Source organism: Xenopus tropicalis, chromosome 3 (assembly GCF_000004195.4).
Source record: "Xenopus tropicalis strain Nigerian chromosome 3, UCB_Xtro_10.0, whole genome shotgun sequence".
NCBI classification, from domain to species: Eukaryota; Metazoa; Chordata; class Amphibia; order Anura; family Pipidae; genus Xenopus; species Xenopus tropicalis.
The window spans coordinates 45,960,913-46,070,709 of NC_030679.2; the positions used below are offsets into that span (position 1 = coordinate 45,960,913).

General features: G+C 40.1%; 2 protein-coding genes and 1 long non-coding RNA gene across 4 annotated transcripts in view; 1 reads left to right on the forward strand and 2 right to left on the reverse strand.

The window, feature by feature from the left end:
* Positions 1–7,047: 7,047 nt before the first annotated feature.
* On the reverse strand, positions 7,048–49,953 carry pdlim7 (PDZ and LIM domain 7). The gene is given in 5 exon segments (NM_001030468.1): positions 7,048–7,877; positions 22,845–23,047; positions 23,970–23,997; positions 24,402–24,553; positions 49,848–49,953. Coding segments are annotated over 5 exon segments (576 nt in total). The 5' UTR covers positions 49,944–49,953; the 3' UTR covers positions 7,048–7,780.
* Positions 49,954–51,280: 1,327 nt separating this feature from the next.
* On the forward strand, positions 51,281–51,696 carry LOC116409727. Its single transcript, XR_004221957.1, has 2 exons — positions 51,281–51,373; positions 51,491–51,696. It is a non-coding gene; the product is annotated as an uncharacterized LOC116409727 (long non-coding RNA).
* Positions 51,697–100,273: 48,577 nt separating this feature from the next.
* ddx41 (DEAD-box helicase 41) overlaps positions 100,274–109,797 on the reverse strand; it is a 10,936-nt gene continuing 1,412 nt past the window's right edge. The window contains exons 3-17 of one of the 2 annotated variants that reach the window (XM_002936940.5): positions 109,335–109,494; positions 108,506–108,580; positions 108,350–108,410; positions 107,857–107,993; positions 107,101–107,173; positions 106,800–106,953; positions 106,530–106,666; positions 105,980–106,142; positions 105,593–105,724; positions 105,436–105,507; positions 105,052–105,148; positions 104,817–104,966; positions 101,395–101,466; positions 101,160–101,270; positions 100,274–100,791 (exon numbers count right to left, since the gene is read on the reverse strand). In XM_002936940.5, coding sequence (XP_002936986.1) covers positions 100,655–100,791; positions 101,160–101,270; positions 101,395–101,466; positions 104,817–104,966; positions 105,052–105,148; positions 105,436–105,507; positions 105,593–105,724; positions 105,980–106,142; positions 106,530–106,666; positions 106,800–106,953; positions 107,101–107,173; positions 107,857–107,993; positions 108,350–108,410; positions 108,506–108,580; positions 109,335–109,494 — 1,731 coding nt within the window. In that variant the 3' untranslated portion in view covers positions 100,274–100,654. Of the gene's footprint in view, positions 100,792–101,159; positions 101,271–101,394; positions 101,467–104,816; positions 104,967–105,051; positions 105,149–105,435; positions 105,508–105,592; positions 105,725–105,979; positions 106,143–106,529; positions 106,667–106,799; positions 106,954–107,100; positions 107,174–107,856; positions 107,994–108,349; positions 108,411–108,505; positions 108,581–109,334; positions 109,516–109,797 lie in introns of both variants that reach the window. The other variant, XM_012959823.3, reaches the window with a different exon arrangement.

A 109,797-nucleotide genomic window follows, 5' to 3' on the forward strand; every position in this document is an offset into this window, starting at 1 on the left:
CCTATGTTTCATATTCTTACTATTGTATCCACTGAAACTAAGATCCCGTTAGCTGCAAACAAATTATGGTGCTCTGCAACTGAGCATACCATATTGCTGGCCAACACTGCAATCTTGAATCAACTAGTTTAACCTATAAAATGACTTAGTGGTACATTTGTGAAAATAGTGAAACATAAAATCAGTTAAGATGTGCTACATGAATGAACGAATGAATGATACATAATTCCATAGACAAAGAAAGTTGATGGGAGGAGGTGTAGTTGTAGCAAAAACATTTACTCTCAAGGCTGCTGCTATTTCCTTCTGTTTCTGTTGAATCATAGGAGCATAGCTTGCATGTATTTGCTTCCCAGCATACCTTTCTTTCTTCTTCTGTCCACCCCTCAACATTCCCCATAACACAAATCATTGTTAAACTTCACTCTCACCAGCCCAGCAGGCCTATGATCTCATCTCAATATGTATATTTGTGTTACTAAACTGAGCTGCAGACAATGGGCATTTTTTAATGTTATATATATAGTCAGAATAACACTGACATCACTCTATAGTGCTTATCTGTTATGCGATATAAGAATCTGGCAAGATCCTTAGCCCCTAAAGGCAGTCTAACAAAAAAAGGTTTTGAACTAAATGATTTCTAAAGAAAATGATGCAAGGTGCCAGGAATGCTCTCAAATGTTTTCCTGTTATAGACTAAGGGAAGAATAGTGCTTATGGCACACATGCGCAAGTACTGGCCCTTTGTCTCCATTTTTGCCATCACTTTTTTTTGATAATAGCAACAATGTTGCCATTTCTCATTGCTTTACTTTCTTCAACCTTAAGTTTCCTTCCAGACACTATTATAATCCCACACCAACTCCAGAGTAGCTTTCATTCTTAGGATAGACATAAACAGCAAAATCTCCTAAATGACCAGATCTTTGCCAAATTTGGCCATCCACATAGCATTTTTAATCAGACTGCTTTTGGGTCCATGACTGGGTTATAGTGAAGGCCTACACAGGCACTTCAGGAGAGGGCAGTATTTATCCTCATTGGATGGGATTTTCCAAACAGCATGATGTATCCGCGGTCAGATACAAGTCAGCAGACCATTGGGATGACCTCATACATACATGGGTCAATAAGCTGCCAACTTGATCTGGAAAAGCAGAGTCAGAATTGTTTATCAGGCCATGTACAGTGCCCTCCACAATGTCTGGGACAAAGACACATTTTTATTTGATTTACCCCTCTGTTCCTTAATGAATTGTTTGTAAATCAAACAATTCAGTAACGTAAGTAAAGTGCACATTCCAGACTTTAAAGTTATTTGCTTTCACCTTGTAGAAATTACAAAATTTTTATACATAGTCTCCCTCATTTCAGGGCACCATAAAGTTTGGGACAAAGTAATTGAAGGTTAACTCAGTCATGTTTAGTGCATTGTTGCATATCACTTGCATGCAATGACTGCTTTAAGTCTGTGATTCATTGACATCACCAGGTGCTGCGTATCTTCTCTGGTGATGTTCTTCCACACCTCTACTGCAGCCACCTTCAACTCCTACTTGTTTCAGGGGCTTGTCCCTTTAAGTTTCCTCTTCAGCATATGGAAGGCAAGCTCAGTTAGATTTAAATCAGGTGACTGGCTTGGCCATTCAAGAATTTTCCATATTTTTAGCTATGAGAATCTCCTGCGTTGCCTTAACAGTATGTTTGGGATCCTTATCTAGTTGCAGAATGAAGTGCCATCCAATGAGTTTGGAGGCATTTACTGAGCAGATAAGATGTTTCTATACACGTCAGAATTCATTGCGCAACTGCCATCAGCAGTTACATCATCAATGAAGATATTTGTGCCATACATGCCCAAGCCTAACACACCCACTACCATTGTTTAACAGATGAGCTGGTATGCTTTGGATCTTGTGCAGATCTTTTTTGTCGCCACACTTTCCTCTTGCCATCACTCTCATACAGGTTAATCTTGGTCTCATCTGTCCATAATACCTTTTTCCAGAATACTGCAAGTACTTTTGCACAAACTGTAATCTGGCCATTTTTGTGGCTAACTAATGTTTGTATCTTACAGTGTAGCCTCTGTATTTCTGTTGCCTTCTGCCTCCTGGACAGGTGTTTAAAAATTTTTCCTACCCCAATGAGGATTCTTCTGTCATCAGCAGCAGTGAAGGTCTTCTTTGGTCTACCAGTCCCTTTGTGATTACGGAGCTCACCAGTGCATTCTTTCTTCTTTATGGTATTCCAGACATTTGGTTTTGGGAATCAAGAATTGACTGAATGTGCATCAATCACATCTGAATTGCTTGATTTACAATTGTACACCGAGGAGAAGAGGGATAAATCAAAGAAAAATGTGTCTTTATCCCAAACATTATGGAGGGCACTATATGTTCACCTTAAAGGAATACGGTCATGGGAAAACATGACAGTTAATAGAGCTTCTCAGCAGAATGTTGCATTGAAATCCATTTTTCATAAACAGAAACAGATTTTTTTATATTTAATTTTGAAATTTCACATGGGGCTAGTCATATTCTTCATTTCCCAGGGTGCAACAGCCATGTGACCTGTGCTCTGATAAACTTCAGTCACACTTTACTGCTTAACTGCAAGTTGGAGTGATATCCCCCACCAGCAGCCTATCAGCAGAACAGTGGGAAGGGAGCAAGATAGCAACTCCCACTAGATATCAGAATAGCACTCAATAGTAAGAAATCCAAGTCCAGCTTGGGACTCCTCTAGTCACATGGGAGTAGGAGAAACAATAGGTTACCTGAAAGCAGTTCTATGTGTAGCGCTGGCTCTATATGAAAGCTCAGACTCTGGCACAATGCAGGCTGGGTCTGTTAAAGTAATTCATAAAATTGTTGTGCTTTCTGTCCCAGTACAATGTACATAAGACCTGGAATTTCAGCAATTTGCCTGTTAAGCTGAACATGAGGAAAAATAAATTATACAGAGATGACTGTGTTCTTCCTGTGTGTGTAATACATCTTTGTTCTAGCCAATACAATTCGTTCGGCATTAACGTTAGTCTGTTTGACATTTTGGGACTAATAACAACCTTGCCAGGATAATTGGAGTTCTGCTTTAGGAGACAGGAAGGCTTAGTTACAGCGTTTCTCTAAGCTGAATGGACTTTACATTCTTTTAGCTCTCTGTGTAGCAATCTCAATTCAGTGCCATAACCCAAACTATCTATGCGGTACGAGGGCCTGCAGTAACTGGGACATTAGCAGCCACTGGAGGACTTTGATTTATTTACACAGACCCTCTGGCACCAAAGGAAATTGATTATTTTTTGCAGTAGGAAGGGCAAAAGTGACATATCGCCTTTTAATTAAATGTTAAATTTCTCATATCTTTCCTGAAGAATATGAACAAATTCAGTCCTGTCTGAACTTTTATTACTAATAGACTTATTTATTACTCATAGAAAATTATATAGCTGCTTGGGCATAATTCTTATCTAATTACCACTCATAAAATGTCTGCCAATGTCGAACCATGGCTGTCCTACTGGCCAGTTAGTAAATTGCTGACAGTGGCCTTTTATACAGAGGCCAAGAGAAGTGTCCATATCCATATATAATCTTTAGAAGTTAAGCAATGCTTGGTGCCCTGGGACTTCAATAAGCCCTATGACTTAAGGCGGCCATACACACACCGATTTTATTGTATGAAACCTGGTTTTGATTCAGCCCTGAACATCAGTGGAGGGAACAAATTATTTTTCCTGTGACCAAACGCAGGAAAGATCAGTATTGTAAGGTGTATGGCCACCTTTAGAGCGCATTTTTGCCCCGATATAAATACACCAGTGGAGAAAATGCGATCAGCTGCCTTCTGACTTGTGTCTGCAAATGCAATGACAGGCATGGCATCCACCTGTCAGCTTCCACACAGAGAAGATTTCAATGTGAAAATGTATATGGCAGCATAAACAAGTCAACAGAGAAAGCACATTGCATCACACTAACCTTAAAGGGGTAATTCACCCTTAAATTAACTTTTATTATGATGTAGTACAGTAATATAATGAGAACATTTGCAATTTGTCTTGATTTTTTTATTGCTTGTGGTCTTTGAATAACTTCACTTTCTGTTCAGTCACTCTTCAGTTTGGAATTTCAGCAGCTATCTGGTTGCTAGGGTTCAAATTACCATAGCAACCAGTCAGTGGTTTAAATGAGAGACTGAAATAGAAATAGAAGAGAACCTGAATAGAAGTAATAAAAAGTAACAATAACATTGAAGCCTCACAGACAAATAATTCAAAACTATAAAAAATAAAAAATTGAGACAAAATGAAAAGTTGTTTAAAACTGACCATATATATATATATCGGTGATGAAGAAGCCGCTCTCACAGGACTTATATACAACAAAAATTCTTATTTTATTCAAATGGTGAACTGACGTTTCAGCTGAACCTCAGCCTTTCTCAAAGTTGAGGTTCAGTCGAAATGTCAGTTCACCGTTTGAATAAAATAAGAATTTTTGTTGTATATAAGTCCTGTGAGAGCGGCTTCTTCATCACCAATGTCTGTTCCTGCTTTGATGGCTGCACCCAGGCTTTTTATGCACTGTATACGTGAGTGCCAGTGATTCCTAACTTTGATATATATATATATTTTTTTTTCCTATACTAAAGTTAACTTAAAAGGTGAACTACCCCTTTTAAAGAGAAGGAAAGGCTAATAAAGAATTCATCTCAAGCTGCAGGCATACCTTCAGTTGTCTCAATAGTGCCCTTAAGTCTCCTCATATTTCTCCCGTTCAGATGATCAGAAGCGAAACAGGAAGAAAAAATGCTGAGCTGTGTAAAGAAAGTTCCCATAATGCCTCACTCCTGCACAGACACCCAGACCAGTGGACATGCTCAGTTAGTTAGACTATGAGGAAGCTTCCTGCTGATTGGCTCAGATCCACATTTCTAAGGCGGGGGAGTGAGTTCTTAGCATTCTTGAGGGAGGGGGAAGCAGGAGAGGGGAGAGAGGAGAGAGCTGCATGTCTCTGGCAGAGGAAAACAGACACAACAAATCTTTTGAAAGAGAACCCAGTGCAGCGTTTCTGTGAGTGCTTATGGCTGTATTTACATAGGCCTTTCTGATAAAGCTTACTTAGTTTTTACCTTTCCTTCTCCTTTAAGGACAATTAGCGATAGAAAAAAAAGAGTAGATTTGCATACCAGTATTCATCAGACTAGAAAATTAAGAGGTGCCTAGTGTTGATTAAAATAGTTTTTATATAATGCAGAAATGTATATTATATTTATGATATACTATTCACCTCCATTTAATACAGAGAAAATAAGTGGGTTTTAATTGAAATAGTGTTTTGTAGGCAGGCGGAGACAGGCGGACCCTGGGCTTTGTGTGCCCTTGCCCTTAGAATGTGAAGAATCAGTGCCTGAATGCAGGTAATAGATGCAGTAGTAAACCATACATCATATAAATAGATAGACACAGTGTCAGACTGGCCCACCAGGATACCAGGAAAACTCCCGGTGGGCCCAGGTGTCAGCAGGGCCGCTGCTGGCCAAATGGGTGCCCTAAGCAGAAATTTACTTTTGTGCCCCCTCGCCCAAATATTACGGAAGTAAAAATAAAATACTAAAAAAAACACCTACTATAGGGGTCCCATAGTAAGTGCCCCCAATTGCCCCCATAGACAATGCCCCCATAGTAAGTGCCCCCAATAGCCCCCATAGATTGATTGAACTATCAGGGACAGCAGGATGTGCTATAAAAACCGGGGGGACAGTGTTGGAGGGTATGTTATAATATATAAAAATGTTTTTTTTATTTGGAGCAGCTGGGATGGTGCCCCCCTGGGAGTTGGTGCCCTATGCAGACTGCATACTCCGCTTATAGGGAGCGGCGGCCCTGGGTGTCAGTGGGCCCTCTTGCTCCTAACTATTTAGCCTATTTCATGGTCATTCCCTATTTCTGTATGGGAACAAGGAAGCTTGATAGATGGAAGAACAGAGTGTTGTATGTAGAGAAAAGAGACTTGGATAATAAAGGGTTTGAGGGAGGAGAAGAGGAACCTGGTAGCCAGGTTGAGAAGACCCTAAACTGACCCTAATTTGCTATAGTAGTTGATACTCAGCAGTAAGTACTGTATCAATTGTAACAACTAACTTTAGTAAAGCTCAGGAAGCATGCTCAATAGGGGTTGAAGTTAAGAAATGTATCACACATTGTATCATATTTTTATTGCAGAGGCTCAGCAACCTCCCCTCCATACTGACATGCCCCTGGGAAATGTGAGAAGGTGAACAGCCCCTTTAATCAGCTGGCTTCTGCTACTATGTTTTAGCAGTCAGAACCAGCAGTAAAAAAACAGATAGTGAAAGGCAGCTAATGCTTTGAATTGCAATAAAATGTAAAAATGCACAAATGCATTGAAACCCACTGAGGATTTATAAAAGTAATCATTGGCTGCAGGAAGTGGGCAGTGGCTAATGTAACTTTACAGCTGATCTTTCTTGTATAATTTTTGTATATTTCTTAATTAGCAGTTTTCTGTTTAAATACAAAATGCCACCTAGTTATGAGTCAGAGGACTTGGCAACCAGGAAGCAGGCGGTTATATAGTTCTGATATTTGAATAGTGATCCTAGCAAATAGACAGAACACAGGGAATAAAAATTGCGTACACTGACGGAGAATACATTCTAAGAAATTCAGATTTCTCATATTCTACAATGTGTTAAAACTGTGTAATGTACTCTTTCCATTTCCATATTTTTGTTGCCATCAGGTAAGAGAAATTTCAAGAACAGCAAAAAATAAATAAATAAATAAAAATAATTAAATCCATGTATAAGGCAAATAATAATATCAATGATGTGCAAAGAACATTAACTCTGAAAATCCCATGTGCACAACACAGGAGCCCCATGGAATTCTGGGATTTTCACATGTAGGAGCTTTCAGAAATGGGGATCCAAGGGCACCCTTTATAGTTACACTCCTGTAAAGTATACAAAATCCAATATTTCCATAAAGAAATGCAAAATGCCACTGGACAACAAACAAAAATACATGTTTATTGAAATGTATCCTTTTTTCCCCCCATCTTTCCTTCAGTTAAATGGAAGTCAGGGCATCTACCTGCCACAAACACATAACAGCATATTCCCCATAATGGCACATGACAGATACGGGGGCAGGGAGGCAGTGCAATGTCACCAGCCCGACCAGACATGGTTATCACTTGCTAGAAAAGTTTATCACTTGCTCCAAACCATTGGGACTAGTGAGAGTGGCATATGGGATGAAAAAGGGAAGAGATGTGATTTAATTAAACTACAATCTACACCAAAGTGAATCATTCATATTTGCTGATCTCTGAACAGCATGGTGAGTACACTAAATAAATCATATAGTTCTACACAATAGGAGAGAGGATCCCAGGAGTTTCCAGATTTTGCTGTTGTCACAAGGGAGGGGAGACAATTACGGGAAAGACTTTGACATGAAGAATATTGTAGGGAAAGTAGGAGATGAGTCAGAGCTAGCTGTGCGCACACCACCTACTAGAGCTTGCCACTGCATCTCCAGGCACCAAAGCATGATGGGACATACAGCTGGGGGTGCTGCAATGTTCACACCCCTTAGTTACTCAGAGAAAGTAGATGGAGTACTGGTATCTATGTGACATGGCTTATCAGTAGAACAGAAAGCATGTGGGGAACAGCTCGCCTGACTTTTCCCAAACATATTTCCCAACTTTCCCCTGCGCCCTCTCCTCACTGCCGCTCAGGGCTTCACATTCAGGGAGCAGGCTGATCTCTCGTGGTGCCAGTCTCGCAAGCGGGTGTATCGGGGGCTCTGCAGTTCTGTGATGAACTTTTCCCTGGGTCACGGGGTGATCAAAATGCAAGGATAACAGAAAAGAAAACAACACAGACAGGAAGAAGTGGGGAGGGAGAATAGAGAAAGAATATCAGTATGAGAAGAAATAAGAACAGCAGAGAAAGTGGCAAAAAGTCAAAGGAAAAATTACTAAACTCTTGTTTTCTATACAAAATGCAAGACAAACAGCACCTTTATTTAATTTAAATCTAAATGGTTATTTTACCAAGTCCCACGGTTAGCAGAAACCCCTGTTGTTTTGGAAATTGAGCCCACGATAAGCATAAAAGGGAAAACCTATCCTTCATATTTGTAGGTAGGGATTACATTCCTATATGTTATATATCTATAGGAATATACATCAGTGCCCCTTCAAGCATTAGTATTTTCATGCTTTAAGGGGCATCAAAGGGCACAGTGGCTCCTATTCTTATGAGTAGCAACTTCAGTAGCCACAATCATAAGAATACGCAATAAATTTTATGGGTTATTCTGCACAACGGGCCTTATGTTCTGCATATATTTTACTGGACATTTATAGAACAATAAAATCTGCACTTATAAACAGTACAACAGACCCTTTAATGTCCTTAGTATATCTACAGATATATGCTTAGGCAATTTTCCACAATGATAATTAACAAAGGTCTTCTGGAAATATATATAAAATATTATTTTATGTAATGGTTAAGCATTTAGCAAACAACAATGTAAGGGGCTGCTCATTTTTTTCTTCCTCTGTCGGGGAATGTACACACATTCATATATAAGCTTTGATTTTTTTTTTTTCTTATTTGTCTGCCCTCCCCTTTAGAACTGATGGTATTGAAATTGGTAACATATGTTTGCTCTTAAATTTCAGGCCACCTAAACCTTTTCTTATGAACAAGCATAGACACAGAATGAGAAACGCATGTGGTGAAATATCTAAAGGTCTAGGTTTGGTTGCTCCCCATAAATTGAGAACTCTGTGGCATATTAAACAGCCAATGTGTGCTCAGGGTGACAAGATATTCCACAAGTGGAGTTAAACCTGAGCATCTGCTTCTATTTATTCTGTCCTCCCAGCACTGGCTATTTATAGGGGATAGGCACAACAGCTCCTGTTCCAGTTAAAAAAGGAAACCCCTTTAGTTTACAGTTAAAAAAGTTACACTGAATAATCCCCCAAAGATTGTTCAAAGATTTAACAAAGATAAAGATTTTAGGAGAGAAATGTAAATTTTTTTGAAATATTCTTATTTAGAAGAGCAACAGGCAGAGACTTGGCCCAACTCTACAAGTGACAGCTGACATTTTGATTTGCACTGAGCAGCAAGAGAGTGAGACTGAGAGAGTCACTTGTACAATATGTTCAGGCACATTGAGGTCTGAGTCAAAACCTTCAATTTCAGAGCCACTGAACCCCTCTCCTTATTCCATGGTGAATGAATTCTGTGACTTCATTCCTCTACTTTTTGTGGTGGGAAAAACTGCAGGACTTCGTCACAGAATCTTTCACTTCAACGTGGAACATAGTGAAGGAGGAGTAGAATAACTTTCCCAGCCTAAGGGTGGAAGGCAGGGACCATTTTTTATGTTACCATTTTCTGTGAAGAAAAATGAGGTTCTTCAAAAATCCAAGTCTGGATCATCATTGTGTATACAATGAGTTACACAAGTACTTCTTGGCCTGGCTTTATTTAAATAACCTGATGCTTGGGATTCCATATATGTCAACTAGGTACTTCTTTCACACCTGAGCCTGTGGCACCAGAATATGAGATCCTCATTAACAGAAGGCCCACTGATTTAGGGTGGCATATCACTGTGCTTACCTCACCCTTTTCATGTTCTCATCATCAGGGTCTTGCACTGATAGTAAGAAATGGAAGCGAAGGATAAAAGGAAAAGAAGGTCAGACTTGGTCAATGCATGAAGAGAAAAACAAGAACAGACCTGCCAAACATCTGTTGTAGATGTACAAATATCAGCATCCCCATCTATAGCTTGCACACCCCATCAGGATGTCAGATATCAACGGATGTCCTGTGATTTCAGATCTGCCTTTTAGTCATAAAACTCTGTCCACTGTATATTTTCCTAGATTTAAAAAGCTAACAAAACTGAATAATTATAACTTTCAAAAAGGTATTGCACCCAATGCTCTCAGACCATAATAAAAAGCTATCAGCATGTCAATACTTATCTTACCACAGTACTATACAAAAAATGAAATACAGATGGCAGGGAAACTACCAAGAAGATACTGGAAGCTCTATCCCCAAAGCTTGTTTTTGCTAATATCCAATCAGAATACACATAGTTTACATGAGCCGAAGCTCTGATCCAAACCCTTGGGGGCTCATAAGATCTCATTTGCTTATGTATCAATAGAACAAATCCCATATAAAAGAGAGTCTAGTCTGCAAAACCAGAAAAAGACTAACATTTGGGCTCACATCTATTCATGTATCAATTAAACTAATTCCATATAAAGAAAGCCCAGTGTGCAAATCACTGGCACTGTGTACATATTAAAATATAGAAACAGTAAAATATAATTTGTTGCTCTTGCAATAGCAAACCAAAGCAAGAACTGATAATCGTAAGTTTACTTGCTTCTCCTAGTTAATTGCCCTCCCTGAAAAATAGTGCATGCCATGCAGTATGATATCCTTAAGGTGTATAGCCCAGACTCCTCAGTTACTGGCATTGCTTTAAGGGAGCTGTACTCAAGACTGTCAAGCACCAACTCCACTCCCTACTATACCAATGGCACTCGGAACTCATAACGAACACATGGGGTGAATGGTATTCAAGATTTGCATGCTGTAGGCCTAACACTGCAGGAGTAGAAATTACTAAAAACTAATTCTGTCCTAGGCAAAATGTACCTTAGAATGGCGCTGGTAAACTGTGTTACAGTTGAACATGGGAGGCCTGCCATAGTGGCCATTACCATCCTACTTAATTGCCTTGGTAGTAGTTATACAGGCCTCAGTTACACAACATGCTTAAGTGACACAAGACAGAAACAGCCTAAGACCTGGGGCAAACACATGCAGACCCACTTACTGAAGTCTGTGCCTGTAAGTTGTGCCAAGATACGGAAGGAGCGGGACTGGGTGGTGCCTGTGCGTGGCTTCCAGTCCTGAGTATCCTCCATAAGTCTCTTTTTGCTGGAGTCATTGGCAAGAAAGGCCGGATGTGTTTCCATCCTTAGAGAGTGTCTGTCACAATGGAGGAGGAGGATGCATAAAGTAAGGAAGTATATGGTTATTGATAAAGGGCAGACACTCTTTTACACCCCTACAGACATCTCTAAATCTGTGTAAAGGGGAACTTGAAGCACTCAGGATGCACCCACCAAAAGCCTTTGAGTGCCTTTAGATCCATGCCTGCTCTAGAAACAGGGTCAACGGGCAGAAATTTTTGGAATGAAAAAGGCCCTCTGAACTAATAATAACTTAATCCAATATTCATATACTGTATTATTAAAACACACAAACACAACACAGCAGCAATGGACTTACTGATCATCAAAGAAATAATCGTTCAGATCTGATTGGGTCAGCCCGTTCAAGGTCGTGGGCAAATTCTGGACTTTGGGGTTTGTTGCAACCCTGTCAGATCAAAGAATATAGGAAACACGGGGTCTTTGTAATAGGCAAAAGAGCCATTAGAATGTGTACACACAAATAAAGCATGGATAGGTTAGTCAGAATGTTGATCACTGTTATAAAAAGTGATATGATTAAACTTCTGGATTAATTGTAATAAAGATGTTTAAATAATATGTAAGGAAGTGGTTGTTGGACTTAATCAGTTCAAGCACCACTTTAAAGCCCAACAGTTGGCCAGCAACCTCTCTTCCCCAGCCCATAATGAAGTTGTAAACATATGAAGACACTGCTGGATCAGCCATAGCCAAGAATATCTGGCACATCAATGAAGTTTGCCACCCCAAATTTTTATATATCTGACCTCCAAGATGGGCTTTTAGGAGTACTTAGAAGAGATACACGTATGGGACCTATTATCCAGAATGCTCGGGACCTGGGGTTTTCCGGATAAGGGTTCTTTCCATAATTTGGATCACCATACCTTAAGACTACTAAAAAATAATTTAAATATTAAATAAACCCGAAAGGATTGTTTTGCCTCCAATAAGGATTGATTATATCTTAGTTTAGATCAAGTACAAGGTACTGTTTTATAATTACAGAAAAAAAGGAAATCATTTTTAAAAATTAAAATTATTTTCTTATAATGGAGTCTATAGAAGATGGGCTTTCTGTAATTCGGAACTTTCTGGATAACGGGTTTTCGGTTAAGAGATCCCATACCTATAATAGGCATTTTCCTCATATCTGCCCCTTACTATGCTTCAGGCTGGACTCCTGCCAACCAAGCCTCAGAATCCCACTAGTGGGAACAGACCACTGATATAAAGGGTAAGCACAATTAACCTAGACCCACAAGTACATCTCCCGTGTATGGCTTAAGCTATGACCCAACCCACAAAACAGCCCACTAAACTGGTTGTCCTTCAGGCACTGGCATGACCAGTCCAGTAGTGGCTCTCAGGACTAGTTTGACTGATGTACCAAATTGTACAAGATTTCCCACCTCTCAAAATGCCAATTTAGAGAAAAAAAAATCTACCTTGTGTTTTGTCTCCTCTATTAATTTAAGACTATTGTGTTAAAAGAGAACTTAATCTCAACAAGAATTTAGCTCAGAATACAGCAAATTATGCCTAGGGCTTACTGTTTTGGTTCAGATCTATCCCTTTAGATTGTAAGATCTTGTGTGCAAGCCCCTCTGATTGTGTAGTATAATTATGTAACCCCTTGTTTGTTTAGTTATTTCAAGTCCCCTGCTTGTTATAATATTACTGTAACATAAAAATAAATCAAGACAATGATGCATGGATTTCTACACAATTATTTGTTGCATTGCGTGGGTGGTGGAAAGTTAAAAGTCACACAACCCCAGCTATTAGATTATCACACAATGTAATCCTTAGTCAAAGTGCAAGACTGTTAAATACAGACAATTAGGGACAGTGCATGAAACTACAGTTAAGAGACACACGTAGAAGTTATGCTTACTGACTTTACTACCGGCTCCACCTGAAAGAGAAAGGGCAGCATGGGAAAGGGAAGAGAGGGAATGGGAGAAAGAAAGAAAGAAGAATAAAGGGAAAGGGAAGAAAATGAAGCAGTTTAAGTATAGTCATTAAGAACGTATAGTCATTAAGAATAAAAAGGCAGCAGGCATTTTCCTTCCCCTCTCCTCCACCCCCACACAAGCCCATGAAATAATTTCCCTGCAATTAAATGTCTGAGAACCCCTGTTAACTGCTATCAGTGTCACAGTTCTGACAAGTCTCCCTCTTAGGATCCATTCATCACAGGCAACCCAGCTTCCCTGGTTAGTAATCCCAACACCTGCCCGTCCTCACGCGGGCTCTGATCCTAGTAATGTCTCCCTTCTGGGCAGTTTGAAAGCATCAAGGATCACAGGCAAAAATCCGCTGCGCACATTCCTAAAGAATTACATTTTAAAGGGGAAGTTCGGTCAATTTACCCTAAAGATGATTTATGACCCATGACCCATCCCCCATATTTCTCATTATATTATCGCCAACAGTCAAGTCTCTTTCTGTGAGTGTATGTGCTTCCCAGCTGCTTGTGATCTAAAGGCTACAAAAAAACATCCCAACAGGCAGATTATGCTCTCTGTTTAGCAGTCATGCAACTACTAAAAATATGACAATAAAAACTATTACTGTGTATTTACTATGCAAGCTTCAGATTTCTTTTAATCTGGACAAATTATATTATATGAAAACAACCAAATACCTGTCTTGATACAGAGAGGATGTTACCAGCTCCAGTATGTGAACAGCTTCTGTCACTGATCCTTTATCCTGCCAACCCCAATATAACCACAGGTCAAGTTACACCAGCCCTAGTAAGGCTCTGCCAGGGGGTTGCATCGGAGTCCCAGTCCCCAATACGCTAACTAGTAGGTGCATGGGTGGGGGGGCAAAAGGAACACCCTGCTTCCAATTACAGTTTATCTCCCAGAGTAAACAAGGCAGCCCCTAACCACCACCTGCTGTACATCACAGACTTAGCAATGATAGCACCAACTTGACGTTGGCACCTTGGACTGCTCCACCATGGTACATACATCCAACCAGTAAACATAGTAATAGGTAAACAAAAACAGGGAGAAGCCTTCAGTGATTGCATGAGCAGATATGTGTGAAATGCTGCATGAGTAGAGAATAAGGAGCAGATTTTATAACAGGTACAAGTCTCTAAAGGTGGCCACACTCTATGTCAGATAGAAGGCAGGATAATTAAGCAGAAAATATTATTCATAGAACAAAATGTGCACAATGTGCATTTAAGAATATATTTTGCTGAAGTTACAGGAAATTCTGAAGTGTTTGCACTGGAAAGTGAGTTAATATATATACCTATGTGTATTAAATGCAGATCATTTTAGTACCTATTTGCACATATAACCTATTAGCTTATAGTTATTAGAAGTTGAAAATCTGCTGAATCTGATAATGTGTTTGCTGGAATGTTAAAAAACACTACTACTTCCTACAAATCATAATGAAGCTTCCATGATAAAAGTGTGAACAAATCAGGTTTTGATGGTTTTACTAGACGGCTATATATTTAAAAGCTGTGTTGGTATGGGTAAGTAGAACTGAATCAAATTAAGTACAACGTTTAGGGCAATTTAATAACAAGCTGCCTATGATTAAGTACATTCGTGTACGAAACGCGTCAGGCGTTTTTGTTTTTAAATGGATAAATAAAGATTGAACTTTAAAGTATATCCTGGTGTCCGGAGTGTCTGGCGCTACCTTTGAAAATTCACAATTTAATAACAAGCACAAAGTCTAAGCAGTATTAATGGGACACCATAAACCCACAATCATTTTTGTTTTTTCAGTTGAATTGGATTCTATTCTATGGCTAGTGTTACAGAATACAGGTATTGATTTTAAAAGCTCAGTAGTCTTAGCTCAGCCTTCTTATGTCTACAGCAACAAGCTAGTCCCACACACAGCAAATTGATGTTCACAAGAAAACATGGTTACCCACAATATTCGCACCTGTTACTATAAACTGAGAGATTCCCTTAAATAAGCATGGCAGGCATCTGCTGGCAGATCCAGGCATTTGCACTGCCAAGGTTTACTCCGAGAAGATCTTGGCTATCAATGTCTGGTGCATAGCTTTCCAACCTGTGGGGCTCGAACCACTAGAGGGGGACAGAACCTTGGATTGTGAATACTTTTGGAAAAATGTTTTAAAAATTCACACTTTTTTTGTGCTGAGGAGCTGAACAAAGAAAAAACCTTCAGCCTAATGTGACATTTCCAAGCTCCAGCGAGGAATTTGCTACCCTCGACTTGGGGAGCACAGCACTGGTCTCCTGGGAGTGGGCAGGGCATGTGTTGATGGGGAAGGCATACAGTCATAGGCTGCACTGCCAAGTATCACAGTACTGTTTGATGGCGGCCAGCAATGGACATCAGAACTACATCTACCCGGAGCAAGCAAATAATATTCAGGAAATTCTGTATGTGGGCCAGTGGGTGTCATAACTGACACTCCTTGTCAAGCCACAGTCTTGCTTTAGCCATGGGTGAGTGGTCTTGCATGGTACTATTACAATAACTAAATGCCTCACATACAGTTTTCAAAGATAAATTAAATCCTTTGAAAGATGCCAACACACACAGAAAAACAATGAAATGAGGGCACAGATTATTCTGTACTGAAAGCCTAATTTAATCAACATTTTTTTTTAACAGTGGAAGCTGTTACAGGTTGTTCGTGTTGGGAAAAACAGAATTATCTTCTATAGATGTGCTGGAAACAGTGCCCTCTAGTGGAATGTTTATATTACAATACTTTTTTGGCTTTACTAAGCAGCAATAACTTTTGAATGAAACATCTCTCAGTCATAGGAATAACCTTGTCTTTTTCTACTAGAATAACAAACCACAGTTGTTTTTGGAAACAGTCATCCAGCACAATGCCTCTTTAATATGTGGCCCATTCAATATCCTTTTCTCTAAATAACTTCATCTTTATACTGAATGAAATCAGAATGAAATCAGATCAGACAAAATGATGCTGGAGCCAATAAGAATAAAAGAGAGGTTTTTAGAGCAAGGTTTGTGCTTCAGATGACAAACAATCTGAGCAAGACGAGTCAGAGAACTGTTTTTATCACAATAACTACAACAATTTTTCCCAATTTGCAAACACAATGGTGGCAGCCCATGAAATGAGACATCTTTCTTTTGGATAAATTCGCTGTGCAGAAATATACATCAAGGCCACACAATTTCCACCTTTAAAAGCAGACAATGAGCGAGGCCAATCTCACACATGGCATGTCTGTTATTTTAAGCCTGAGCGGTATCTACACTAGAAACACTGAATACATTTCCTAAGGCTTCATATCTAGAAATGGGAGATATAATACATATCTTCCAAATATATGACAGAAGTCACAACATTATGTGCCTCCACTATGCCCAGCCCCAAAGGTTACACCCATGCCCCCCTGACCAGGAACTTCCTGGGGAAACCTTTACCCTTTACATGGGGAGAATAGAAAAAATCTTCGGCACACCACTTACATACTTCCATAGGGTGCTTCAATTCCTCAGCTGCTCCCAAGCCACTCCATGTACTTTATGAAGGGAAGAAGCACACCAATATACCGGCCATGCCTTTTAATACATTTATTGCAGAAAATAAGTGGCACAAGCTTTCGGGGATACCCCCTTCTTCAGGTGCAATCGAGAAGAAGAGGGTATCCCCAAAAGCTTGTGCCACTTATTTTCAGCAATAAATGTGTTAAAAGGCATGGCCGGTATATTAGTGTGCTTCTTCCCTTTAGATGGGGACAACTGGGGATATGTAAACAGAAAGCTTAATTGACATAATCACCATGTTTTTTTATTTGCAATGCAATTTTATTAGGTATGCATCGAATCCACTATTTTGGGAAATTCGGCCCAATTCCAAATCCTTCATGGAAGATTTGGCTGAATCTAGAACCAATTCTAATTTGCATACACAAATAAAAGGTACAGAGGAGTTAAAGAGAACCGCGCAAGCACTTATGCCTAATTCATCAAAGCAGGCTAGACAGGTACATTGGCACTGGGCGCAAGTTGCTAGGGGCATTTTAGGGGAAAAAGTTACTGAAGTTACTGGCAATATAATATTGTGTATTTGTGTTATCACTCATCTGTTACAATTTCCCAGAAGGCACTAAGGAGGTATGTCTGTGACAAGCTTCATGGGGACAGTGTAGTGGTTTATGTGGGAGACGTCACCTAGTTGTGCAGTGTGCCTATTGCAATCTACCAGTGAAAGTTCCTCCTACAGGCAACCTGAAGCGACTTCAGAAAACCAAAGTGATGCGTAGGCCTTTCCCTTTATTGCCAGTTAAAGGGTTTTACTGTGAGATTAGTCGCCCACAGTAGCAGAGATTTATAAGAATAAAAAATTATTGGTGAACGTTGTAAAAAAAAAATCGTTACCACTACCCACAATAAATGTTTTGCAGTAAACCTGCTGAAGTTTTTTTCCTATTTTCTGGATTTCTACAATAGCAGAGATTTAAAGCGGGTGGCTAATCTTCCTGTGGGACATTACCCTTATCTACTGCTATGAGTAAAGGAGCATTCATAGATCACAGAGCTGCACTGATGTAGCACTACAAATCCAATGCAAGCAAGCGTATATATTCCTACTATTATCATTATCAATGTGCAGCAGCTTTCAGAAGGTTACTTAACAAATTACTATTAATCTGTTGCAAGTCAACTGTATATAAGCCAATTTTTGGGGAGCTCATTTTTTTCTTTTTAGAAATTATAAATCCCATTAAAGTAGTGATCCACACCACTTAGCTTTCCAGCTTCTGTTGAACATAAGTTTCCAATATCTCCCGAACAGGTTTCTGGTAGTTTTAGTAAATTAAATTATAGTCTGAAAGCCAATCATCAAATGTTGTGCCCTCTGTAACATCATTTTAGGGATCCCTAAACTTTGCTTAATCAGTCAGTGCAACACTGGGCCCCTAAAATGTCAGGCCCCCCAAACAGTCACAGGGTGTGCTTCTTTAATAGTTATGCCACTTTCTACATCCAATCAAAGTAGCACGGTGAGACCAATCCAATTAAAACTAGGGGGCGTGCATATCTTTTCTGTGCAAAGAAGTGATTTTATCCCATAAAAAATCTAGTGACTAGTCATGGAAAGCATCAAAACTGGTGCTTGCCCTATGATTGTCACCCCATGGTTGATAAAACACAGTAGACAAAATACAATAGAAAAAAAGAATGATACGATAATATCTAACACATATATAGACACTGCAGTTTACATACAGTGTGAGATTTTCTCCAGTATTATTTAGCAGCCTGCCCTGTGTTTCCTAGACTTGCTCCCACTCACGTTCTGTTTAGAATTCACGAGTGCTCCCTGCTGGTACATTGAGAACATTCACATTATTCGGCAATAAGAACATTACAGTCACTTTGTTGATTATTGTACATTGTACATATTTTGCTGTTTATTATGCATAGTTATCCTTCAGCATTCCAGCTACTCTAGAACTACAACTCCCATTACCCTGCAAAGGTGACTCTAGTGTTTTCTGGAAAACAGCTGGATGTTGTCAACGCCAGCCTATAATGTTTCACTTTATTAACCTTTTTACTGCCATGCTTATGAGCAGCTCATTTAAATATAACACCATATATGCAGATTTGACGTTGCCAGCAGGCTGTTAACACAGAATCTGCATTGTTTGTAGGATAAGCAATACAAAAAATGAAATAAAAATATTAATTAGCTGTAGCTTGACAGAAATACATTCAGGATTGTGGGTGCAAGCCCTACTTCATTTATTATGGGTGACAGAATACAGGCTTTTATGAAAAAAGGGTGTCTAATACCCTAAAGAGGCACACAGACACAGCTGCTATGAAATCCATTAAACAATACTCTGCACATTATAATTCTTTATTTATAATAAATTATATATTCTTTAGTGCTTTTCCTGGCCCAATGGAGCATTCATATACACTATAGTCATTTTTATTGGTGGCCAATTACCCTTCCTAGAAGGAAACCCACACATGCACATACAAAGAAAGTCCTTAAAGACAATGCCCTAGCTGGAATTGAGCCTAGGACCCCAGCGTTGCAAGGCAGCAATGCTAACCACTGCACTGCCATGCTGCCCTAACTACATAAAAGCAGAGATACCATCTCTTCTATGGTAAGGACACAAACTGGGTCTTGTGTTTCCTAAGTTCCTGCCAACAACACAAGAACATCAGTGAGCGAAGATATGGCCAAGGAACGACGCAATGCCATTCCTCCTGATTCATCACTGATGTCAAGACATTCATTTTTCCTTATGTAAACTAATGCCAAATCTAATGAGTAAACAGCGCCACCAGGTGGCAATCAATAAAAGTCACACAAAACAGAAAAAGCCTGTGCGCTGAGAACATTGAATTCTGGTGCTATACTACTCAACAAATTCGCCCTGGCAGGGGCATATATACCCAAGCAAGTGAGAAGTCTCTATGCTCATTAATTGTTTGCTTGCAAACAATTTCACACACACTTCTGGAACAGGGCCTAAAAGAACTGGGAACATATTGTGTTCAACAAAGGAGGTGCCACTGTGAAAAGCCTAGTGTAATACGGACACCTTCACTCGAAAACTTTTTTAGCTGCACTTGTGCATCATCTACAGTTACTGCATTAAGCATCCCCACAATCAATAAACAAAAGCTGCTGTGTACCCGACTACCCTCTCCCCCCCAAAAAAAAATTAAAAATAGAGCAGTATAATTTTTTTTCTCACAAGAGTGCCCTCCATTGAGATCTGGACTAGCAATCTGTGGATTCTGGCAAATGCCAGCGGGGCTGCTGTAAGATGCCATGGACAGGTGTGCTGGTAAGAAGCTGTTTGGGCCTATTTTGATTCCAGTCGGGGCCTGCCTGTACTGCATCCATTCTCCTGTCCTCAACTTTTGCTGTTGGACTGTATACCTAGCTGGTAATGTGAATTTTTTTGTGGAAATGATTAGTGAATGACCCAACGGGTAAGCTGGATATGCAAGGTGAAACAGTTGTGCCCATATAATTCACCTACTAAGCAGTACATTGAGCACTAGTATAATAATGAGAGTAGAGAAATGCTAAGATCCAGTCTATTATCTAAACATCTGTCCTGCACTCAGTAGTGCTGCAGGGCAGATGTTCACAGGAGGAGATGAATCATTACTAGTGATAACTTCACTGTATTGTAGACAGTCAAAGGAAATTCATAAAAGATGTGTCTATTGATTACCATTAGTTCTGACAGAGTAAATGGTGTCTGGGCTGTTGACATTTTACAAATTATCTGACAAACTGTTAATATTGGCCACATGTTCTATAACCTCACCAGCTCAGGAAGAAAGCCCCTACTTTGTTACTTACTACATCTAAATGCAATGCATCACATTTACACATCCAAGAGTCAATTTGAAGAGATGCATATGTGGTCCACCTTTCCAAAACAGAAAAACATCTTGCCTCATTCACTCATATGCACAATGTGCAACAGGCTGTTTTCATTTGTTAGTTTTTTTTTTTTTTACGCATGGTATTTATTAGAGTCTACTAAATGAGTAAAAGTGTTGCAGAATGCAGTTGACAGCTGGGCTGGGTCATGTCAAATAAAATGTGATGATGCCCTACGGATGTCTGTATCAGTACTTGAAGACATATCAGCACTTTAAAACTAATATTTTTCTGTGTAAATGCACACACTGGCCACCAGAGACACCCACAGAAGTCTGCTGCAGCAATTAGTTGGCTGCCGCGGGTCCTGTTTAGGGAAGGTGAACTGCTGGGAATTAAACAAATATATATATACTACACAGCATTAATAATATAATACAGCAACCAATCAGCAGGTAGCATTTACTGGCCCCCCCGTTTTAAAAGCAAACATATTGGGTGTCTTATTCAGTGACTGCACCTGGACAAACGTAGTGCTTTGTACTACATGTAGGATTTATCTTTATATAGGCTTAGAAAATAATAAACAGAACAGAAAAGCTTATGTGTGATCGATCCAAGATAACTGCATGTTGGTTTAAGAACCACTGGTCCTCTTTCACACACTAAAGACCAAACTGGATATGAGTTCATGGTAAGCTCATCAGGATTCGTCTGCTAATGTAAACATGATATGGAAGATATAGTTTACATGACTGGGCAGTTCAGGTTGCAGATTTTGGTTACCCTAAATACCTCAGAAAGTAAGTCATCATTTTGAAGAGATTTAATTCAAGTGGAATATTAGAACTACCTTGGATACAATAGATAAAATGGAGATTTTTTTATATGTCAACTAAGTGGGGCTTTGTTTGCTCCGGGTAAAAGTAATAAGGTCAGGGCCACAAAGGAGACTAAGTTGCCCAACATTACTGTCTGGTGACAAGACAGACCACCACAAGTGAGTATATAAACGTGCTGCTTTGGTTTAGTACCATCACAAAAATCCTGTTGGAAAAGAGTACCACTAACAAGTTTAATTTACAAACCGATTACTGTCACAAGAAGTGTTGGAGTGGGCCTCCTACAGACCACCAGAGAACCCAAGCAATATAATGCCAATAGTGTTAAAGGTAATAGATCTCATATAGGTCTATGGTGGAAATAGGAAATGGCTGAAAGGTTGTCCTTGGCTGGGGCCCACAGGGAGATCAATTGGTACTCTGGCATGCCAATCCAACCCTGACCACATGTTTACCCTTGCACCCACTTGATACATGACTGCTCTGTAGAACCCATTTGCATTCATAATAACGACGACGGATGCACTCTTGATCATGCAGCCTAATTCACAAAAGCCAGAAACATATTTGTATTTTTCAAAACTCCAGTGGCTGACACATAAAAATATCCTTACTAGTACAGAACACAGAACATGCAATCATTCAACTAAATAAATGATCAGACAGATGAGCAGAACTTAGCAAGTATGGCTTAACATGGCTACACTAAGAAACACGGGTATAGACAATGTTACTTTTTATATATGATTAGCATAGTTCTTCCTGTCAAATAATCTTTTTATTATCTGCGGGTCAGGCAGTTTCGGGTTGAAATCTGACCAGCGCGGATTACGGTTGGGTGCAAGGCACACTATTGTACACTCCTCCTCTGCTCCCAAAGGTTACCTTTCTTGAAACCAGAGGCACATGCAAAAAAACATATGGAGTGGGAAGATGCGATATGGGTTGGTCCTACAGTACCAAAATGTTGCAGGCTAGGGTAGGGTGCATGTTAAGTTTTTCCTGAACCGCATATACTATTTTAAAAATATGTTTGTAAAGTGCTGCTGAGCTATACCAATAAAAGATGATGATAATGAATTTTAATGGATGATGAAGTACTGACCACAGCCTAAATATATACCCAAGTTAATTTCTATAGATGGGGTAGTTTGACAGTTGGTTGTCTGTCTGAACTTGGCTTAGGGAGGCACGGTCTCAGGCAAGGTAAGCAATGTATGTGGGTATGTGGATTACCATCATTCATTTACATGTTTTATTGAATGTGACATCTGGGTATATTTTGTGTTTATTCATAGTAAACACAAATCATACAACTAAGTTGTTAAGTGCTCACAATTATATGATAAGTTACTGGTTATTTACAGCAGTACACAAAATCGAAATCAGCTGTAGAATATAAAAATACAGGTGATAGATAAAAAAAAAAATCATGATTTTTTTAAAGATATTCAGGACATGGTGATCCACGCTGAGCTTATTTTCTTATTTAACATGTCTAAAAAGGTACAGTGCTAAATCTGCAGCCTGATCATTAGCAAAACAATCACATACCCGTTCTGCAGCTGGCCTTGTGCTGTTTGGCTGGTAGTATAAGAAGTTGGAGGAGGATTGTAAGCCACTGGCTTGGTGAGCTGACCAGGCCGGGAGTTGTCTGGGGGTGGTGTCCCTGTACCAAACGGTCGGGCAATTTTGTTGAGAGCAGTAGAGGGTGCAAAGTTATACTTCCGGCCTTGGGATTCAGGAGTGTGCACACCCTTTGGAAGAAGAGCACACAGGGACAAACCAGGCATCATGCAGCGATACAGAGCATCCCATGCCCAGCCCTCCCACCTCACACACACGGAACACTGTCTTCTCCCACTGGCAAGGTATACACTAAAAAACTCATGCGTGTCCAAAAAAAGGTAGTGCACACTGGAATATATGAAGTTAAAAGGACAGCAAGGGACAAGAATAGCATATGAAGCAAGGTTATAGAAAGGGGAATACTGCAATGCACAAGGTCAAGAATTGGTTTTTTTTCCGGCACAACACAAAATAACGTGGATGAGATCACAGGAATTGATGATCACACGGAGGTTAGATCACATGACCACAAGCCATGGAGATTTCATTCCATCATGCTAGCAAGGGTGAGAGACAAGAAACCTCAGAAATATTCAGATGAATATTAATAGCATGAGTTATTCTGAGCTTCTGTTTTTGGAGCCGTAGTATCTTTCAGGAACTGGGTTAGCACTCAATGACAGCAGCAGTGTTACTATGCTAGTAATAATTCTTCTTCATGCAGTGCCATGTTCCCCTGAGACCACCAGAGACATGCCAGGGGCCTAGAATAAACCAGCCTCTGTTTATCCTGCAGGGGGCAAGTAGCTCCAGAAATAAAGAACAGGAAGGCTGCAAAGAACCCTGAAGATTGGTTACAAGGTAGCCACAGCCATTAACCTAACCGATGCTAGCTAAAAACACCTCTTTTGGCAGCAGAACAAGAAAAAGATGAGCTAGGAAGTGTGTGCTCCAATACGTTAGAAAATATGAAGAAAAGTAAGCCAACAGCCTGAGATCCCTCTTACTAAAGTATTGCCATTCTACACATCTTTTGATATATTGCTATTAACGAGCACTCATACACAACCATTCATTCAGTTTGGTGTGAAAAAAGGCACAGATACTTACCTTGGCCTGGTTCACACCTACAGCAAATCTGTAAGAAAAAAATAAAAAGGTGATGACATCTTACTCCTTAAGGTGGCAATACACATGAAGATCCGATGGTTTGACAGATTCATCTTGTTTGGCAAGGTCGCAATAGGAGCAGATATTTAACCAATATGCCCACCTTGAGGGGAGCAATATCAGATTGATCTCATTGTGCGGATCGAGGGCTAAATGATTGAATCACATTGACAGGATACAAGTCGTGAGCTCGAGGACTACAACAACATGCAGATGGGCTCCTCATCCCAGTGGGATTTTTAAAACCTGTCAGATCGACATCTGGCTGATTTTCAGGTGTGTAACGGTCGGCCAATAAGCTTCCAAATCAGACTGCCGTCAGCTTTTATGGGCCCCTGTACTATAATGCAAAGGAATTGGTGCAAAACATACCTGCTCAGGACAAGGCCCAGTTTGTTGCTGCTGGCTCTGATCTTGTTCTGGGCTTCAATATGGGTCATTGATGTTGTGCTGTCACCCTCAATTTGAAGCAACCAATCCCCCACATTAACTCCAGCCAGCTCTGCCTTTCCTCCTGGCGTGAGCTGCAACAAAGCAAAAGAGATGGTGTAACTTTCTGCTAACAGATACTCACACACAAAAAAACTCTTACTTATGCCAAAGTAGTAATTTAAGTGACTATAACACAATAACACTTTACTCAAGCACAGTTACATGTACATAATATAGTGGTCTTTTAGGCTATCCCACAGTAGCACATATGTTATGGAAAAGTGAGTACTCACGTTAACTCTAGAACAGTTAAATATAGCTTATGCCAATCAAGTACTCAACCTACTGCACCATTATTATCTTATGGTAAAGTGGTCAGATCAGCTATGGTGTAGTAACATACATCCTGACCTAGGGCAATGCCTCAAAGCACACAGAAGAACTTGAGGCCCCCATACACGGGCCGATTTTTTACTGTCAAACGACCGATTCCCAAACGATCCGATACTATCGTTAAGTTATCGTATAGTTGATAGTGTGTGAACGATCGTCGGCCCACTAATCGACCCGACATTATCGTCCCCAAAATCGATCGGCCAGGTTTAAAAATTTTAGTCGTTTAACGATAAAATCTGCCAGTTGGTGTGAGTGTCAGACATTTGTCTTCGAACGATTGTTCTCAGCGCATGTCATGATTGCCAGCAGCGGAGTTCAACGAACATAAATAAATAAATACCGCTTCCGCCACGACTTTGGATCTTACGTAGATGTACGATCGTACGTATTTTAGGATAATGATATGATGAAATCTTTGCAAATTATCATTGCCCGTGGATGGCATATCGTATGGAAACCCGATCGCCATACGATCGTTTGCCGATATAATCGTTCGTCGCACAACGAGTGAAATCGCCTCGTGTATGGGGACCTTTAGTCCAGCTCCTGTTAGATCAGCAGTTAGTAGTGGATATTTGCCATAAAATGTATAAAAGGGAACTGCCACACTTTGTCGCAACTAGGGCTGCCCATAGACATAAGAGGGTCTGTACCACTGTGCCTATTAGTCATAAACAGATGGTGTTCTAGTGATGTCTGTGAAGAGAAGAATGCCTCTAAAAAGGAAAGCAGTATGGCTGCTACTGCTCATAAGTGTAAAACAGGGATGGAATGTTCTGTGCTCAGAATATCCATGTTGTTCATTTAACCATCTAGCTACCAGGTCTGTATTATCTCATTTCTCTGAACATTTATGTTCAGTAATGGGGCATTTCTAATAATGCATTCCAACAATTTTTCATTTCAAATATCACTTTATTTACACCACATATCAAAAATAGGCTCTGTCCTATAATCCTGAGAGAAAAAAAGTGTATATTTTTTTATGTGAAAAAGCACCCATTTTGAAAAGGAATAAAACAGAAAACTGATTTTCTTATTAATTAGAGAACCAAGAAAAAAAACAAACATTCCCATCAATATCACAGACAGGCATCAGAATTAATCTACAAAACATGGAGTAAGAATTCAGTGCTTTGGCAGGGGTTGTATTTATTTTATATTGAGTCCCTTGTTTTAAATGATTAAAGAACAGCACTGCACTCTGAACTTACTACTGGATTTTTAGTCCACCCCAAGGTTCACAGCACAGCTTTTGCTGACTGCTGCCATGGGTAAAAGTGCTTTCTAGATGGGCCCTAAGGTTCTCATGGCAACGGTAAAATTAATAATCCCTAATGTATTCGCTAAAATTTAAGCCTGTTGACAACCGGCCAATCCTATCCACCACATTACAAATTAGTATGTCAACTTGGAAAGTTGCCTGCATAGTTTTTAGGAATGTTGTAAGTGGGGAATTTATGTGTCTGATTATCATACAGGCTCAGACCTGTGCAACAGGATCAACAAAAGACAATTTTATATAAACCAACTACAAAGATATTTGCTCTAATTAATTAACTCAAATCCACCAGTGCGGTTTACTTATAGCAATCAGATATTTGCTTTCTTTATGGGAATTCTGAGCATAATAAATTGCTGCTTGGCTGCTTTTGGTAATGGCACTAGCTCCATTTAGCACATATGTTAATACAGGTATACAAAATGCAACCAGAGTGCACTTTAAGCTTTAGTTCTGTGTTGTAATAACTGCTGCCCTAGTTTATTTGGAGATAACCATTCAAAGAAGCCAGAAGTTAAATGATACTTCAAACAGGTCAAATATATATTGCCTCACAGAAGTGAACATTGTGGCACAGACACTTCAAAATACAGGTATGGGAAAGTTTTGCTTGTTTGGCAACCTGGACAAAAAGTAAATCTTAGCATGTATGGCCAGCTTAAGGTTATTTATATGTCCTTATTTGAATAAATAAATGTAGTTAACATGACATTATATTGGGCATCTTTGTTTGATAAAAAAAAGCCTTTATTGTGCTGAAAATAACATAGGTACTGCTGTACGTGATGGAAGCTTGATAAGTTGTTACTGTCTGGTAAAGTCAAGCATACCTAGGAAACAAAATGGCAGCTTGTACTCAATAAACACAACATGGAGCTAAATAGAGCACCCTTTGGTAAATAACCTTTATGAATACATTTTACTTGACACTGAGAAAGTACATGAATGGGTGTATATTGATATTTCTGTCCAAACAAGCAACCCTTCATAAACGAATAGGGCCAATTACGTTCCTTTGGAACTCTATTTCTGTGCCCCTACACTTCCAGCAGAGACCCCCTTGGCCTCTGCAGTGTCCGTTTGCGTGAGGATGGGAGGGGTTGCATTGTGCATAAGGTTGGGAGGGGATTGTATTTATAACTAGGAATTACTCCAGCTCAGCACTTTAGTAGATCAGCCACATGACAGCACATGGGTGCCCAACCCACCTGTCTCCCTTTTTCACAGGAGAGAGACGTAAAATAAACAACTCACTCCCTACCTCCTTGTTAGTTACATAGCATGCACTGACTTTCAGGAGTAGAACCCTATTCCTTTGACATCAGTTTAATTTCACTCAGGTTTCAACATGCTTTGCATTTCTCACGAACCATATGATTTCCCCTTTCATTTTGCATATATATGTTTAACTGCCTCCCAACAGATGTCCCTATGTGTCACCTATTCACCTGTTTCTGTTAAAACAACATTCATGTACTAAGAAGCTGAATTGAGCAAGCCTATAAAAATGTGACTGCCTGCCTCTTTACTATCCCCACCACAGTAGCAGTATATACAGTATAAGAGCTAATTCCCCCAAAATAGTCACCCTAAAAAGTCAGAGGGCTCAGCTTTGCAGCCCCAACTCTTTTTACTCTGTCAGGTGTCATTTGTAAGTCATCCAGATTCAAGGAAACAGCCATTGATTCCAATTAGTATTAACAACAGAACCTCACAACAGTTATAATTGTATCCTCCATTGCTGATGAACAGGCCCGGATTTGTGGCGAGGCCACAAATTTAGGGGCGCAATGAAATTGTGAAATTTTGCTCCCATACGGAGCAATGGGGGAGGTTTGTTGGCGCATGCGCACGCGTGGGGGGAGGCCTTGGGGTGCCCGGATTTTAAATCCGGTGCTGCTGATGAAGTTGACTGTTGATGCAATAACAGGACTTTAAAAGGAGCATTAACTGTAAAATTCTATTCATAGCTAATTGATGGGCCCGTAATTTCTACAAAATTTCCACTAAGCTTTTTGATTCGGATAGTGAGCTAGGAGGGGATAAAACATACAGAACAGAACACAAGGCCCTTTTAAGAAGATTAGCAATTTGCTTCTTAGGGTAAAGACACACAGGGCGATTAGTCACCGCGACTTTTAATTAACACAGTCACCGCGACTTCCTGCCCATAGAAATGAATTGCATTGCTGCGTCTAATCACACACACAATTTCAGCTCATGGATTAGTCGGCGCGACTTTCCGAAAAGTTTTGCCGACTAATCGTCCCGTGTCTCTTCGCCCTTAGGGTGAACACGCACAGAGTTACTAGTAGCAGCTACTTGTCACGGCTACTAAAATAGACAATACTGATCATTTACGGTTGATTGTCTCTATGTGTGTTTTAGCAGAGGCAATTCTCAGTATTATCTATGGCAGGGTATATTTTGGAGTTTAGTAGCCGTGAAAAAGTAGCTGTTACTAGTTGCTCCATGTGTCTTTACCCTTACTGTTACAAGCAGATTCTCTCATTTTGCATATAGCTAACGTAAAAACTAAGCCATAAGCCTATAACACATGGGGCATGTAGTGGGAATTAAAATTGCTTTCAGATGATATTAATAGGAAGCACAGTGGGTCACCCCTGTCTCTCCAGCTAATCCATTTGCAATACTGGCCTAAAAGAAGCAAAAAAGCTCAGCATAGCTTTCAGTGGCTACTTACGGGCAGATTTATTAAAATGTAAGTTTAGAGCTTTTACCCAATTACCCAATTACCCAATTGCTAAATCCACTTCTTAAAATCCCATAGGAATAAATAAAACTAGAATAGTGAATTTTTATGTATTATGCTTGAAACTCACATTTTGATAAATCTGCCCTAAGGCTGATGCCAGACGTGGCGCAGGGCAAGCGGAAAAATGCTTGGCGAAAATACAGCCCTACGCCTGCTACTTGTGCCTGCACCAGAATGAATGAGATATGCTCACGTGCAGGCACATGTAGCCAATATATACGCATGAAAATGCGAGACTTTACATTCTCTCGCATTTTCATGCGTATATCGGCTACATGTGCCTGCACCCAAGCGTATCTCATTTATTTGGGTGCAGGCACAAGTAGCAGGCGTAGGGCTGTATTTTCGCCAAGCGTTTTTCCGCTTGCCAAAAATATCGGCACTACAATCTTTTTTTTTTCTCATTTTACAATCCATATTTGATTATCCATTCAATTTCCTTTGCTATTTTCTGTTAATGAAAAAATAAAGAAAAATATTGGTTCTTTTAGGGACATTGTAAATTCCTATTAGTCAAGATACTCCGATTCAAATCAGTGAGAAAAAGGTTTATCATGTAAAAACTCATGGACCAGATTTAATTTAATCCAGAAAAACGTATCTCATGGTTTCATCATGTAAATACTCTGTTGAAGTCTAGGAAAAAAATGTTTTTTCTCCTCAAATTGAATCTCGGCTATGAGTTTTCACGTGATAAACCACAAGCTAACTTTTTTCTCACTGAATTGAATTATTGCAGTTTACGGGTCAGTTACCTTCTTGCAACAGAGCTTCCTCTTCATACATTTTGAACAAAAAAAAGTACAATATATATACAAAAAAATATTCAAAACAATATACAAAATTTATAATATCGTTCTACCATTATTTCATGGCTTAAATATGTCAAAAAGAATAACAAGATAGGTTCAGTGAATGCATCTACCCAGAGAAGCATGGGTTCAATCCTAGTTCAGGGGAGTCTGAGTTTAATGTTTCTGTTACTCCAGGAAGCCTAGGTTCTTTCCCTGTGTGTGCCAAGGGTTTGACGTCAGTGCCTGCCGAGGGAAAGCCCATTTTCAGTACATTATGTATATAAAAAGATGCCAGGGTTTACACAGAGTGGACTGAGAATGATCCCAGTGTCTTTTCAGCAAAGTCATCAATTTATTCCTGTTTTGCCCAGGGAAGTTTGGGTCCAGAATCTCTGTCTACTCAAGGAGACCTGGAATTAATACTTTTTTGTGACCCAGTCAATCTACTTCCTTGTACTCCAAAATCTGACTGTAAGGCCTGTGGGACAGCGACTTAAAGGAACAGTAACACTAAAATATTTAAATACCTTATAAGTCACAAAACATCTCTAACATTAGGTCTAGCCTTTCCCCCCTTGCCTTTTTTAAACGCTTCATGTAGAATTTTAATGACAACTGCTCCATAGCAGCACGGTGAAAAGGCGACGAGTGCTTGAATTCCTGTGTGCACTGACCCGGAAGTTGTCTTCGTGTCGGAGGACCTTTGGCACTTAAGCTTTTTATCAGTTTAAATTTATGTTTCTATTTCTTCAGACAGTTTGGGGGGTAATGTTGCAATCATAAATTTAAACTACATGAAGCATTTAAAAAAGGCAAGGGTGGGAAAGGCTAGACCTAATATTAGAGATGTTTTGTGACTTATAAGGTATTTACATATTTATGTGTTACTGTTCCTTTAATGTGCTTACATACATAACACTATCCTAAAAGTTGTATATTAGTAAAGAGTATCTTTAGTCCTGCCACAAATGTCCTTATTTCAAGTTAAGCAGGCATCCTACAAGCAGGCAACAAAGTGGCGAACACATCCAATCATCAACAAGATCTCCATAAAATATAGTTACATAGGGTTGAAAAAAGACCATCAAGTTCAACCCTTCCAAGTAAACCCAGCACGCACAACCTATACTTACCAATCTATACTCACATACATAAACTATATATACAACCACTAATACTAACTGTAGATATTAGTATCACAAGAGCCTTGGATATTCTGCTTGTTCAAAAACTTATCCAGGCCCCTCTTAAAATAATTAACAGAATCTGCCATTACCACATCACTAGGAAGGGCATTCCCCAACCTCACTGCCCTCACGTGAAAAACCACCTACGCTGCTTCAAATGGAAGTTCCGTTCCTCTAATCTAAAGGGGTGGCCTCTGGTGCGCTGATCGTTTTTATGGGAAAAAAAGAACACCCCCTATCTGCCTATAATCCCCTCTAATGTACTTGTACAGAGTAATCATGTCCCCTCGCAAGCGCCACTTTTCCAGAGAAAACAACCCTAACCTCAACAGTCTAGCCTCATAGCTTAAATCTTCCATCCCCTTTACCATGTATATACATATTCTCTAAACTCAATATGAACAGCTAATATAGCTTTGCCAACCCAATTGTGTGATAACATTAGTGCAAAGTAAGCTTTTTACTCCTGGCATATGCATCCTGGGTTTTCTCTGCTAGATTGGTGCCTCAATAAACAAGAGCTTGGCCTGCAACAAAGGTTGTGCACTTACCTTAATTAGCAAGGAGCACAAATAGAGGTTATTTTCTACCAATATCATGCTCACTACAGAAGGGTATAAAGTGAGCTGCAGGAGTGAATTACTGACATTGCCTCCTGCCATGGCCAGTGCCCTGAGCACTATGTTCCAAGCACTGCTGAAGTACATTTTGTCCCATTAGGTAACAGGTCCAATACTGAATGCAGCAGCTGGAGTTCTAAAACTGATTTAAAAATTAACTCTACAAAACAATTTGAGGTGATTTTGAAATGAATAAATCTAGTTCCAGTGAAAAATATTGTTTCCTGTATGTTAAGAATCAGAAGGATTTCCTCTGTTTCTAATTAACTTTGTGGCATTTTTGTGGGTTTTTTTCACCCTCCTCTACAGAGGTGGAACCAGTGGCATAACTACTCTGCATGGGGCAGCCCTGCAAAAAAATCTTCAGAGGGGCCCGGCGCAGAGTTGCAAACTCACCCGCCTGGCCCCCACACCCTCGTCTATAGATCACCACTCCCTGCTAGCTCTCCTACCTGGGAGGATTTACATGAAAAATTGAAGAAGCAGACACCGCTGTCCAGGCCCCCCTGTCGCCTTGGTCCTGCAGGTCTGCTACCTAGATTGTTGATGCAGTGGTGTAGCTGTAGAGGAAGCAGACCCCACGTTCGTAGAGTGCCCTAGGGACATGACCATGGAGTTTCTCTATAGCTACTCTACTGCTGGAAAATGTGTGCGCCTACTGCAGTCTATTTGCAGGGGGCAGAAGCTTGGGCGAGTAGGTGGCTGTGTGCACCAGACTCCTCTGGAAATGGTCTTGCAGGAGGGATGCCTGGCATCCTGTCGTTACACAGCTGTGTTGATGCTTTAAGAATATGTATTTATAATAATAAAAATAACTATAAAGAGTATGAATTTTGTCATTTTATTTAGATATAAGAATATCCTATGGAGTACAGTTACCATCCATCCAGTCTCCTCTTTAATAAATACTGTAAGTCCTGTGAGTGCTGACCCTCTCTCAAGCACCTATATATATATATATATATTGGATCAGGATATAGTCCCCTGTCTAGAGCTCTCTCTATAGCCCTAAAAAAAAAAAGTGTCCTTCCCTCTGACCAATTAAAATTGCCAATACTAGTATATGCTATGTCGTTTAAAGATATTTATTACTTGCATAAACCCTGGAATCCTATGCTACATTTATTTGCAGTTTATTTTAAATAATATTGTTGCTGGGTCATGAGCCAACCAGAATTTAATTTTTAGTGTGCAGTAACAAAAATGAATTAATATATATGTGTGAGATCAGTTCCAATAATCTTAATTTCATGAATAAATATCAGTGCCAGTTCAATCAATAGGATATTAACTTCTGCCTCCACTCTGGTTTTTGCATCAAAAGAGACTATGACAATAAATAAAGAGTGTCACTTTCTCCTCTTCCTCACAAAGAGAACAGAATCATCAGGCACTTACGTATTGAAAGATGAAGCCACACACTTATTTGTCAAATATTTTAGCAATGGGTTGTGGCTCCCGATTGATAGGACCTGGACAAGTGTCCACAGAGGGTGTTTATAGGCCCTATGGCCATCTGTAAAGCACTGTATTTAATAAAGGCATGCAACATTTGGAGGACAAATGCAGTGTGACTTTAAAGCAAGCCTTGAGTGGGTGGCAGGGAAAGGAACAAACTGTACATGACGCAGCTCCCAGAGGAGCAGTTATTAATAGGAATAGTACTGCTCTTTCACTGCGGGTGCTGCTTGAACTGTGAAATCTATTTCTCTGATTTTCTCAACTATTTAACTTTATCCATTAACGGTCTCTGTTCCAGCTAGTGATTATTCACAGGCTTTTGGGTCTGTCCCCAGGTATTCTATTAAGTAGAATCCGGTGGGTTTTAAAGAGGCAGAAATGAAAGCTAAAAACAGGAGATGGACATATTCAGCTATTATGTAATCACATAATCTGTTTCCCATTTTCTCTCCCCAATTTTTTTTTTCACAAAGGTGTGACCTATATACAGTGGAAGGTGAGAAGGCCAAGTAAAAAATGTTTTTTCCTGGAAAAAGTAACACATTATCCAACATTGCTACCCTAAACTGTGGGATTGCTGCTTGCAAATGGCCTCTGCAAAAAGAGCTGTATACTTTAAAAAGAATTAAAGATTTCCTACTTTTAACTACCTATAAAGCATAGATTTGTGGAATATCTCTGTACGGGCTATGAGAAATCACAGGTAGTTTTTCCTGCTATGGACACTGATGGACCACACCCCACTATCATTACTTCACATCCCAGGGCTGCTAAGCAAATAACATTGCAGTCATTTGTAATGCTTTGTGCTCATTAATACCCAATAGAACATTTTACTCATTTATAAAGCTTTGTTTTATTTAGACAATTTGCGACATTAATGCACAGTGTAATTTTCAATGTTCCCACTAAAAGGGATATGAGAAAAATAATAGCAGCTTTATTTCAATAAATAACATTGTGAAATATGCTGTGCATTAATGATTGCTGATTGTCTAAACAATGAGTACAATCTAATATTGAGTATAAAGTATAAATGAGTAAAAAGCATTACAAATGAGTACAATGTTATAATATGTTACTTTAAATCATCTGATGACTGCAACATATGTCTTCTGTATATCTGTTGTGGCTATTGCCTGTTGCAGGTTTTGTATTTGCATGGATGTACTGCATGTTTTTATTTATACTTTAAGAAAGGCTTTGGACATAGCTGAAACATCTGTTTCCCCAAAATAAACCACTAAATTATCTGCTAAGACCTGTGAGTGCGGATTTCTTCCTTCCGATTGTGTGTTTTTTTTATTAGGGGCCCTAATAATTATGTTGTATGGGGTCCTGTAATTTCTGATGGCAGCCCTGAATATTTATATATACATACATATACACACACCTCATCCCCCCACCTCCTTTGTGTACCTAGCTTCTTCAGTATATACCCCATGTGCCATTAAAAAGGATCTTCACTGACACACTGGTAGGTAGTTGAATCCCATGACGAAAGAGGAGACAATACCCGATGAGAAATTATTTCACCAACAATGAGCAATCTCTGGATCTACTTAGGAAAGGACTTGATGGTTGAGCTACCTACCCACACTTACTACTTTCCTAAGGGTTATCCTGAAAAAACACACACACTGTTAGAGAGGCTTAAATGTGTAGCTTGCAGGTGCTAAATAAATAAATGAGGAAGTTTGTACCTTCTTTAATTAAAAACTGGGTTTTTTGGTCAGCCCATTAAAACTGCACCCTTCTTCGCTTGGAATAGAGGTCAATATATTTTGAACTGGCTCTGGATACAACCTGACCAAATCCACCAACATTCCACTGTTAGATTGCAGACAATAACATAACTCAGCTCTTGAGAATTTGTTTGCTTTCTTAAACATTTATTGCCGTCACTGGTTTACCTCTGCCGATAGCTTTGATAGGACAACAAGCAGGAACTTTATAATTTAGTATTACTGTTCATTTCAAAAGCTTTTCCAGCACTTTTCACCTTTTATGCATGTATGTGTCAGTGACCTCCCCCCAACCAAATGCTCTGCTGCACACATATAATCAACTTGAGAGCCAATGACTACTGTCCAACTTCTGTGACGCAGCAAATGCTAAAACAAGAGCTTCCCACTTCACAGACCAGTGCTAGGAAGTCTTGAGCGGAGGTGGCAGGACCTAGCATTAATAAAAAGGTTTCCTGGCAACAGTCACCTATTCATAGCTACAGTGGCCTTGTCTGCCGAGCACTAGAATGGCATGTCTCAAAATAGTGCTGCTTAAAAACAGCAACCTGTGGTGCTCTGGGCAAACAAACCTGTTTAAGAGATCTAACTGTGGGATGCAAGCTATTACCAATGCAGAGAGAGAGAGCTGTGATTATGCACAAAGCGCACTACGTGATATCCACTTCACTGGAACAATGTTTCATTACTCAGGCTTCTATCATAATAGAGCAGTCTTTTCCTGGACAATACAGTGATTAACACTTCAATCAGTGCAGGTGCCTCAGTCCTTTTGTCTAGGGTTCTAAAGAAATTAATCGACCATTGTCAAGACAAAAAACACATATTCTGGAATAGATAGGTTAGGTAACATCTTTATGATAGTGCTCTGCTCTTTTATACCCATATTAAAGCTGACCGTACATTATAAGATCTGCTTGTTTGGCAAGATCACCAAATGAGTGGATTTTTCCCAGTTATCCCCACAAAAGGTGATATTGGCGTGATCGCAAACTCCCGGCAATGCGTTCCCAACGGCAAGAATGTAAATCATGGGTGGGATGGCATATGCGTTGCTGCGATTTCCAGAAGTCGCCCGAAGTTGCTTTGAGAGGAAACTGCAGGCAACTTCTGGAAATCGCAGCGACGCATATGCCATCCCACCGGCGATTTACATTCTTGCCGTTGGGAAAGCATTTCGGGGAGATTAGACGCCCATGGTAGTTCAGATCACAGGTGACTAATCTCCCCATGTGCCATGGCCCTAAAGGGCAAACGCCAAAAATGCAAATGTGCATTGTATCAGTTTTCAGCTGCTTTGTATGTAAATCTGTATGTTTAGTGCAGTGATAATCAACCAGTGGCTTGTAAGCAACATGTTGCTCCCCAACCCCTTGGATGTTGCTCTCAGTTCCCCCAAACCAGGTAGTTATTTTTGAATTCCTGACTTGGTGGCAAATTTTGGTTGAATAAAAACAAGATTTACTACCAAATAAAGCCCCCTGTAAGCTGATAGTGTGCATAGCGGCTGCCTAATAGCCAATCTTAGCCCTTATTTGGCACCTCCATGAACTTTTATGATGCTTGTGTTGCTCTCCAAGTCATTTTACATTTGACTGTGGCTCATAAGTAAGAACGGTTGTGGATGCGTGGTTTATTGACATATTTTTTTTACATTTTAAAAACTAGATTTTGCCACAGTTCACCAAAGTCAAATTCCACTGCTCTCCTTTACTTTATTTATCAATGGGTGAAAGCGAGAGCTTGCCCTTTGATAAATACTATTTTTTAAATCTGACAGAAATAACCAAACCAAACCTATCAACCTTGCAAGGATGCTTTTTTCTTTCTGTGCCAATAGGTAGGCTTGTGCAGAAATTCCACTGTGGAAAGTTCTGGTTACACAGTTTGATAATTATGCCCCTTAGTGTATATACCCCATTTATTGTACAGCAATTCTGAATTGCAACTTCATAAATACATAATAATAATCTATTTAAATGTTTATTAAGGAATTTGCACCAAAACATGTTCCACTATACTAGGGGGCACATTTATCAAAGAACGAATGAGTCGGAATTAAAATTAAAAAAAATTGTATTTTTTGTAATTTATAGAACTGTGCATATTTTCTGCGATTTTTTCGTTAGTTTGTGCAACAAAATCATATTTATCACAACAAGTACAAAAGTTTCGGATTCATTCAAGCTTTGGTATCGTGACTTTCCTTGGGCCAGGTTGGAGTGCCATTGAGTCCTATGGGAGGCTTCCAAAATCATGCACTGAAGGTTCAGAAAGGTTTTCCCCCCGTTTCTGATCCTTCGGATACGAAAATTTTGTACCTTTCGGAATGCCATTGCAATATTATCCTGACTATTACAATTTTTTCGTAAGCATTTTCGTGACATTTTCGATCATCAGAAATTATCGTATTTAATCCGAATTTTACCCATTTCGGGATTCGAACTCGTACTTTGATGAATGTGCGTCTAGGTGTTATTTCAGGGCATCCTTTTTGTATTGCAACTACAAATGCAACTGATTTGGCCACCAAGCATGTCAACAGTTAGCATGTGGAAAGTCCTAAATTGCCCAATACAATCATGCAGTGATACCATTAATTAAAAAGGGTGGTTTTAGAGAGTGCTGCTACATTTGCTTTCTGTGTAGTAGCTCTATTTGATGGAATGACATATCATTTTAACCCTTTTCAAGTATGTCTGGAAACATATGGCCCTGCTGCTATTGCTGTCAATGGAGATTTGTCAGATAAATGCAAAAGAATCCCCCACCAAGTATCCTGCTAGTACAGTGTGAGAGTTTTATGGAAGGTCGCCTGCTAGTACAGTGTGAGAGTTTCCGGAAATCGCCGAAAAAGACTCGCGAGTCTTTTTTGGCGATTTGCGCGAAATCGCGGCCCCGCGCCTGCCATCCCGCCGGCGACTTACATGTTCGCCGGTGGGATGGCAGGGGTAGGCAACTCGGGGAGATTAGTCGCCCGCGAACAGGGAGTTAATCGCGGGCGACTAATCTCCCCCGTGTGCCAGAGCCCTAATAAATCTGTGTTGATGGTAAAAAAAAATCCTATTGAGCTTTTGAATGTTTACATTGTTTTGTAGCAGCCTTAAGGCTTGTTGCTCCATATCATCGTATGACCCTGTGTCTGGAAAACCCAAGGTCTCAAGAATTTTGGATAAATTATTCTTAAGCTGTCTTATAATTATTAGCAGAAGAACTCTTATTCCATTTATCCTCCACAAACAATTAGAAATCAGAAAAAGCTGTAAAGCTGGAAGGACCTTAATATCCTCCCTGTATTCTAAAAACTAAAAACTGAAAGAGCCCCTGTGGACTTATGTTGAAATCGCCTGCCAAGGGCTCGTGTCTGCGCTTGTTATGGCTGAATGCTGAACAACTCTGTAAAGCTCTGAGCAATATATGAAAATAGAAGAAGAGATAATAAATACATTTTTGGGCACATGGCCAAAAAGAAATGAGTTAACACTATAAACCACCAATGCTTTTCTAAAAGATTTCTAGATTCCAAAGCAATTGAGGTCACAAGGTGTCGCTGTCGCCTTTTCCATCTTTCAGTTCTGTCTAAGCCAACACATTTTTCCAGCACATCATAAATTAACTCCTTCCCTAGTTCTCCAGAAAACCCGTAGAGGGGAAAAGATACACTATAAATATGCACTTATTTCATTTCCTTTGAACAAGCATGCAAGGTATCTTGGCAGTTTTTTTCTGCTTTTCTTTCTCCTTTGTACTATGGACTCAAAACTTCTTTGTAACCAAATAAGGAAATGAAAAGGCATTAAATAATTTGTTCATGTGTAAATGACATTTGGTTCCTAAGGTGTTTTATTTGATGATTTAATAAACAAGTCATGTGTGAAAGCAGAAATACATAGCTCCTATGCAATGGACTGTGTGTAATGCTGTCTGCGTATATAGGAATTATTCCAAAATAGCCCAAATTAGCACATATCAATAATCCACTGTGCCATAACTTTTAAGAAATAAATGGATTTGGCTATATTACTTGGATTGACAAACACTATACTTCCACACGTTTACTACTTAGCTAGCCGCTCTCCATTAAATAACAATATAACATAACACCTTCAGCTTTTAGTTGCCCCTTTATGAACCCCAAAGAGATTGTTAGGGAGCACCCAAGGATTGCATATGAGAAGCCATGATAAACTGAAAGGTCTGTGTTTGCTGAATTACTAAAACGGGGTTAAGTAAAAACACTGGAAAAACTACTGAATCCCAGTGACCCAGAAGAAATATTTAACTGTATTAAGCTGGCCATACACGGGCAGATCCGCTCGTTTGGCGATGTCGCCAAGTGAGCGGATCTTCACCCGATATCCCCACCTACTGGTTGCGATATCGGGGAGGCATGTAGGCGAATTCGATCGTTTGGCCCTGGGGCCAATCGATCGAATTCTGCACGCGGCAATGGGGCAGTCGGTTCGGACTGGATTTTCTAACCTGCCCGATCGATATCTGGCCAATTTCAGGCCAGATATTGGTCAGCCAGGCCCCTCGGTTCTGCCCCTACACGGGCCGTTAAGCTACTGAATCGGTCCGAGGGACCGATATCGACAGCTATAATCGGCCCGTGTATGGGGACCTTTAGTTTGCACTTGGTCCAGGTCAAACCAATTGCTCATTGGTGGTATGGGGACCTGGGCACATTTTTGTTCATGTGACTACATTAGAGAGAGATAATGTTACATAGTCACATGGAGTGATGAGCTTCAACAGCGTATAATAGCTGGGCTGGCAGCTTATATGGGCCCATGTATGAATATAATAAATTGTAAAGCTGGAGCAATTTCTTAGTAAAGCGTTCGTACCTCTATGACTAGCCAATTAAAACTGTTCGTGTGAAGACAGACTGCTTCTGCTAAAACATTTGTTGAGACAATTATCCGTAAATGGTCAGCATTGTCTATTTTAGTAGCTACAAGTAGCTTCTACTAGTAGCTGTGTGTCTTCACCCTTAAGGTTCAACTTTTACATATCCCAATAGGTTTCAACCAGCTCTATGGGTAGACACAGCTATCACTCTGGATGTGGAAAAGGTGCCATATAATTTTTTTTGTGTAATATTCAAATTAGCTGTCAGTGTCCCAGGATTCAGGAGTCAATTATTACAAATTAATAATTATGGTCATACATGGGCTTATAAATGCTGCCAATGGACAATGGAGTCGGCAGCTTATCGGACCGTGTATGGGGCCCTCAGAAGGGCCTACCCGACCAATATCTGCCCGAAAAATGGAGCAGATGTTGATCAAGCAGGTTCAAAAAGGAGAGAGAAGTGCATGAATTTCTTGATGCGTTCTCAGCCCCAATAGCCTTCCTCCAATCAATGCGATTCGATCATTTGGCCCTCAGACCACCTCAAGGTGGGCACATCGGGTAAAGATCCTCTCATTTGGCGACCTCACAAATCGAGCATATCTTTCAGTATCTGGCACAGCCTGGTGTAATGGCATTTTAACCCCCATGGTGTTCTCTTCTAGAACCACAGTTGTCAAAACGATTTAGGATATCTGGACTGCTGCAGTTCTTCCTGACCCTAACAAGACACACAAGCTTTGTCTTGCAGATAGGATCTCGACTACTGTTCTAATAATGCCCCACATGTCTTTATCAACATGACCCACGTTAGGCCATATGTGGGCAAAAGCTGCTCTATGTGAAAGTTGGATGCCATTCCTGTTACTGTACAAATACACAACGGGGCGGTAGTGGACCATATCAGTGTTTTCTGTATCAGTGGAGAAAAAGACGTGCGAGACATTAGCCTTATAAATATAACTAGAAGGAGTATATTTAACAATAAATATACAGCAGTTATAAAGAGATTACACATGTATAAATAAAAACAAAGAGCACAGCCAGTCTATTCTATATGATTAACGTTTCAAGAATTTAAATAGGCGTGCAGGCAAGTCTATATACATTAAGGGTAATTAAGCCTATGACATCGTTGGGGCATATTTTTCCTTTTAAAGAAAAACTTCTGCAGCCATACAAATAAAAAGCCTGCATGTTTTTACTTAGAGTAAACGTCTTGAATAAAAAAAGGCTGTTTTCTGCACATTAAAATCGGATATTTGCAAGCTAATGGCATCAGCATGGCTTTTGCTGTGATTTCCTACACTTAAAGAAACATATCAGGTTCTGAAAGCTTTTCCATCTTGTAGACAAATAGTGTCCATCCACAAGGAGGGAGGTAGACCCAAAATGGAGAAGCCCAGCTTATAGCCCTCAAGCTGTTGGTGAACTATAACTATTAGAACCCTGCAACAACCAAAGAGGGACAAAAGCAGTGTGCGGCCCAGTGGTTCCGAGCTGTAGAACTGTTGCTGCAATCTTATAGCAGACAGAGGGGGATGTTACTCCAAAGTGGTAGAGATTCCCAAACAGACAAGGAATGTAAAATTCTGCCAAAGCGACAGGAATTAAAGGCACTATGGATAGGAAGAACCAGAATGCCACAAACTACTAGATTCGAGTGTGCTCCCACATAGCTATAGACTTAAGTGGGGTGGGGAGAAAAAACACGAAATTAAAAAGCAATAACCGCAAATCCACAGAAACAACCATGCTTGTACACAGCCATTCATGTAAAACACTTTGCACACTAAGATGCCCACTCACACATTTACACTGTGCAAGAAATGTCTGCATGTGCCATTGCCATAATTAAACCATTTTGTAGCACTTTATTAGCCCTTAAAAGTATCCCATAGGTTTTAATAGCATAACTCCCTATATGCAATTGTGGTCTGTTCGCAGTAAGATGGATGACAGAAATCCCTTATTAAGAGCAATTATGCCATTGCCAAAGTTATCTTTGCAGATGTTGAGACGTTCCTTTATAAACACATTTCAGTTTTTACTGAACCAAAGTATTGCATAAAACTAAAAGATTCTACATTTCCTGCACATTGGCCAACAAAATTACATCATTCCATCCGCTGGCAAACAATGGTTTGGCCCAATCACACTGTAATCTGGATACACTGGTGTTTTATGTGGATGCTTTAGGATGTCTTGTTAGAATGTTAGAATGTGTGTGACTCTCAGAAACTCCCCAGAAACCATGTTTCAATATCTTGCGCTGATGAGATCTAACAAAACTGAAACAGGCTGTCAGCAAGTTTGGATAACTGGAGCTGAATTATTAGGCTGTATATGTGCTGTTAAACCAGCGGTTCAGGGTGCACAGCTGGAAACAGGCACATAAAGTAGTAATCTGCATCTCTCCATTCGAAGGTCATTACGTGAAGGCCTTAAGTAAAGGATGTGCTATGTATGTAGCAAGAAGCACAATACTTTGTTTTAAGAAGGCTTTCACTACATTTAAAGGGGCAGTAAATCCACTTTTAACATGGCTGCAATGAACATGGCTTGTGCCAAACATACTGCATGTTTGTTCCTTACGAGGTAGATAATTAGATTACCAGAGCGCATAAAAACAGAAGTATGTATGTATGTATGTATGTATATCTTTATTTATAAAGCGCTACTTATGTACGCAGCGCTGTACAGTAGAATACATTAATACAAACAGGGTGTTAATAAGATAATAATAGATAAATACAAAGTATAACAATAAATACAAGATAAATACAGCTGCAATAAGTTAAGAGTCGAGGACACAAGAGGAAGGAAGTCCCTGCCCTGTAGAGCTTACAATCTATATGGGAAGTCCATTATGCAATCTAATTATCTACCACACAAGGATCAAACATGGAGTAGCCTCAATTTCCCTGTTCGCCCTGTGAATATGTACCAAAAAGCATAGGTGTTTTAGTGATTAAAGTAATAGACAAAAGATATGTTCAGTGAAAGTCCCATTCAGTGAATGCAAGTTAAAAAAGAGGGTATACTACCCCTTTAATGTAGACATTTTGGCTTGTTTTATCTTGCCTAACTCCAAGCTTTCTGGGAAGTAGGGAAGTGTCACAGGCTTTTTCTAAGCTGCAGTAGATACCCTAGGCATCTCCCTTCCACTCAGGCTTAAAGTGGTGGTTCACCTTTATGATACCTTTTACCATGTTATAGACTATAATTAATTAACTTTTCAATTGGTCTTCATTATTTAGTTTTTACAGTTCCGGTATTATTTGCCTTATTTTTCTGAATGTTTCCAGCTTTCAAATGGGAGTCACCGACCCCAGCATTCAAATAACTATTGCTCTGTGAGGCTACAATTTTATTGTTATATTACATTACATTTTATTACTTATCTTTCTAGTCAGGTCATGTCCTATTTATATACCAATCTCTCATTCAAACGACTTCCTGGCTGCTAAGGCAACTGGGACCCTAGCTACCAGATAGCTGCTGAAATTCTAAACTGCAGAGCGAATGAACAAAAATTTAAATCATTAAAAAAACCACTACAGTAATAATATTAAGACTAATTGCAAATATCATTTGGCATCATAGTAAAAGTTAACACAAAGGTGAACAACCCCTTTAGGGCTCTGGCACACGGGGAGATTAGTCGCCCACGACAAATCTCCCTGTTCGAGGGCGACTAATCTCCCCGAGTTGCCATCAGTTGCCATCCCACTGGCGAACATGCAAGTCGCCGGTGGGATGGCACACCCGGCGGCGCGATTTCGGCAAATCGCCGAAAATGCCTCGCGAGGCAACTTCGGCGATTTGCCGAAATCGCCTGCGCAGCGTGTACCATCCCACCGGCGACTTACATGTTCGCCGGTGGGATGGTAGTTCGGGGAGATTAGTCGCCCTCGAACAGGGAGATTTGTCGCGAGCCCTTAAGTCTGCACTGCCAGGCATGGGACTAGCCGGTCATGCACACACCTTTCCTTTGTCACCCACAAAATAAGTCCTTTATCTTCACTGTCAAATTAAACCACTGCATGAGAGGGTGTTAGTGTGTCTGAGAAATCCTTAATTATTCACATGATTAAAAAAATGCTTAGCAGGCAACAACCTTAAGTCATATGTATTTTTAAAAACATATCACACCTAAGGAAAATGTCGGTATTACCTATTAGCATATTGTAAATGTTGTCAGTGCCACCCAACAACCAGCTTCACTCTGCAGCTGTGACCTTACTGTTGTTATATCTTATCTTTCTACTCTTTGCTTTCTGTCCAGGCCCTCCTTTGTTTGTCCTCTCCTATATATCAACCAGTATAATACAAACCCCGTCTGGTTGCTAGGGTAAGCAGGACCCAACAACCAGTTATTTATTTAAATGCCAGCTGGAGAGTGACAGAACAGAACAGCACTGTAAACCTTGGAATATCCTTAAATATAACTGTACACAACAGTTTTTATGGCCCCTTCAGGCCTTAACAGATATAGCGACTTGATGCCATAATGCTCAGTTAGCTACATGTGCTACATGTTTAGCAAACACTAATTCTAAAACTATTCTATAAAAATGTGTTTGCTTTTTATGGTTGGTTTATTCTATAAGATTCAATTAAAAGCATTTCATGAAGAAAAATGTGATTTTTCTAATGTGCTTTAACATTGAAATGCTAAGGGAGGTCCCAGGTGCCCAAAAAGCTTTTTTTAGTCCATCCTTAATTCACCTCCTAAGAACCTAACTCATGGGACCATAGATTCAGCATAAGGTTACATGACTGTAAAATCAGGGGCCCATAAAATAAAATAAACAGGGTGCTATTTGGGGAAATGGATTGTACTTAATGCAGTCAGTTTGCAATCAGTGCAACAACGCTTTCTGCATTTTCCCAAAGTTTTACAGGCGATCTGGTAACATTATCCTGGAACCAAAGAAACTAAAGCTGTGTACACATGGGCCCATCCCCGTCTGGTCTGACCTTTAGGCCTGAAGGATTATCAGGTAACCTCATCCCACGGCCCACTTGTTAGTCCTATACTTTAGTCTAAAGCCTTGCCCAAACTATGAACACAAAACTGAACACAAAAATTCTGAGCATAAGCTTCAGACCTTTTGGGCTCATTTAGCTCAAATTATAGATCTATGGAATTAGAATGTCAGTTGCATATTTATTCACTTAATATTAAATTTAATGTTAACAAATTTACCCCATTTCTTTTAGTTATTGGGCATCCAAATAAGTGTTTACCCAATATTGGTCTCTATTGCCCTTCTGGGTGGGCCCCCTATCAATTGCTTCAAGTCACTCCTACAAATAGGGAACCTATAATGTAGATAACTGAAAAGAGACAAGCCAGACTCTGCTTCTCTCCTGCCTGCAGTGAGTGCAGTCGCTCAAGGAAACAAGAAAGACACACACAGCTGCACATAACTGCCCGTGTCTATTTAAACATTCTATCCTGGGCTGTAGTATTTCAAGGCTTAATATAACATCCTGGACTCTAGATTGGAAGCAGGCAAAGGGTGAAACCAATCAAAATTAGTATTCTCTTGCTGCCCCTTTTGTCAATATAAAAAGGATTTACTTTTAAAAAGGGTGCTGACAGTTTCACAGCCAGATCCCAGTGGCACCAAAGTTCTAAAAAGCAAGTTGTCCTTCACTCTCTCGTATCTCTGAGCAGATATCCTGATGCTAACATGGAGATGTCCATATCAGAGAACTGCAGATGAAATTAGTTGGCTGTCTTCTTGCAAGCAATAAAGTTTTTCCAGTCTCTAGTTACTAAGTATGCATACATACATATATATAGCTCCATTTAGTTTTACAAAGTCGAGTGTAGGCGTTGTGCAGTCTTAGGCTGGTGGCTAGACTGCAGTCTTTTCCATGCCATGAGTGTTCCTCTGTGGCTAAAAGAGTGGGGTACTAGCAGTTCAATGCTGTTTTCCATAAGGGATTCTCTAATTGTTTGACATACACTGGTTAAGTTACCACTTAACAGACCTGAGCTTGACTGCACCATGATAGCAATAACGTCACAAGGTGCTCGCCTACTCTCCTTTCTCCCAGTATCCAATCATCAATTGGCTGTAGCTTATTATCCATTACTTATATTGTTCCAACACACCAAACTGAACATTAGACAGCTGCCTAACAACCAATTTCAATGCGATCAAATTATCGTAAGGTAAGTGGGCCCAGAACTATCATCCGACATCAGTCAGAAAATAGATTGGGAAGGTTTAAAAATGTTGGCAATGAAATTTACCCATTGTCCAATTGTTTGCAAGACCAAGCAGGTAGTTTTCCTAGCTTCAGCCAAACAATATTGCTTATAAAGGTTGTTTTCGTTAAAAGATAAACTGTACTTTAAATGATCGTTTCAGGATAAGCTTGGTTGTATAATAACGAAAAGATTTTTTAAAAATCTTAACGCATATGGCCAGCTTTAGCCTGAAAGCACTCTGCCTGGCACAGCACATATCTCTAAGGGCTGTGACACATGGGTTGTGGGCGACTAATCTCCCCGAAATGCCATCCTACCAGCTAGAAGGAAACTTTGGTGACTTCTGTAAATCGTGCCGCCGTGTATGCCGTTCCACCTGCAATTTACATTCTAGCCAGTGGGATGGCATTTCAGGGAGATTAGTTGCCCGCAACTAATCTCCCTGTGTGCCACAGCCCTAAACATTTATATTTATAATGCATCATATACTCCAAACCCCCCTTTACTTGAGTAAATGTTCAAAGCGTTCAAAGCGTTCACTTCCTATTGTATCCGGTTTTTTTTGCTATCTGTATGGCTTTCCTAGTTAGTGCTCATTGTGCCTTATCTTCACAGGCCCATAAATAAGACAAATATAATGCAACATCAACTTTGCTGGCTTAAAAGGTAACTAGAACGAAACAAACTGTTTCCTTTAAAAGACACTAAGTTCTTTTCCTAGTATTTTCCTAACATTTTTGTGCCCCTCACAAGGCATCCAATGAAACACAGGCTCCTTTTGCTGGGTGGAAACTAATAATGTGGGATAGAAATTTAGCCTGATGCAGACAGAGTCTGCACAAAACCAATTTTTGAGACCCGGCCCAACCTGGACCCACAGCCTGCACCCCGCAAAATGCATTTTTACTTGCTTTGACCTGCTACCTGACCTGACCTCACCTGCTTTATCCGTATATAATGCACTGACCACCATGTAACAGGAAGTGCTGTTGCTGCAAACTGGAAATTACATAATCAGAATTGGGCAGGGGCAGAAAAAAACCTCGAAAAAAAATGTTTAAAGAAGTTAAATCTAGATAATATAGGTAACATAATATAAGATAAGAAATATAGTTTAAGACACACAACCCGACGCGTGACCTGCTGACCCACATCTATGCCTGCAACCCTGAGTACCCGCTGCAAGACTCTAAATGCAGACACATGATTATATTCTAAAGCTAATGCTACATGGGGCTGTTTCTTGGCCTGCGTATAAATGCAGGCTGAGATTTAGAAGATCTGCTTGCATTTGCTCTCACTTTTGTCTTCCGGGTTCCAAGCATCCTCTGCACCTACTGAAGCTGGGTACACACGCAGTACAGAAATTAGTAAAGATGTCAGTACTGTGCATGCTGCCCAGGGTTGTGCGGGGATGCCTGGGACACTGGAACAAGAGGTATAAAATGCATGTCTTGTGTAAATGCAAGACACAAAGAAATCCCTGGTTAAAGAAGGTGTTGGGTGAAGGGCTCCCTTGTGCATTCTTTCTGTACCCTGTTGCACCTTGTGTCTCAATGTACAACAGGGACGCTGGTTCAAGATGCAATTGTGTATGCATTTCATACCTATGCTGCTGCAGGAAATAGTAAATAAGGCCTTGTATTTTTTAATACATGCCCACTTTTTTCACAGCTTCCAGCATTATCTTGATGTCCTTCCTATTACAGAATCTTGTTTTCCTATCCTTATCTGTTCTTGACTGGAGAAGCATCTATGCAGCAAGTGTTGGACTACGTTCTAGGAAAATGATCAAGGCGGCTACACCAAAGAGCCAGACTCTATTTCAACAGCCCCAGGGAAATACTCATGGTGCTGCACTAAGCATTAAATCACCACAGTAAAGTGACACTGTGTGACATTGGCCCATGTCTTCAAAGCTTTCTGTCATATCAATTTACTAGTTTTTTTGCGTCTGACAAACAGGACTATCTAGCTGATCAAATAAAATTTGTTGCTCAGTTATCTTGTGGGACGTTAGGAGCAGGTAGTATAAGTAGGCTCTTATGAGAAACCTACATTACATTTTGCACCAGAGATAGAGAATATTATTATACTGCTGCCATCCCACACCTGTCAATATACTCTACATGGCAGATATATACACCCAGAGAAAACTGCCATGGGAACATACCTGATCTAAGGTCAGCCGTTAAAGGGACAGTATACACCTCTAAAAAAACTGTACAGATATCTATGAAGTCACAATAAGGTACTAAGCCACGAGCCAGTAATACAAACAGCTGCTACTTGCACAGACCCTGGGTGAGATACAAGTTCTTAAAATAGCTACCAACATTTGGACAGATTAAAAAAAACCCTGCATTTACAGAAAGAAAAATGGCTACTAATCCCAAAATGCTATTTTTATAATAAATAGGTTACTGACTGATTCATTGAAACCCAGCTTTTTGGAGTTGGTAAATCACAGAGAGAGTAAATTTTTTTTTACCATCATTCTCACGCCCAGCCCCTAACATCAACCCTAAGTGGTGCTCTTGTCTGGGCAGTACCTCCCAAGAAACAAACACAAAACTAAAGTCTGAACAAAATGTGTTACGTGAAGGGAAATGATTGTCTGAAGCGTGGCACATAAGCAAAACCAACACCATGAGGAACAAAAGCTGCCCCACCCAGGGAGGAGGGTGTGAAGTGAATATCGGAGACTACACTGCTTTGCCCCCCAGCAGGCTTCTCAAGCCTTTATAAGGAAACTCAGTACAATGTGCATGTACACAACGTACTCCAGTTCACCTCCTATTGCTAGAACTCACACTGACCCATAACTAACAGCCCAAAGGAGCACACATTAGTCACACCACTCTCACACTTTCAATACCATAAACCCAGACATTCATGGGATACCTCTCATGGCTAGGCAGTGTCTGCAGGGTGTGATGTGGGTGAAGAGTGACATCACCTTTAATTCACAGCTCTGAAAGGATCAGACACTGAAGCCACAACAAGATTAAACTCATCCATTAGTAACTCATTTCCACACAGTTCACACATACATGTGTACCTGTATTTTTATGTCAGGCTTCTGTGACGAAAATGGAAAAAAAAATCATCTGTCTCAAATTTCAACTCCATACAAAGTGCAGCAAAGAACTTGTTTCAGTGGCTTAAGTTATTTACAACTGTAATTTCCACTGAAAGCAATATTTGTTTAACCCTTTCTGTCTGTGTAGCAGAAGTTTGTTTTCTTCCAAATCTGTTAATTAGTTGGCATCTGCTACATTGTTTCAGGGGTCAGAACCAGCCCTGTACAGAATATAAACAGATAAGCAGATACTGCTTTTTACATTTACAAGTTTGCTTAGAATTACTGTTATTACGTAAAAGCTTAAAAGCTGTAGAACCCCTTTCACAATCTAGATTGTGCCAAAGCATTGCATTTACAAAGCTGAACACACTCCATGTCATGGCAATCCCCCCCCCCCCCCCCCAAATAAGCCAATTCCTCAGTAGAGCAAAACATAGTATTTTTCAAGGTTAGTAGCCACTATATAGTAATGCCTAAACTACAGCTCTTACTATTCCCATGGGAGTTGTAGTGTGGTGTCAACATTCCTGAAGGAGAAACTAAATGGCCTTATTCACACTAAGGGGCAGATTTACCAAACTGTAAATACAGAGCTTGCCACAGTTTGCAAGGGGGATTTAACTGCTTTCTGCTCGCTTGTACATGGATTTTTGTATATTTTTTTGTAGTTGAAGTGTTGCAAGTTGATCTTGCAACTGTACTTACTTATATGTATACCATATAAAAATGTCTGAGTAAACATCACACAGCCCCAAGAGGGTGATTGCACATCATGACTAATATAGCATTAACGGCAACTAATAAAAAGTATGAAATAAAAAAAGGCTCCAGCACAAGGAAGGTTAATTCTCCATGTCTCCAATAGGCTGCAGTGAGTTAGTGAGGTTGCATGGATACAAACGATTCCTCCAGCTGAAAGCTTGCCAACCATACACAATGCTGCCAATCACTTACCCGGGAGATGGAGAGGGGCATGTTAAAATCCTTGCCTCCTTGTAGTCGGAAGCCCCAGGGGGCTGGCCCTTCCAGAGTCACCTTGTATTCCTCCATGTCACCAAACTGCAAGCAAGAGAAGGGATGTAAGGAGACCACCCAAAGACAGAACACTGTAAAACCTATATTCTCCAATAACCAAACAATTCCCCCTTTAAACCCAGACACTTAGAAATACACATGCACTGGGCTGACCAGTAGTCAGTTCAGAGACATGCCAGAGGCAGCTGTGATTTCTATGCAGCTATGTAGACAGCAAATGCACAAAATAGACATAATATCAACTATAGAAAATGCCTTTCATAGGGATCCATCATTACAATTATATGGGAGGTAACCCAGAGAATAGGACTGGCCCCGGAGCACCCCTTTTCCAACTGTTGATGAACTGCATTTCCCATCATTCCACGTTGGAGAAGACTTTAATAAGGAATGCTGGGAGTTGTAGTTTGTTGAATTTAGATTCTCTGATCTATTAGCAGGAAAGCCAATCCAATCAATCCATCTCCTATGAAATCCATCCCGGACATTATATAGAATGTGCAACAGGTTCTAGACTTCACTCCTATTAGCCCAAGTCCCTGGCCCATTGGATAGCGGCATATAGGGGCACAAGGTCACCCACTAGCTGTATCTAGAGCAGCTCCATGCAGCGCAGCGTCTCACCCGGGGCAGCAGCAACAGCGGCAGTAGTAGCGGGCGGAAGGAGGACAGAGCCTGCCAGCACTCCCCGGCTCTCAGCCTATATAAGGAGTGTAAGATGACACCCGTACCGGGCCGGGGGATACAGGGAAATGAATCACTGCTTTGGCTTGGGAGGGACCAGGCTGCGCATTCCCAGCTCCCAGTAAGGGGGGGAGAGATTAGAGCGGGCACATTCCTGACACGGACACACACAGCAGCTCTCAGGCGTCGGCCAATGGGAGCCTGGCACTGGCCAGTCAGGAGACGGGTCATTACATGGAAGGGTGGGTGCTTCGCGTTTCCCAGGCGACGTGCCCTGTGGTACCGCAGGAGAGGCTGGGTATCGCTTTATATAGAGCGACTTGGGGCACTTGTTGCGAGTACCTTACTACGACACAGTGGTATGTTCCAAATGGGCATAAGCCCGGGTGCCCTCCAACTGCCTGACGAATTAAAACTTTAGCATCAGTTACAGTAAGTTTGTGGGTTGGTAATTACTTGGCACCAAAGCCACATCTGTACCAAACCAAGCAACACTGGGGCATTTATCATCATGCACCTGGGCAGTAACTCCAACCGAACAAATATTTTCTTTCATCCTTGGGTCTGCAACTGGTTGAGAAAAGCGAATCTCTCATTGGATGCTGTAGGTTATGCCCAAGCGCAAATTTGCCCATCTTAATAAATTATGTTTCCCCCTACCTCATTTATGGAATCTGCCAGGATTGTGTATGGTCTCCATTTTGTTTTGTGGGGTTTCTTCAGGCTTTTGCTGGTTTCTTTCCACAGGCAGAAACATGTTGGTAAGTTACTGAGACATTTTCCTTTTTTATATTTCCACCATTTAGGTCTCTGATAATTAATTCTGTGATCATCTCTCAATCCTGCCGTGATGCAAACAATGATTTTGTTTTAAATAGGAGCAGTGGCAGTCTGACATACACAGCAAGTGTCTGGGCCCTTTTACTACAACATCAAGTAACTGCCTTCCACAGAGCTTGTGTGCATAGTTTGAACAGTCGGTATATGCACACCTGAATGGGATCTGTGAGCTGGAAATGATGATCAGGTTTAAAGAGAGTTTAAGTCCCATTAATAAAGTAGAATGGCTTCTTTGCGAGTGGAATAAGACTTAGTTACCTGTATATATTTCTTGTGCACACACAATATATATTTTATGGCTAGTAAAGTGAATAAAGCAAACTTTGCACAAGGTTTAGTAATCCCTGCAAACCAGCAGGCAGCATTTATTTGAAATCAAGCATTTCATAGGTTGCTAATGGTCTAGTACAGGGCTGTACAGCTAGAGGCCTGCAGGCTGGATGTGGCTCTCCAAAAGGTATGTATTCCCCCCCCCCCCCGTCTACTCGAAGGTTCACTTTATGACATAATCATTTTAATTTAATCTGGGCCTTAAAGTTGGACAGCACCGTTCTAGTAGATCCAGTGCAAGCAGTATGTGGAAACTGTAAAGGTGGCCATACACGTTAGGCTGATGCCACACCAGGCGTAGGGCTGATTTTTTCGGCAAGCGGAAAAACGCTTGCCGAAAATTCAGCCCTACGCCTGCTACTTGTGCCTGCACCCGAATGAATGGAATACGCTCGGGTGCAGGCACAAGTAGCAGGCGTAGGGCTGAATTTTCGGCAAGCGTTTTTCCGCTTGCCGAAAAAATCAGCCCTACGCCTGGTGTGGCATCAGCCTTAGGATCCGCTCGATTGGGCGATATCGGATGAATTTAGGCTAATTTGGTTGTTTGGCCCTGGGGCCAAACGATCGCGTTAGAATGCCGGTAATAAGCGCAGTCGACGTGCCAATGCGGTCCCCGATCTGACATAACAAATTTACAAATACAGGTAAAGGAGGACCCTGCTCCTATGAGCTTACAATCTATCAATCAATCAATTGCCTAAGCACAACTACCAGCTTTTATACTATCTATTACTGGCAGTATGTAATTTGGTATTTATCTACTTCTGTGCACCATACCTACATGAGTAAGCGGCAGTGTGGCTAAAAGCCAAAGCATTTTTGTTGGTCTGCCTGAAAATGGAATCAAATTCACCAATGGAATTCAGTTTTATTCAAATAAGTCTGATCATACCATGGCCCCTTCACTCCCCTCTCTTTTCAGTGCAATAGAGAACATTTGTATTGCTGAAATTGGGCAGGAGAATGATTTATTCACATGATGCTTTACATTTTTTTTTTAGCTGTGTCTGGGTTTGTCAGTTGGTCGGTATTTTACCAGCCCAGCCAATAAGAAGAATGCTGCTTCATGATAATGTTATGACAGGTGTGACAAAGAACAGATAATGGAAACCAGTATTTTTTCCAGGAAAGGTTGCAAAGCTTTCCATAAAATCTTAGAACGGTACATTTCTTTTGATTTGTAGCCCTGGTAATGCCACAAGTTTGACATTTACAGATACAGAGATATCAAGTATTCCCATGTTATGAAGTTAATAATGATCCACTCCTAGAATATTTCAAACCTAATTCTTTAGTAGCATGAAAGGTTTCATATATGCCCAGTGAGGCTCATTATCACTCTGTGGTAGTTACATCCAATTCTAGGCTGGAATTCAAAAAATCCCTGCCATTTCAAGTACACAGAGGCCCAAACAGCCCATCACCAGCCCAATAAATAGTGACTGTGTATGGCATCTTACAGCAGCCTCTCTGGAATTTGCCAGAATCACAGATTGGCAGCCCGTGCCTGGTTACATCTCTCTTTCCGTACATCCTCTCGTAACCACTGACTGAGGGACAGAATGGGCTATTTACAGATTTTTTTATAGTACAGGTATGGGATCCCTTATCCGGAAACCCGTTATCCAGAAAGTTCTGAATTACAGAAAGGCCATCTCCCATAGACTCCATTATAAGCAAATAATTACAATTTTTAAAAATGATTTCCTTTTTCTCTGTTAAATCAGAAACTTGTACTTGATCCCAACTAAGATATAATTAATCCTTATTGGAGGCAAAACAAGCCTATTGGGTTTATCCACACCTTGTGTCTCAACTCTTCTCCTTATTGATTGCTTTATATGTTACTCTGTATGTCCAATGTATGAAACCCACCTATTGTACAGCGCTGCGGAATATGTTGGCGCTTTATAAATAAATGTTAATAATAATAATAATTCAATATTTAAATGATTTTTTAACAGACTTAAGTTATGGAGATCCAAATTACGGAAAGACCCCTTATCCGGAAAACCCCAGGTCCTGAGCATTCTGGATAACAGGTCCCACACCTGTAGTATGTTCCTGTTGATATGCAGAGATACATTCGTTGGTAGGCTTTCTGCAGCAAAACATGTCGAAAACAGATCTTTTATTTTTCATTGGCATTGCATATACCTGACTTGGAGGAATTCACAAAACACTCTTCACATTTACTCAGGTTTAGAATGTTGCTTATTCTTGTCCAGGTGCCCAGTCAGAACCAACCGCTTATTGGCTTCCATGTGTTACTGCTCTGAAGTAAAGTAGCACCAGTTTTGTAAATGTGCCTCTTGGCTGACACACCTTTTTGTCAAACTGGTAAAATAAAGGGCAATAGTGGTTTCCCACTGTGGTTTTCATTAGCCCAAATATGCTACGTCAAAATGTCCAAAATCAGGAATGGGATATTTCAGTTCTTGCCTACAAAAATTGCATTTTTGGTAAGAATCTCTTTTTAGGGAAGACTTGCTCCCTTTGACAAAATTGCTAACAAGTTCCATAAGGTAAGGCAAGCACAGGGCTTGCCTTACCTTATACATTCTAATGCCTATTATAAGGTTCTGCATCCATTTTCTAAAACTTCAGATACAGATTGAGCAAAGATCCTTAATTCTAAAATGAATCTGATCACATTAACATCTGTGCTTACAAGATCATGCATGTCCTGAGCGCTGCTGCAATGTCACTAACGATATTGGATAGCAGACAGATGATACAAGGGCAGACAGACACAATAAACTCACACATTGTCAATATAAATGATTAATGACTCTTCTGAGCTTGTTAAAGTCCCAGAGAGAAGTCTACAAACCTGCCTTACTACATAAATCACAAGTGTTAGAAAGCTTCCGCTGCAGCTAGGGATTGTGGGTAAGAACATGCACATGTGTCCTTACAAGAAGGGACAAAATATTGGAAATAAAGAAAAATACAGTGGTGTGAAAAACTATTTGCCCCCTTCCTGATTTCTTATTCTTTTGCATGTTTGTCACACAAAATGTTTCTGATCATCAAACACATTTAACTATTAGTCAAAGATAACACAAGTAAACACAAAATGCAGTTTTTAAATGAGGGTTTTTATTATTTAGGGAGAAAAAAAATCCAAACCTACATGGCCCTGTGTGAAAAAGTAATTGCCCCCTGAACCTAATAACTGGTTGGGCCACCCTTAGCAGCAATAACTGCAATCAAGCGTTTGCGATAACTTGCAACGAGTCTTTTACAGCGCTCTGGAGGAATTTTGGACCACTCATCTTTGCAGAATTGTTGTAATTCAGCTTTATTTGAGGGTTTTCTAGCATGAACCGCCTTTTTAAGGTCATGCCACAACATCTCAATAGGATTCAGGTCAGGACTTTGACTAGGCCACTCCAAAGTCTTCATTTTGTTTTTCTTCAGCTATTCAGAGGTGGATTTGCTGGTTTGTTTTGGGTCATTGTCCTGCTGCAGCACCCAAGATCGCTTCAGCTTGAGTTGACGAACAGATGGCCGGACATTCTCCTTCAGGATTTTTTGGTAGACAGTAGAATTCATGGTTCCATCTATCACAGCAAGCCTTCCAGGTCCTGAAGCAGCAAAACAACCCCAGACCATCACACTACCACCACCATATTTTACTGTTGGTATGATGTTCTTTTTCTGAAATGCTGTGTTACTTTTACGCCAGATGTAACAGGACACGCACCTTCCAAAAAGTTCAACTTTTGTCTCGTCGGTCCACAAGGTATTTTCTCAAAAGTCTTGGCAATCATTGAGATGTTTTTTAGCAAAATTGAGACGAGCCATAATGTTCTTTTTGCTTAAAAGTGGTTTGCGCCTTGGAAATCTGCCATGCAGGCCGTTTTTGCCCAGTCTCTTTCTTATGGTGGAGTCGTGAACACTGACCTTAATTGAGGCAAGTGAGGCCTGCAGTTCTTTAGATGTTGTCCTGGGGTCTTTTGTGGCCTCTCGGATGAGTTGTCTCTGCGCTCTTGGGGTAATTTTGGTCGGTCGGCCACTCCTGGGAAGGTTCACCACTGTTCCATGTTTTTGCCATTTGTGGATAATGGCTCTCACTGTGGTTCGCTGGAGTCCCAAAGCTTTAGAAATGGCTTTATAACCTTTACCAGACTGATAGATCTCAATTACTTTTGTTCTCATTTGTTCCTGCATTTCTTTGGATGTTGGCATGATGTCTAGCTTTTGAGGTGCTTTTGGTCTACTTCTCTGTGTCAGGTAGCTCCTATTTAAGTGATTTCTTGATTGAAACAGGTGTGGCAGTAATCAGGCCTGGGGGTGACTACAGAAATTGATATTGAAATTGAAAATTGAAATTGATAAACCACAGTTAAGTTATTTTTTAACAAGGGGGGCAATCACTTTTTCACACAGGGCCATGTAGATTTGGAGTTTTTTTTCTCCCTTAATAACGTAAACCTTCATTTAAAAACTGCATTTTGTGTTCAATTATGTTATCTTTGACTAATAGTTAACGGTTTTTGATGAGCAGAAACATTTAAGTGTGACAAACATGCAAAAGAATAAGAAATCAGGAAGGGGGCAAATAGTTTTTCACACCACTGTATCTGTGCCACGGTAAATAAAAAGGAATGTTTATTAAAATATAACAATCCACAAAACCAAAATATAAAGTTCATAGGTAACACACACAGCATAAATCCATATAATACTGCTGTTACCAAATAATGGAAAGTCCAAACATTGCATGAGCAATGCCCAAGGGTCATCATCATCACTTGATAAAGAGGTCCCAGAAGTATTCAGTTAAATATTTTTCTCCTGCTTTGTGTGTATGAAAAAGAAGTCAGCACTGGTACAGGTATGGAATCTATTATCCAGTATGCTTTGGACCTGGGGGTTTTCTGGATAAGGGATACGTTCTGCTAAATAAACCCAGTAGGTACTGTTTTATTATTACAAAGAAAAAGGAAATTCTTTAGAATAAGATTTTGTTTTGCTTAAAATGTACTCAGAGATACTTTTTGGATAAAGTAGTTAACGCATAAGGGGTCCCTTGTATTCATATATACCTGTACTGTGAGTTCTGCACCAAGCTTTTAAATGGAGGAGTAGGCTCTGTTTGCTTGCTCTAATTACCTTGGCAGTTGGTAGGTTTAGATGGCTCTATATCAAATACCCTATAGAAAATACACTAACACACATACAAACACTAGCACAAAATTAGATGCAAATTGGTATCTCAAAAAAAAGCCATTTACTGCAGTGCTCACACATACAATGTATGCATTTCCTCAAAACCGTTTCCAATGTTGATATGCCACTTGGAGCAAATCAATTTGCCTTTGGAGCATATGGCAGTTTGTGCAAGTAGGCCCTAGTGTTGTGCCTGCAGCCATTTCTATATTTGCCTGATCAGTTGTGCATAAACAGTATTATTGATCTAAAATGCAATAGTAAATCCACTGGCCTATGGACAATGTTGAGGGGGATGTTGCATTGTGGGTTAAAACCCTGAAGCACCTTTCTTGCACATTTTTGTGCAACAGTGTTCAATATCATCTTAAAGGTGGTAGGCAGGCAGGCAGGGCTAGTGGAGTAAGACAGATGTCACACAGGGCTGAATCAATTACTTTGCTGGCATCGGCCTCCAACCTTGTGTGCATCCGGAACCATTGTGTCGCCCTGGCTGCAGGCACATGGGATGGATATTAGCAAAGAAACATGAGAGTTTGCATTTATAAGATTGCACAGCGCTGCGTACCCTTTTGGTGCTTTATAAATAAAGTTATACATACATTTCAGAGCCGACATCTACCTTGTGTGCCTGCACCAGCGGAGGGGCTGAGAATTGGCCCTGTGTGGCATCAGCTTAAGGGCCTGCAGCAACACAGATTTGAGGATTTAATTGTATTAGGGCCTTCAGTTGTTGTTAAATACTGTGTCTGCAGTCTTACAGCTATAGTCCCTACCCGGGGGCTGTTGCCCTCTTTGCTGTAGGCATCATCCTACTATCTGCTATGCCTGTTACTCCACAGCCATGGTTTCTTCCCTGAGACAATTATCCCCACTGCTTCACCTACTATAAACATACCATCCTACAGCCTATTCCTGGAAGTCCCCTAACCAGAGGCTATGTTTTCCATTACTGCTATAGGATCAATGCCATCCTACAGTACCGGTTATTCCACAGCCTCTTTCCAGAGGCTTCATCCTAGCACAATCTCTAACTGCACAAATAGCAGCAGTATTTCACCCCCTCTTGTTAAATTCTGTCTCTGATGCAGCATTTCTTTTTCTGACTGACATGGAGATGTTTCTTAGCGACATAGATATTACTTCCTAGTGTTTATGAAGACTTTGCTAGTAAGCATTTGCTTTTTTAAATTGATACAATGTGTTCATGCGTTAGCTTGCCCCATAGTTAAAGGAAAGTTACAGTTCATTTTGAAAACCTGCTCTCAATCATAGAGCCCGCAGGATGTTTAGGTTCTTGCTAAGTATGCCAGTCTATAGTCCCTGAGCATGGTTGGCATCTAGAAAATTATTAATTCCATCTAATTCCTGAACACATGCTGATTTAGGCTACAACACCTGCCAGATGCTCCATTAAAGAGGTTTAAAAAAAATAGATTGTTGACTAGTAATGGTAATATTATTATTATTATTTTGCTTTAATGGAACTAAACTATTAGAAACAGTACGTGCATAATGAAGGGTAAAGCATATACAGTGCTTCCAATGAGACTAAGGTGATGTCAGTATTTATGTGTCAGGACAGGAGGTTCCACCCACCATTGTGTTAGACAGTTTGCCAAAAGCTAAGGCAATGGAATTAGGAAGAGATACATAGCAATTAAAGCAAGTCATAGGCTTGTAATGAGTGGTAAGCTTTGCATGTAATCACTATTTGGGGCATGTTTTACTCTTCACCAGCAATTACCCTGAGACACAAGTTAAATGTTAAATCTCCTGATGGCTCTTTACATGTCCCTCGGCCAGCCCTTTATTTCATTAATCTGGGAAAATATTCTGTTTAACTTGGGAGTAAGGCTACATTTTTGCCTAGTTGACGAGTAATTTTATCAAAAACAGTTATTCTAAAGATCTGTCTAAGTTCTATATCTGTACCATAACTTCTCACAATCAGAGCTTCCTTCCACCTGGGTGAGAAAGGTTGGACTAATATTTAGTGGCATTAGTGCCACTTATAACGCTATATTTATTCTGCAGAAAGCTTTACCATCCCTGAGTAAAGAGCACTAAAAGCTCCCTTATTTGTTTAAGATTGCAGCTGCCATTTTGGTCTTCATAGCTTCCTGCTTGCAGCTTAGCCATTATAGCTCAGATTACACATTCCTAAGGGAGGGGGGAGTGAGTTTTATGAATTCTTATGTGGAGGGGGACAGAAGAAGGGAGAGAGGAGAGAGCTGCACAGACTCTGGCCCCGAGAATGAAGGATTTTGCTGAGAGAGGAAGTCACATACCAAAGAACATGTTTATAAAAAAGGAGACAAGAAATCCTGTGTTTCTTTTGATAGAGGACTCAGTGCAGCTTTTCTGTTAGTGCTTATAGTTGTATTTACATAGACCTTTTTGATAAAGCTTACTTAGTTTTTACCTTTCCTTCTTCTTTAAACCAACATATCTATTTGGGTAAGGCTAGTTGTAGCTTTTATTAGTCAAGTGCAACTAGAATAACTATAAAGAACGCTATTGGTTACTGTGGGTTACAGCACTGGTGTATACTTGTGCATGTGTTAATAAACTTGGTTCTCGCTCTCATGCTAATGAAGTAATTTTCCATCAAGAGCTACAAAAATAATCAACGGCTGATCCCATTAATATGCTTAGCTCAACAAAATACACCAGTCTGGGATTCAGACATTCCAGTCATAACACTCAAACCATATTCTTTCACTTCTTGCTATTTATAAAGAAAATTTATATTGAAGAAAAGGGTATGTTTGGTCCGCTTTGCCTGTCTAAGCAACATATATACCATCCAGAGAGAGGCGTGAGAAAGCAGTCTATAAAACACAAGGGTAGTTTAGTAATACTCATGGTGACTGTTGTAGGCAGAGCAGCAGTACATCCATGAGACAGGTTCTGGCATAGAATCCAAGTGAATATCTTGGCAAGAGCCCGTAAATAAAAATCATCACGCAATCCCTCACACAAGCTATCTGGTGTATTCACAGTTTTATATGAATTAAAAACAACCACACAATAATACCATCTGGTGCCAGTGCAGGAAGAACTTCCACAGTAAATGTACCAATATACTGTAGAAGACAAGAATCTATCATTGACTACAACCCTAAAAAGACATTTTATTTTATTTTTATTTAGAGATGATAAACTGGACTCTGGAGAGTCTAATAGGTGGAGAGGGTAATAATGGTTTTGTTCCCTTCTTTCATAGGCTGATGGCCCATGGGAAGTGGAAAAGCATTAGTGGAAAGGGATTTTGGAGAGATGAGTTGAGTAGCTGAGATTTAAATGTAGGCGACCTAATCTACCCAAAATGCCTTTCCACCGGCAATAAAGCGAATAACCGGTGGAAAGGCATACACGTTGCTTTATTTAATGAAGTTTCCCAATAAGGAAACCTTGCATGACTTTGTAAAACGAAGCAACATTTGTTGCTTCATTTTACAAAGTCATGCAAGGTTTCCTTATGCCTTTCCACTGGCAATTCATTTTATTGCCGATGGAAAGGCATTTCGGGGGGATTAGTCGCCTGCAGGCAACTGATCTCCCTGTGGGCCATTGCTTTTAGAGTGAAAGAAGGCATCATGAGCCCCTCCCTCAATATCTGTGCTGCCTGTGTTTCCAGACATACTTCTGTTCAGCATATGTAACTAAAGAGATGAGACATACCACACCAAAAAGTGGTCATATATTAGTGTTAAGACAGTACCACTCTCCTTGCAGTAACAAACAATATTTGCCGCTCTGTTGCTTAGCATCATGGCCCACAAGTGGAGGAGACATTTGCACTGGGGCAGGAACCCATGGCAGCCAATTAGTGTTCCCCCAGCTGCAAGTAAAATAACAAAAGCAAAAATGTGAATGGTTGCTTACCCATGTCCCATGCATTTGACTATGATGCTGGCCCTCCCCAATATACTCTTGTAGAGTCCCTCTAGAGTTCCTCAGTAAAAATCATAAAAACCTAATTACCACCATGATTTTGCTACAAGCCTGATCACATTGATAAAGCCCTATTTTTCTAACATGTAAACATGCAATTCCTCCTTCTTCCTTCCTTCCTTTCATTATTCTCCTACAAGTTCTCATCATGCTTTTACATCACCCCCATACTCCAAAATCCCCCCCTATCACCATTTTACATTTATACTAAAATCCCCAACTGTTGTTGTATAAGCCTCATGGTACAAGCCTCCATGTTAATAATAATAATCTACAGCCATATTCTTACTATACAACCTCTCCATCATTCTCCTGCAAACCCCATATTATACTTCTCCAGTTTCCTTTCATACCCTTACAACCCCTCTATTATCCTGCTAAATGCTTTAATCTCTCATAAATCTTCCTTTTCTTTTCATAACTGTAGCTGCAGCGTTACCTTTAGTAGTGCGTGAGATCCAAAGAATCCTTACAAATCAAGCATTTGTATCTCTATAACACTCTGATACACGCAGTAGAAGGCTTTACTTTCAGAAGTTCTGGAATCGGTTCCCATTTTTTATTTGGAATGGAGACTATTCACATCTGTTATCATTTGATTCTTTGAGTTTGTGCTTCCTAGAAGAACACATGTAATAGTTTTGTACATTGCAGGGATACAATTGGGAGCATTTATCATTGAGTTGCTTGAGCTAAACATGTTCAGACTGAGCCACTATGCCTTTGTTCTCTCACTTATATTTACCATTGAGCTGAGAGTTGCACATTGATAATAAACTAGGGAAATCTCCAGCCTTTCTTAAATGTCAGCTGCCTGAAACCATGGATTTTATAAAGCTTCTAAATTTACATTTACCCTTCCCTTATGTAAAATGCATTAAAGTGCATTAAAACCGACCATTTATAGACATGCCATCTTGACCTTTGCATTTTCCCATACAAAATGTTGTGTTTCTCTTACACAGGGGATCCAAAATGCATTCTAAAATATATATTTTAAAAGTGTCCTGCCATTATTCTTCTATTTCCATTAATATTCCATGTATGCCGACTGTGTGCTTTTGGGCTTTATCTCTGCATCTCATTGACAATGTATGAATGGACTGCTGTTTGACAGGAAGGAAATCAATCTAGGTGCTTGATCACAGACTGTAAACTATAATTCAAGTGAAACTGAGTTACATTGTCAATTGCTTTTCATTTTCCTAACATACAAGGTATTCAGGAAAATGTTTTCTATAGTAGCGTCACCACAGCTCCTTGGTGGTGGGCCTTAGGAACAAGTAAAATGGGCCCCAATCCACCTGGCCACCCTCCAATTACAAAAATTCAAGTCACCACCCACCCACTGCTGCAAACTTTTTTATTTATGAATGCCTACTCTTTTACCCTATTTGCCCTATGACCCTATCAATATGTATTTCCTGATGGTCCAGGGTGCTTGCCCAATGGAGATGACATTAATACTGACACTTGGCATTGCTCATGGTGATGTTAGGCATGTGTGCAGTGGCACACCCATGGAAACCTATCAAATTAGGAGACAGTCTGAAACTCTGTATTCAGACCTGTCAAGCCTCCGCGATTTTTCAAGAGTCCCCATTAGTTATACCGTGATGGTGGTAGATCTGGCATATGTTCGGCTGGATTGGGGAAACTTTGTGCAAGCTGAAATGTGCATGTTACCATGTAGAGCTGATCAGTGCAACTGCAGAAGGACATACAGTACATTTATTGAGCTGCCATGTACAATACATAGAATCCTATGATGGTGCCACTTTGAAAGGTACTGAGCACATCATTATAACACCTCTACTACCAATGTTTGAGACATAGTGAATTTTTAAAAAATCAGATGTTTTGCAGATTGACTTTGCTCCATTGACTAATAAAGAGTAATCTTATATTCTCATAGCATGGTGAGCATAGAGAACTTTTATGTGTCTATTCAAGGAATCGCCAAAGTGTTCCATTCAAATGCACGGCCCTGTTTCTTTTACCTTTCCATAATTAGACTGGCAGTGACATGTAGTGTATGTACAACAATTTTTTGCAACTTAAATCAGCTGCAGTATTGGAGCCATGTTGTCCTTCCTGGATAAAAAAAGCATGAAAAGTGTGAATCTATACACAAGTATCATCTGTTTGCATGCTACATATAGAGTGAGACAAACAGGGAACACTCGCAAGCAGATCTGTGTGAGAGTATAGCTGGCCCAAAAACCATATGAGCTTGCCAAAACAGTTCTCAAATGGATTCTAGTTAGCAGCCTTATCTACATTAAAACATCCTCTCAAACACCCACAGGAAATCGAAGGCCTCAACACCCCACTGATAAAACTGTCTTGGCTGCAAATTGTCAGCAGTTCTGGCAATCAGCATACATACAGCTTGCTTTATAGTGTGTGTTCCCAGCACACTGAATTACCTCATAATAAGATTATGTACAAAAAAGAACATGGAAAAACAAAGCCAAATAACACAAACGAGTTCAGCAGTGGAACAAGCCATCATGTATCTTACATAGGAAAAAAAAGCTTTGCTAAAGGAACCATTATACTATTTTTATGGAATAGTTAGATTTTTAAATGGGTAACACTTGATCTGGAAAAATAGACTCTATGCATTATGTTTGTGTACAAGCATTAGATGTGTGTATAAAATACACAGTACTACCCATAGAAGGGCCATCTATGCATTTTCTAAGCTTGTAATAGCCTGCCAGAGTGTCACATTATCCCCTGGTGGGTCCAGACTCAAGTGGGCTCCAAGCAAGGCTATTCCTGCAATAGGCATATATAATACCTATAAAATATTAGATTTTGCAAGATTGAGTCCTGATTGTCATGTTCTCTGGTGGGCCATAGGCAGTCCACTCTGGATTACTGTCCAGATCTGCATATGTGTATTGACTACAGTTCAAGGGTCACTAGATGCAAAGATTAAAATTGTTTCATCAAAAAAGGAGCATGGATGCCTGGAGCTCTAATCAAGTGCAAATGCCTTAATTGCCAAAGACTTGAGGTGAAGATGCACAATGAACAAAATGTATTCAGGTGTTTACTGCATTAAATGTTGGTGTCATATTAATAAGTACCGCAATTTAGAAGATGGGGTGTGAGCATCTTGGGGTGAGAATCTCATATTCCTCAGCTGAATCTTACTGGTGAGTGACATAGTGGGGAGACTAACCCTTCTGGTCTCATTGTGGGGTCTCTGGCTGCTTAACTAACTACCCTAATTTTCTGTGTCTCGTTCCAAGAGCAAGCTATTACCCCCTTAAAGGACAAGGAAAGGTTAATATACATTAAAAGTAAGTCTAAAGGCATTCTGTTTAAGTACTTACTGCATATCTAAATTCCCAGATCCCTGCTTACTTCTCTGAGATATGGTGCTGGCAGCCTACAGCAGTGTGAAGCCTACAGTGACATCACTGAAATCTCTCTCCCCTTCCTGTAGGCTGCCAGCGGCAGCCTTCAGTAGCAATGCACATGGTGAAGACACACTGAGCTACTAGTAGCAGCTACGTTTTCTCGGCTACTAAACTCCAGAAAATACCCTGCCATAGACAATACTGAGAATTGCTAAAACACACATAGAGACAATTATCAGTAAATGATCATCATTGTCTATTTTAGTAGCTGTGACAAGTAGCTGCTACTAGTAGCTCGGTGTGTCTTTGCCCTTACAAGGATAAGGAGAAAGTGATGGAGCCCATTAAAAATGTAGCAAGAATTCAGAAATTTGCTATACATCATATGATAATTGTGCAATGTACACTTTCCAGGCATTTAAGGGCATTGCACAATGCAGACTACAGGAAAAGAACAGAAAAGGACACTCAACAAGTACAAAACTATAAAAATTCCCTTTGAATATTTGAATGAGGCATACTAAACTACATGCACATTTTGTAAAAGAACACATTAACCCACCCATAATGTGTTTATAATAAACTTAATAGTATATGCTCAAAGCACTTAGTTTTTTGCCGGTATATATTTGTATAAGGAGGATACCAAGAGCTCAGATAGCATTTCCAATGAGATCCACATGTGACGCAGGCAGGACTTTGCAAGGTAACTGGGAGATGTGCAGCATAGAGGGAGCAGGCTTAGAAAGGGCCAGTTCAGTAAAGTGTGACAAGTCACATGGTTGTGGCACCCAGTGAAAAGAAGAATGGCAGGATTCTGCTGGAGAAGCTCTATTAAGTCAGTACTAACAGTATTCCTTTAATATAATCTATAGAATTTAGTAGTACCTCAAATCAAAGTGCCATATCAGCATCAAAACCAATAAATAGGATCTGGCACTTAGTTAATTCCTTGCGAGGAAACATTGGGTGACTTTGGAAAATGAATGCAACCATTTTGCGATATCGGTTGCCTCTTGGAGCTGCTATACACGCAACGGATATAATACGAAATATCGGTGTGTGTATGGCCGTCTTAAAAGCCAGAACCACAGAACAGAAAAAGGGATAAACAAACACTACTTTCTAAAGTTCAATCCCTCTCTTATCCTATTCCCACTGTAAAGTGCAAGCAGGATAGTGCAGATTAGAGGTGAGTGCTGTACTTTGTTCCTCTGTTCTGTAGTGCTTAGGTGAAGGCAAGTGGAATGACACACATGCTCCTTGGATATACAGTTGAACAGATATGAATAGTTATGAGGGATTGAGAAAAGTATTCTCATTAGCTGTACAGTGGGCTTGGCTTCTTTTATATCATTGTGAGAAAGGCATGTCAGGTATTTCTTTGTGCATTCACACAGGAATGGCCATTTTTAGCCCTTACCATATACATGCGCAGAATGTTAACCTTTCTAATTAACACAGTGATGGTTTCCTTAGAGGGAAACTGTTCCAATGCTACAAATATGTGTATTCCAGTAGCACAATGTTTAAAAGGCAGCCTTAATGTGGATTTTCATATGTAGATATGTTTGCTTTCACTGATTGACTAAAGCCATGTCACAGTCAAACAGATCAGTGTTTTGCTGCTTTAAAGGAGCAGTAACACCAAAAAATGAAAATGTAATAAAGTTAGTAGAATATAATGTACTGTTGCCCTGCGCACGTAAAAGTTGTGTGTTTGCTTTAGAAACCCTACTATCGTTTATATGAACAAAGCTGCTGTGGAAGTAGCTATTCAAACTAAAATATGGCTAAATGGCACAGGTTACATAGCAGATAACAGATAAGTTATGTAAAACACCATTGTATTCTACAGGGCTTGTCTGCTATGTAACCTGTGCCTTTCCTCCTTTTTTTCTAAAAAGTTTTTTTGTTACTGTTACTTTAAGGGGGGGGGGCAACCTTTTTTAACCTTTAGCCACATTCAGACGTAAAAAAAAAAAATTGGAGAGCAACACACAAGCATTAAAAAGAACCTAGGGGTACAAAATATGGGCTGTGATTGGCTATTCATAGCCCCTATGTGGAATGGCAGCCTACAGGAGACTAAAGCTCGCCTTCAAGCCAGGAACGCAAAAAAAAGCACCTGCTTTGAGGTCACTGGAAGCAACATCCAATGGGGTGAGGAGTCACTGGTTGGGGATCACTGCTTTAAGGAAATACAAAGGGCTATATGTAATGAATGTGGCTTGTACCGTGCCTAAAAAGGCAACTTCCACTTCAAGAAGAAAGCAGAAAGAAATACTGCAACAGAAGAAGTCTATTACTATTGAAACTAAAACCTGTTTTCATGTGTACATTATGGTTATATGTTGTAAATACTGCTTCCTTGACAACTGAAACCAAGAGAATATAATAGAGAACAGGTGTTAACAGCAGAATCTTAGTAATGCACAAGACAGAGGGGCTCAGTTATTGCTTCAATACAGTAAGCACGTCTCATTGTTTCCGGGTGCAGGTAGAATAATGTGCTATTGCCAGTCGGCTAGTACTGTATAAGGCATGTGTGTGTGTGTACAAGAGCATGGGAGTATTCATATGAATTATGAAGATTGAGATATTCTAATTTTATGGAAAAATGTAATTAAGGTTCATTTTCTAGAGAAAAGTGGAGGCTAATTTGAAGCCAGGTGGCAGGTGGAATAAAAGCAAAGTGCTGGTAAGATTTGTATGGCAATATGACTAAGAAATGCCTCTTCCCGAGCTGCCTCGTAGCCAATGGCAAATAATGCAATTAATGCATTTTCTGTTCTACCAACCCTTAATATGATGGGTAAAATGACTGGCATGCTGTTAATATGACAAGTAATGCAGGCACCATTCTGATACATTCTTATTCTAAGGGCTGACCCTTTTGCCCTGCATTCCACCTGCATTTGGCGCTTACATTGTGGGTACGGGACTGAATTGCTTTTTGTCCTGCACTGAACGCAGGAGCGCTCCACCACAGGAAAACACAGGGCTAAATGCCCATGAGGATGAACCCTTAGGTGTGTTAATCCTACTGCTGATAAATAACTTTGCTACCCCACTGGTGTATGATTTCTTTGCTGGCTAGACTGAGGGGAAAGTGTTTCTTCCTTTGGCACAAACACATTAAGTAAAATTTATCTCCCTACAAATAACTTTTGACACTAATTTTCCTCTGATATGTATTTTGTTGGAAACCTTCCTCAACCAAAGGCACCAGCGGGTTAACATTGCCAAACAGTGTGCTGTCTGTGCGTGCTGGAGTTGCAGGGCCTCTCTATCTAGGAATTCATACTTGCCTTATGACTGTGTTGTGCCCTGAAGGGTGGGAAATAGTTTTCTACAAAACCAGAATTACCTGGAACACACAGCAGTGACATCAAAGACAGTGAGAGGTCACATTCTGCTTGGCTGCCATTCTTTGTCTTCTTATCAACACAGACATCAGGAGCAACTTCCCATTATCCTTCTAACCTGCTGCTCCTCAAATACTGTACCAAGAACAATTAACTTGCCTTACCAGGATTTACAGGGTCACAAAGCCAGACGATGCCAGGCTATTTCCAGCTGATTCTTTCCACCACAGGTGGTTTATAATGTTTTAAGTTTTTTTTTGTTTTTTTTTTTTAATCTACTTGTCTGTCTATATGTTGCAGTGTTCACTGACAGTGAGAGAACCAACTTCTTGCTATTTAAGTGAACAAAAGTATAGTTTTAAAGAACATATGTCCTTTAATGCCTGTTTAGGAATCAGACTATCGTATTACGTACTAAGCACAGCAGCCGTACAACTAAGATGGTGAACTCCCACTTATTTTTGAAGCCTTTCCTTTTATTCCAGTTGGTCTAGGGCATCCGGCTACCAGTGACATTATATGTGAGTGTAACCTTAGTCTAAATTGGGCATGGCTAGTCACTGTATGAATGCACTGCAAACATAAATAGGCATCTTGATGAGTCTGCTGCTCTCTTCTGGCCACTAATGTTTTTCTACAAATGACAATAAAATTCCCTAATGTCTAGCCTGCTTTGCTGTGGGCTAGTTACTATGATCCCCTGATTCTAATATTAACAGTAAACATTTAATAGTCTGTAAGTGTCACATTTTTTTTTCCCAGAAGGAAATGTCTTTCTGACCATGGGTGGCTCATTTTGGCAAAATGCACTAAAATATATATAAGTCCAAAGAACTTCAGCGAGAATGAAACTAGCCAGTCATTCACAAAGGGGCATATTCATATAAATATTGTTTAAACATTGCATTCTCTTCTTGTTATTGATATAAGTAGTGTAACCTAACTAATGCATTAAGAAGAGGCAAAGCGGTTGCAAATTCGATTTAAAGGCAGTCGGTGAAGCAATCCCATGATGGGAAAATTTAAACTAACCATAAACAGAAAAATCTTATTTGGCAGCCACTAAGCTCAGGCTTCAATTAGGGCTTGTACAGATGGATGTTTGTCTCTGCATTGGTGTTCTCCTGCGTTTAACCTGTCTTTCCTATTGTGCTGTACTCACACAGGTGTACATAAGTGCCGGACACAAGTAGAATGCAGCATCTTGCGTTCCACCTGCATTAGGTTTTTACATTCGCCTGTGTGAGTACAGCACGATAGGCATAGGGCTGTGTCCCTGTGGTTGGGACACATGAAGGATTTACTGGAATGCAGAACAGACGCTCGTGAGTATGAGCCCTTAATTTCATGAAAAAATTTTTTTCTTTTCATGGGATTTGCAGTATATATATGAAACAATATTGTGCAGGAGTTGAGATGGAAATATGCTGTACACACAGCTATTGTTTTATTAAAATTTTGGGTACATATATTTTACTTAATTGCAGATTTATTACCAACTGATGTGAAAGAGGCTGCCAACCTATTGAAACCACCAGTTTCTAGCAATGTAATGGGTAATGTAAAAACCAGGCGTGTACAAATCTATCCAAGACACTGTAGTTAGCCGTGTAAAAACATGCATATTTCTAAAGCTTAAGTTGTGTAATTATTTTATGCGAATGAGTAGCCGGAATATAATAGAACTTTTATTTCTCATGAAGTTGTATATGAAAATGCATAAACCATTTCTATTCCTTGGAAATCATATCACATGTAAAATCTTCCCTTTCCACTGTCATCAGCAACTGCCTGAAGTGACACACAATGGAGCAGTATTTATGGTTATCCTTGTGTAAACACAGGCTTCATTTATGAGACCTAGCACCTGATACTATCTATCTATTTCACCTGTGTTTAAACAAGGATATCCTTTATCCCTGACCTTCTTAGCCTGTCAGGTAGGGCTTGAATAGAAAGCCCTTAGCTTGGGTAGAATGTCCCAGTGTGGTGACAGAAAGGTATACTATAGATGCAATTCAAAGGGTGAAAGGAAAGTTTCTCTCTGTTTTCTAGAGAAGAACCCTATAGCTGTATGTATAGGATTTGGTTCATCTTTGTTAAGGTGCCCATACGTGCAACAATGATATTGTACCATTCAAGGTTTTGTATCATATTCAGTGCGTGTATTGTGGGTTAATGAGACGACTGATATTGGCAAAAGCCTTGGATATCGGTCAGGGTGGGAAGGCACCCGCACATCGTCTGTATGCTAATGCTGAATCGTCAGATAGGGGTAGAAATCTATTGTCTCTACAGGCATATCTGACGATTCAGCTCTTGCCGTTATTGGAGCAGACGAACGATCTTTCCTGCAACCAATGGTTATGGTAACGTGTAGGGCTACCTTTAAACTCTGAACTCATTCAATTGATGGAGCATACAACTGTGCATGGTCAAATACAAATTTGTAGGTAAATGCTATGTATAGCGCAGAAAAAGTTAATATACAATGAAATACCATCGAAACAATAGATTTTGTTTCAATAAAACTTATTCTAGACATTTCTCCCTCTCTGGGGTTGCACCATCCAGGGTGGCTTTCATGCTTTTGAATATTCTGGGCCCCTCACTAAGCCGTGATGCTTCTCCCCTCCAAGGATACCAGTTTACCAGCCTCTGGCTGGGATCACCCTCTGGCAGCACCATTCACTCAATGAGGGGTCTGAAGAGCCCTGCTGTGTAATCCCACAGCTATTTTATTTGCTACTCACCTGCAGCCTAATCAGGCAGCTGCAAACACTAAATGGAGTATGAAATTGAGGGCCCACCCTGCTCTCCCTCCATTTACTCCAGGGACCCATTTATCCATCTTTTCCTAAGCTGGCAAAAGAATACACATTACTTGGTGCAAGACCAGGCATTTCCCCTGGAGCTAATTCTGTACCACCTTTAATATTGATGGAAAATACACCTAACAATGATCTTGTCCAGAGCATCCCTTACAATGTTTACACTTTTTCATGCTCCTGGCATATTGTTGCACGCACAATGACTTTACTATCATCAGTGCAGCACACAATATCAATATTTTTCTCCTGGATTTATTCTTCCTATTAAGTGTGATTAATAACATTGTTAGTGGAATAAATGAAAGATCCTGAATGGTATAGAATAATATAATGGCAAAGAGCTAGGTTCCAGCCCTTGATGTGCCATTTAGTGTTGGCCCTGAGGCCTTGAACTCAGAATTACAGGTGTAAAAGAATATGGTAGCTTTACATGCTATTTACTTTCAACCAAAAATAATTTTCTGTTCATAAATGTCTCCTGCTAATACCAGTCACAAGGAGTGTTCCCAAGACTGCTCAGGCAAAAAACAAGAGATTGCAAATGGGACTTAACCAGTCTGCCATAGTGCTTCAAGCAGCATCTGTGCTGCATTCATGTTAGTATCGTCACTGTGTGTGCAGTAATACGCCAGGGGCATTAAAAAGAGTGTCAGAAATGTCCTAATTTTCACACCTAGCAACCCCCCTAGTCTACAGTTCTATTTCCGAGCTGCGTCCTGTACTTGGTGATGAAAGCCCGATTTCCGCAGCCTCTCTTCCAGCTTTGTAACATTCCATTGCTTAAAACCTCATTGAACATTCATAAACTTGATCTAACCCCTTTGTCGGAAATCTGCTTAATGTCACCTGCACTACCCTCAAATCCCCCCTCACTTTTGTTTTGTCTTCAGCATCTTAATCCCCCTGCAATGCCTTCATACCTTCAGGGCCACCACAAGGATCCTTCTTGGCCTCCTGGGAACTATTGAAATAGACCCTGTGGGGGCATCATGTGACTCCCCCCTGTGGAGGCATCATGTGGCTTACTTTTCAGGGCTCCAATAATCATGGGTGCCCTCTACCCACACCTCTTTTGGCTTTCTAGTGCCATATTCTAGCAAGCTGCTGCTGTCATTAAAACAATGCAGGTGTATTTAACATTGGAATGCCATTATTTTCTAAACAATGTAATTATTAGAAATATTTATGTAAGTAATACCAATCTCTTATTTGCAAAAGGCATAGATTTCATACTTCCCTACAGAGGTTTCAGTTACTCCGCTCACATGCAGTTCACCTATACAAATAAACAGGGTGATCGGCTTTCTCTTCCTTGTGCTCAGATAAAGGAGTCAGAACATCTGTTTGAGAAGGACTTCTTTTCCAATGTAGAAGTTATTTATTCATGTGCACGTCTCATTTAATCAAACATCATGATCCAATTATTGTGGACACAAATACACAAATTAATTTTAATGGCACCATGGTTGTAACTTCATTACATTCTAAATAGCAAGTGTACTAGTGGTTTCAGGGCTGCGGAAAATAGAACCATAATGGTCAACAAAGTGATAAAGCCAAGTGAAAGAAATCTCACAAACAAAATACTTTTACAAATTCAAATACAAATAATTTAATTTAATTTACAACTAATGTTTTCTTTTTCTGATTGAAGCGATACACTTTATAAAAACCCTAAATGATTGGCTTAAATGGGCATACCAAAGCTTATGGGCAAGATATAAATTATGCCCATTATCGTCTGTAAAGCTGCATATAGGTACTGTTGAAACCAAGTTTAGTAAAATAGCACAAGTTTAGTAAAATAGGGGTTTATGTAATAAATGCTACTTGTCTAGTTACCAATAGCAATGTCGGGTATTATTTACTGGTCAGGTGTTTTAAAGTAACATTTGATAGGTTGCTATAGGTACTTGATGTTAGAAAAGATTTGAATTGCATTACTTCTATAACTTTTACCAGCCGCATTGGGTTCTATGCTAGTTCAATAGGCACTTGCCTCTTTTTCACTTTTACGTCCATACACTTCAAATCCAGCATTCGAAATGAATGTATGCCAAAGGGGTAGTAATAAGGTTTGTCAAGGTGACATTCTCCTTTATCAGCTATTTCAGTGTCTGCTCAGTGGCCCTATCAACATTTTGTAATGACATACTGAAGCCAATTTAATTGGGAATATTTATCTTTTTAATTCCAAAACATTGCAAATAGGCACTACAGTTTATGGCAGCAATTATTCTGGAGACCTGGATGTCAGATCACAAAGAATTTCTGAACTTTTCATGGCCTTACACCTTGTGACACTGCTCATACCAAGCAGGCACATTCTTTTCTGTGTGACTGTATAGCGGTGCCCTTTACCATTATATATAATCATATGTATCTCATTTTATAAAATGAAAGGAGACATTTATGAATCAGTGGCCCAATCATAATGGCAATTGCTTTTGGTTTTAGAAAATTACAACTTCTGAAATATGTATCTCAGAGTCATAGAGACACCTTTGTGTTTTGTCTTTTTCAGAATATCAATAATTACAATTACAATTATGTATCCTTATGATAAGAATATTGCGAAATCCAATCACAAATATTTATAAATGATAATAAAGTACTAGCCTCTGGGTATACCAAAGCTTAGGCTAATGCCAATGCTACTTCTCTGCCCACAGACAAAATGCAGGCCATCACTCTGCCCCTATGCTGCATCTCCCTACACCCGGGCTGACCTGGTGCAGGAGATGGGAAAGGCTGATGCCAGTGTAAGGGCTGATTCTTGACCTTATCTGCAGGCTGAGAATCCGCCCCATGTGGCATTGGCCTTATTTCCTTAGTCTGAGCCAGTCTATTCTTGGGCTGGTAGTATTTACTGCCAATCTGATGCCTTACACACCATCTTTGTATGAACTGAAAGGTATGGCTTGGATGAAAATGTTCATTTTCATGCCAAAATAGGCACTTATGTGATGTCAGTGCATACTAAGAGGGAATGGAAGGCAGTAGATTGGAGTTGTGTGACACTGTCTTAAAGGACAAGGAGAGGCTAAGTCACTTGGGGGTGCCAAAATGTTAGGCACCCCCAAGTGACTTTAATCGCTTACCTTGTACCCCGGGCTGGTGCCCCTGTTAGGAGAAAACAGCACCAGCCCGGGGCACCTGGAGCGATGCGCTTCCTCCTTCCTGCTTTGTTTTGCATGCGCATTAAAGTGAAAAGCCGACTTCTCTGTTAAAGTTCCACTATTCACTCTAGTGCGCATGCGCGCGCGAGCGAACAGGAAGAAGGAAGCGCTCGTTACAGGTACCCCGGGCTGGTGCTGTTCTCTCCTAACAGGGGCACCAGCCCGGGGTAAAAGGTAGGTGATTTAAGTCACTTGGGGGTGCCTAACATTTTGGCACCCCCAAGTGACTTTGCCTTTCCTTGTCCTTTAAGGTGGTAACTAATTGCAGCTAATTTCCTTTGTTCAGCCACCTGCAAGTAAAACAATGAAAGCAGAAATTTGATTGAATTCCATGAGTTACTGCCCATTGTTAGTAAATAATCCCCATTGTGTTTTGGCGTGCATTTGTACACGAGATAATAGTCTGTGCTTGGTGTCCTTCTTTTGTATTCTAACCAACATTTTAGGGCAAAATCAGAAAGGGCAATTCATCGCAGGGCGAGAAATGTCCTCTCCCGAGGGAAATGATTCACCTGCCCCTTCACATTAGTTTGAATCGCCTCATGTAAAACACATTACAAGCAGCGATCCTTGGTAATGGCCCAAATTGCCTCCTTCTGCATTATCTTGTAATGTGTTTTACATGGTTCAAATAGAAAGGGGTAGGAATTGTTAAGCCATTCATTGCCCAGATGAGAGGCAATTTCTCCCCAGGCAATGAAGTGCCTTGTTTGACATCGCCCTTAAAGTTGACCTGCTGCTAGAGGAGATATTTAGCCACCATTTACACAAAGGGGGTTATTTATCAGTTTTCTAATTTGTGTATTTGAGTTTTTTTTTCTAAATCAATTAAACTCGCATATCACATGGTCTCTTATTAATTAATAATGTAAACTTTTTTTTTGAGCTTACAAGAAAATGTTTAGGTTATGGCTTGACTTTCCCAATGACAACTGCCACTGACTTCTATAGAAACTCACAAACTTTTACATAGCAGATTTTTACATTCGAGTCTTCAGGTTGTTTGCACTTCATAAATACCAGACATTCAAGTTTCCAAATCATAACTTGAATTAGAGTTTTTTTAAGCACAAAAAACTCAAATCCAGAAAAAAATTAAACTCGACTGTTGATAAATCACCCACAGAGTTTGACAGTCTTCCGTTTTAACTTGACAAAATGTTATTACAGTATTTTAATAATAAATAAAAAACACAAATACAAATGTATTGCAGAAATGATCCCTATGTTGTCTAACAATAAAAATACATTGCAAGCTTTTGGAGCTCTAAGGCCCCTTCGTCAGGCAAAATACAAATGAAAGTTGGAATGGCACAACATATATACTGTTAGATTACAATACAATACAATGCAATACATTAGGAAGTTACAGATAGATAGAGATAACTTGTGGAGATAATAAAAGTAATTGATTATTAGGCGCAGAAAATCTAAATCCAAATGAAGGTATTGTCTTAGGGCTCTGGCACACGGGGAAATTAGTCGCCCGCGACAAAACTCCCTGTTCGCGGGCGACTAATCTCCCCGAGTTGCCATGACCTGCCATCCCACCGGCGAACATGTAAGTCGCCGGCGGGATGGCACACGCGGTTTCTGCGATTTCGGGAAATCGCGCTCAGTGATTCCCTTTTACAATTAAGACCTTCATGTCCTGAAGCCTGTGCTCCTGAGTGCAGTGTTGTGTATCACATGCTTTGGTCTTGATCCACTCCCACGAGTGTGCATGCACGAACAGTGGGTGCGCGCGCATGCGCGGAAGACCACACTTGCATACGGATTTTGGTGCGGTGGGGTGGCATACCGCCCCCAAATTTGTGCCACCCTAGGCCCGGGCCTTTGTGGCCTCTCCACAAATCTGGACCTGGTTCTGTGGTAATAACGGACACCACCGATTACATTAAAGAAGCCAATAGACAATTGTTTAACACCACGTATTATAAAAGGCTGGAAGAGGATCCAACTCATAAATACACAAGGGAACTTAACAAGTCATCAGTGGCCTCTCCCCCCACAGATACACTTATACAATAGATTTGATGCCAGTGAACCCCAGAATTGATACCTTTTACATGTTACCCAAAATACATAAGGAAGGGACCCCAGGGTGACCCATCGTCTCTGGTACTGGAACATAAACAAAAGGCATATCTGTCTGGGTAGAAAAATTTCCTCTAATTTTAGTAGATTTACAATGCACCCATTTGTAATTTCCTAGTGTAAAGAATGGGCCTCTATTTTGGTGCCAGTTTAAGGTGCAATCAGTTACATTGTATCTTAAAAAGACAAAAAGAAACAGTTCTGCACATGTACATAAATACTGTGCTCACTATATTCAATGTTCAAACAGTGCTGAGCAAATGTTCTGGCTGGTTGTAGAAATAACTAAGAACTATATAAGACTTATTATATGACAATATATTTCATATAAACTGCAGTTCTATTTATTAGATACAGTACATCAGTACACGCTTAAGTATTCTGAAGCTATAATGTATAAGATTATAATAAAGCAGCTAATAGCATATCATTGTTTCCAGGTGGCAGTCCAAAGGGCAAGGCTGGAAGAAAGGGAAAATTAAAACCATAACTTTTATTATCGGTATTAAAAAGCTCAGAGATACACCCTAGTGTCACATGGTTATAAATCCATGCATACGACACTGATTAGGGCTAAATGATTATCTGAGCAGAATTATGTTAATACCATGCCTTGGGGGTATTGTGGTTTGTCTTTAATAACATTCAAGCCGGATATGTCTCAGCATTTTAGCAATTGTGCGTGTTTTCCCCATATGTACTGAGAACATGTGAGGGAGAGCAGAAACGCGCTGAGCAGATTTATATAGATATAACTAATAAGAGAGCTATTCCATTTAACTGACTGACTGTTTCCTTGGAGAGTTGAATCTCAGTGCACTTAAGTACTGGAGAGTAAAGTACTGCTACATGTACTGTGTGTGGCTGATAGTAGGGCCCTGTGGAGTGAGGATTTCAATAACTGAGCTTTTTTATATCATTAATGGAAGTTATGTTTCATTTTCCTTCAACTACTCTCTGAGCTTCCCATAGGGAGCAAGGTTATTATAGTAGCATGGCTGTGGGGGTGTATCTGATTTCTGATTAACTGTGAAGCTGCTATTGGGGTTTGTATTTCATTGACATTGCCAAAGTATCAGTGGACCTAAACCATAAATGGAGATTTAGGTGTTTGCCTTACTTTATTGAAATTAGGAGCACAGAGTGCTGACCCCTTGCCAAGAGGTATTGTGTTGCATATGATAGCTTTACCAGTATTTAGATTTTCGACTCCCTGTTCTATGTTTATGTGATTATGACATTAAATGCATTTACCATGAAACATGGGGCTGTGTCTGCTTTTCCGATCCAGGCTGGTTTAAGGGTTTATTGGACCTAGGGCAGAGATCCCATTTATGGACCACCACATCCTTTGTCCTCTCCCACAACAAAACAACATACATATATACATACACCTTAGTTACACTAAGGGTAGAAAGGGTTACATATTTGCCATGTATGATAGATAATCCAAGGGGCTGAATTACATACAGTAGATAGATGCAAGATGACAGCAGTGCAGTTCTCTTAGCAACCAATCAGATGCTTGCTTTGATTTCTGTAGTAGACTGAAGAAAACTAATTGATAATAGGTTGCTATAGGCAGCTGCCCTTATGAAATATGTTAGTCAATAACACTTAGGTGTGTTACATAATAGCATGACAAAATAGAACAGGACTAATTTTTCATCCAGTAGTACAGTATATAATGGTGATGGGTAGGTGGAGCCTCTTGAGCGGCTGTAGCATGTGTAAAGGTAATGATCAAAAATGGACTGAACTGCACAGCTACATGTAGAAGAGTAATACTAGTAGCTAGTGCAATACATATAAGTTTGGAATTGCTATGGGGACATCTAATATCTGCAGAATAATATCTTTTTGATTCTACCTACAAACATTAAGCTTTATAAATTGCCCAAGAAAGACACAGTAGAAAATCCAAACCAAAAACCTGGGAAAAAAAGTTCAAGAGCTTGCCTACGTGCCTTCCCCTCCCACCTCTCATAGATACATTGGTGCAGTCAGCACTCTATTCATGGGGCGGCAACAGGTCTCTGTGCTCCCGTAATGGTCATTCAGAGAGTGAAAGAGAGGAAGGCAGAGTGCAAAATGCAAAAATATAACCCATTTTTTGCACATTGCATTTTGCCTTCCCATTGTGAACCCTGATATGTTACATATTGGCTGGGTCTATTGCAGTTGGTATATTTATATTTAATTAGATTCTTCTGTGTTATGGCACAATTATCCTCTAATTTACATTTGTAGGCTGAATTATTATAAGAGATCTATTAAGAGCCATGGCTTGAAGGGCCATAAAAATTCTCTTGGAGGGCCCCATCTGGCTCCCAGGCCCCCTGCTGGGCAGCCCTGTCTAAAGCAAGTTGCTTATTGTAAATCTTCAGCTGATAGCTCATTTATTGCTTAAATAGAATTTATTTCACTCCTTTTGGTTGTAAAGGCTAAAGAGAAAAAATGTCAGGCTAACACATGACTATAAAGAATGTTGCTTTGTTTATTGCACAGCACAACTGCGCATTGCTCATGTCTATTATGCTTCCTCTGTCATTCCGCACAAATAAGCCGCACATTAATCTAGAAGGGTAGGCATCACTGTTAGGGCGACGGCATGCAGCATGCTGTGTCTCCTGTGCTTAATCTACTTCAGCGCTGACATCCAAATATCCCTTTCCAGAGGGGTGAGTATGCGTCGCCTCCAGTAAAACGTTCCAGTTGCAGAACTGCCAGAATTGCCTTTTTCTGAATTTTCGTACAATGATGGAATTCTTATGTTTTATAGCTGAAAGTACATATTGACTATATTTTGTTGAACCTTTTGTTGCCCACTCAGGAGGAGATTAAGCTGACAGAACGTACTTTGTGTCATCTTACTTAGAGAAAAAGGTGTATTGTCATTAATATTATTTTTATACCCACCGGGAAGCTTTAAATTGTGCTGAAAAATCTTTCTAGTAGAATTAAGTCTAAAACAACTGGACAACTGGAGTTTTTTCTTAAAAATCCGAATACATCTTGAAACATTTTCATGAAAAAACTCTGAAAAGTCCACTTGTTTTAGACTTCATTCTACTAGATACTGTATATCATAACCTGGATGAATGAGAATCTTCATAGACACGCTGAAAAAAGAAGTAAAGGTAAAAACTAAGTAAGCTTTACCAGAAAGGTCTATGTAAATACAGCCATAAGCACTCACAGAAACGCTGCACTGAGTCCTCTATAAAAAAAAAACAGGATTTCTTGTCTTCTTCCTTGTCTCTGCAATTCCGGTACCAGAGTCTGTGCAGCTCTCTCCCCTCTCCTGCTGCCCCCTCCCTCAAGAATGCTAATAACTCCCTCCCCCCCTTGGGAATGTGTGATCTGAGCCAATCAGCAGGAAGCTTCCTCATAGTCTTACAAACTGGTCATGTGCAGGGGTCTTGGTGCAGGAGTATGGCATTATGGGAATTTTCTTTACAGAGCTCAGCGTTTTTTTTCCTATGAGGCTTCTGATCATCTGAACAGGAGAAAAATGGGGAGACTTAAGGGCACTATTGAGAGAACTGAAGGTATGCCTGTAGCTTGAGATTAACTCTTTATTTGCCTTTCCTTCTCCTTTAATGTCTACAGAAAAGATTGTGTTTGTTTAGAAATCTTATTTTGTAGTTCAATAGGTGGGAAGAAAATAGCCCACCATTCACTTAAAGGGGTTGTTCACCTTTGAGTTAACTTTTAGTATGATGTAGAGAGTGATAGTCTGAGACAATTTGCAATTGGTCTTCACTTTTTATTATTTGTAGTTTTATTAAATTATTTCAGTTTTTGTTTCTACAGCTCTCTAGCTTGGAGTTTCAGCAGCTATTTGGTTGCTAGGATCCAAATTACCTTAGCAACCAGGGTGTGGTTTAAATGAATGACTGATATATAAATAGGAGAGGACTTGAATAGAAAAATAAGTATTATAAAGTAGCAATAACAATAAAACTGTAGCCTCATGGAGATTTTTGGCTGCTGGGGTCAGTGACCCCCATTGAAAGCTGCAAAGAGTTAGAAGAAGACAGCACATAATTTGAAAACTATGAAAAACAAATAATGAAGACTAATTGAAAAGTTGCTTAGAATTGGCCTTTCTATATACTAAAAGTTAACTCAAAGGTGACCCACCCCTTTCAGCATTTATCTCTTCTAATGGCACTGACTGCCACGACTGCAACTGACTGCAACAAGCTAAACATTTGAAATTTCATGGTGTGCCATTATGAAGGGAATGTGAATGTCTTTCTTCAACCTACATAATATACAGCTATTTAACTATGATATAGACGATAGCTGAAACATCAGTCATTTTATAGGAAAAAGAACTTTACAAATAGCTTTCCTATGACTGAAGTAACAAGATTCCATGTACAAATGCCCCTTTGCATAATATATCCCTCCTAATATAAGCCACATTGCATGGCATGTTCACATCTATCAAAGAGAGTTCTTGAAGTGCTGTAGACACTCCCCAGACTGCTGTCACACTGCAAGCTGAAATTCTTCTGTCTCCATTACTGGGACGATTACAGCTAAGATATCGGTAAAGAATATGGTGAAATAAATGATTTCCCCCAGACACAAATCCCTATAATGAGCTGCATGCTCAGAACATGGAAGCTTTCCAAAGCTCTTTGAAGCTATTAGATGGACACTAGCACACGTTGGTGTAGAATAACTCCTGATAACTCTGCTAGCAAAGATAAGGTCTTTATATATTGCAATATTGAACATCTGGGAATGTTTAAAGACATTCAGGTTTGCTGACATATGAGGAAAGTGACATCTCCTGTGGGGAAGGTTTATTGAACCAATGTGTAGAATTAAAGTGTCTGCCTCTCTAAACATAGCATATATTTGGGATAACTAGGAATAGTTTTTTTTTGGGGGGGGGGGCATAGTGAAGCACAGCCCTGCAACATCCCCTTGCAAATCATTAGGTATAATTCCATTTAAACAATATACAGTCACACCAAGAAACTCCTCTGTATGCACAACACACTAACATGGTACCAGCCCAATGTGGCCGTAACAATAAACACATAGAGATGTAATTAACACCAATCACGCAGATAATTGCATTTGGAATACAGCTATCAATTCAAATGACAGCAACTCACCAACACACAGAGAAAATTCGGTGCTTCCCTACAATGAAATGTATAATGACGGTTACAGCATGTGCAGAAAGTATGTGGAAAGTGATACATGTGCTGTGAAACGTGTTAAATGATGGCGTGCCAAAATATTTATTCCAGAAGTTTAGAAAGAGAAAAAGTGTACTTTATATAAATTCCAGATTGTAAGCTCTAACCAGTACCTCTTTTATGGGTATTTCTGTCTAATCTCTAGGTTTGATTTACAGTGGCTTGCAAAAGTATTCGGCCCCCTTGAACTTTTCCACATTTTGTCACATTACAGCCACAAACATGTATCAATTTTATTGGAATTCCACGTGAAAGACCAATACAAAGTGGTGTACACGTGAGAAGTGGAACGAAAATCATACATGATTCCAAACATTTTTTACAAATAAATAACTGCAAAGTGGGGTGTGCGTAATTATTCAGCCCCCTGAGTCAATACTTTGTAGAACCACCTTTTGCTGCAATTCCAGCTGCCAGTCTTTTAGGGTATGTCTCTACCAGCTTTGCACATCTAGAGACTGAAATCCTTGCCCATTCTTCTTTGCAAAACAGCTCCAGCTCAGTCAGATTAAATGGACAGCGTTTGTGAAAAGCAGTTTTCAGATCTTGCCACAGATTCTCGATTGGATTTAGATCTGGACTTTGACTGGGCTATTCTAACACATGGATATGTTTTGTTTTAAACCATTCCATTGTTGCCCTGGCTTTATGTTTAGGGTCGTTGTCCTGCTGGAAGGTGAACCTCCGCCCCAGTCTCAAGTCTTATGCAGACTCCAAGAGGTTTTCTTCCAAGATTGCCCTGTATTTGGCTCCATTCATCTTCCCATCAACTCTGACCAGCTTCCCTGTCCCTGCTGAAGAGAAGCAGCCCCAGAGCATGATGCTGCCACCACCATATTTGACAGTGGGGATGGTGTGTTCAGAGTGATGTGCAGTGTTAGTTTTCCGCCACACATAGCGTTTTGCATTTTGGCCAAAAAGTTCCATTTTGGTCTCATCTGACCAGAGCACCTTCTTCCACATGTTTGCTGTGTCCCCCACATGGCTTGTGGCAAACTCCAAACGGGACTTCTTATGGTTTTCTGTTAACAATGGCTTTCTTCTTGCCACTCTTCCATAAAGGCCAACTTTGTGCAGTGCACGACTAATAGTTGTCCTATGGACAGATTCCCCCACCTGAGCTGTAGATCTCTGCAGCTCCCCCAGAGTCACCATGGGCCTCTTGGCTGCATTTCTGATCAGTGCTCTCCTTGTTCGGCCTGTGAGTTTAGGTGGACGGCCTTGTCTTGGTAGGTTTAAAGTTGTGCTATACTCCTTCCATTTCTGAATGATCGCTTGAACAGTACTCCGTGGGATGTTCAAGGCTTTGGAAATCTTTTTGTAGCCTAAGCCTGCTTTAAATTTCTCAATAACTTTATCCCTGACCTGTCTGGTGTGTTCTTTGGACTTCATGGTGTTGTTGCTCCCAATATTCTCTTAGACAACCTCTGAGGCCGTCACAGAGCAGCTGTATTTGTACTGACATTAGATTACACACAGGTGCACTCTATTTAGTCATTAGCACTCATCAGGCAATGTCTATGGGCAACTGACTGCACTCAGACCAGAGGGGGCTGAATAATTACGCACACCCCACTTTGCAGTTATTTATTTGTAAAAAATGTTTGGAATCATGTATGAGTTTCTTTCCACTTCTCACGTGTACACCACTTTGTATTGGTCTTTCACGTGGAATTCCAATAAAATTGATTCATGTTTGTGGCTGTAATGTGACAAAATGTGGAAAAGTTCAAGGGGGCCGAATACTTTTGCAAGCCACTGTATATACCTGATTATAGTGCAGTGCAGCGGATTATACTGGTGCTTTAAAAATAATTAAACCATATATTATTATAAGAGTAGTAGCAGTATTTTTCAATACCTGTAAGAGTTGACAGTAGAATTTTTGTCACCAGTACATGAAGACCTACAAACTGCCATGCACATTCTAATAATATTGTACAAAATGAAGTTTCATGCAATTGGCGTGTTCCTGACCACTGTTCCTGACCGATATCTATGTAGTATAAATTTATATATCAGTCTCTTCATTTTTTGGGGGCAGGTTTGAAAACTTCCTGTGCTGATCCACATTATGCAGTTCATGGCTGATAAGGAGGACGTAAAAAAGAAAGTAGAGTATCATTGATTTAACAAGAGGTTGCTGTGTTAAAATAGGGCAATAATCAGGGCCCTCAGTGTTAGCTCTGGTATATTGGCATTGAGCTGTAAACTGTATAAACCAATGCAAATCTCATACTACATGGGGGATCTTTTTTATTATTATGAAGCTGCAGCATTAAAAGCATGATGGCACCAAAATGTTTTTGTTTACCTTTAAAAAATAAATTACATTTCTCACATGCGGGCTAAAGCTAAACAGTTTGTCTTTTGTTTGATAGATCCAGTACTATAGCAATAAATATGGCTTAGGAAATATGCCAAGGCTCCAGCCACTGTGACATGAATGCTGTGAGGCTAATACCCTTACATCTACTTGGTTAAACAGCCCCCAAGCTCAAACAGGAACTAAGCAGCTTAAACTTTGTTTGGTGTTTATTTTATTGGAGTTCATTAAACTATTTTCCAGTCCATCAGCCACAATCCACTATTGTGTAACTTGCATAGCTTTTATATTTTTGATATCCTATTAGTATAAGTATGGAACACATATTTAAACATAATTTAGTCAAGGCAGAATGCAAATCCTGTTTTAAATATATATGTGTGTGTGTTTTGTACTGGGAATGATGAAGTGATGCTTTAATGTTGGATGCATGACTTACTGATTGTTTCATAGGAAATGCTGGAAGAGGTAAGCAAGGTCATTGTATCGTGTTTCATTTCTTGTGACGTTAGATAAGATCTATTTCTTTCTATTAGCGATCACAGGAACATAACTTTTCATAACTTATTTACAACTGCATGGGGATGCCAGAGCCTATAAATCCTCCAGTCTCCACAGATTATGTTTTCCCTTGTAAGGGCTGAGAAACATAAGTGTCTCTATGGCTGCTATCCACATACAGATCTCTCTGCAACTCATCAGTCCCATAGCAGCGCATACAACTCCTCTCAGGCCAACGTACCTGGGGACTTTTATACCATAATACTGTAAAAGTCTATATACACATTAGTTTAGTATAAGCCTAGTAAATAGAACTTGTGGGGAAAATGAATTTATACTACTCGTTTAATTGGAAAATATTCTATTATTTATTCTTCAGAATCAGTGCCAGTGATAATGGTTTAATGTTATCTTTACTATACATGTAATACAAAACCTCCATTTTCATTATTTACACCCTACGTGGGGGTCAGTTTTGGAGGATATGTTCAGGCTGTCTTTTGTATACTAAAGTCCTCCTTATTGAGGCACAGACTACTGATTTGGGGGGAAAGAAGTAAGTGTGCGCGTAACAATTAGCGATTTAACGGAAAACTCCATCTCAATACAGTAAATGTATTTGTTATTGAAACCAATATGAGTGTATCCCTTTTATTTTATGTGCTGCTGGTTTTGACTGGTTTAGACCAGCAGTGCAGAAAGGGACAAATACTGCAATTATATATACAAATAACTTGTAAAACTATTAAAATATTTAAAGGACAATGAAAGGCTAATATAAATTAAAAGTAAGTCTAAAGGCATACTTTTAAGTACTTACTGCATATCTAAATTCCCAGATCCCTGCTTGCTTCTCTGAGATATGGTGCTGGCAGCCTACAGCAGTGTGAAGACTACAGTGACATCACTGAAATCTCTCTGTCCTTCCTGTAGGTGCCAGCGGCAGCCTTCCTATTCTCTGAGCATGTGTGTAACTTGATCCTGTCTCCTGTTCTGAGCTACACATGCCCACCAGCCAATCAGAAGCGGATCTGCCAGAGGGGAGGGGGGGGGAGGGAATGAAACACAAGTGCGGTATGAAGCAAGGAGGGAAAGGAAGGGAGAATACCTTTTTAGAGATGGCTGCCTGTTCTAGAAAATGTGAAGTAAGTGTGACTGAGTAAATATTTGATTAGGTGAGCCAAAAGTGTGGTGTTTTTACTAAACAATAGGAGGACTACTGGGCAGTATGCTTTTTAAATTTTGACTTGCATTCTCCTTTAAAGGACACCTTACATGCAAAAATTGTTTCCCCCACCCCAGGTGTGGGCTAATAAATCCCATACAAACCACATGAGGGGCACTGCTCCAGCCACAGTAGATGGGAGCTCATGGTGTGGGCTTCCATGCTGGGACCCACACATTCACATAATGAGCAAGTGCCCCAGCACATTCATTACACACATGTGACTTCCTACCAGAGTGGGTGGCATAGCACTTGCCAGGGGAGTTTTATTAGCCCACACCTTTAATAGGAGAAAGATGTTTTGCATGATTGTGCCCTTTAAGGAATATACATGTAATATACATACATTTAATGAAAGTTGCTTAGAAATGCATTTTTTTTCATCATGCAAAAGAATTTTGGTTGGAGGGCTTTCTTAAGAAAAATGAAAGAAACACATATAGTTACACAGCTTGTACAAACATACACCGAAAGGCAAACATGCCCCATAAAGCCAAAGACAGTGTTGGTCCCAAGTTAAACAAGTTAAAAATCTTTGGGGATATATATTATATATATACATTTTTATTTTTATTTTTTATAATAAAATGCCTATACATGTGGGACATATGCTACAAGATGGCTTCAAGAAGGGGTTGGATGGCTTTTTAGCAAGTTGACCCAGGACTGGTCCAGTTGCCATGTTCATATATTGAGTTTTCCACCTTCCTCTGAATCAACTAGCAGTTTGGCAGGTTTCATTTAGACATAAAAGGTTGAGCGGGATGGGTGTGTTTGTATATACACAAACAATAATACTAACTGTAGATATTAGTATCACAATAGCCTTGGATACTATGCTTGTTCAAGAACTTATACAGGCCCCTCTTAAAGGCATTAACAGAATCTGCCATTACCACATCACTAGGAAGGGCATTCCCCAAACTCACTGCCCTCACCGTGAAAAACCCCCTACGCTGCTTCAAATGGAAGCTCCATTCCTCTAATCTAAAGGGGTGGTCTCTGGTGCGTTGATTGTTTTTATGGGAAAAAAGAACATCCCCCAACTGCCTATGATCCCCTCTAATGTACTTGTACAGAGTAATCATGTCCCCTCGCAAGCGCCTCTTTTCCAGAGAAAACAACCTCAACCTCGACAGTCTAACCTCATAGTTTAAATCTTCCATCCCCTTTACCAGTTTAGTTGCACGTCTCTGCACTCTCTCCAGCTCATTAATATCCTTCTTAAGGACTGGAGCCCAAAACTGCACTGCATACTCAAGGTGAGGCCTTACCAGGGACCTATAAAGGGGCAAAATTATGTTCTCATCCCTTGAGTCAATACAAGACAGCACTTGATTTGCTTTAGTAGCCACCGAATGACATTGCCTGGAATTAGACAACTTGTTATCTACAAATTATGATTACTGTAGATCCTCTTTTTCCAAAAAAGCAGTTGTTTTTTTTTTTTAATTCTTTTGATTCCCCAGCACCCCAGGGTGAGTTCATGCTCAATACAGAACTACTGAAGTCACTCTAGCCTCAAGGGTTTGCTTAATAGTAAAGAGTACAGGGAAATAAATGTCAGATGTCATTTTCTGTTATTTTCTTCGCCCAAGCTCTAAGCAAAGTTTTATTGTTCTCTGCTTGCTCTCTAACATTACTCGTCCCTCCAGTTCTAACCACAATCCTGACAATGGCAGACTACTTCTCTAAGCAACCATATAGCTTAAATAGCCAGTTCCAATTATTAGAAATGGTTTCCGCATACTTTTGTGCATGTGCACTAAACCTAACAGTGTGCCATATATGCATATTACATGACAAATCATTAATCACATTCATGCTACTGCTAATAAAACAAGTATTAAACTAGCATTAGATGTACAGCTCTAAGCTCTACAAATGTAGAGTCCAATGTAAAAGAGAAAGTTACTGTTATGGAAAGTTCTTAGGGTTTATAAAAATCCTCATGTTTCTAATATAAATGTTTAACCAACCCTCTTAAGAGGCCGTCTGGAATATTTCCATTGTATTCTTGCATTTGAAATACTGTTATTTACAGCAAGTTTAATTTAGTGGATAACTCATCCCATCCAGCACAAGGCAGCCCTATGTGAATCCCTCTATTGCTAAGCCATATGGCTTGCAACTAAAGGCTTCTCTTCCTGTTGTACGTCCTATAGCTTCCTGTTGTACCTCCTATCCATAATCGCACAATGCTGAATTACATGGGTTTAGCTACTTTAACCCTTGTTTCTTGGGTCCTAGCTGTCAAAATGCCCTGCATCCTGATGTCTGCAGATATTTAGATGCTGGTTTTAAAAAATTATTTGACACAGAATCTTTTAGTCCCTGTTAATGGGGTCTAAAGGTGGCCGTACACGTTAAGATCTTTCTCTTGATATGCCCACCTGAGGGTTTATTCGCTCTTTTGGCTCTGGGGCAAACCAGTTAAATTACAACGAGGGATACAGAAGCTGTTGGAGTGAGGACCACATCAATGAGCTTATGTGGTGCCCAATCTGATGGGTAAAATCAAACCTGCACGATTTTTGGCCAGAAATTGGTTGGGTGGGTCCATCAGGGGTCCCCATACATAGGCAGATAAGCTGCTGAATTGGTCTGAAGGACAATCGGCTGCTTAAATCTGCCCGTGTATGACCACCTTAAACCAAGATCTTGACTTCCTCCCCACCCATTTAATATTCCTGGTCCAAACTATAGTTGTTTTGGTGGGAAATGCAAAAGGAATATCATTAATTTCAAATGATTCCCAGTGCAGACAAAATCAGCAGATGACAGAACCATGTCTGGGTGCTTTGGTTTGATAAATATAAAAACACGTTTCCCTCCTTTAGTTAGTTTAGTAATCTTTCCAGCTGGGATTCACTTTCTTTTGTGTTTGTCTGGCTATATAAATCAACTTCCCCCCCCAGTCTAATGTACTGCACTGGGCTGGACATATGGATAAGTCTTTGTTGTAAATTGCAGACTATACATTATATACATTATACATTCTCTTGGGGAAGCCCTGACTTCTATTGATCCCATTACATTACTTTGTGTGCTGTACTCATTTATTGTCCAACTAGAAAGCAGTGTTTAGTATTTCCCATGTAATCTAGCTGTAATTAGTGTGTTGCCCGAGTAGTTTGTTCTGTGCCATACAACAATACTGGAAGTGATAAATGAAAGTACAAGGCAGTAAGCAGTGATATCCCTGGTTACTATTTATAGGGGAAAAAGAAAATATCATTTATAAAAGAATTCACTTAAGGAATTACTTATATGTATAAAACTTCCCACACCGATAGGACGCTGTGCTCTAACATTATTTATGAACTTATAATATGTTCCTGCTGTTTGTCTCTTTGAAGCTCCGAACAGAGGAGCAGATTACTGCAATCTCTAATGAATGGGATTAGATTAACAGGCACAAAAAAAGTTTTGCTATACCATTATCATCATCATTATCATCAGCATTTATTTATATAGTTCTGCAGCTGCATCTGCATCGTAAAACCAGGCCTTAATGTGTTTAATTACTATTCCATGTTTGGGTTGTGTGGATTTAAAGGGGATGTAAAGGCAAAAAACAATATTGCATGTATTGCTTGTAAACCTAAAAAGAAGTGTATTTGCAATGTATTCCAATTAGATATTTTGTACCATTTCTTTAAAATAACTGATTCTGTGCAGCTGAATTCACTGTTCCTTCGGAAGCCATGCACAGGAATCCTTTCACGGCCATCTTGCCAGAAACTAACAGCACCGCTCTGCATTCCAAAAGGGCAGGGAAGCAGAGTAGCGTTGTTTCTCACTGAGATTTGCCTCAACTATAAATATTACAGATGAAACAACCCTGCTCTGCTTCCCTGCCCTTCGGAATGCAGAGCGGTGCTGATGTGCACAGCTTTATGTTTTTTCACCTTTACATCCCCTTTAAATTTGCTTCTAATTTTTTTTTTTAGAAAAAACATGACTGCTTTTAATAGCAAAAATGAAAAGAACAGTTAAAATTTGTGAAACAGCGAAAATATAGTGCGTCAAAAAAAATTGACGCCCGCGGCAAATTTTTTCCACCAATGGCGAAACATGGAAATTCGCCGCGAATCCATGCCTGGTGAAACATTTTGCCCATCACTAGTCAGCTGCTCTGAGACCTGTTATCCTGGAAGACTTTAAAGAGAAATCTACAAAAGTTACAAGAGCAGTGGTGGTGGGGGGTAAATACAACCATAAGCACTGCACTGAGTCCTCTATCAAAAGAAACACAGGATTTATCGTCTCCTTTTTTGTAAACATGTTCTTGGAGTATCTAACTTTCTCTCTCCGGAGAAAATCCTCCATTCCAGGGGCCAGAGTCTGTGCAGCTCTCTACCCTCTCCTGCTCCCCCTCCCATAAGAATGCATTAGAACTCACTCCCCCCTCTCTTAGAAATGTGTGATATGAGCTTCCAACGGCTATAACTGCAGCAGGAAGTTACCAAGACCAAGCTAAAATGGCAGCTGCTATCAGAGGGAGCTTCTAAGGCTATATACTCAGGTATAGTAAAGCTTTCTGCTGAATAAATATAGTGTTCTAGCTGGCACTAATGTGGCAAATCTATTGGCAGTAAAATTCCAAAATGACTTTCCTTCTCCTTTAAGGTGTTTTGTACTCCATGTTTTTTCATGTTTAAAATGTGCCATCGGCATTCCAGAATTGCCCCCTGAATCCCCCCTATTATTTTGTGTTTTTTAGGTACAGGTATAGGACCCGTTATCCAGAATGCTCGGGACCAAGGTTATTCCGGATAAGGGGTCTTTCCGCAATTTGGATCTCCATACCTTAAGTCTACTAAAAAATCAATAAAACATTAATTAAACCTGGCAGGATTGTTTTACATCCAATAAGGATTATTTATATCTTAGTTGGGATCAATTACAAGATACTGTTTTATTACTACAGAGAAAAAGGATATCAGTTTTAAAATTCTGAATTATTTGATTAAAATAGAGTCTATGGGAGACGGGCTTTCCGTAATTCGGAGCTTTCTGGATAATGGGTTTCCGAATAAGGGATCCCATACCTGTACAGGTAAAATTACCAATTTCTGAGGTTTCATGTGATACAAAATGTCAGCTGGGGGGGGGAATTTTGGGCATTTTGAGTAAATTAAAAAAAGCAATGGACAAAATGGGGGATTTGCAGTCATCTGAGCATCCCCTAATGATTTTTTGTTTATGCATCTGTAAAGACATTTAAAGATATTTACAATGATTAATTTTTGCAATTTTATAAGTTATTATTGTGGCCAAACAGTGTATTTGAACTCAGAGGTCATGTGATATCATAGATATTCTGTGCAAGTAGTGGCAAGATCAGTAGAGATTTATAGAGAAAGCCAATTGCAGACACATTGCGGTCTCGAAACCTTCCTTTCATAGGATGATGTCTTTCTGAGTTTCTTAGCATTTGAAGGGTCTGCTCTGTGCAGAGTGATTTCTAGGCCAAGAGGCCATAGAACACATTCTGAAAGTGGGGACTTGAGACTGCAGTTTCACGGTCTTATGACTTAGCAGTTTCTAAAAACAGAATGGAGCTCTTGTGTCAAAGTAAAAATAAAAATGGCCCTGTTAACAAAAAAGTAGAGAATATAAAATACAAAATAGTGCAGCTATAATATTATAATACACAAAAGCCAAGAGCTTACTGATGTCATCAGTTATAATTGGTGCTTAGTGTTATTTCTGTCACATGACTCACTGAAACTTGTGCATTATAATAAATAAAGTAGCCCATTGTTGTAAAACATGAGGATATTAGAAGTCACCTTGGAGTTCCATGACCTGTATAAAAGCACTCTGCCTTTGGCCTTGTGCTTTTATATGGTCACAAAACTCCTCATGACTTATAATACCCCTATATTTTATAATAGGGGGTACATTATTCACTATATAATGGAATGAAATATATTTATTGGAACTTTTGCATTAAAATTCTGTGAGTGCTGGTATCTTTTTGCTCAACTATTGTTGAACTATCACACGGCACACAGGTTATGAACAATATTACAAGATTTGGTTTTTATATGGCAATGATATGTGTACTAGCAATGAATATCGCTCTCAGGGGTCCAAAGAATAATTGTATCACTGATAGTGGCACATGGTGGCCATAGCTTGTTGCAGGCCCATAGGTTCTATCATATAATTTCTTTACAGTTACTGCTGTGTGGACAAACAAGACGGCTGAGGCCAATTTAAGCCAATACAAAGCACTGTAAGGGCTGGTTCAGATTAGGGTTTTCAAGTAGACTGTAATTGGACCTAGTACCATTCCCGTCAGATGGATTGAACGGCACCAATCAGTACTTTACAGTGAGCTCAGACATCATAGTTGAATGGATCTGCCTGCCCTATGCTGCCTGTGTGTGCCATACTCTGCCTGCCCTATGCTGCCTGTGTGTGCCATACTCTGCCTGCCCTATGCTGCCTGTGTGTGCCATACTCTGCCTGAACTATACTACCTGTGTGTGCCATACTCTGCCTGCCCTACCCTGCCTGTGTGTGCCATACGCTACCTGTCCTATGCTGCCTGTATGTGCCATACTCTGCCTGCCCTATGCTTCCTGTGTATGCCATACTCTACCTGCCCTATGCTGCCTGTGTCTGTGCCATGCTCTGTCTGCCCTATGCTGCCTGTGTGTGTGCCATACTCTGCCTGCCCTATGCTGCCTGTGTGTGCCATACTCTGTCTGCCCTATGCTGCCTGTGTGTGCCATACTCTGCCTGCCCTACCCTGCCTGTGTGTACCATACTTTGTCTGCCCTACCCTGCCTGTGTGTGCCATACTCTGTCTGCCCTACCCTGCCTGTGTGTGCCATACTCTGCCTGCCCTATGCTGCCTGTGTGTGCCATACCCTCCCTGCCCTACCCTGCCTGTGTGTGCCATATTCTGTCTGCCCTATGCTGCCTGTAGCATAGGTCAGGCAGTACATACAATGTCTGAGGTGTAAACAGGTGAACAATGTGGGTGATTGCAATCCATTCAACAGCTGGAGGGTGTATGTTATACAACTCTGATATAAGGTATCACTAACTAAGACCATGCTTGCCACACTATACACACTGTCTCTACAATAAACAGATACATCAGTTGGGCACATTAGAATTTCTTCATTTCTGTCTGAATAAGCCCCCTCCTCTGTGGTCACCTATAAATGAAGGGACCCAGGCTAATTGCCCCTCCATGCACCCCAAACAGTCACTCTTAAAACATTAAACTCGTTTTGCATGCCAGCATTAAATATACTATAAGATGAGATGTAGCCATGCCTGCTCCTACTGGACTATATGATTGGTGCAGCAAGTGCCTTTCTATTTCCACAACACCAGCCTCTAAAACTGGCCATACATGTACTAACACTACTATACAAAATTAATTTTAGTACAATATTAGTTATGTGTACGGTGGCCTGCTGATCTGGCAAGCTGGAAATTCTTACCTGGCAATGCACCATATCATATTATGTCTGCCTGTACAATTAGAACACTAGAAAGGCGTTTGTGCTGTGTATGGCCCCTTGTTTGTCAGTTTAGCTTGTGGGTCAGACTGTGTAACACTGCTTTTAGTTCTTCAAATCTGTTTAATATCACACATTCATGGGACACAGATATGCTGTGGCACAGAGCATATTTAGTTTCTGTATTGAAGCTTCAGCTGATCTGACAGACTTTCTTCTGGATCATTGGCTTGTCAGTATAGGCGTGTACAGCACTATGGCTAAGGTCATGGGAAGCACATATAGATTGTTCCATGCTTTTTCAGGGCAGAGCCTTATTTGTGATTTACAAAAAATCCACATGTGGCCTGGTAACAGTAATGCTTACATCAAAGAAAAACCAAGATTTGCAGCAAAGGGCCCACAGAAAATCTGTGGGAAAGTTTCTATATGGGTTCCTCAATATATACACCCTGACTTCTCTATTAGGTGGCAGGAAAGTTACCCCCAATAGGGAAATGTTTGAATGCTCAACTTCAAAATATTAAAGGAGAAGGAAATGGAAAAATGAATGGGGTGTGCCAAGATGTTATGCACCCCCTGTTATTATAATCACTAATTTGATACCCCAGGCTGAAGCTCCTGTTGCTGAAAAGTGCTCCTGCAGGGGGTGCAGCTGTAGGAGCGCCACCTCACTCGCCATCTTCTTTTCCTTCTGGATCTTTTTCTGCTGTTCCAGTCCGGGTGTGCATGCGCAGTAGTGTGAATAGCTGAACTAGAATATCCCCAAGTGATACAAAAGTTTTTAGCAACCAAGAGCATCAGCCTGGGGTTTCATCTAATTATTATGTTATTATCATGTTATCATATTATTATTATCATGTTATTATCACTGGGGGTGCCTAGCATCGTTTCTTCTCTTTTAAACATTACATAAAACTCTTATACACTAGTGTTCAGAATCACCATTCAAGGCAATGTCATCACTTAATTATTCTTTGAGCATTTACGGCAATTAGCACTGCAAATTATATATATATAAGACACTTGCTCTGATGACAATCCTGTGTCTAAAGGGGCAGACATAAAGCAAGGCAGGATTGTTGTTATCTTGCAACAAATGAATTGGATTCAGCCACACAATTATGAGCAAACACACTAGTACATACAAGCAGAAGTGCCACTTTCCAGTGCCCATAGCTTAGTTGTGGTGGGTAAAAGCATCCTGAGGGGTGGAGATGAAAGAGTCTTGGGGCATACATTTGCCATATACCTGTTATTGTAGAATCGTACCATAGTCCTAATCAGTGCACATATTTCTGGGGGTAACATTGGCTTACGCTACACCTTCAAAGGTCTGGACTTCACAATTACGGCTTAGTATATAATTGGGCTTTGTAAAATGATTGGATTTTATAAAGGGAAAACCAATGTTCCTAGCAAAGCACAAATAATGATGGAAAGGTGTAATGCAGCCAATTTGTTGAATGGAAAATTTTAAGCACCAAATCTGGCATCCTCGAAGAACGGACACTTTGAACTTGCTTGGGGCTTGAATGCCAGAGAAATGCGTAATGCACCAAAAATCATTGTTATGTCTGCACCATTGTTTCATGGGACACCAGGACTCCCAATGCTGCAGGATGCCACACAAAGGGAAAGAAAGACCCGTGTTCTCCTTAGCTGCATATATATTCCTGGCCAAGGATACAGCTTAACCGTATGAGCAATCCTTATCCAAGTCCTCTAAAAGGGTGAACACATAATTATTTTCCTAACCTTTCCTTAACTCTCAAAATCCTATAGAAGTACATAGAGAGCCAGGGAGTTCGGTAACACAATGTTCTTTCGTGCCCCTCTGTGCTTATAAAGCCGGCAGCGAATGTGAGCCTTGTTCCATTACTATAGCTAAACGCACTGTTATCAGGTGAGCTCAGCAAAAAACTATGGATTCTGTCCAGCTGAAATTTCCAAATTTGTGGTTTTTCCACAGTCATACATTCCCAGACAGATGTATTCATGTTCTGCAAGCTAAAAGAACTGGAAATTGTCCAGCTCAGATGATAACTGACTTAAGGTTCCCTCTCCTTTTTTTTATTGTTGCTCATTTATACATAATGCTTTAAATTCAGCTCTGATAGACACTTGGGGAATGAGGGAGAGGCCCCCACACCTCAGAAATGGGGGTAATTCCCCCCACAAAATTCTACTAGTTTGCTTTGCTCTCTCTTGTACATCTGCCTGAAATCATCCTGCTACTTCAGTCAGCCAGAGAAGCACAATGGAAACCATATTCCTTGAACCCATCTCCATTTAATTGTACCTGCATTCTTATGGAGTAAAAACAGACGTGAATGTAAAACATGAAAGATTTCCCCTCTTTTTTGGCAGTATAAGGAGGACAGATGAGCGCTTTTGTGGTTTCCGACTAACATCTAGCCAACAAAGCTCTAAAACACTCTTCTCATAATGGAAAAACAAGACTGTGGTTGATATGCTACTGGCCTGCGCAGCATACTGACCACATCCTGCCATTGTTGGCTAAGGCTGGGCTACGGATGCTCTGGGATACATGAATAAAGCAGCTAAAAGAGAAGTTAAGGCTGAAGTCCCATGGAGAGATTTAGTTGCCGATAGATCTCTGCTACTGCAGGTGACTATTCTCTCCAAAATACCTTTCCATCGTCAACACTACAAATCACTGGGCGATTTGGTTTTCCAAAGTTGCACAAAGTCCCCTCCTGCAGGCAACTTTGTGGGACTTCAGGAAGCCAAAGTGACACGTAGGCCTTTCTATCAGTGATTCATATTGTTGCCGGTGGAAAGGCAAGTTGGAGAGATTATTCGCCTGTGTTAGCAGTGATCTATTGTGGGCGACTAAATCTCTCCATGGGACATCAGCCTTTAGAAGGAGTGGCCACTTACTTGCAGATTTTAAATGACAACTCACAGCATGCCACCAAGATTTATGGGCCACAGGTTACTCCTCACTCAAACTGTTCCCTGCTATGGCATTACTGGTGTCTATGGGTTACTAAAACCAACTCTGCATCTACTGGTTACACCTCATTGTTAGTCCAGTTTCTCAAATCAGCCCCAGTGTTGGTCCACTAGGGCCTAGGATCAGGGTCGGACTGGGGGGTGCAGGGCTGACCGGGGCTCCCGCCCCAGGGGCCCTGCAAGTGCCCCTGCCGGCCGCGTCCTCTAACCCCCCCCCCCCCGTGCAGGGTCCCCCACCTGATGTCCTCCCCTGAGCGTGCGTAAATTTAATGCGTCAGGGGAGGAACGGTCAGGCAGAGGGAGCGCCAGCAAGGGTTGGGTCTGGCCCGCTGGGGCCGGGGCCCATTGGGATTTTTCCCAGAGGCCCAGTCCGGCCCGGCCTAGGCTGCTTGCAGAAGGTTCCCTCTCTGGGAAAGATCTACACAGCCTGTCTCCCACAATTCCCTTTAGCAATGTACCAGAACAAGACATGGGTTCCTTTCTGCTATTAGGCTCTTCAGCTGGGTAGTCTATATCATGTTATGTTTAAAGTGATCATTTCAGTTGGAATTCACAATAAACTTGTTGAAAAGTTAAGTTTGGTGTTATAAATAAAGGATAATAACAATGTGTTGTGTTCCAGAGATCCCAAAAGGCATCTAAATGTTGCCCTGGTCAAACCACTTAGCTTTTAAGATATAACACTGAGGGCAGGCAGGCTCAGCCTCATATGGTTCTCATTTCAAACACATCCACTGGCTCTCTATTTCACACTCACTGTTACAACACTGTTACAATGAAAGATTATCAAGTTAAAGGCACTCTAAAGCACACGGGAAATGACAGTACTATATCTTCCACACATTTCAGGAGGTTATGGGGTTAATGTATGTCATTAATAGCCCCTTTCCCTGCAATATCTTATTAAAAGGAGACCCTAAGGGTTAACAGAGAAGCGCTGCAGTGGTGTGTGGTTTGGTGAGTCTCCCACAACCTGGCACCATGTCAGGAATTCAGGCAGACACTCATCTTCCTAATTTGGCCATATCTTTCAAAAGCTATCATCCAGCAAGGATTGAAGGAGGACAGAGAAGCAGATCAATTTTGCCCCCTGCTGTCCGCTCTCTGGTAATGCAGAAATAGAAGGAACCTCCCTCAGGGACAGTTATCTTCAGTACGTGTGTACATGTTGTGCATAACAGATCATCATGCCCCAAGGGGAACAGGGGGCCCTAAAAGATTTTGCTGTAGGGCCCAGAAATGTAAACACTGAAAACTACACTTATGTGAATGCTAGGTGATATGACCCATAGGTACATTGAATCCTATGCAAGATTTTACCTATTGTTTTCACAGTAAAAGGAGACTTTGAAAGCTCATTTGCCCCTAATAGCTCCTGCAGAGATCAATCAGAGGCAGTTCCCTTTGCAGTAAGTATTGCCTACCTCTTGCATAGATCTCAGTGTGGCATTGTATGTGCTTGGCTGTAACGGGATAGGCTGCTGCCACACAGTGCTGATTCTCAGCTTGCGGATAAATGCAGGTCGAGAATCTGTCCCTATGCTCCTAATAGCTTACTGATGCACCTGCACCCGGCTGGAGCCATTGCCTCGGCCCTGGTACAGACACACTAAGCGGGCCTATCAGCAGGCTGTGAATATGCAACGTGTGCCCAGCACAACTTCCAGCTATACTTGATAGTCCTATAATGATTGCAATGTTTGGAACACACAGTTGGTCCTCTTAGCAAGATACAGAAGGAAATCATGTACCAATGGACAATTTTCATGATATTCACAAGGCTGGCTGTACCTCTTGTTCTCACCAGTTAGAGTTAGTAAGCTATGACAATGCCTGGGGTGCCATATGCCTGCCACAAAGCAAATTATTATTATGCGAAAGAATTATGTCATATTAAAACATACCCTTAAATCTATATGACTCCTCCTCCACTGTGTATAGCACAGCAACCCCCAGCATATAATTACACACCTTAGGGGCCATTTAATGGCTATTTCCAACTGCTAACAAACTCCCAGAACAAACCCCTGCCAGGTTCACCTTCCACAGGCACACACAGGCAATACTCTCCCTGCCCTATGCTGCCTGTGTGTGCCATACTCTGCCTGTGTGTGTGCCATACTCTGCCTGCCCTACCCTGCCTGTGTGTGACATAATCTACCTGCCCTACCCTGCCTGTTTGTGCCACGCTCTGCCTGCCCTATGCTGCCTGTGTGTGCCATGCCCTGCCTGCCCTATGCTGCCTGTGTGTGCCCTGCTCTGCTTGCACTATGCTGCCTGTGTGTGCCATGCTCTGCCTGCCCTTTGCTGCCTGTGTGTACCATAATTTGCCTGCACTATGCTGCCTGTGGAAGGTGAACCTGGCAGGGGTTTGTTCTGGGAGTTTGTTAGCAGTTGGAAATAGCCATTAAATGGCACTTAAGGTGTGTAATTATGTGCTGGGGGTTATAATTATTTCATATATTAATGATGGTTGATATCCCCACAATGAGCACCAACCATTTGCGTTTTTGCTGCACTACCACATTTAATGTAGGTATGGTTTTAAAAGCTCTTGTGATAACATGGGTGTGGTTTGAAGTGGGTGCAGTTTAAAAAAAAAGGGGGAGTGGTCAAAACTGGCTTCCATTAGCGCCCCCCCACCCCCACCATGTATGCTAGAGAAATTCTGACCCTCGGCACCACAGAAGTTGGACAGCACTGGCTTATATAATTAACTTGCAATATACAGTGCCATCTGCTGGTCAGTTCCGCCAACTGGCCTGAATGTGGAGGAAACTTGCTGTAGCTCTGTAGCAGAACTGTAGTAGGTGCTGAAGTTTCATTTTATTATTGTCATAATTGCAAATATCTTGAAAACTAGAAAAAAAATAATGAAAATTTGTAAAGCACCCGAAAGAAAAAAAATCAATTTTACATTTTTATGCTTTGAGAGTTTAAATTTCTGTGAAAATCATTGAAACTGCTTTGTAGCCGGAAACTGCATTTGCACTGGGCCCTAAGACTCAGTAGGCCCTTGGCCAGTTACTGCTCATGCTTAAATCATACAGACCCTTGTGTCTCCGTATGTTCCCGGCCAACTCCTTCGTTCCTCGCAGAGCAATCGTTTCCCGCCTTAAACCTTTCTGCCTGGCTGCCCCCTACATTTGGAATGCCCTCCCTGATTTCCTCCGGAGAGAATCCTCCCCCAGTCTTTTTAAAACTAAGGTTAAAGACTACCTTTTGGAGCACTCGCCCAGCACCTAATCTGGGAACTGGCACTTATATTGTAGTGTCACCCACTGTGACTTACAGCACTTATATTTGCCTATTTGTGTCTGTTAGTTACCCTCCCATATAGATTGTAAGCTCTACGGGGCAGGGACCTCCTCCCTCTTGTGTCCTCGACTCTTAACTTATTGCTGCTGTATTTATCTGTATTCATTATTATACTTTGTATTTATCTATTATCTTAACACCCTGTTTGTATTAATGTATTCTACTGTACAGCGCTGCGTACATAAGTAGGGCTTTATAAATAAAGATATACATACATACAGATCCAGATTTCTAGAATCCATGCTGAGGATACCTACCCTGTGGTCCAATAGCTTTTGCTGATCTATACAATATATCCCAACATCTTAAAGCTTAATCCTTGATTGGCCTAGTTTGTGTCTTTGGGGCTACAAGCTTTCCTACATTTGTTTGCACTTTACTGGGCTCATTATATCATAGGCTACAGGCAATCCTGCTGTGTTACATCTCATCAATAGTAAAACCATGAGCCAAAGCCTCAAAAATCTGTCGCTTTGCATTGTAACATTGGGCATTTCCAACAGAAAATTCAACCTTTCCTTTCACCTGGATTTCAGAATGGAACAGACTTAGTTTAATCATCATGGGCTCTACAATTTGTACACAAGGCCTATATGTACAGATTTAGGGTAAGGCCCCACGAGGCAGATTGTCATCCTGCAAATAAGCACAGGATGAGTATCTGCCCGTACGCTTGGAAAATCTTCTAATTGTACCTGCTCCCAGAAGCACTGAATCTGTCTAAATGCAGGCACACGCAGCCATTATCCATGAACAAACATAACAAGATGATTTTTTATAAGCCTATGGATGTATTGTCAGTCTGTGCTTATCTGCTGACAATAGGCCTGTGTGACCTTACCATAAAATACTAACCAATTTTCTTTAGCCCCACTAGGAAACTCCCCATGGCTACAGCCTGCTCCCAGTATAAACCCAGGGTCAGAATTCTCAGATTTCTACAGGCAGTATAAGCAGGTTCTTGGGCCACATCTCTGTTAGTTAATGCCCCACCTAGCAAATTACAGATCAGTCTGTGGGTTACAGAAAGAAGATTTTGCATTTGACATGATAAAAAGGTCCCTGCTACCCTAAAATCTATTGTACTTAATACTGGGAAGAACATCAAATAGGCTCTGGGATATGCACCCAATAACTGGAAGTTTAATAAAATAATGTGAAAAAAAATTCAATACATTTACACAAGTGAAGGGTCTTTGTGGGGAAAATGAAAATGTTGAATTCCAATTTTTATAAATAAGGCACCAGTGTTAAGTAACTTCTACAAATACACAGCCTGGTCTATGGGAGCCTGTCTCCAATAACTTCAGACCTATACAGCCACCTAATTCAAAGGTTATTATGCTTAAACCTGATGCTTTGTTAGCTACAATGTTACACTTTGCGACCACACATAACAAGTGATAAATAGTACAATTTACCACATGAGCAAATCTTACGAAATGTTTCAGACACAGGCAAAACTTTATTATATTGTATGCTATAATAAAGAATACACAGTAAAGAGATAGGGAATGAAAGTCTTACATTAACACAGCTTTAAAAAAGGCCAATACCTACAATAGTTCATGATTTATTTTTTTTAATACATTGCCCTGCAGTTCTCCCTTGTTTAGGACCAGATAAAACATTTCACAGAAACTCAGGTAGCCAGTCCCTTTAGTACAATGTTGAATACCAGACAGAGAATTCAAAGGCCAAATTCAGCCCCCTACATCTGGTAAAACTCCTGCAGTTTGTGATCCAATTTGTATTGCATTGTTGCAATGCAATGTTAGCCATTTTGTACACCACATCTAAGCACCCAGACACATCTTTTGCTCAGAAATCCATTGAGCTGGTAGCAAGATAATCCTTTCTGCCCATGGTGCTGACTTGCTTTGTTTGCATAGCTTCCAACTTGGGGCAGTCTGTAATACGATGGCCCAAACCACCACAAAAAGCACAGCCTCTTTCATCTGAGAAGAAATAAACAGTCAATACACCGTAATATATCTCAGAGTACTTTTGTGTATATAGCTTGTGCTAAATTCCAAATGATATTCCAATATAATTTAAAGGCAGACTACATCTTTTTTAAATATATTTTTTAATACTGATATGCAATATGCCTACTGACACCTGTTATCCATTCAAATACAACCCAGTCCAGATTTTAAGAAGAGAAATGCCTAATATTTATAATTGTCCATTTACAGCTTAACACATGTTCTGGGTTGTGGCTAAATGATGGATTAATACATTGAGTTTTGGATATGTATGATGATCAGTACAGTGCTAATGAGGAATAAGTGTATGTTGATGCCATGTAAATAGAATTTGTCACCTCCAATATCCAGCATCGTTTCATCACTGCCATTAAGCACCTGCAGAACAGGGGGCACACGTTGCTTTGCCTCCATGAGCAAAGCCTTCAGATCCATCAGAACAGATTCGTCTGGAAAAAAAGTCAAAGACAAACTTTAAAAAAGAAACGGATATAAAATGTCTTTAAACTAATTGCATGAGATTATTTTACTTTAAATTCAGTTGGATAACCTGCCCCTTTCAGTGATACTTACCACAAGACTTGTTTATAAAGGTAGTTGCAATTCCAGTGTTACCCGATCGACCAGTACGTCCTATTCTGTGAACTGCAAAGGCATAGTGACAAATGGTTAGAGGGAATCATATCAATTTAGGCTCTTGATGTATACTGAAATTAGAGGCAATCATTGTCAGTACATTTTTGACATATTACAAAGTTACAGTTACTGAAATTATACTGGAGATTATTCTAGAGGAAAGAAAAACCAAGAGAATGGCCTCAAGATAGATTGAGGAATATAAAGCCATCTTTGTTTTTATTATTCATGAGATTATTGGTTCCTGTTATCATTGAGCACAGTGTGTGTAAATGCAGACTGTGAGCGCCACTGGGACAGACTGATGTGAATGAGTACAATATCCGCAATGCAAAATATGTTAGCACAAAATAAATACATAACAGTGCTTGAAAGGCAGCCATTGCATCAAACTCCCACCATAGGCACCAGCTTACAGAGTCTGCACTCTGGTTGGGGAATAGATTTTTTGTGACTGAAACAAACAGCAGAAGCCTTATTAACTGCACTCATGACAAACAAGGGGGTATACAGCCATTAAAAGAAAAAATAGGAACTCTATATATTTAGCTTTAGGGGATAGTGCCCAAAGTATGAAGATGCCCAGTGAAGAGTATTAAATAACAGGAAAAATGCACAAACTGAATATTTCACCCGTATCACACTTAACTAATACAACTCAGCTTTCTATGTCCATGCATATTGGTTGTACTTTTACCACAAGAACTAAAGGGACAGATCTTAATGTCTACTCCCACTGGTTCTCAGATAAGAATGGATGCGTTTCATTTATGAACTATTTCATAAAACAGCTAAGAACAGTCAACTGGGGTGGGAGTTCAATCAAATGCTAAAGGTAACCAAAAATACTCTTATATAGAGTAGGAATACCTCTGCTCCATCACCATATTTGTATAGTGCTGGTAAGTTATGCAGCAATTTACATTAATTTGTAACAAACAGATGACCTATTATAATGTAACAAACAAGGGTTGAGTAAAATTAGTATTAGAGGGCTCTAGAGCTTACAATTTAAATCGTCTATCACTGTGCTTTAAAACTGTATTACACGGGACTTGGAGGCTTATTCAGGGGCCAGAGTACCACAGATTTTAACTACAAATCCACCTGCTTTAATCATTTACATATATTGAATGTAAGTTGGAAAGCAAATTAAGAGAAGCATTAAAAGGAATTTTAAACAAATGATGCAATGTGATAAATATATTCTACTATAAAATAATCCAGAGCCATATATAAACAGTACTCCTCTTAAAGGAACAGTAACACTAAAAAATGAAAGAGCTTTAAAGTAATACAAATATAATGCATTGTTGCCCTGCACTGGTAAAACTGGTGTGTTTGCTACAGTAACACTACTATAATTTATATAATAAGCTGCTGTGTAGCCACGGGGGCAGCCATTCAAGCTGGAAAAAAGGAGAAAAGGCACAGGTTACATAGCAGATAACAGATAAGTTCTGCAGAATACAATAGTGTTTTATCTGTTATCTGCTATGTACCTGTGCCTTTTCTCCTTTGAATGGCTGCCCCCATGGCTACATAGCAGCTTATTTATATAAATTATAGTAGACTTTCTGAAGTAAACACACAACTTTTACCAGTGCAGGGCAGCAGCACATTATATTTTAGTTACTTTTATACACTTTCATTTTTTGGTGTTTTTGGGTCACTAGGGAGGAAAAGAGACTTGAACATGTAAAGGTAAACAAAGGTCCAGGGCCGGATGGGATTCATCCCAGGGTATTAAATGAGCTGAGTGCTGTGATTGCCAAACCTCTTCACTTAATTTTTCAGGATTCATTGAGGTCTGGCATGGTGCCGAGAGACTGGCGGATTGCTAATGTGGTGCCGTTATTTAAAAAGGGATCCCGTTCTCAGCCTGAAAACTATAGGCCTGTTAGTCTGACATCAGTAGTAAGAAAACTTTTGGAAGGGGTAATAAGGGATAGGGTACTTGAATACATTGCAGTTCACAATACTATTAGTATGTGCCAGCATGGTTTTATGCGTAACAGATCTCGCCTTTTATGAGGAGGTGAGTAGAAACCTCGATGATGGAATGGCAGTTGATGTCATCTACTTGGACTTTGCTAAAGCGTTTGATACAGTACCTCACAGAAGGTTAATGATCAAATTAAGGAATATTGGCCTAGAACTTAATATTTGTAATTGGATAGAGAACTGGCTGAAGGATAGAGTACAAAGAGTGGTGGTAAATGGAACATTTTCTAATTGGACCAGTGTGGTTAGTGGAGTACCGCAGGGGTCAGTCCTTGGTCCTTTGCTTTTTAACTTGTTTATTAATGACCTGGAGGTGGGCATAGACAGTACTGTTTCTATTTTTGTTGATGGCACTAAATTGTGCAAAACTATAAGTTCCATGCAGGATGCTGCCACTTTGCAGAGCGATTTTACAAAATTAGAAAACTGGGCAGCAAACTGGAAAATGAGGTTCAATGTTGATAAGTGCAAAGTTATGCATTTTGGTAGAAATAATATAAACGCGAACTATCTACTGAATGGTAGTGTGTTGGGTGTTTCCTTAATGGAGAAGGATCTAGGGGTTTTTGTTGATAACAAGTTGTCTAATTCCAGGCAGTGTCATTCTGTGGCTACTAAAGCAAATAAAGTGCTGTCTTGTATAAAAAAAGGGCATTGACTCAAGGGATGAGAACATAATTTTGCCCCTTTATAGGTCCCTGGTAAGGCCTCACCTTGAGTATGCAGTGCAGTTTTGGGCTCCAGTCCTTAAGAGGGATATTAATGAGCTGGAGAGAGTGCAGAGACATGCAACTAAACTGGTTAAGGGGATGGAAGATTTAAACTATGAGGTGAGACTGTCGAGGTTGAGGTTGTTTTCTCTGGAAAAGAGGCGCTTGCGAGGGGACATGATTACTCTGTACAAGTACATTAGAGGGGATTATAGGCAGATGGGGGGGATGTTCTTTTTTCCCATAAAAACAATCAACGCACCAGAGGTCACCCCTTTAGATTAGAGGAACGGAGCTTCCATTTGAAGCAGCGTAGGTGGTTTTTCACGGTGAGGGCAGTGAGGTTGTGGAATGCCCTTCCTAGAGATGTGGTAATGGCAGATTCTGTTAATGCCTTTAAGAGGGGCCTAGATGAGTTCTTGAACAATCAAAATATCCAAGGCTATTGTGATACTAATATCTACAGTTAGTACTAGTGGTTGTATTTATAGTTTATGTATGTGAGTGTATAGATTGGTAGGTGTGGGTTAGGTGTGCTGGGTTTACTTGGATGGGTTGAACTTGATGGACACTGGTCTTTTTTCAACCCTATGTAACTATATGTAACTGTTCCTTTAAGTACACAAGCACTCTTCCTAAACTCACCGTAGTTCTCGATCTCCTCAGGCATGTCATAATTAACCACATGTTGGATAGCTGGGAAGTCCAGACCCTTTGATGCAACATCTGTAGCAACCAGTACATCTTTCTTTTCTTCCCTAAAAGCCTCAATTGCCTTTGTTCTCTCTTCTTGGTCTGAGGTCAACAAAATAATTAGTGATTATGGAAATATGTGTAAAGCAGTTGTTCAGTAAGAAGAAGTAAAAAGCAGATAACTCACCCTTTCCTCCATGGATGGCTACGGCCTCAACACCCTTAAGTAGTAAATACTCGTGTATAGCATCAACATCCGCCTTCTTTTCAGCAAATATCAGTACCTAGGAAAAAAACTTGTGTGCATAATCTATGACATCAGAAATTGCAGTATATGTAAAGGAACACACATTGAAGAGAAATCCATCTACTGAGAGGTTAAATATTCCAAATTAAACTTTTTTTTAAAGCACTTGACAACATGCAAGCACCAGTTATGAATCCCTTATAATGTACGTGCATAAAGTCAGACATTGTTACATAATAAAAAAAAAAAAAGAGAATAAATATTGGTTACTGCGCACAAACTAACCAAACTGGTATAGAAGCACAAATTAAATTTTAGACTTACTGGCGGAGGAGTCTTCTGTAAACATTCTAGGAGATAGACCATTTTAGCCTCCTCCTTCACATACTCTACTTCCTGCAGATATAAAAAGAATTAGAAGCACTGATGGATAGAAAAGTTCTCAGCTACAGCACTAAGAAAAGCCATACTGACATCTCACCTGAATCACATCCAGACTGGCAGCTCCTGCTCGCCCCACATTAATAGTTATTGGCTTTACCAGTGCACTTTTGGCAAAATTCTGAATCTTCTTTGGCATAGTGGCACTAAAAAGCAAAGTCTGTCTCTGACCCTGTGGGTATGGGGGAAAGGTAAAAAGAAACAAAAAAAGGAGCCAGTGTATGTTTAATATTACTTTTTATGTTGTCTTCTCTGTGTGTACTTGTCTATACTGTGGGATTAAATAGTGCTGCATATCCCAGTAGCACTTTATAAATAAAGTTATACATGAATATGCTAAATATGAATTTTTATATTCTACTAATATTACAATTACTGTAAATTCAATTTTTTTCTTGTGTATAGAAGCTGCAAATCAATTAAATACCTTGAAGTAGGAGAATATTGTTCTGATATCTTCTTCAAAGCCCATATCAATCATGCGGTCAGCCTCATCCAGTGCCAGGTACCTGCAGATGTCCAAACTCACCATCTTTTTCTGCAAGAGGTCCATGAGCCGGCCGGGTGTGGCAACCATCATATGCACACCCCTGAACAAAAAAAAAAAAAAAAAAAAAGGAAGAAGCACAGCTATAATCCATTCCTATATGTACAGAAAGTCACAAAAGGCTATAAATACACTGACCAGAAGCTTCAAATATTCATGTTTACAAGCATCAACAGTATCACAAAAGCATTCAGATACAAGTTGAGTATAATCAGAAGACTATACAGTGCACTGTGCAATTCCTATTTGTATAGCTTTCATGCCTTTGCAGATATTTAGACATTTGGGATCCATGTGATGGCAGCTTGTTCTGTTGCTGCTCATTAAGTCTTCATGTATGTATCAGGTGATTTACATTAAGAATAAGGAACATAAAGCAATTGGTGGTGTTGCAACAAACTTAGTGACATCTCTGTTGGAGGCTACTTACTGTTTGATGGTTTCCATCTGTTCCTTGACAGACATCCCCCCAATGCAAAGTGCTGTACGTAAATGTGGAAAGTTATCTTCTTGCAGTAAATGGCAGTAATACTCAATTATACTGTGAGTTTGACGAGCCAACTCCCTCTAGAAAAATATCAGACATAAAAGCGTTTACCCGCAATCAGTATGGCATTACTAAAAGAAAAAAAAGGATTACCAAACTAGGAAAGACTAGAGATTCTAACACAATAGTTCAGACAACTGTATTGCTACTTACAGAGGGACAAATAATGAGTCCATATGGTCCCTCCCTCTTGGCAAAGGGCAGTCTCTTCTCCTGCTCCAAGCAGAACATGATAACAGGTAGAGTGAAGACCAGGGTTTTTCCAGAGCCAGTAAAGGCAATGCCAATCATATCCCGTCCAGAAAGACTGAAAGAAAATATAACAGAAATAAATATTCATGCAATACTGGTTGCAAGTTTACTGTGCAAAACAGACCTACATAAATACCCCATATTATAATTAAGAATCCCTAGGAAAGTGTGAATGCATAATTAAAAAAAATTGTAAGCTCACATGGTTGGGATCCCTTGGATCTGGATAGGAGTAGGGTGATGAATTCCTTTCTTCTTTAGTCCTCGTAAAATAGCTGACAATAGATACAAACAAAGTCAGATCTACTGAGCATTACAAATTTAAAAAAAAAAAATTTTTGAAGAAAAAAAATCTACTCTATTCCAAACACTAGCATATTCAAAGTATGTTGGCATACACTTTGTCTAATAGAGGCAGCTTAAAGGGGTTGTTCACTTTTAAAGTAACATTTAGTATAATGTAGACATTGCCATTCTGAGGCTTTTTGCAGTTGGTCTTCATTTTTTATTTTGTATGTTTTCAGTTATTTTTTTCCAGCAACTCTCCAGTTTGGTTATTGAGCAGCAATCTGGTTGCTTATTTACCCTAGCAAACAGGCAGTGATTTGAATGAGGTAAACGCCTACATAGAAAGATATGTATTGTAAATAACAATAACATTGTAGCCTTACAGCATTGGGCATTATTGTGCTGAAACAGGAAAAACTTCTCCAAATGGTTGCAACAAAGTAAGAGGCAAGTAATTGTCGAGGATATAACTGTTCGCTGTAGCCATAATGTAATGGTTGAACGATAATGAAATGGAACTGGTGGCCCAGGCCCAAAGCATAGGTAAGAACCTCAAAGCATGATTCCTACTCCACCAAACTTGAACATCTGCCTTGCTGTTTTACCCTGAGGGTTCATTATATACAATGCCTACAGCCCATAGGTAGAATTGTCCAAAGGCTGGACTAACCTGCAGGAAACTTCATTTCTTTAAAACTCTTAATGGGCTGAGGAATCCTTTCACCCTCCACAAGGATATGGTATTTACTTCTGACCCGATCATGACGCGCTTCAGACATCTCCAAAATGTGACGTGGTGGTTTCCAGCTGCCAAGAGACAAGGATTTTCATTGCAACATATTTTATTAATCCCATGCAGAAAATGCTAAATATTTTCATAAGTAATAGATGCTGTTTGGCAAAAAAAAGATTGCTTTTGCCATAGCAAGAGACCAATAATCTGTTTTTTCATGTAGAGTCAAAATACAAAGATAGATAAGAGATTAATTCAATTTGACAAGACAATCAGCCTTGTGGTTTTCCCATGAATATTCCATTAAGACTTTGGGAAAACTTTGAATTAGGGGAATCTCCCTAAATTTAAATCTGGCCCAATATCACAAATATGCCTTCCTTGTAGTGTTATTTATTTTGAAACATACAAAACCTAGAGAAATCCTCACCTAGTTTTAATGGGGTCATCGTAGGTTATACCTTTGGCCATTTCTTTTACAGACATCAGAGCTGCAGAGAAACAACAGATCCATCTTTAAGTCCAAACAAACAATAAAACATTTTCTTTCTTTAGCATTTGAAGTGATATGCTGATCTCTTCTCACCTCTTCCCTCTGTTACACTCTCCAAGATTTTTTCTTCTTCTTTTAGCTGCTTCTCCTTGGCAGATTCTTTTCTAGCTGAAAAGATAAGAAAAATAAAGGTTTAATTTAAATGCTACCCTTTCAGAGCACATGTAGAGAAACCAGCTCACTTCACACAAGATTATCAAAACATGCAGGGAATATCTCTTTATTTTATACAACGGCGTACAGCTGGATATGATAGACAGACAAGGGATATTCCCTGCACAAGGTAAGCTGTTTTCGTACACTGAGCTAAAGGGGATGCCATATTGTCAGCTTGTGCAAGCATCACGTTGTGGAAGAGATACCTTGAGACTATATCTGGTTTTTAAAGGGGAAGGAAAGGCTAAGTCACTTGGGGGTGCTAAAATGTTAAGCACCCCCAAGTGACTTGAATCTCTTACCTCGTACCCCGGGCTGGTGCCCCTATTAGGAGAAAACCGCACCAGCCCGGGGCACCTGGGGCGATGCGCTTCCTCCTTCCGCCTTCCATTCCCTGTGACTACGAGTCCGGCGCATGCGCAGTAGAGTGAAAAAGCCGACTTCTCTGTTAAAGTTCGGCTTTTCACTCTACTGCGCATGCGTGCGCAGCGAGAGAGGAAGGAGGAAGCGATCGCTGCTACCCCGGGCTGGTGCTGTTTTCTCCATACAGGGGCACCAGCCCGGGGTAGAAGGTAAGCGATCTAAGTCACTTGGGGTGCCTAACATTTTGGCACCCCCAAGTGACTTAGCCTTTCCTTCTTCTTTAAATACATTATAAACATAAGGCCATTAAAAATACATATACACCACAAATGCTTTCCTGTACCTTCAGCCTTCTCTTTTAGGTGCTGGTGTTGGTCCAAAAGACTGACATTGGATCTGGGTCCCAAGGGAATGTCATCTTCATCCCCTCGGTGGTCACTGCCACTGTCTTTTTGTTCTTCCTCTAGGACTCCCTTTCGGCGAATCAACATTCGCTTCTGCAGCTGCACACACAAATACAGAGACTAAAGAACAAGGAACACAGCCCAGCACATTATGTCAAAAAATGGGTGAAAAATAAACAGCTCTGTAATAAGCATAAAACCTTACTTACACTAATGGAAACTTTAAGCAAGTGATTTAGAATTAATTTAGCAATAAACTACAAGAAGGAGCTACAGAGGAAGGCAAGATCAGGCAGAGCCCAAGCAGCAAGCTAAGCCAGACCTTATCTTTGCTATTGGCATTACTCATGGCAAAGAAACCCAATCTGCTCCTGATTTTACAACACTTTATGCCCAAAAACT